The sequence below is a fragment of the Astatotilapia calliptera genome, chromosome 13, assembly GCF_964374335.1.
Source record: "Astatotilapia calliptera chromosome 13, fAstCal68.1, whole genome shotgun sequence".
Classification (NCBI taxonomy): Eukaryota; Metazoa; Chordata; class Actinopteri; order Cichliformes; family Cichlidae; genus Astatotilapia; species Astatotilapia calliptera.
Window position 1 is genome coordinate 21,173,336 of NC_137434.1, and position 116,144 is coordinate 21,289,479.

The following is a 116,144-nucleotide window of genomic DNA, read 5'->3' on the forward strand; positions in this document are numbered from 1 at the left end:
TATGGAGAATGGCCCTTTTCAGAATCATATCCATTTTATTATTGGGCCATAATTGCTAAGTCATTACTGTGTATATCACTTCAGTGTTGTTCAGCTGGAGTTTAATTATATACTTCTGAGTCGCTTTATTCTTTTAATACAGCATACATAATACATAATAGTGGATCTGCATTTCAAAATAGTTAAAGCTTTTTGAATAAAAGCTACAGCAAAGTACAAAGTGTTTGGATGCTTTTATGACCTTCGAAAGTTTAAGGTGGCAGAAGGTGTAAGACAAACCACAAACCTCAAACTGAACCTACTGAACAAGCTGTGCCTCAGCCATAACTAATTTGTTCACGATCAGCAAGTTTACAAAATTTAAGCAAGTATGGAAAAACAAAATGAACAGAAGGAAGCACAGATATATCTGACTTTCCAAAGGCAAAATATAACACGCACAAAAAGTCTGCTAGCTACAACTTTAAAAAGACAATACTTAGACTCCCTAGCTGGCAGCAAAACAGGAGAAATAAACAGGCAGAGAATGCCTGCCAAGCTTCCACTATCTTTTTTTTTTTTTTTTTGCCTGTCCCGTTTGGCTCTTTTGCCATCAGAATTGTTGTCTAAAGGCAAAGAAAGATGCCCAACGGATTTACTTTACCAAATTGACCATCCCAGCCTTGCCGTAATGGTCCATTTTATTCACCTTTTATTGTTTATTTAATTTTCACTTACTGAATACGGGACAGACTTGACTGGGGGAAAGAAGGGGAGAAAGAAAGAGGGAAAGAGAAACAGCTGAGAAGAGGGACGGGGGAGAAGGGCAAAAAACAAAAACCGACAGAATGAGCAGAAGAAAAAAAAAGAAATAAAAAATGCATATATCAATCACCTGGATCACCTGCTGAGAAAGAAAAAAGAAAACAAGCAGAAGAGAACAAGAGTAATAGAATAAACAACATCACAATGATATATGGGAATATGACAGTAAATACTAAATATTAAACATTATTGTGCAGCACATAAGATCAACAGAACAGTGTGCTTTGAGGTAGGAGCCAAAAAGGGTGTAATTTGTGGGTGTGATCACCCGTGTGTACACCTGTGAGCATGGACGCGCTTGTTTTTTTTAAAAGGTTCCTACATGTAATGATCTGCTAGAGGGTGTGGGGGGGCCACACCCCCGTCCTCCACAGCTTCCACTATCTTACATGCAGGTTGGCTCAAACACAGCAGAACAGGACAGGTCCCACAGGTTTGCCACATTTCAGGTTGTGCTGAACAACACTAACCCCTGTAACCACCATCACAAAGCCTAGAGGCCAGACAGCAAGGAGCATTTGGTGCTGGGGCTATACACTTTCACTAATGAGCAGAATGTTGGTCATCTGAACCACTCAGGTGTGGCAGACCTGGAACACAAGGAGAGAGAGAAAGACAGTACTCTTGCACCACAAGGCCAAAGAGTCACTGGAAGTAGAAAGTAGCACAGCATAGAAACACCTAAATAAAGCACCAGCATGTATACATGTTTGCCATCATATTCCATCACAGGTGAAACTCACACTTTCATCTAATGGCAATAAACATTGCAGTATTAGCAGTACTCCAGTCCAGTGGTATTGGAGAAGAATATTGGAGTCGTACTCTTCTACTTATCCAATTCAGGATCGTGAGTGGGCGGCTGGAGGCTAGTCCAGCTACCATAGGGCAAGAGGCAGGGTACACCCTGGACAGGCTGCCTGCCTGTTGCAGGGCTAACATAGAGAAACAGACAACCATTCACAGGTACATTTACTCCTATGGGCAATTTAGAATCACAAGTTAACCTAACCCAAATAACTGCATGTCTTTGGACTGTTGGAGGCCAAATACCTGGAAGGAACCCACTCAGACACGGACAGGAACACATGCAGATCTTATTCCTGTGAAGCAGCAGTGCTAACCACCCTCCACAGTGCTGCCCTATTAATATTACTATTATTATTACATCTTTGGTGGAAACTTTACTGTAAGTATAGTATAGTACAGTGCAAAAGTCTTGATCTCTTCTTATTTTACTACTACTTTGGTCTTGTGTGGTTTTGCTAATAGTCTTCCATGTTTTCTGGAGGGGTTTTTTTTGGAAATTGGGTGCTTTGTCAACACATAATTTATTCTGATTTCTTTCATTGATAAATGCTAAAAAGTAAACACAGTGTATATGGACATAAAATTGTATTTGTGCCCCAATAAGTTGATTGCCAATGACAAGTTTAGGTTTTAAGAATTGCACTAAGGCTTTTTCCTTCTTTCTTTTGATTTTTTGCCTGATGCACAGTGTTTTTGGGCATGTCCTAACTAATATATTATTGCACGTATTTCCCGTTTTCCTATCAAAATATCAATAAATGATGGGTGGCTCTAGACCTGTCCACGGTACTGTATGCAAGTATAAATATTTCTGGATATTTTCAGTAGGGGCACATTTCCTGAGAGGACCCACTAGGTTACATTAAAAAGTCAAAAGTTTTTGTTAAGACTATCATGCACAAACACATTAATTCATCCCAGCTGACCTTTCTTCTATAGCACTTTTGCACCAAAATTCAACTTGCACAGAAGACACTGAATAAAGAATGTAGCAGGTTGGTCACCCTGACATTTGCTGACTATATTCATGCTTGTCAAAGAGAGAAACCTTTTGAATTTTCACATTCACTGCCTAGCTCTGCACTGATATCATGAAATAAAGTCTATATTTTTAGCACTGTGAGGAGGAAGTGCTAAAAAGAATAAGATAAAAACAACAACAACACAAAAACAAAAGACGAGTAACTAATATATTTCTTTCCAGTCAGCAATTTCATTTTACACTTTTGAAGTGATGACATTGCCGAATCACTTTTCTAAAACAATTTTGCTATTATATTTGTTTTGTTATTACTCTCCGGTCTTGCTGAAGTACTTCTCAGCTTGCAAGGCTGTATTTGAAATATCTGCACAGCTAAAACAACCCATTCAACTAAACTCACCAGTATCAATCTCTGTGTTTGCATATAATCAAGCACCATTCTGTAAATATGAACCACTAATATTAGTTGTAATCTCATACAGATATTTACTTTTGGACCTTGCATTAAAAATAACCTTAATCAGTACAGTCTTAATGGTGCAGTGTCAGGGAGTCCTGTGTAAGCTTTCATATATATGTGGATTATGGAATCATGGATCATGAAAGACATTGTTTAAATAACAATTTCTCCACTGGATAATAAATGCTTGACTTAGCCATAAATAGTTTAATGAATCCACCAACTCAAAGAACAAACCGCACCTATTGAATTAATCAACAACAAAGACTGCAAATTTCTTCTATCTACACTGCCTGAAAATTTGTATTTTATCATTTATGTTTTTTAAATGTTTACCAAGTACAAAATGTCAGTACAGTTAGTTTCTGTACATTTTGTCAAATTATTGCTAATACTGTATTTTCGCACACAAGTAGTTATCAATGAACTCATTTACCAAAAGTAAACACATGTAGTAAACAAACAATAGATATGATGTTGATATTTCAAAAGTTTATGTGATATTGTGTAACTTGTCTTCAGGAAAAGTCAACATCATTGTCTCTCTATGTGAATTGCATTTGAAAATCATTATCTTCCATTTTAGTCTTGATTTGATTAGATATCAAATTGGTTTTGAAGTCTGTACACCATATGGAACCACCATATTGGCCTGTATCCAGGGCCCAATCAAATTAACCAGAGCAACATGCTGCCACTCAGTTTTTCATTGACATGCTGCCGTGTCATCGCCTCCTGGAGGGCACCATCTCTAAGGAAACAGCTTTTTCATCTAGAAAACACACACACACACACACACACACACACACACACACTTAGTCATTATTTCTAATGAGATTGTAAAAGTTGAAGGAGAGAAGTTATATTAACTCTTCTGGTAGAGAAAGACCTCTGTAGCTCACGTCATCTCCAGCTAGAAGCCAAGTCATTACCTTCTTCAAATAGAAGCTTCTCTATTAAATTTACTCTGTTGTGCATGCCCTCTGTAAACACATCTGTGGAATAATATTTCACATTTGTCCCCTTTAATGTGGAAGTCTAAATGGACTGACGTAGCTCTAGAGTAGGTTTCAAGTGGCCCTTAGAGGTACTGCAGGTTTTGGTCTTTCTGCTTTGGATTCATATTGAGCCCCAAAGGTTGCCCCTTGGGACACAACTGTAAAATATATGATGGGGTACCGCCTATATGCTTTATAATTAATTATGTAAACTAGAACTTTTATCACCCAGAACATCATTCTTTGGTTCAGAACTGCAGGCCTTAGTTTCACTTAAGGTCAGTGTTCATGATTCGAAAAAAAGAAAGACACTGGGGAGAAATGACATGCATGGGAGAATTACAAGGAGAAAACCACTGCTGACCAATCTGAACACAAAGACATTACTGAAATTTCAACAAACAAACAAACAAAAAAAAAACATGATCCCCCAGACTTGGGAAAAATATTCTGTGGACTGACGAGGCAAAAGTTTAAATTTTTGGAAGGTTTGAATCCTGCTACATCTGGCATAAAACCGACAACATTTTATTAAAAAAAACAATTATAGTTCATGTCCTGAAGGTCAAGCTCACTTAGGTTATTCAAGGTATGAAACACCTCTGAATGAAAAAAAAAAAATCAATAAAAAGATTAAAGTTTTGGAGTGACCTCATCAGAGTTCAGACTTAAATCAGATTGAGATACTTGGCATAACCTTGAAAAAGGCCATTCATGTTCACAAACCTATAATGTGGCTGTCCATCCATTCCATTCTCATCCGCTTATCCTTATTAGGTTCACGGGAGGGTTGGAGCCTATCCCAGCTGTCTTAGGGCAAGAGGCAGCGTACACCCTGGACAGGTCACCGACAACCATTCACACTCACATTTAGGCAATTTAGAGTTACCAATTAACCTATCCCCATTTACTGAATTTCTTTGGAATGTGGAAGGAAACCAGAATACCCGCAGAGAACCCACACAAACACAGGGAGAACATGCAACTACACACAGAACACCAGGAACACTGTACTACACACCAGGCCTGGTAGTGGAACTGAACTCAGGACCTTCTTGCTTCAGGACCTGGCCATTGACCAAAGAAGGTCAATAGCCAGGTAGGTTTAAATAGCTTTCTTTCCACCCATAATAAATGCCTTAGGGTTTAGGAGGTACATACACAAATAAAATTGAATTTTCTCCCTAACTCCAAGTTTGAGTGGGATGTGGTCAGAGGCAGCCTCCTGTCCCTGTCCTTTGGACTTAATCCTTGGCCCTTTTCCCAGGTCCTCTCACATTTGCAGGTCTATAATGGCTAGCTTGGATCAAAGGAACAGACTTTTGGGCTTTGAGCCAGTCCCTTCATGGACAGGACACCTACATTTCTCATTTATCTTGTCCACCCTTCTAGGTGGGGCGTGGATCCAGTTTTTTCTTCTCCTCAGTGAGCCGTTTCACTGATAGATGTTTAATATCACCACACAAACATTTCTCTTTTTTTAAAAATTGCTTTTGGATGCAATTATAATTCTGCAAGGAGCATTATCACCCTCTTGTGGGGATTTAACTTAACCCAGCATAGTCACAGATGTTCTGGCAGCAGCAACACTGAGCTTGTCCAACTGAAAAGGAAAAAAAAGTAATGCACAATTTTTTCAGTTGTGCCAAAGAGCAGTCTCATCGTTTCAGTGCCACTGTCAAAACCTCTTCATATGGCAGAATGGTGGTTAAAAGTATGATTCAAGCATATCCTACAAAGCAGGTTTTAGCAGACTGAGCTGCTTTTATACCCAGTTTCTCTGTTCTTATGCTGATCACGGATCATAAAAGTAGTTGTGATAAAGAGTGTCCTAAACAAATATCTAACCTTAATTTCTAAAATGAGTTCTGAAATTGAAAGCAACTAACCAATAATTTAAGTTACCCCTATTTCTTCAGTGAATTAAACAAGAACCAAACTTCAACTCCAAAAAAGCCATTTTTCAAAACTGAAAAGTGGAGCTACTTTTACTTTTCTGACATTTACTGTAACATAACTATATAAGTTCACCTTGGAAGTAGTTAAAGTCATTCACAATTAACTTGTACCTTTCAAAAACTTTACTCATATCCACCATTATTTTTTTTATGTTTTCAGAGATGTTACTTGAAAGCTGCTTCTGTTAGTATTAAAATATCAGATCAGAAAATGTTTTTTTCAATTAAAAAGGAAAGTTTTGCCTCTTCAGAAAAAGGCTCAAGACAACAGTGGCTACTTATTCTTTTTCAGGCCAATAAAATCTGTCACTTCATACTATCCTCTGAGTCCATGCAGCTAGTTTATCAGCTAGGCTAGTGCTATAGGTAATCTATAAAAGGGCAGCTGAGAGATGAGAACCGTAAGCTGTACTAGTTTCAACAAAGACTGAGACAACGCTTGCCAACTTTCATGTTTCTGGCACGTGACACTACTCTACTCCTCCTGCTACCCAAATCTGTCCAAACAAGGTGAAGCTTTGTGGCCCCCTAAAGGCAATTTATCTGCTCAAGTACTGCAGATACAAGTTAGGCTTCATCGAATAGCCTAATCCTGATCTGATAAATAGAGGAGCTGAAGTTGTGTTGCTTCCAGCTGTTTGAGTTTAATACCTGTAGCTATGTAGATGACATGCACTGAAGAGCATATCTAATAGCTGAGCTAGCTACTTCATTTACTAGGGGAGCTTTCCATCATGAGTTTGTGTATTGACTGGTCAGTGCAAACTAAGATATGCATTTTGGGTTTTATGACTCATTATTCAGAACCTCAAAAATAGCAAGAATCCCAGAAAGGAAAAAAAAAAAAAAAGGTAAGTAATACATATTAGTACATATTCTTAGAAAGACGCATAAATAGTATATCTATACAGTGTTTTGATCTCAAACCGTCACAGTCAAGTGTTCATGCAGTATTTTATTTCTTCTGTTTCATGCCAGGCAAACATGACTATGCCAAAATTTACAGAAACTGGGAATTGAATTACAGAGATCCTAGAACGCTTCAATTATTTGAAGAACCAAAAGTACTTTTACAGTCTTGTGACCACTGGGAACCTGGGTTTGAGCAATGCAGATGTATCTTAGTGGACACCGTACCATAAAGGTGCTAACCAGTCAACAGGTAGTGCAGGTCTGAGGTAGTATTGCGAAACAGTTCCAGGTAAAGCAAAAGGATAGGCATGTAACACTGGTGGAAAATAATCTTCCGTTTCCCTCTCTGAATTTCCATGCTCATAGGTGGCTACATACTTACTCAACGCACCAGACTGGAAGGAAGTTGTAGAGCCCAGCCCATGGGTTCCCCTTTCTGAGTTACTATAATCAAGATTCCCTTCATCATGACCAAGTTGACCCGTTTCAAGCTGAGCTGGAGAAAAGCCAAAATCAGGCCTCAGGTGAGATGTTCCAGACAACAAGGTAGGTGTAGAGTCTTCCACAGGACCAAAACCAGAAGGTTCACCAAGCCCACCTGGAGTTGCCCTGAAGTTGGGTGGCAAGGTTTGAACTCTAGAGGTTCCCAACCTTACTGGGTCATGCATGAATGACACAGCAGGGTCATTTGGATCAGCAGGAACAGGTGGGGCACCTGGGAGGGAATCATAATGGAGGAGAGGCTGTGCCTCTATGTTATAGAACCCACCATCATTGGGATTAGGCAGGCCCCAATCTAGAGAAAAATATCTCCAGTAAGTTTAAACCAAGGAACCATGTGATATATATATATATTTTTTAAAATAAGCATCTATAAGATTTATAATCTCATTAAGGTGTATTCCTACCTTTAGCAGGAAAGCCATGCACGTTCCAGCTCAAGAGTGCAATGAATGGTAACTGACTGTAGGGGGGAAAAGGGTCATAAGCACTAAAACATGAACATTTGTGAATAAGTGCATATAATTATTTACCCACACGCTACCTTACAAGAACCCAAGAACCCATTTTGCTTGTCAGCTGCATAAATGAGCACTCATCTGAGTGCTGGTTAAATATGAAATGGCAAACCCTCCTTGGCCAATTCCAGAATGAGGAGGTAACAACACACAGCTGCCCATCATTGACTGCTGACTGAAAATCATAGCAGGCCAATTAACCATACCATTAACCTTTCAGATGGCATATATACTCGAGTGGTAGGGATGAACTGCTAACCATGTAGCAGAAGAAAAATGGAATTGAGGAGGAAGAGTAAATGTCATGAAAGACCAAGTCCCTCCATTGGATGTATTTGCATATTGACTTCATATTGACTTCAAATTGACGTACTACTTCTTCGCTTGCAGCGCAACCCATACAAATTTAGGAATATCTATATCTAATTAATCCGCATCCACTAAAATTTACAGTTTGAGATTCTTGTGCAGGGACTTGTTTACATGTGGATTATGGTCTTTCCCCCCATCTGGTGACAAACATAAAAAGAAACACATTCACCATTTGAAATAAATGGCTGCATTATAAAGTTTATTTAATGAATCCATTATCTTGGAGCACAAAGTGTAACTTACTGAACAGAGTCATACTGGAGCCAGCTGTTTTCTCTTTAAGGTGTTTTTACTACCTGAAGTTTTAGATCAATACAACAAATCCATGTCTCTGCCAAAAATAAGAACATCACCTATAGAGATCAGAGGTGTCAGAGTCAGAGCTCACAAGTTACACCAGAAATATTTCTCTTTTGAAAGGAAAAGCTTGCACCTGAAATCATATTGACTGGACTGGATGTATGTTCTGGCATGTTTTAGCTCAGTCTGTGTAGAGTATTCAATGATGATGCTTTTTTAATTATTTAGAGCATCAAATAAGGACAACTTTACCAGCCTATTTTTTTATTATATTAGTCTCAAATCACTGTCATCACCATATTTTTAAATACCACTCAATTTTAAAATTTCATGTTCAAACAGTATGGAACATGAGTATAATATTCTTGTCCCACATTTTACAGTAATTTCCTCAAATGCAATTTAAAGATAAATATGACATTGAGATCCTTTGGGGTTTTTTCAGCTTACCATGGAAAACTACTACTAATTGAAATTAATGGGAAGCTTCTGGACAAATAAAGGATTTCGATAAACACCACAGCCACAAAGTCTAGTATTGTTAGGCCATTTTTTCCATGATGGCACCACCTGTTGTATTATAGTTGATATTTATTATATGTGCAGTTCTTGAAATTTACTGTCCATTTTTCCAGACACATGTAAGCATTAGAGTTTGTCACTACCCAACAAATGTTTGATCTTACCATTAGTGAATACTGCACATTTAGTCTACAGTGTTTTCAGCTTTCAAAGCACTGAGCAAACATTTACTTTTGCCTTCGTGTGGTTTTCGATTTGTCTTCTGTTGGTACTGCATATTTTTGGCCTTTTGGGGAACACACTGTTTATTGATGGATGGCAGTAGGTCTGAAATTGCTTTTGCAAACTGTAATTCACTTGAAGCATGTCAAAATGCCTTATCAGAAGATTTTATTCCCAAAACAAGTGTACTGTGGGGAAAAATAAAACAATACACAACATTGCTTGCCAAAAATGACTATTTTCTTTACAGAAAAATTACTGAAACACCACGATCCTTTTGGTGTATGACTAACTAATCTCCTTTATTTCCTGTATCTTCCAGTTTTACCTAAATTCCACGATCCTGAACCAAATCATCATACCACACAAGCAAAAAAAAAATCTAATTGAATTGCTTCTAATTTCAATTTTTTCATCATTATTTCTATGTTTTGGGAAGCATCTTCTGCCAGACAGCACAAGATGAGTACTAAAGAAACAGAACAATGCTCAGCATGAGTAATGTGTCAGAAAACTAATCAATAAAGACTTTCATTCCATTTGGTATATTTGATCCAACTTGCATTATAGATTCCTTAACTTCACCATGAGATGGAGGGGAGGGAGGGAGGGTGGGAAAGCAGAGGAGAGGTTAATGGATGGTGGATGAAAGGTTTTCTGGTCAGGTTAAAGATCGCTCTCTCCATAGAGGGCAGTGGAGAAGGCAGTGTAGTCCAGTGCCCCGGGTGGTGCTCCATGACCAGCGTAGGGTGGCATCCTCATGATGCAATACTCTGCTTGTTCAGGGGGAAGTTCTCTCCTGAGCTCCTCTACAAGTATATAAGGCTGTGGACGTGGAAAGGTAATTGCATTTCAGATTCTTACTCCCATTTTCTGTTTTAATTTGTTTCTCATCTACAAAAAAGTACATCGTAAATCAGTATGACGTGGCAAATCCCTGGAAATAATGACAGGAATAGCTTATGCTAAAAATATCTGCCCATATGCCAGTAAGCCCCATACACACCTTATCAGCAGCGAGGATCCGGAAGGATGCCACAACCTGCTCGGCAGTGTCTGTATCAGCAGTCTCTCTGGTCATAAAGTCGATGAAAGACTGGAAGGAAACGATTCCCGTAGCATTGGAGTCTACCAGCATCATTATGCGAGCAAACTCCACCTCTCCCTGAAATAGGCGTGAATGAAGACCCATAATGACTGCATGTATGTGTGACTGTATGTGTGAAAATCAAACAATTGCAGAATTTACTAATAACACAGCTGCATCCAAATAACAGTGAAGCGCCTTACCAAGTCATATCCCATGGAGATGAGGCAGGCTCTGAAGTCATCTGTTTCCATTGCTCCATTCTTCTTCTACAAACCAGACGCCAAATTTCAGAAAGTGTTGTCAGAGAAATACAGAAAAGATAAAAGTTTTGATAAAAGTTGAAGATTTCATGATAAAAAAGCTTAAAGGCTAATATGGCACATGCACGTGCATTCACACTGAAACTGGGCGCATGGAAGTTGGAAACACAGATCCAAAGCATTCTTATCAATCACAAAAAGCTGCAGCATTGTCAGTTTTGTAATGAGATTGGAATTTGTTGGGTGTATTATCCAAGCTGTTACTCCATCATGGTGAGGGGAACCAGTATGTGGCTGTACAGATGTGACTTGAATACGTTTGAGACATGCTTGAGTAAGTCATCTATCATTGAAGTTTTACTATATAAAAATAATCTTAACCAAATATATATATAGAGAGAAATACTTAGATATTTTAATACTTTCACAGCAAGATACCAGTAAAAATGTTTAATCTTCACCTTTAGTCCTGACCAACCTTCATATTAAATATAGGGGTGAGTGCAGAAGATTGCACTTTGAACTGGATGGGATTTAGCAAGTATCAGAGACAGTATTTAAAACATGGATGTAGCTTCTAGATCTGAAAAGTAAAGCCAATGAAGTTTAAACCTGCTTTCTTTTTCATGCAGGTTTACAGCCAGACTTTATGGGCACAACTGCTAGCTTCAAGTAAATAACTAAAACATAATTTGTAAATTATGGTCCCCATTAGAGTGAGGAAGGAAGATAAAACGGTATGCTCATTGGTTCATCAATCACAAGTCATTAGCTAATGAGCATGCAGTGTTGCTCAGCTTCATAGAGAGATCCAATCCTCGCTCACCACATAACGTTACAAAATACTGAGACGGCAGTGCCAAAAACACCCAGCTTTACAGAGAGACTGCACTGACCAACATGTAAAGCTGCTGTCGCTACATCCGTGTTTTATACAGTTTATGGATGTCACAAATACCACATAAGAGTTAACACCTGGGTTTTGATGCTCATAAGCTCAAGACACATCTCTCAAAACTGGGCTACCCCCTGCTCTTCTTCTGAGCTACTGAGATTGCTTTACATCGGCCACTGGAATAGGCAGAAAATGGCTCTAGTGAAGTGAAATGGCAAAACGCTGTACCCTGTCAAAGTGGTTGAAAGACGATCTGAACTCATTCATCTGCTGCTGACTGATGCCCTTAGCATCCCGGGTCAGGATCTGGGTCTCAATCTCATTGATAGTTCGGGCGATGGTTGTGAGGAGCAGCTCCCACCCAACACGGATGTGCTGTGTTGACAGACCAGAAATGTTAAAAGACTCTGGAAATCCAAGTTTATGTTGACAAACCTACTTTAAGAATCAATGTATTTTTCTATGTATATGTAGCTATAAAACTCAATTTCCAGTACCTCCATGGTGTAGTTGGTGTGTTTGTTATCAAACACAAGTGACTCCTGGATTAGCTGGTGGTCTCCCTCTAACTTGTCAATATTGGGTTTATAAGCAACTATGACATGCTCGATTTGCTTCAGCTGGGTCATCTGGTCCTCCAAGGTGCCTCCTATCTCCAGGGAGCAGCGCCCTATTTCCTGTTAGGACGGTACATGCCACGAGGTTAGCTCGTAAGCTCGTTTGATCATAAGATGGGGCTCTAAGAGCCCCATCTTATGATCAAAACTGGTCATGAAGAGGGTTTGCTTACTGAATCTGCAAAGAGCCAATTACATGTGACTGACAGTAATTTTACTCTGTATAAGAACTATGAGGTGAGTATATACATGTGTGTATAAATATATCCTGAGTAAATTTACTTTGTATTATTCAGATATCATCATCATCAGGAATGAAACTGCTATTCTACTTGTCTAAGTACAATGAATTAGAAAATAATCCTCTTCCATTTCAGACTTTATTTGATTAATGTAGAATTTGCTTATTAAGCCTGTATACTGAACCTCCATCCTGGTCTGTATCCAGGGCCCAATCAAATTAGCCTGGGCAGCAAACTGCCGTCTCAGCCTTTCGTTGGCATGCTGGCGTGCCATCTCCTCCTGGAGGGCACTATCTCTCTGAGGAACCAGCTTTTTCACCTAGAAAACATGCACAGATACACAGAACAGATACATTATTGCTGGTTGTATAAATTACATTTTTATTAAGAGATAGTGATTTGGATTGCAAACTTACTAAGCGATTGCTGACTCCTCTGTCATAAAATATCAGTATTAGTAAACAATGATAGTGTTCTCTTATGTCCACTATCTCTATGACTACCCTTTAATATACTCTCTGAGTCTATAAATCAGTTTGAAAACTGTAGCTACCTTTTCCCACTTGTTGAGAAGCTCTTCAGTTGTGATAGTGCTGTAAGAGTTGATAAAGCTGGCCTTGATCCCATAGCTCTGTGAAATTTTCTGCACCTCATTGTGGATTCCCAAGATGGCCTGTCTCTCTGAATCTGCCTCGGGAAGAGTAGCTTTGAACTGCTCATGAGCTGCGATTAGACTCTGGAAGGGGAAGCAGGAGAGGAAAGTGTTGAAATTTTATGGAAATGTCAATTTTGTCCCAAGAGATAACATTATGTGCTGTTTTTTTTAGGGTGTGACAAATAGAAACATTGCGCACTATATAGCATTTTTGTTTTTTCAACACAACATTATATATTATGAAACCCAATCACGAGGAATCCATTAAATGGGCTTATATGAAAAACTGTAAAATTACACTGTGATCACATTATAAGCACTTAATGCCAAAGGCTGCTCTCCTCAGAATATAGTAAACTTACCTGAACCTCTTCAATAGTATGCACTATAAACATGTCCTGCAGATCCTCCATCGCTCCTTCCATCCAATTGTTGAAAGGAGCAGACCTCTTAGCAAATTCTAGGAACAACTGATCAATGGTTTCCAGCAGTTTCTCTGTGCGCTGAGAGGATTACAAAACATAACAGACATGTTTTATAAATGTTGAAATCCTAAAATTGTCACAATATCTAATCACAGCTCAGCGTTACGCTTTAGCATGACTTAAACACCCTCTCACCTGTTTTGAGAATGATGGCAGTGTGCATAACTTTCTTTGACTTGTTAACCCCAGCTCCCAAGTCTGGCTTGGTTGTTCCTGACAGAGTCCCTCCCCTCAATGGGAGATAGTTGGAAGTAGAAGATGGAGATAAACAGCCCCCTGTTCCTGTCATTCAGACTTAATCCTTGGCCCTTTTCCCAGGCCCTCACACATTTGTGGGTCTGGAATGGCCAGTATGGCTCAGAGGAAGTGGCTAGTGGGCTTTTAGCCAGTTGCTTTCTGGATATGACATCTACATCCATATCTCTTTTATCCCCTCTACCCTTCTATTTTACCTTTCTATGCGGGGCAGGGATTTTAGAGGGGATCCAGTTATCTGTCCCCTTCAATCACTTGTCTCTTCAACACTCACATCAGTGACAGACATCTAAAATGCTTTGACTAAAATTTTAATTGAGCTGGCGTTTGATGGTAGTTCAATGCGTAGAACATTAGCACACTCTTGTGGGGACTTAATATATACAAAGAACTTGAGAACTTTTAAGATCTCTACAGCTATAATGGATTAATACCTAAAGCCTTTGCCATAAATCCCCTTCAGTCATACACTCACAAGTGAAATTTTGTTCTTACCTCCAGTGCCTCTCTCCTCTTCTGAGTCAGCGTTCCCAGCTTGTCCCATAAGTCACAGATGCTTTGGCAGCGCTGGTTAACAGCAGCAACATCATGGTAGTCCAACTCACTAGGAAAAGAAAAATAAACCTGTTGTGCCATTTTTACTTCTGGAAAACAGAGCCCCATCCACCCACCAGCACTGGTTAGAGTTGTGGTATACAGAATATATAGTATGATATAGAGATATGTAAATCCTACTGCATGAGAAAACTGTATTAAGTTGAGGTAAAACAACAAAGAAAAGAAAATTTGAGAGCAAATAGCTATAATAAATAATAATGAGGACTGCAAGATGACTTTAAATTAAAGTTTAACACATGAAAAAACAGAACATATTCAGCTCAGTCTTGGAAGAAAAAAGGGCTCTTGGCTTTGAACTTCAGAGCGTTTAAAACTGCTTGAATTAGTATTCAGGTTTAGGCACTCATTTACAGAAAATGCACCACCAAAATCATCACAGTGTTGAGACTCTGTCACTGCTTTCCCTGGATGAGCATCTGAAGCTGCACTTTTAGGTGAAAGTATAAGTGACCTCAAAGGAAAACAGTGAACAGGGTTCATGTAGCATTTTATTGAGATGTCATTCAATGGAAAAGGTCAAAATACACCATACGGTAAACTACAGGAATAAGAGTTGCCTTAACCCCAGACCGCTTCAAGCTATTTGAAAAAAACAAAAATTAAAAATGCTTTTTGTCTTTGGTAGAGTCTTGTGTGCAGTGGAGGTCCACTGGTAACCTGTGTCCCAGTGGGGGTGGCTGAAGATGGCTGGGAGATGGTATCTCTCACGGCAGACATTATTCTGATGAACTCTGCTAGCCTCGTGTTCAGCATGTAAATGTGGCACTGTGTAATGAAGAAGCTGACGAATCACAAAGAGGTAGTGCGGCTTTGCGCCAAATGGTGTCTCATGGTATTGTGAAGCTTCCCCAGCTGAGGCATAATGGTTGGCATGTGGATATACATATGGAGGCACTGGCAGAAAGCCTTGGTCTTTGTTTCTCTGTCTTCACCTAGATGGTCATAGATAGCTGCATAGCAACTCAACTCACCAGGTTGGTAAAAGGTTCAAAAGAGAGATGTAGTGCAAAATCAAGCTCACAGGTTTCCCACCCTTACTGTGTTCAAAATTTCCTTCATCACCTGCATGAAATAGAGGTGAAGGAAAGCATATAACTGGGCTAGGTTGAGTTGCTCCAGAGACTGAGTAGGTTCCAGTAAATCATTACACAGAATTAGCTTCAGGTATAGAATTTACTTCTGAACTCGCTGGATTATGCAAAAATGAGACAGCCGTATCATTTGTGTCAGTAGGTGGAGGAGAGAGTGAGCCAAAGAGAAGGACAGCATGCACCTCTGTGTTAGAGACCACATCCTTAACAGGATCAGTCTCTTTCCAGCCTAGGAGGAAATAATATTTAAGGTATGTGTTCACATAATAACTTTGAAAATATGACTGCATCCCAGCGCATTATGATCTCAGTGAAGTTTTAGTCTTACTTTTAACAGAAAACCAGCATTTTGGTCAATAATAATAATGTATACTTTATTAATCCCATAGGAAATTGCTTAGTCCTCTGCATTTAACCCATTCACTCAGTGAAGCACCGGGCACCTACCAAAGGGTATCTCAGTGTAGCCGTTCGGTGGATTTGAATCCCTGATTGGGGGGGATCATGGTGCAAACACTCTACCTACTGAGCTATCCCTCAATAACTGATTCCTTCTCTTTTTTCCTCAGTGTTTTCAAATATAAAACAACAAACTCTCTGTATTCACATCTATCATTGTGCACTGATTGAAAAAAATCTCAGAAGTCCCATGAGCCACACCTTTCTCATTTCTGAGTACTTAAAATCTTAACTAAGAATACCTCTAATAGCTACCTAACCTCTGCCTTGGCATCTAGTGGTTCTTAAGTGGTTAACAGTTAATTCACATGCATTTGAGATGCATGAACCATAGCTTATTTTCTGTGTGAGAGGACAGCAGTGACCTCTATTGCTTGTCACCCATAATTTAACCCAGTAATCACCGGTGGGTTGTACTGGGTCTAAAGCCAAAAAACAATGCATGTGCATTTGTGCATGAAGTGTGCATGAAAGAAAAAACAAGATTAATTTCATTGACTTTACTATTATTTCTCCTGTCCTGGATTTCGGTGATACGTGACTGCATACATCTGCTGTTGGGAGTGCATACTTTAGTTCCTGTGCAATGGCAGCAATCTGCTCCACTCTGTCCTGGTGGGCTGCCAAGTCACTCTCAAAGGCCTCGTGTTTTCGAAGCAGTGCTCTGATTTCTGTCAGTGTGGCTGTTTCGTAGTCCTTCTGGGAAAGGAACAGCTCTTTACCTGAATGTCACATATGAAAAAGGAATATTGAGATAATAATAAGGTTCTACTAAAAACAGTCCTTATCTGGTCATTACAGATGCAGAAATTAACCTTCAATAACATTTCATTATGAGGAAATCTAAACAGTAAAATGCACTCTATATAAAGTGCTTGGCCAAGATAAACACGTGGACCTATAGACACATCAACAGCAATCAAAAAGGTAAATACACAAACTACAACTGACCGCTGGCCCAGTTCTCATGATTAGTTGCTTTTTGGCGAAACTTTTCTGCAAGGTGGTCCACCCTCTCAAGCCTACGGATCTCTGTAAGAAGCCATTCCTCGTACCCTTTCTCTGCCTGCTCCAGACCCTGCCATGCACTGGCTATATCCTGTCAACACAATGCAATCTTTAGTGTCTGAACCACAACAGAACTGATCGCAAGACTCAATCATGAATGAATGAATATGAAGTTGTGACTTACAGATACCATCTTCCCCTCAGAGGGCATAAAGGCAGGCCGGTTGCTGATGCGCAACTTGGTCTGAAGGGTGTTGAAGTTAATTTCCAGCTGGCACTTCTCCTGCACTTTCGGGGGCTTGTGCTGGCGTCTGTAGTCCCTGAAGTCCTCCAGCTTCCGTTGCATCTCTGCCATGGTCTTCTCTGGGGTCCGATTCTCCAGCCAGGGAGTGGTGCGGCGGATCCACTCCAGCAGCTGGAAAACACAAGGACAACATGGGAATAAGTGGAGTGGCAAGAGAGTGGTGATAAATAATTGATTTTTCCAGCAGATGGATCTCAGTTTGTAACATCAGTGAGATATTTGAGTAGAGAGAGAAAAATTTTGTTTTTGAACTTTTAATTTGAACAGCCCATAATAAACAGAGGACAAACAAAAATGTACTAATACTGTACCTTAATCACTGTTATCCAAAAAGCACATCACTTTGAAAAATCTTTCATGACACAAAGTGCCATCATTATATTTAAACTTTACCTCACTGGCCAGTCTCTCATATTCTTCCATCAGTTTCTCATTCTCTTGGTTTACTCCAAGCACCTTACAGATCCTGTTGGCAGCAGTCTCCGCCTGAGAGCACGGGGACAATAATAATGTAATTAGATCAGAGAACTAAGATGGCAAGGATTTTTAATCAGTGTGCTGTGTCTAAATCAAACTGAGTATATATATATTTTTTATTTTTTTGATATTCTCAGAATAACATGGTGCTATTGAAAAAAAGACAGACAAAACTACCTGCTCAGCTCCAGCAAAAGCATGGTAAAAGCAGGACACATAGGTCATGATGGCTCTCTCATCGGGCTTGGGGGTGTTGATGATATCTGTGGCATGAAGAGGGATGAAAAGTCAAGGTGGCAGAAAGAATTTAAAGGAAACTACAGCTACATTGGATAATAGAAGGAGATATTTTTTATGGTTTTCACTTCCGTTCAGACATAACAAAAATGCAGTTAGATATGAAGACAATTATATGTGACAGAAATCTATGTGGTTGATATTTGGACCCCTGTGAAGGAGATTCATCCAAAACAATAGATATACATTGTTAGCACCCATTACCATAAACAGGACACAAAAAACTCATATTTTTCCACTACATAAAATATTACCCTCTGCATCCAGCATTTTTGGAATGTCCAGGTGTTTTTCTGCTATGTCAAAAGCCAGGTTCAAGTTCCCCAGAGGATCATCCTAAATAAGAACACAGAACATCACTGTACACCAGTGCCACACTTACAACACCACTGAAATCCATGCAATCAAGGCACAAAACATGTGATGGTCATATAATCTACATGCACATTTACTAGCCCTCAACTAGATCCTTGCAAAACCTTAGAAATTACATCTCTTAGTTTCCAAAGAACTTTAATACCAGTTTAATTCTTTATTTGTTGATTAGATCACATTCACAGGAAAGGTCAGTTATGTCTCAAATAAATACCATTTATTTATCTCCATCTGCCCTTTATTATGAATATGATTGATTTTTTTTCTTTGTTTGATTAAGGAATTGCTGTTTTAGTCTGTTGCATAAGAGATGATGAAAGGGGAAGCATTTAATAATCTATAACCAGCAGATGTTTATTACTCTCTATACCTCTTCTTATTTTTTAATGGAATTGTTTTAAAGAAATGCATTCCTCCTTTTTCATACTAGTTACTGTGACAGGAAAATACAAGTGTTTGACAGGATAGGAGTTGTGCCTTGAGCCAAAAGCTGACAGTGAACCCCTCTGCTGCTGATGGGGCTGTCACTAAGAGTGCAAAGGGGTAAAGGAATCATACTATCATGCTGCTGTCCCTATCACTGTACCGCTGTTCCTCAAAGGTAGAGGGTAGGGGTGGTGCACAACATGACAGGGGCAGCTGCTCACATATCCGGTACAAGAAAGATAGATAGATGGATTGGGTGGTAAACTGATGGCATAGAGGAATGGAAATAAGAATACCTCGAGCCTTCTGTGTGTGTGTCTGTGTATGTGTCCCTGACAAGAGCTGTCTCAACAGGCTTAACAAACTCGCTCACCTGGAGCCAGATTCAAAGGTTGCCTGATGCACAATGCAACTGTCTCCAAGCAGCATGAGCAGAACTGAAGTTCAGGTGTGACTGAGTGTGTGAACATGGATCTCAAAGACACAAAAAGTGTGAATAAAAGGCTGTAGCAAGAAATAGTGTACTGAAGTATATTACTAGCCAGCATGGTTTGTTTACATTGTCCATTTGAATCATTGTATATACTTTCATTATTTTCTAATAAAAGTATCACCGTCCTTGCGGCGATTAATAAGTATCACTGTGATGTTATGAGTGTAATGCGTATAGATGTCTTCCTGACTTTTATGTGCACCGGTGGCCTCTAAATGGGGAATACGACGTGACAGCATGGACAATGGCAGAGGTAAAGCTAAGCCTGCGCTCTGCAGGGACTAAGCTCATGTTTCTGTGACTATTCAGGGTTGACTCCAAGTCAGGCCAGTCAGCTGTGTGTAGAAAAGTGAGTGCCTCTGATCACAAAATGAATGAAAAGTCACTCTTCATATCCTTCCAAGGTGGTTCCCCTGCTATATATTTACAGTAACAGGGAACATATGGCCCGAGCAAACTAAATGTTCTGATGTGAGGTCAGCTATGCTGGCTGTGATTTTTTTAAGGCTTAAAAAGGGAAGAAAAACATCTTTTTATGAACTCACACCTGGCAGTTAAAGCATGACACCTCAAATAGTCCTATAGCAGCCTTGCCCTTTCCATCTGGCTAACACAGCACCTTCTTCCAGGAGAGAAAAGTTTACTTGTGTATTATCGCTACTTGGCGAACAAGGGAGGGCTGTGAGCTGTGCTCTCTAGCCCTCTGCAAACACGCAGCAAATAAGCAGCTCACCGAGGCCCTCACCTGAATCCTGGACATCTGCTAAACCAGAACATTTAACTGAGACATACATTTTTGACCTAAAATGCTTCACACTGATACTCTAGTCATTAAGTAGGTTTCAAATGCAGAGAAAAGTCAAGACTCTTCAGAGTGTAGAGGCCATATATTTCCACCATGTGGTAACCCCTTGTTAACAAGGGAGCCTTTTAAATCTAATCTGGTAATGGGCGCAGCGGGTTGCACAAAAACACAGCAATAAAATTGAAATAAAAGTTGCAGTTTTCATGCTAATTATGATGAAATTGTGTGCTAGGTAAACTGATTTGCTTAAGCATAATGAAGCATGAGGCGATACTAAATGAGTGCACTCACAACAGAGAGAAACACATTCATAAATTAAAGCCGGATTATAACCATTAGCCAAATAACACATTAATAACACAACACAGCGGACTTCCTACAAACACCTTACATCACATTAAATCACTAACATGTAGATCTTGTCCTTTGAAATGCCACATATTTCTAAGAATATCCAAAAGAGACACAACACAACACCCCAGGATCGTTAAAACACAAATTAGTTTGTCAAACAGATGACCACTGCAAGCGAGTTATTAGCAGAGTAAAGAGATCAATTGTGTAATCTTCTAGTAGTAGATAAAGACTTCTTTTCCACAAAGCGGACAAAACTGTGCTTCTTATGTTTGTGGAAATCAAAGTGTTATTGTGCAAGCTTGAAACACAGCAAGCGAAACCACACAACACCTTGTTGAGCTTAGAGTAGTCGAGGAGGTCGGGTCTGTGTCTGTGAATCAGGGCGCAGAAGGCCAGGCCATCCTTCCAGCTTCACCAGTCAATACAGAGAATAAACATGTCAGGTCATAAAGATGAAATTTCTCGAGTCCAGCTCCGATATTCACCATTAAAGCGGTGGTAACATTTCCCTGATGCTACCCTCTATCCTCCTTTTTATATTTTGTATTACTAAAGTCATCTACAGAAGAACTTAGTATTGATATCATGCTATTAGATGAACCTATTGACCTAACAACCACTACATTATGTTATAATAGATTATAGACACCTGGTTTACAAGATCTAAATTCAGTGGTCACAATACAGTGTGTCATACTCACCTGACATGGAAGTTTTGGACATTAACATTCCTGTAGGGGGCAGTCTTTCTTTGACACCACAGTAGAAGCCCTTCCTTGGCAGATGTTTCTGAGGAGAACATGTATTTGCCATTTAAACGTGTGGTCAGCTTTCTCATTTGGCACATACTACACAAGCATTCTGTGCACTGATATATCATACAACTTGTTTTTGTGACAAGTGAACTCCATAACAATGTTTTCATTTCGTTTGCAGGGTTTTTTGTGCAAATATATATATTATTACCCACCAAAGTAAAGTCAACAGAATTATGATGGAATTTTTAGCATTTTTTAAGTGATGTTTAATTTACTCGAACATAAAATGCACTTTTATTTATAAACTGGCCAAAAACAAGCAGGAAGGATGCTGGTTTTTATTTAATAAAGTAATCCAGTCTGTTGTGTCTATCTATATGTGTGGATTAATTGTGCTTATTTGCACAGTCAGATGCGAAAATGCCCATTTTACAGGAAAGGTCTTGGTATGTTGTCACGTAGCTTGAAGCACCTATATGTTCCTGGACTGTGTGTGCTAACCTCACCTTCCACAGATATGTCCTGAATGGCAAAGCGGAGGATTATAGTCCAAATCATTCCAAGAGTCATCTTTACATTCCCATCCACAATCTCTGAAACAAAAAAGTGTTATATTTAGTCTCCAGCAGATTATTTCACAAGGTAAAAATTCCTGGTTCCAACTCTTGCATCCCTAAATGGTTACATTATATTCATACACAGGACGTGCACAGGTACCTTCGGCTCCTATTGAAACCAGTTTGACTCCTTTACTTGTGATGAAGTCCAAAGCTTTGTTAACATTTGCGATCTTATGAAACCGCATCTTCCCTCTATCTGGCTTGGGTAGCCTCTCTCCTGCAAACACAATATGGTGTGCATATAACCTCAGCTAATAAGACACAGAAAGAAAGCTGACTGAAACACTAAAAAAAGGCAAGAAAATGAAAACTCTCTTTAGTGCTCCAACCTGAGATAACTTCCAGCAGCAGCATGAGTTTGAGTCCATTCCTGAAGTCCTCCTCAATGTTTTCAATTTGAACACCAGCTTTCCTCAGGTGGGAGTTACACCAAGCTGTGAAGGTCTAACAGAAAAAGGATTCCCAGCTCAATAAAAATTGGATTTGACTCAAAAACGAAAAGAAATTTACAGCAGTCAGTTAAGTTTTCTTCACTTTTGGGGGCATTTTTGTTTAACTGGCAGTTATACTCACTTCTAAAAATTTATATCACTTTTTTACTGGATTAAACTACAAGCTATTCCTCTTTACAGTAAACCTAAACAAACTGGGATCTTCACTTAGGACTATAACCAAGTCGATTGTCCATTAGTTAAACATTAGTGTTAAGTTTCAACATTTCCTACAATGGTTCCATAGCTAACACCTATCAGAACAAATGTACTCCATGTTTGGTACTCAAATACTGTAAATCAAGTTAAGACAGGCTCATTGTCTTTCGCCTATTTTTATAAAGCCTCTATCAATAGCTAGCAGCAGAGTTCATGGACGCTGAGCACTGTAAGGATGAAAGCTGGGAGCCGACCACAGAGCACATTCCAGCTGATATAAGGTGATAAATTTAGACTGCTCTGCCGTGCCTCATGATAAAAGACGGGGAAGAAGAACGTCAACATGAGTGAAAATGTCACGTGGACGAGGGACAAGTTTTCCCCTCACGTCACTTTCTGTCACTATTTTGCCACTTCGAATATGACACGTTGATATGTTACAGCTGCATGGAGATAGCTCTATCACAGTACACGTGTGCCGTTCTTCCAGAGCACAGGCATTGCCGATGAAGTGTGGAGACAAGCCAGGAGTGAATGAATGATGGGCACATTAAAAATTCTCATTTAGAATAATTTGAAAGATATGCCACAAGGATGAGTAATGGATCTGGATGTTGTAAATATTACCCTCTGCCACACAGAAAATATAAACATTTCAACAGCTCACTATCATTAGATAGAAATCAAGTTTCAATTTGGGCTGCCCAACTATGGCAAAAGAAAAAAAATCATTATTTATGTTGGTCAGTACTGATATCATGATCATTTAAACTCGGTTATTCGTAGACCTTGGAAAATTAAACTTTAAAAAAGTGAAGACAATTGTCTTTTAAGTGACTGAATTTCCTTGAACTTTAATTACAATTCAGCACTCTAAATAAAGAAATAAATGCAAATTGAAATATATCTGCCACAGTCTGGCAGAGAATGAGTTCAGGCTTTTATGGAGGGGCAGAAATGAAGGACAAGCATGTTTTGAAAGGCAATGTGGGAGCAGTATTGCAAAATGATGCACCATAATAAAGTTTCATCTTGTTTTTTCTTCCCCAATAATTATTGGTAGACAAAATTGTACTAAATATTTACACTTTTGCCCATCCCTAGTTTCTATGTTTAGATGTATGAATCATTGAACTAATCAACTACATGATAAAAATTGTACATAAACAACGAGCTGTAGTGTGATATTTGCGTATGCTACACTTCCTGATAACATGTTTCAATTTTACCTTTCATCTCCATTAACAGGAGTAGAGAATGAAAGCATTTACTGATTTTATTAAAAATAAATAGTTTTCAGTGAAAAGATAAACTGGGTTGACTTTTGCACTTTTTCCTTTGAGTTTCATTTCCTTTTAAGAAAAATTGTGATTTTAGCCCATGAGAGGAAAAGATCACAGCTGATGTCTATCTAAAAAGAAGCACAGAAGAACATTTTAAATGAGCTAATTTTACATTTTTGTGACTTTACTTGCATACTTTCTAGATTTATATGTGAATAAATAAATACTCTAGAGTGACATGGGGAAAATATTTTAGGATTTTCCAGCACTGATCCACGGACAACCTTGTACCCAGGAGGACTGCATATGCATGCCCAGCCAGCCACTCAGCTTCTCGCCCCGCAGGTGCCGGAGCAAAATCAGAATATTACAGGCATTAGAGTAAAGGCCATCCCCATTCCACACTGAGTGAGTCCCTCGGGTGTGTGTGTGTGACAATGAGCCGCTGCCTTCCTTGTAAAAAAAAACTTTGTCTGCTGGTCCTCCAAATCTGGCTCTGCCACTAGTCGCAGAACCCTACTTTCCAAGCATCCCCGCCCTCTACTGCCCGGTGACGATTAAAGCTAAAAATATTTATGAATCACATCCAGTGAGGACCGACCCTGTCACTGAAGTGACGGATGCCTTTGGGGGCTCACTAGGTCAGAGGCTGGCAGGCTGAGACCTGGAGGATGGAAAATAAAAGCGAACTGGATGCTTAACATTTTGGAAAGACCTAGCCACATCAGCGGATCATGGATGACTATTTTCACTTGGTTTAACTTAGATGAAGGATATTCACTATGTATCAGTCACATTTCATCACTTTCGCTCAATGAAACCGAGCACCCTGGCTGTGCCTACTCTGCTCTGTCATCAATCTCCTTGATGAACTCATATGAATTAGGCAATAGATTTAAAAAGGGCTCCATATAAGCAATAATATATAGCAACCACAACTAGAATTAAAATAAGCTAATTGCACCATGGTATAGGAGATAATATTTTGGAAAAAATGACAATAGATATCAGTAATAGAGCAATTTTGTTCCATTTTCAACAAATAGAAGCTGCAGCACAGTGTGGGTGCTAATATTGAGCGTCAAACTGGGGCACAAAGGAACAGAAAAAACTCAAACCACCCTCCAATGACCACTTATCAACTCAAAATTAGATAAAGAGTGGAAAAAATAGCTGTGTATATGGACTGTGGTGTTGCTGCCTGGTGTTGCCAAAAATACAGTTTTATCATCCCTGCACAGGCCACAGGAGGTTACGAAGGGCATGGAGGAGCTGATGGACTCCAGTTGTGCAAAGAGCTGCAGTATAAGGTCCCAGCCAATTTTTAAAGCCCTAAAACCAACTGACGGTGTTGGGGGCCGAGGCTATATCGAGTCGAGTTGGTGCTGGTACAATTTTTCTACGTGGTTTCTATAAACAAAAGAATTCCGCACCAAGGACACTGGATTAACCCTACTAATGCCTTTTGGTCCCGAGGTTAAAATTAGATGGAGCGTCCATTCTAATCCCAAGAGCGTCATCATGTGTTAGAAGCATCTGTTGACAGCTCGCATTCCTCGCGTATCAGTGGAGAGGCAGCAGTCTGGAGAGCCGCTGGAAGGTACAGCTATTGTTAGCTGGTACCCACCACCGCATCCGTCCCTCACGCCTCACGCACTGGACCCTATCTGCGTCAGGTCTGCGGCACTTAGCGAGGACCACACCGGAGGTTAACCAATGCCACCTTTAAAAATAAAACTAAACGTTACGTTTACCAGAGGTGGGTGAAGTAACCCCAACGGCCACTGACTTCTTAAGGCAAAATTCAAGCTGTGTAGTTGTGGTTGTATAACTTGTGTACCTCTATAACTTGCTCCCGACCTCACTGAACTATATTTTGGGTAATGTCTATCAGTGATACGAATAACAGCTACCCTATCCCAACATCCAAGAACAAAATGTCCAGTAAAGAGATCAAAATACTTCAGCAGCGTGACTTGTCGCGATGAACCCGCTGAACTGATTTTATTTTGACAAGGTTAACCGGAAGTTTATCTCCCCGACTCGGCGTGCTTAACGTCTCTCAAGACTTTTTTTTTTACTGTTAGCCCAAAGTTATGAACTGTACTACTGTGTACATATGTAAAATATATATTTTTACATAGAAATATTAAAAAATTACCATAACATCTAAAGTTACACAATTCTGAGTAAGAAAAGACCAAGCTGTTTAATTTCTCTCTAAAATAATATTAGCTAACGCTCGATAGTTTTAGACTTTTTTCAGAAACAGACGATTTTTTACGTACTTTCCTCTGTTGTTGTTCCCAGGCAGGGTCTAGTAACATGTCCCTGTCCCACTCTTCCTCCTGGATCATATACTCATCCTCGTAGCCGTTATCATAGTGCACCGTGGTCTCCACCTGGGTCATCATTTTGCCGATATTTTCTTTCTTTTTCTTTACGTCGAAACTCAAATGTTTTCCTTCAGACTGTAGATTTAGGTCTAACTGCCGAGCACAGAAAAAAAAAGTTCCTCTTTTCACAGAGCTGCTCCTTCGTTTGTCTCACTCTCTCACGCTTGCCCTTGTCCTCCCGACCTGACGGACGTCTGGCCCTGGTTGCCACAGATGAACAACAGACGGTATCATTAGATCGGTCACGTGATGCCTTCACCCCCCCCCCCCCCCCCAAAAAAAAAAAAAAAATCCCATCACACACACTGCAGAAGGACAGTTGATCATCTTATTTATTGTAACGTAGTTTATTGTAGAAAAGAAAAATGCATTGTTTTTTTCCATTTAAAGCATAAACAACATAAACTTGTTTTTAGGACATATAAATAAAATGCCTCTTTCTTAAAAAAACCCCAACACATTATATACACTGAAAGTATTGGTCACACTCTTCCAAACCTACTCTAAAGAATCACTATTTGACTCCGTTATGGGAAAATGTAGTGCTTGTTTTCCCCCCTCACATAACACTAACACAATGAGGATTAAATCCAGGAAAAACACATAAATATAAAATTAATGTTATGCAGTATCGGGGTGTATGCACCTCTCTGTAAGTGTACCCATGCATGTGTGCACACTACATTTTGCAACAATGAGTGATAAACAGTGGCATTTAGGCAGATCAGCAACATGTGATAATGTACTGCATAGACTGCAAGAAACTAAAACCACTTCTGGATCTTTACACAGCTTACAGGAAATAAAGTGTTTATTTTTCCACCAAAAAACCCCCCACAATCCTAGATTATGGTCATAATTTTCAATTCTTTGGAGTGTTTCCCAGGGAAAGCTCAGCCTGAACATAAACTGACTTGTCAGAAAAGACAAACATCTCTGATGCAGTTTAGTATTTTCTAAGGTTCATTCAGAGTGCAAACAAAGGGGCTCAAGTGTTTCTCAAAACCATCCAACAAAACCTTATGAACATGTCACCTTGGCACCTTAATGCCAATACAGTCCAGGAGTTTGACATTAACCAAAACAGTCTTTGAAACTGACTAACAAGTGGAGAGCGAGAGGAAAGAAAAAACACAAGTCAGTGTTTATAGAAAGGAGGTGAGCCATTTAGACTCTTTGTATCCATGTGTATCCATCATCACGCTGTGATCTGCAGCACAGTTCTTTAGTCCTGGGTGTTTCACAAGGAGGGGAAGAGAGGGCCACGAAGGTGATGAGGACAATCATTCAGATTCACTTAGGCCACAAGGTCGCCTCCACTCCTGGCCTCTTTCATGAATCCACTTGTTTGATACTGATGAGGGAAAGAAAAATACACAGATAGATTAATCATAAGCCCAGTCTTACACACACACACACTCACACATTTAAATATGTAAAACATCTGTAAAAATCACAATTATTTTGGCCAGTGTAGTAACATTATTAATCAAGCAGTGATTGACACTAAAATGTCTTTTTCAGACATTTTAAATGGCATTGTCTTAATTGTTAAATATAATTTTAATGTTTAAAAGTGTAAATAGAGTTGAGGGAGGTGGAGGACACAGGCTCAACAGAAGTTGGGCCTTGTGTTGGTGTCTCAAAATCATCCAAAATCCCCAAGTCCTCAAATCAAGCACTATTCTTTTATACAATGCTTACTCAGGTAGACGGCTTTATAGCCAACAAGAACAATCAAACTCACCCCACTTGTTGCCCACCAACACTGGACAAGCTGCATGTCGAGTGCTGTAGTCTCCCTCCCCGCTGGCAAACAAATTGTACCAGAACACTGCAGTACCCTGGAAAACAAACAGGCACCAATGGTTAAGTAGTTCTGCACATCATCTCAGAGAGCCAAGACTTGGTTTCCTAAAGTACTTGCAACAGATTTCTCAGAAGTGAAATGATAAATAAAGCAAAATTTAAATACATGTGTTCTCTTGCTATACTGGGATTGTTAAAATGTCAGTTAAAAACATTATAAGAGCATGGGGGCACATGAAAGAATCCTTTTATGAACAAATTGGCAGTTATTTCCGCTAAATGAGCTTATATTGGATGAAAACGCTCCTTTACCATTAATAAAATGTGTTTTGGAGAGAAAAAGTGCTTGAATAAGTATATTTTTCTCTTTTATTATGTACGGTGTGTACTTTATTATGGACATCTGTGACCTTTTTTTACAAAATCCTTCAGTTTGTTACATAATAGGATTAGCTGGAAAACCAATATTAATGGACATTTATAAGAGGAGTAATATCAACATTTACCTTTTGAGGCCAAACTGCTGCACCAACATCTGGGAATACTGTGGCTCCACCTGCTGCTACGTCACTCATCTACAACAGAGACAGAAGAAAAATCCAGCAGTGTAATTTAAACAACTTATATGAGATCCTTAGTTTCATATAAAATGAAGTTGAAGATAGAATAGTTCTTGTGTGTAGTATGCAGATTTAATTAACTTTTGTAAAGTAAACACTGTTAATGTGTTTAATCTTATGTTCAATGTATTATTTATGCTGAAGTAGCTGTTAAATTAGCTGCTACAGTATGTGGTTTCTCTGGATAACAGATCAATAACAGATCATTATTTATTTTGCTTCCCAGTGTGTCTAAGTTGGTGTGATCAGCCAAGACTTAAGTTTCCATTTGTTTCCTGCATGCTGAGTCAATTTCTGCTCAGTTGTGTTTGGTTTTGTTTAAGCAGTTAGTTCATTTTATTAGTCCGTTTTTTAATTTCTGAGTCTGATTTGAGTTCAGATTATTTGACCTCTTTTGCTGAGGTTCCTAGAACTTATTTCAAATATAATTTTTGTTAATAGTTTTGTGCATTTTTTGAGTAAAATAAAATCCTCCTGTTTCCAAATTTACCCGTGTTCCTCATGACTAACAAGCATGGCCCCTCACTCATGTAAATGCTTTGTGACACTGTTTCAAGGTGAGGAGTCACATGACTTTACGATTAAGTAATAATACTGAACGTACTGTATTTGAATTGAGAATTTAGATGCTATTGTTTCTCTTATCACATCAGCAGAGTAAATTTTGTCCTATCACAGCAAAGACACTAAAGCCCATAGTCACAGATGACAGCTAGCCCCCGATACTATGCTAGCCCTTTGCTAGCACTATGTGCAGTGACAGGGTTCATTCTAAATTTGTATACTGAAACTTAATACGATAGTTTTCTCAGTATTATCAAATATGCAGACTTATAAGTCAACAATGTCTACTTTAATTATAACAATGACTGTGTCACTGACTGCTAAATTAATTTCAGTACCAGCATAGGCAATTAGTATAGTAAAAATCAAACTTCAATAAATAAAAGAAGGTTAATGCTGGTCCAAAGGGGTGATCACTCACATAGAAAAGCCACGTTGCAATACGATTCCCAGTTCCCAGCTCTTTAAAGGCATCTGGCTCATCTTTCTGTACGGAGATAATCAATACCATGTTAAACATCCTACCACATTAATGCAGCAGTACATTAACTGTGGCAAACAGAAAAAGAACGTACCCTTCCAAAGTCAAAGTGAGGTTCGTATTGACCTCCAACACCATAATTTGCAATCTGCAGACAAATACATGTAAAAAAAATCAGTTTCTAACAGAGGAAACAGGGAAACTTGTTTGCTTCATTTGGTGGTCATGTACAGTTTTTTGTTGGTTTTGAAATAACTTTTTTACCTGTAACTCTTCTGCAGTGTCCATTTCAAGCCCGGTGACACCTTCAATTCTGTTATTGATCATTTCAATCATTGGATCATCATATTCAGTGAGCCAAGCACTAGAATACAGAAGGGAACACAGAGAAACTGAGAATGAAACAGCATGGGAAACATATTTCAGTAAGGCACACATTTTATCCACTAGATGCTTCTGTAAAAAGTGTCTGAGAGGCATGCTACGCAGGAAACTTGGAATCAAAAGCCAACAAAAACCAACGTGAGTTTGTAAATGGCAATATTAGGATACAGAAGCAAAGTAGAGTTGCAGAGGGAATGGAAAATGGGAACAATATCCAGCTTTACAATATCTAATGAATATCTTTGAAGATATTTCTATAGTGTGGTTTAGGACTAGATAAAATATTTTTTTCTGGCCATAATATCCACTAAAAACAAAATAAAAATGTCCATCCTCTTAACACGAACTTGCAGTTGCCATTATGTGAGAGACAATTCCAACACACTCTAATGTGGGTTGAGGAAAACAAGTTTTTTAAAGACGTTACAAAGGCAGTGAGATGATTCTTCGCCCATATAGCTTCTTCATCATGTTTTTAAGAATGCCTGCAGATCAGCATTAACACGTGTGTCTGTGTGTGTCATCTTTTTTCATTCAGTTTGTACTGATAGGTCATATTTTATAAATGGATATTGAATGAAGCATGAGCCAGTGGATTATTTCCTTAAGTCTCTTGCAGTCGTTTAAATGGAGTTCAAACTGTTCTGATTTCTTCCATCTGTCTGTTACCTCAAGTTCACTCAAGTTAGAAAGACGTGCCGGCTGTCATGCATGCATACAAAACTTTAAAAGAAACACCACACCCTGACACCCACACACATTAATTACCAACTGCAGTAAAACCAAAGAAAGCATGGGGTTTTGGTGGGCTGCTAACGTGCTATTTTTAGGATGGGATTTAAATTTGAATTTAAAACAGTGAGCAAGGCATCTATAAAAATTGAACGGTCATTTATCTGCACTACATAGGCCTTTGATGTTTCACAATGTCTCTTTTTTAAAACAGATCTTGTACAAAATATAGAACTACAGAAAAATGGCCTTGTATTGGAAAGTGATTTCCAAACAATGCTATGGGACATAAAAATCCAGCTCAGGTCCAAAACTCAGGTAGCCTGGTATAGATATGAAGTCAAATGAGCAGGGGAAGGGAGAGAGTCCTTCCAAGTGATCTTTGACCCCTTACCTCACAGGGATTTTCCTTGAATGGGGTTCAGTCACCACAGCTCCCGTTAACTACAGCATTTCCAACAGCAGGACACGTAGAAGCAGGAAGAGCAGTATCAAAGAAGGAAGGAAAATGGACTGCGGAAGCACACATGCACAAGGACGGACAAAACATAATAAGGAGGAAAAGAGGGAAAGAAAAGGCAGCTCACAAAAGAAATAATGTTAGTATCAACTAGTAAAAGAGTAATATCTTTCCCCTCTGCTACCTTCATGTGTTACCTCCGTGGAGCAGACACTTGAGCAGAAACAGACCCATAAAAAGGTCCTCAAAAAAGAGTTGGATAATCCAACTCGTCCACAAATAGCTACATATTCAGTCGCGTTAGTAATTTAGCATTTCCCTTTCATTTAGGATTATTTGGGGGGAAAAGCTACAGATGTTTCTTTATTTTTAGAAAACGTATTTTCAGCAGGAGAGAGTGCTTCAGCTCAAGAGCCTTTAGGATGGCCTTTATGAGGGGCAGAAACATGCAGCTGTGATCAGACGGGAGTACAGAAGAAGACGTGAGCTCAGTTATTAAAGGGGAAAATAAGATTTTCTCCTCCTCATCATCATGCTCTGTCTTACCTTTTACTGATCCTGTAAGAAGCTGTCTCCAGCACTCCTGTGATGGGGTTGGAGATGGTTGCCCTGCGTAGCTGTGAAGCACACACAGATAAACACATAAAGATATTAAAGTATGCGTTGCTAATAACAGCTTTGACCTCCCATCCTTTGCCATCCCAAACCACCTATGAAATCCTAAAATCTGAACTGCTTACTCGTGGTTTTGCCAGCTGCTTGATTCTCTCAATTTCTGCATCAGAGATGATGTCAAGGTAGCGAACAATGTAGGGGCGGTCCCACTCATCCTGCTGTTTGACGGGCGCCAGCAGTAAACTGGGGTTACGATTGTTATCGTAGTAACGACAGAACAACCTGCTCTGCCTACGAGGCGTCTGATTTAGAGAAAAGAAAAGAGCACACAAAAAGTTAAAACTGAGCTGCAGTATGCAAGTTATAAATTGCTTTCAGCTCTTCCTCACCATTTTGATACCCTCTCCACGGCAAAGCATCTCATATTTCTCCCTTTCTGGGATCAGAGAGAAAGCCTTTTTGGACTTCTTCTGCTTCTTCTTCTTTTCAGCTGTTTCTCTTTTCTCGCGCTCCTTCTGTTTTGGAGCTTCTTCCTCTGCAGCCTTTTTTTGCTTCTCCAACTGAAACTCAAAGTACTTCAGGTTGCTCTTGCCACGCGGGTGCTCTGGGTCTATGTGTGAAAAACCAGGAGAAAACATCAGTGGTGATTACAAGCAGCAATGCAAACTAAAACAACATCGCTTCTAACATGACAAATATACGCCATCAGTCAGTAATGATGACTTCAACTCAGATGGAGGACTACTGTCAAAAGCTGCAGTCTGAGACATTGCAATCCATTGGGACAATGTCCTTCGGGTGCTTTGGCACCCTTTTAGCAGGACATGGCCCAGGAAGCAACATAACTTTCAAAATAACAGCAAGGGGACTGTTTACTACTGCTAAACTGATAGCCGACAGTGTCACTTTCTTGGACAGAAGAAAACAGCAGTACAAATGGTTTGTACCTTTGAATTGGTGCACTGATTGGCAAAGAGGTGTGATGGAGACAGCAGCTCGGGTAAGGAAGCTATTTCGCACTCTATTGGTTTTGAGCTTTGATTGTTTTAAATCCTTCTACTAGTTCATAACGTACTCAGTGATTTGCCCCCACCCCACACACACAAGTACATCTCTCACTTGCTGGGTGTCTATAACCCAATAAGACCTCTCAAGTCATCAGGTGCAGATCTTTTAACTGTCCCCAGAATTCGATCTAAGTGTGCTGAGGGTGCTTTCAGTTTCTGTTGCTCTGTTCTTTGGAACAAGCTTCCTATTCATCTGAGGTCAATTACAATCATGTCTACATTCAAAAACAAACTTAACTTAACATAAAACCTTTATTTTTCTCACACACTTACACTTAATAACACTTTTGTGTACGTGCTTGTCTGTGTGTATGTTACCATGCACGTTATTCCTTTGTACAGTTTAGTTTTTTTGTTTTTACAAGCCTTAAGGCATTGCAGACTTACATGGGTTTTTAATGTTTTTATATTTTATGTTAAGCACACTGAGTTTATGTGTAAAATATAATATAAATATATAAATATAATATAATAAAAATATCAATAAAATTGACATTAACACTGCTTTGGAAAGTCTGGCAGTGGTTTAAACTGTACCTGGACACACTGAAATCCTCTCTTATTCCTGGTTAATCCGTAACGTCAATAAATAAAAGGGGACAAGTGACAAAGTCTCTAAAAAAAAGCAATACCCGGTCATTTTTAAAAAATAGATTTCACCGCTCTGTGAATTGTGCTATACAGATAACTGTTTTGCTGGTACAAACAGCAGCGTTTTGAGACAAGACCCCACAGATTTGTTACAGCACAGATGTTATGCCCCAACATAGCAACTGCCTGAACTGTTTATGTCTGTCTGGCTCGGAAATGTTGACCTGTGCCTCACCTCTGTTTAGTCTGTCCTTCAGTCTAAACCTTGCTTAAAATACCCAACAATAATTTATTTTGTTTGGCCAAATTAAAGCAAGTTCCACACTATTACAGTCTTACTTCTTAATTCTTTAGAATATGAAGAGACTCACCCAGTTCAATCAACCTCTTTGTATACTCCATTGCACGCTCCATCTCCCCCTGCTGGTAAATGGCGTAGCTGAGGTAGTCGATCACTGTCACCTTATCTAAAGTGGACTCCTCTCCCTCATCGAGCTGTTTCAGGGCCTGGGCCATCCACAGCTCTGTGTGGTAGTAATCGGCATCGGAGTAGGCAATTTTCCCCAGCTCAAAACAGTCCTCTGCTGTCATGTGGCTCTTGTATTTCACTCCTAGTTAGGAGTACACACAGGAGGGGGGGAAAAGAAATCAGAAAACAATCAAACCCTTCCCCCAAAAAACTCACATAGTCTGACATTTATTGTGACTTTCGTGGCAGTCACTTTGTCTTTATATCTGTACATTGAATCCTTAATGAACAAATAGGCCCATGGGCATGTGAACTCATGCCATTTATGTGTGACATGCAACTGTTCGGAGGATTTTACCAGGTAAGTTTCCCGTAGAGATTGTGTTGGCATCAAGTCTGTAAGTGTCTTGTAACCGGATGAGAGCTTTGGCAGCTCCGGTCTGGTCCTCGTCATTTGGGAAGTGCTGTCTCTGGATGGTCAGGTTGGAAATAAATCCTGAGAAAAATGGCACGATAAAGTATTCTATGTGTGGGCACATTAATCACTCAAAGTGACATTTAACACTTTCTCTTAAAATTTCATGAGGTGAACAGTTAGATGGGAGTTTCATCCATCCACATACACCTAAAACAAACAAGTCAATGTTTTAGTGTACTTCTGTGTTGCACTTTTTCTGCAAGTTTTTACCACTCATTTATAAAACCAAATATTACAGTGTTATTATTTGAACCTGGGCTTTACTGTTCATACCTCCAGTGGTGTCACGGAGCACAAGACTCTCCAGGTCCCCCCACTCTGTGTTCAACCTCTTCACCAGTTTGAAGGCATTCACAGGGTGTCCCAGAAAGCCTTCAGGGTCCTGCGTGGCAGTAACTGTCAAGGAATCCAATTTTTCAGCCCACCTATCACAAAAAAGGTAATATGGATTAAAGTGTGTTGATTACACTTGTAAGCAAGCTACCTATTATTACGGCTGTCATATATAATATTTATGGAGTTTTAGGAAAGCAACTTCAGAAATTAAACATGGAGCTAACCACAATGTTTATAGACACTTGCAAATTATTTTTTTAAATGAAGTTGATAGCTGTATATATTATCAATTATCAAGCTATATTATCAGTCATTATCAATCAATATTATCATCCAAATCCAATAAGCAACAATAAACCCAATAAACAATAAACCTGTCAGAATTAAATCCTCGTTTACTGCTGACTCAGCTCTGTAATGTGTCCTAAAGCATCACGGATCACAGGTCCTAACTTCATCCAGTGAATGAGGGTCAGGTTAGGGTTGATCTTTTCATACAGGAGTGTGGCTTCTCCACACAGCAGCTGTACCAGTTGCAACACCAACTAACTGTGCAGGTAACATTAATTCAGAGACCCACTCCTCCATATCAAAGTTTTCTAACTGTGCGATGTGAGTCAGCTGCCCCGGTACATAACTGTAGTTAAGAAAGTTGAAATAAGAAGCTGCATATCTCATCTTTGTAGGGGATTCTGATGGAAATGATCAGACATGTGGTTAACACAGTTGGAATGTTTCTGCACTCTGTATCCTTTTTATTTCTCTCTATTTTAGCTAGCGATTGCGGTGCTTGGTTGACTCTGGCACTGGGATAAAAATAATTTAGCAGATGCAAGGACATGACGACGAGAAGGGAGAAATGCCCCCAGCAGCAAATCACACCCAGGAGTTGACAAACTCACCGTTTGATCTGCTCTAGTTTGCTCTCCTCTGCTCTGATGTAGTCCTTCAAAGAGGTGACGAGATCTTTTTCTGTGTACAACAGATCTGTCATCTGGCCTGAAAGAAACAAACACATATTAATTGCAAACACTGAAATGATAAACTATACTAATCTTATAAAATTAGTACGAGCTTTAAAATTTCTTGGCCTTGTGTCTGTGTAGTAACATAACACAAGTCTTTTACCTGTAGAAGTGAAGAAGTCAGCGTGGGCTGAGAGCGACTGCAGGCAGCTCAGCAGCAATAAACAACAACACGGCAGCTCCATTCTGATAAAGAGTGAGAGAAGAGCATTAAATTAATAAAACATGCAGATTAAAAGAGTCAGTGAATGACCTACCTATTTTGAAGACATTTTAATTTCTATGATAAGGTATCACCATAATCCAATTTATTCTAGTCATATAATTAAAGAGCTAAACCAGACACACTACTAAAATATGTCTGGTTTACCTTTGAGGCTGGCAGTTAGGCCTGGGACAGGCAGCACTGTGATCTTTTGTTTCTTGCAGCCACAAATTACAGGAGAATGCATGACTCCATTGTGCATTCTTACATGCACTTCTTTATACTTCAAATAGTCTGCGTCCACGCAAATTTTACTGTGGTGCTATTTTTTTTCTTACCCACATAACAGAAATTCAGGGCAAATGTGCAAGAATTTTACTTTTAAATATTCTGGGATGTCCACAACATGCCACATGCCATGATCGACATCAAATTAGATCACTTATTTATCTCAAGAATGTACTAAAAAATTCCAAACTACTAAGACTGTAAATATACCCAAACCGAACCATGTTGGCCAGTGGCACATCACATTTTGGCTTTTTGTTTTTCAAAAGAAAAATAGCAAGAGAGCAGACTTGGACAAAAGTTTTGGAAAGAAATTAAGCCAAAAGAATCAAGACCAAAAATCCCCCACATTATAAAACGCCTGTTGCTTGACCAAGTGAGATGGTTTGTTATAAATATAGTGTAAACACAAATACACACACACACACACCCATAAGCGCACAGGCAAAATGAAGATCATGAAGCGTACATAAACTATTCAGTGTAAGCCAGCAGCAGGCTGAGGCAGGTTCGACTCTGCCACAAGGGCAAGTCTTGAATGAGAATAAAAAATAGAGTGACTTCATATGAGATTTCAATTTAGGTCAGCAGAAGGAAGCAGAGAGGGTGGAAAAAAAACCCTGAAGCAAGACACAACTTACCATTATCCTCTACTGCTACCAAGCTACTTCTGCAACTGCATAATGTGTGCTGCCACTTAAAAGCCATAAACAGCCTCTTACACTTTCTGATTTCCAAGATAAAAGTTTTGAAGAATGCAATTATTGTACCCAGGAAGGGTAATTACTACAATTTTCTTTCACACTCAGTTAAGTGTGATGCAAAAATGATAGCTGTATATTGAACATTTCTAATTTCAAACCAAGTGTTCTGGTCATGCCACACATGGAAGTGAAAGGAGGTGATTGTGTTAATAAGCATGTTGGTACATCCCATATTTAAAAAAAACTAAGAATAAAAACAAAGTCTTACTGACCTAGAAACCAGTTCATGTGTAATCTAAAAGGCAACTCCTTTTGGTTGGACCACAGGGTTCGCGTTTCCTCAAAAGTATCCACCCTTAAAAATTCCTTGGATGGATATAAATCCATAAAGTCATGTGATAAAGCAATTTGCTAGTTTACTTGCCTTTATCCTGTCATGTCACTTGTACCACTTCCTGCTTTCCTAATCAACTTTCAGCTATAGGGCTGTAAACGTTGTACCAGGCAGCAGCAACAGCCACAATGAGAGTGAAATAAGTGTTAAAAAAGTGTTAAAAGAAAGAGCTCGAAATCCTTAGACATCTAGAATTAGATGTTGGTGCATATTTAGTACCTTAAAAACAAAAACAAAAAAACCCAAAAACCTCTAAAACTTATTTACCTGTTATGATGAGAATATAACTAATCCATAGTATACATAAGGAATATTTAAGATAAATACAGGGGGGGACGTAATGAAACGAACAACACCCAGACAAAAAAAGCACAATTTTAATAGCCTAACTGGCTTCGCAATACGTTATACCAAGTTTAAACCTGCTCCTGACAAAAACAATTTTATTTTTGAGAGTCTGCCCTGAGAAACTTCCTTCATCGCACAAAATGTCTCCAAGTTTTCCAGCTATGGAGTCAGATAGCACAGGACGTGCATGGAAGAGGACTGCCACGTCTTCGCCACTCCCTCCTGTGTGAAGACTGCACACTGCCCGATGGAGAGTCTGATATTACCTGCAAAACTCAGTCAATGAAAGCTGCAGACTGAACTGCAGCAGGAAGGCTTTTACTTCTTGGTTGGTGTTTTTTGGGGAGTTACATATAAACAAAGTTTGTAGCTCGATATGACATTTTATCTCCTTGTCACTATGAAATATGACAGACTAAATGTGAAAAATGTTTGCCATTAACAAATAAAATGTATAGAGGCTGTTAAATGAGGCATAAAGCAATATGACGGCAGAAGCATCCCACGCTGCATTGCGCTGGAATGCCGGAAAACTAAAGCTAGCTAAAGTTTCACAGGGAAAAGCCAGGTTACGTTTTCTTTTCTTGCTATTTTCTAGTTTAACTAACTGGTTCAGGTCATCTCATTGCCTCCTGCTTAGTTTAGTAGTATAATCTTTGTTTTGACCCACAACACAGAAACCTAAAACTTGGCTTACTTTTGTTCTACTTTTCATTGCCGCTAGCTCAAAGCTGGCACAGCAAACAACGGTTGCTGTTGGTAACAGCGACAAACACTGTGAAAAGACGTAATCTGTAAACTGGTGACTATCTGAAATGTAAACACATTTTCTAGATAAGCCTACATTTCTTATCTCACTCAAGGGGTCGATAGTCACCTAATCGAGAGCATCCTGTAGCAGAAGCCGTCGGGGTCTCTCCCTGAAGCCCACACCGATTCAGTGAAGTTAACGGTCTGAAGTTGGAGACTCGGTCCGGTGGCTCTTCCTGTCTGTGATGATTCGGTGTACTATTGGCTATCTGGTGGTTCGGGCTGTATTTCTAAAAGGATGGGGCTCGATGCTACGTGCAGACTCACATGCATACACTCTCTGCTTCTGAAAACTTAGGGGGCTGTCGTTTGTAAATTGTTAGGGGAGGTGCCTGTAATAGTGTTGACCCGTACCGACACGACCGAAGATGAGTATTTTGGTGTTTAATGTGGAAATCGTTCCAGTGAGGTCACATGCCACGTGTTAAAAGACTGCCGATAGATATTTTCTTTCTCCTCTTTCTCTAAAACCTATGTGCTCAACTTTGCATGTATGCATCTGCACTCCGGGCCCATCATCTCCATTCAACAGATGTTTTGTGTAGTTTTGTAACGTTTACATTGAACGAACAGACATTTTTCATCATCTTCCTCCCACATTCCAGAAAAATTATTCTTACTAGCTTCACAAAAAGAAAAAAAAAGTGTGGGATGGTAGGGAGTGAATTCCTTCTGCATTCAGCTGAATTCAACAGGGTGGAGCTACGTGTGTGTGTGTGTGTGTGTGTGTGTGTGTGTGTGTGTGTGTGTGTGTGTGTGTGTGTGTGTGTGTGCGCGCAGAGGGGCAAATTGTTAACTGCATTATGTCTCAACTGAAATGCCCAGTGTAAACACTACAGACTGTATATGTCTGTGATAAACACTGGCTATTTGCAAGCCTTTGTCATCTTAGATATCCACATGAGCAACGCTGCAAAACAGGTAGTATCTCAGTATCAGCACATCATTACATCACTGAGTGAAACTGAGGATAATAAACCTTTCTTATGTAAAGTTAAATAAAATTTCCTTATTAATGTACATGTTCTATCAACTGTCACCAAGCAAAATGTCATAAGTGTTATACTGAGGCTTACAGAGGTTACAAATTCAACATCTGTATAATCTGAAATATGACAGCTTAGAGTGAGGACTTGGATAGTGAACCGAGATCGAGTGTTTTCCCTACAGCTTCTCAGTCTCCACTTAAGAAGAAAAAAAAGTATACTGCTTTCCGTTCCCATTTTCCCCGCAGTCATCAACAGATGTCGTCCAAGTCGGTAAGTCTGCGCCCAAACAGCTGCTCCTCATAAGTCAGTATCTGACGCAGGAAGTTCACATTGGGGGCTGTGCATTCCCTTTTTTCTTTGAAACTGCAGTGGACCAGGCTCAGACTTAAGTGCAGTGTTAATGAAGCTGGATGTCAGTGGCAGTGCCTCCACCAGGTTCTAGTAGCATAGTGATTAAAATAGCATTAGGACTGTCGGCAGTGGTGTTGACTACATGTGTGATATCTAGATTCTTGATAATTCGATCCTCCAGGATCGCAGTGGGGGCTTGGCTTTCAGGTTCATGCAGAGGAAAGGGTAACGGGCATGTAAAGCTGAGAATTCTCCCAGCATGATGACAAGGTCCATTTCTAAAGCACTGAGCTGTAAAAAAAATCAGGATTGGAGGTCTGGGGAGTCGGCCCTGACCTTTACACCACCCACTGAAATATGCAGTGAGAAACCTTGAGACAAAAATGAAGATTCAGCTAGATACAGTCAGCATAATTCAAAGAGACAAGCAAGTTTACCTCATCATAAATATATGGCTTTCTTGGTAATTCAATAAGGCTGTAGCTCAAAACAATGGTATCAAAATAAACCTATTCACACTAATTTTACAAACATGCTGATGCCTAGCAAATACAGTCTTGACATTCCCATCTAGAATGCCATACTGCTACAATAAGCAAAAGTATATATGTGCATGTGTGACCTGGGCTACATCATTCTCCGCATACAGTAGTATTGTGGAATATTTCTGCAGCTCTATGCAGCTGATTAAACAGCCCAGCTCAAGGTGTATCACTATCACAGCATCCTCTTCATCACCAAATGGCTCCTTATACCTAATACTCATATTTATTCATAATAAAGACATAATTATTATGTATTACTTTATTCCATGTTAATCTTTAAGATTAGCATGTTTATCTTTAAAATGAAAATTCTCTTAATTAACTGTTGCACTGCATCAGTCAAGGATAAGACTATAGTAGGGGTCATGCAAAGCGGGCTGGTCACCCACTGCATTCAGAAGATTGTAAAGTTGCTCACTCAACACAAACTGTTCCTGGAAGAGCAGGAGCCAGCACGGTCTCTGGCTCACACACTGAAATAGAAAGACTACAGTGTCTACATGCAGAGAGAACTGGCAATAAATATACCTGTTTTACTTTTGTTCCAGATAGGTGTGATGGAGGAATGGTTACTGTCTGTACAGTTACCCTCTCTGTTGGAGATTCAATTCACAGCGCTAATTCACAACAATAATACAAAGAAAACAATCATAAGAAATCCCACAAGAAAGCACTTTGGTGACTATGGAAAGGAGAAAAAAAAATCCTTTTTGGAAGATGGGGTGGCTATCTGCCATGGCCATGACTGGTTAGGGGTGAGGGGAGGAAGACAGGACTAATGACATGCTGTGGAAGAGAGTGTCAGGGATTAGTTATAATTAATAATTAAATGAGGGGAGGTGTATGAACACATATGTGAACAAACCAAAAATGTGACTAAGGAAGAAACACTCAATGCATTATGGGAATCCCCAAGCAGCCTAGTCCAAACGCAGCACGACTAATGGAGGATTCAGGGTCACCTGATCCAACACTGTTTAATGATTTCTTTGAAGTCTTGTTTTTTTTTCAGGGTGGAAAGATTTTACAGCATACATCTTTATTTAAGAATAGAGAGACTTAAAAAAAAATTAAGTCCTCAAATTGAAATTTATTTTTGATTTTCTAATCCAGATGGGCTCAAAAGTATATATACAACCTCAAACATATACATACTCCCCCACTAATATTTGGTTAAAGTACCTTAGGAGGTTACACTTTTTTATAAAGACCTTAAAGATATTATACCCTGGAAAAAGAACAGCTCAAACATAGACACAACAGCATTTACCCGGACGGTCCTACAACTATTTCCTTTAAGTTATTTGGCAAATGCATGAGCTGTTCCCTCTAGCCCTTAACTAGAAGAACATCCTACACACACACGCACGCACGCACGCACGCACGCACGCACGCACGCACGCACGCACGCACGCACACACACACACACACACACACACACAAATAAACATCAGCAAATTTCTCTCAAAAAGCCCAACAAGAGCTGCTACAAATCCTCTCTCAACGCTGCTTCAGGCTTGCCCTTAATTCAGCTGGTTGTCTTGGAAACACAGTAACATAGTAATATATGAATCTCCTCCCTCTTCACTTTCACCTCAGCCACTGCCTCTCCACCTCTCACCCTTTGTCCTGTATTGAAGATACATCAAGCTCTTTTATGTTTATTATTTCATTTAAAGTTTTCCCTGATGGCTTCTTTTTTCCCACATGCAGTGTATTGTACCCGTTTGCAGAGCAATGATTATTATAAGAACTACAGCTAGAACACAAACTTTAACTGAAAGAGACCATTTTCTGTCATGTGTCAATACCACAGTCTGTCAGCTGTGGTACTGCAGCATTTTTGTTTCCATTACTATGTATAAGAGGATTAGTAAGGAGGAAGTGAGGGTTTGCTTTGCGAGTGCTGGTAGAGAAGTACAGACAAAGTCAGACGGAGGTGCACTGTGTCTTTGTGGATCATAATATGGTGATGAGAGAAACTTGGTTGCTGAATGAGGAAGTCAGGAGTGTCAGAGAAATACGTAGTATGCATAAGGACAGAGAGAAAGTGGTGAGGTGTGCAGCAGGAGCGATGGATGGGTTCACGGTGGAGGTGGAATCACACCAGGGATCTGCTCTGAGCCCCCTTGTTTGTGGTGGTGGTGATGGACGGACTGACAGATGAGGTCCTCCACGAGTCTCCGTGGACTCTTCATAGATGTCATTGGGATATGTAGTAAGAGTAGAGAATAGACAGAAGAGAACCAGGACAGTTGGAAGAAAGAAAAGAGGAAATGAAGGAATGTGTATGAATGAGAGAAAACATGTGTGACAGCTGCGAGGAGTAGAGTAGACTTATAGTCAAGACCGCCTAAACCAAGACCGGTCTTGAGACCACTTTTAGGAGACCAGCATGGCGTGGGTGAAGACAAGTATTAGAGACAGAATGATGGCAGCAAGCGTAAAAGAGAAGGTTCAGATGGTAGTGAGGCCTGCTATCATGTATAGTTTGGTGAAGGTGACAATAAGACAGGAGGCTGATCTGGAGGTGACAGAGCTGAAGATGTTTGCATGGTGTGACCAGGACAGATAAGGAAACGAGTACATGAGAGGCACAGCTCACTTTGAGCACTTTAGAGCCAAAGTTAGAGAGGGAAGGTTGGGATGCTGGGCATGTGAAGAGGAGGGATAATGGATATGTTTTATGTAATGTTTTCATTTCAAAAGTAACAAATTACCCAGCTATTATATTACTTTAATGAAAGAAACAGTGGACTGAGAAAAGGTGGTGTGTTTGACTTCCCCCTGGTGTACTCTTGAGTCATTTAGCACCAACAGGATGACTTTGCTGAAAGTCATTGAAGAATATGTGAGCAGTTTTCACACATTTAAACCATAAAACATTTATGGTTTAAGACATATTAGTGTTTATAGCAATACAGTTATAAGAACCCCAGAGCGCACAGTGCAGCAGGTAGACTCTGAGAAGCAGGGTACAGAGCGGCATCCTCCCAGTTTAATGAATCTGTTTATTCAAATTCACCCTTGCACAGGCGGTCATGTGGTCGTTAGCCAACGAAAAGCCGGAGAGGAATGTCACAAACAGTTGCCAAAGCAGGAGGTGCAAAGGGTACTACTTCACCTCAAGCAAACTGCATGAATGAAGTTACAAGTCTATATTTATTTAAATACCAAAATAAAAGGCGGACGGGATACGTGTCCGTTACGAGGATGAATTATTATTATTGATATAATCGCATTATTACTGGCTGTTGTAGGAATGAATGGAAGTGACAGCAACACAGACGGAATGGCTGGTTTGGAGGTTGAAGATGAACTATGACTTTATGACGACAACAAAATGGTGAGTAGATGTCGTTTCTCGCTTTTTTTCCTCCCCCGAAAAGAAAATGAGTTGCGCTCCTTTTAAATTTGTTTTGCTATAGTTTGTCTATACGTCTTTCTTTTCTTTTTAAGTTTTAAAGCAGCACTTTTTATGATCGGGCTTCAGTTCTGCTGATAGGCTGTTAAAGCTAAACGCGCCTACTAGTCCTCTGAGGTCTTATTACATTTAATACATATTTATTCTGCGCTTTATGTTATCATTTATTTGACTTTTACTATTATGCCGTATATTTACAGACTCATAATTGACACGAGTTTTATTGAAAAAGAATATTCTGGTCTAAAAGGGACGCACTGTTAACAAGGAAACTACAATAGCAGACACCGATTTTCGGACATGCCACACGGAACATAAACAACTGAAAAGGAACAACAAAACAATCAGACAGTGTATGTAATTGTGATGTGATTGTCCCGACTACAATACATGTTTAGAACACTGTTTGAGATCATCCGTAAATAGCAAAGTTAGGTTGTTGTGAGAGGAAATAACGTTTGCTCTCACTACATGGACTTCAGGTGGGAAATCCTGCAATAAAATACAAAAATAAATAAATTTAAAAAACACACATCTTTTGGATAAAAGATAATGCTGTTTTTGTTGTTGTTGTTGCTGTTTTTTTTTTTTTAAATTTAATCTAATATATTGGATCTTGGGAACCATATAAAAGAGTCAGGAGTTGCATTTAAAATGCAAACTTGCATTGCAAACGAAAGGTTATATATCCTCCAATGTAAGTTTTTTAAAACATTAAACTCAGAACAAAAAGAAAAAAAAACATTTTATAAGTTCATTGTTATCAGTGTGACTTTATGGTTTATGTCTCTTGTGCACAGTTCAGGGAGATGGAGGACGAGATATGCCTCGGCTGTAAGGTGTCTTTCAGCGCATCATGCGCTGAAGCCCCTGGTTGCCAGTCTGGTCCTGCTGGTTGTGGTGATATATGGTCTGGGCGACAAACTCAGAAACTTTGTGGCTTCCATTTTTATCCCTCAGTATCGCTACCCGTATCCTGTGGCCCTCAGCTTTGCCCAGGTTGGTGTCTGCAACTTTTGGATTTTCTTCTTTTGGACACAACCAAACTCTGATTAGAAAGGATAAGGTCAAAAATACCTTTTTACAAATTAGTATAAATAGTAATTTATATAAGTGAGAAAAAAGGTCATGTGAGGCCACTCAAATGCTTTTTAGTTTACACAAAGCTCTGTTTCTTGACCGCAGGGTATTTGCTTTTGCTTCAATTACAGGTGCATTTATAATAGCTTTGCCAACATCAAGGCAAATAATGAAGTTACATATTGCAAAAGAAAAACGTAGGAAGTTATAACAAACATTCAAATGGTCTTTCAAAATGTAAGCTTAATCATTGGATTGTTGTTAATCATTTGTGCCGGCAGCTGTGGTGGTCAGTGAAATTCTATCAGTAATTGCTGTTTGTGCTAGTTTAAAGGTGAAAGCAGACGTAGAGGGAAGTGACAGAAGGACGTTATTGCTGATAACACGTGTGCAGGATAGATGTTTAACCAAATTATTGCCCAATGAACTCAGATGCAAGTGTGACGCTGTACAAAGGTGGAATTAACTTTTGGGTGTCCAGCTTTGACCTCAACTGCTGATATATAGGAGAGGTGCTATACTGACTAAATGGTCAGTATAGCACAGTATAGTATGGTCCACAAGCTAACATTGCCCGTAACAACTGAAAATGAGTCACAGGACCGGTTGAGTTTAGTCCACGTCTTATCCATATGACCCGCTTTATATGCATTTTGTTTATGAGGTCCTTCAGAAGAATAGTAAATGTGTAGGTATGTTGCAGCATATTTATCATAAATTCAAGAATGCAGAAATCAGGATGTGTTAGTGAAAAGTCAACAGCATATGCTCACACTTCATTAGGTACACCTTGCTAGTACCAGGCTAGACTACCCTTTGCATTCCAGACTTCATTGTTTGTTGGACGGATTCAACAAGGTGCTGGAAACAGTCCTCTGAGATTTTGTTTCATATTGATCACATCGCACATCAATCCTGTTTCACCACATCCTAAAGCTGCTCCGTTGGACTGAGCTCTTATTAACCACCAGCTGAACTAATGAAGTGCCCCCGAGTGTAAAATATTATTGTGCAAAGAATGGCTAATTGTAATGTATTACCCACCCAATAAACTACAGCTGCTTGAGCATGAAATGACATAAGCATTTATTTCACTATTAGTTCATAGTGTAATAGTGTTTAATATCTCTACAGTTTACTCATTTACTTGCTAACATGTTCGATAGAAATCCATCACAATATTTACAGGCTCTAAAGTGGCAACATTGAAATGATTAAGTGTGCTGTCAAAAACAGAAATGATGATGATGTTGTACAATATTAATTAAAATATTGATTTTTTTTATTACTTTTTCATTGTTTGACTTTTGCTTAAAATATTATTATTATTTTTTTAAGTAGATGTGAACTCTGTTCCCTTTTGTCAGGACTAGTTCGAAATTATGACCCAAATTGACCCTGCAGGCAATTGCTGATGAAGAGGCACTCACTCAGTCTCAGCTGTAAACGTTACTACCTTTCACACATTCCGGTTTGTGTTAACATGCCTTAGCCACATGAATTGAAGTAAATGTTCAAGTTCAAGTTCAAAATTTATTCGCCACATGCAGTGGCAGGTTACCCTGCAGTGGAATGAACCCGCCCCCCGACCTTACACATACAACACAGACATCACATGGGGATACAAGTCAGAGTACGGTTGCATTACAGAAAAAACACTGAAATGACTGTCATGATATTGATATGGTAACGGTAAAGAGAGTAATTGATGGTATTGTAAAACCACTACAATATATTTTTAATTTGTCTTTCCAGGAAGGGGTTTTTCCACAAAAAATGAAAGTTGCAAAAGTTATTCCTATTTATAAATCAGGTGAAAAGCATTGTTTTACAAATTATAGACCAGTGTCGGTACTCTCCCAGTTTTCTAAGATACTGGAAAAACTATTTCTAAAAAGATTTGATAGCTTTGTGGATAAACATGATTTGTTGGCAAATTGCCAGTATGGGTTTAGAAATAATAGATCAACAGTTTTGGCATTGATGGATTTAATGGAAGAAATAACAGAATGTATGGATAACAAGAAGTATGCACTTGGAGTCTTTCTAGATCTAAAACAAACCATTTGATACTGTTGACCACGAAATTCTAAAAATCAAACTGGAAAAATATGGGTTCAGGGGTGTGGTACTGGATTGAATAAACAGCTATGTGATGAATCGACAGCAATATGTACAAATAAATGAGTTTAAATCTAAAATGATGGATATTGAATGTGGTGTACCTCAAGGATCGGTATTAGGTTCGAAAATGTTTATTATGTATATAAATGATATTTGTAAAGTATCGAAAATACTAAAGTTTGTAATTTTTGCAGATGATACCAATATACTTTGTTCAGGTGCGGAATTTCAACAGGTTTTGGAGGTGATCACACAGGAGTTAAAGATATTAAAGAAGTGGTTTGATAGAAACAAATTGTCCTTAAATTTAAATAAAACAAAATTTATGTTATTCGGAAACTATAAGAAAAACATTAACATTGAAATTTGTGTCGATAATATATATCTAGAAAAGGTTAATGCCATAAAATTTCTTGGTGTGATCATTGATCAAAAGGCCTGTTGGAAATCACACATCACTTATGTGAGGGGAAAGTTAGCACGGGGCATTGCTGTCTTGGGGAAAGTAAAACAGTTTCTGGATAGGAAAACATTGTATATGTTATATTGTGCTTTGCTATTACCATACATGAGTTATTGTGTAGAGGTTTGGGGAAATACATATAAAAGTAATATTCAGACTATAATCATAATGCAGAAAAGGGCCATTAGACTAATAAATCAGGAGGGGTATAGGGCTCACACAAATGCACTCTTTATTAGGACGCAAGCTATAAAATTCCAGGATCTGGTGAAGTTTAAAACAGTGCAAATAATATATAAGGTAAGGAAAGGGCAACACAGCAGACATCCTGCCACTGCGCCGACTCTCCAGCGCGGGCCCAGACCCGCCTCGTGTTCCCAGGAGGCAACAAGCATTGAAGGCATTGGAAGGGGAAGGGAAATGTGTGAGTGCTTACCAGTGTAAGTGTATGTGTGTGCGTGTCCATAGTTCAGCTGAGACAGTGTCCTTCGCCCTATCAGGCTAAGTAAACAGTCTGCTAGCCAATCCAGGTGGCCTTGCATGGGATGGGAAGAATAGTCATCACACAGTCGTTATCAGGGAGTTTTTGTTCGGTTCCAGCCCCAGCTGGCGCTGTGGTGTCCGCATGTTGATGTTGTCAATTTTCTTTTTATGCGAGCAGCTAAGAAGAGAAGAATTTCAAGCTGTTCTTAACACTCCGACACTGGTCTCTCAATCTCCCGTTGGAGAGCCGCAAGCCTCCCCATGATGGTATCAAACTTCTGTTCCATGGTGTTATCATTCTTTTGATTCTGAGACCCCACAACTGCAGTGAGCCGTTCTGCAATGTGATCCAGCTCAAGGGTCTCATTTTGAGCAGGCCTCTCTTTGATGTATCCCAACATACGCTCAATGGTGTTGTTTTGAGTCTTCACGGCAGCTGTAAGCGTCTCCAAGGTGTTAACCACACTGCGTTCGTTGTGAGAGGTCGCGCCTCGTCCCGTCGCTTCGATTCCAGCGGGCAGCTTTGGGGGGGTTTGAACAGCCGGTTCCGCTCTCTTATTTCTCCGATAAGTCAGGGCCAAGCCAGCTCCAATCAGCAAGAACCCTGTTATCATGGTTCCGAATAGGTAGATATCTTCAGCGTCCTCGATCGACAGTCCCGCCAGGCACATGACCCTCCAGTTCCTATCATTAAAAATGAGTGATTCACATAACCACATGTGGGCTTTTTTAAAGTTAGATAATTGTTTATTTTTTTATATTCTGTCTTTTCAGGTTCTGGTGTCTCTCTTATTCTTAAATCTCCTGCATGCCCTGGATCTGGTGCATCTAAGGAGTTATTCAAGGTCCCTGGGTGAGAGGATGCTGCCGTCTGCTATCTGTAGCAGCATTCAAGCAGTGCTGACCATGTGGGCCAGAGCCAGCAGCTCATCTTCCAACCTCTTCGTCCTCATGGTGCTTCTGCTGCCCCTGGTGACTGTGGCCTTTAGTTTTGCCTTGAAGCTGGCATCCCCACCAGCAAGCCATATCACTGCTCTGACTTTCATCATCAGTGGGACCTCTGTGATCATCACAGGTAAAAGTTTGGATATCAGATGAGGGTTTCACATATTAGAGTAAATGAATCTCTAATTAGTTTTCTCTTTCTGTCTGTCTGCAGCATCTGAGGGTCTCTTAAGTATTGTGCCTCTGGAGTATATATATGGACCTCTGGCTTTAATCCTGCACAGCCTGTCTCTGACTTGGCTTGCTAAAGTGTCTGAGATGGAGCGCAGCCACCCTCCAGATTCCCAAGCCTCTGTTTTTGACATCTACTATACACAGCTGGTGAACCAGAGCTGGGTGTTGGGCCTCCTGTGGTGTCTGCACCCAGAGCGTCCCTGGCATGTGTTGAGTCAGGCCAACTGGCGCAGCCTGCTCTTCCATGGATACCTGCTTGCTATTCTCCTGCTGGGAATGGTGCTGAGCTTCCTGGTCGGTGTAGTGGCTCTTTGTGTCTCACCCCTTGCTGCTGCACTGCTCCACTCAGCGAGGTACATAGTTCAGCCATTTTTTCAGCTTCTGTAAAGGACTAAAAGATTTAGTAGGTCGTCTTGCACTCCACTGACCCTAACCAAAGTGTTATACCTGTAGATACTAGCTTTATTCATCCCTTATCAGTCAATATCCACTCACATTACAAAGTTATAAAAGACAAAATGCAGGCTATGGTGGCACACTAACGATATACGGTTAGTAATTATGTGTCATCACAAGATTTTATCTTATTCTTTTAATATGTTATTAAGACGATACATGCCCTAGCTACTTGTGACTTTCTGCAGCGTGAGCAACATGAGTGCTGTTGCTCGCACTTTCTAAATCAGTGGCACTAATGGAAAATAGTTTACAAGCTAGGTATTTATTAATGAAACAGTTAAGCGTCAGGGGTCAAACATTACAATTTTTCTTTCAGACATGAGCAACTATCAACAAGCTGAATTTCTCTTATGTACAAATAAACAAACAAAATAAATGTGAATCGTTTCCTATTTTATGACAGTAATTTCTGAGAGCTCTTATCAGCGGATGTGCTGAACATCCCTAGAAGTAGTCCTCGTATGACCCTGATAGCTTTCAGAGGAAAAGGGATGACAATGACAGAATGTTGACACAGATAGTTAACATCATAAAACAAGTTAGCAATTTAAATTCGCTTAGTTAACTGAATACTTAACCAGAGACAGACAAAAGTTGCCCTTGAATGAATCTGACTGCAGAGATGCCAGATGAGAAGGGGGTTCACATGTGGAAAGAGCTGAACACTCACTCTAGTGCTGCTGTTCTTTTTGTTGTAATTGAGTATTTCACATTTTTATTAGAAGCCAAATTGCTTCCTAGTCATTCTTGAGCTTTTTGGAAAATGTTTATATGCATCATTTTTTAAAATTACACTTGAATATGCTAAGAAAATGTGAATTATGCTGACAATTTGAATAAAAAATAAGAATGAAAAATGGCTTTATTTAGAAAAATATTTTTTGTAGAACAAAAACCACCATAAGTGCATGCAACAATGACACAAAGCAACAGGTATTAAAAATTTACAGTTAACCTGATAAAAATGCTCATTTGCTGCAAAATCTCACTTTCAGTTAACTGTAATTTCAAACAGATGAATTTAAGTTTTTTTTTTTAAATATTAACTTCATCTGTGTTACAAGTAATTTCAGTGCTTCCCTCAAGCACACTGTGTCTGGTGTTTATTTATTTAGCTGCTGGTCTTTCCTGTGCTGTTAACTTCCCACATCTCATTAGGTCAAATGACACATATAAATTATTTGATTCTACTTCCTGCCCTTTATGCGGGATCAGAGTTGGGTGGTAGATGTATGCCCAAGCTCTGCAGCAGATTGGAAGCTGGTCCTGCCAGCCCAGCCTGGGAGCTGAGGGACTCCAGCAAGTTTGTGACCAAATTGACATCCACATCTAAGGGCTCGATCTCCTCCTCTTTCTCCTCCAGTTTGTTATCCCTTGGGAGATCATCTCTGGCAGAAGGGTGAGAGGAGTCGCCGCTTGCTCCTGCCTTGTTGTAATTCTGCAGATACGATAAAGATAGGTTTAGGGTGACACCTGTGTCCTGCGCATATCTTTTGAATAGTTTTTATCTTAGCAAAGGAAGGCGTGTTACGAGAGTTTACCGTTCGCTTGAAGCTTTGTCCTACATTAGTCTTCATCAATTCCTCATCCATTTGGTCCATATATCTTTTGAGACTGTCCAGAGTTTCTGTTCCTTTCATCTCTGCTTGACCACAGAAGCCATCTTCTTTCTCTTCTACCTCCTCCTCATCATCATCATTATCAGAATCATCAAGATCATCTGAATCGAGCTCTTCGTCTTTGCCTCCTAGAAAGAAAGAAAAAAAAAGACAAATTCATTAATGATTTTAAAAACAAAATTGTATCAAGTTCATACCACATATTTCACTGTTGGCAAATTACATACCAAGTAGTCTTCCCAGTGCATTGGCCATTGAGTCTGGATCAATATTAAAAGGCTGGGTTGCACTGCTCCTGGAATAGAAATGGAAAAAGACTGTCAGTATGACAATGTAGGCCTAAATAAATTAGGCTTGCAAGAATATACACATACCAATTTACAGCTCAGGGAGACCATTAAGGGAAAACTATGCTCATACTACATCCATATGGATATTAAAATCTGATATATTTTTGGCTAAATATGAACAAAAACCAACAAGATTACAAAGTCACTTAGTCTCACCAGGGCAGTTCTGCACCTTCATGCGAAGACATGGCCTTGAGAAAGTTCTTCATCCCTTGACTGATAGCTACCAGGCTGTAACCAGCTTCCTCTTCCTCTAAGTTGTCCTCCTTCTCCTTTCCCCTCTCCTCTGCATCCCCGGCATGCTGTTTCTGTTTGGTGGAACTCAAGTTTTGGCTGCCAACATCAGCTCTACCCCCACTTCTCTCCTGCAACAGCTGCTCCAAATCCTGAGCTGTGATATCCAGCCAGCTATCACCTGGAGGTTGACAAAGAGAAAAACTAATTATGGGAAATGTCCGTAAGAAAAAAATGGAGAAAATGAGGGAAGCATAACAAAAGGACAGACACTGAAAGAAACTGGCACAAGGCAAAGAATCTTAGGTGGCTGAGATAGACAAAGGCAATGCTCACTTTCTAGCAAGGTCATATAAAAGTTACAATGCTTAACAACTAACATACAAATCTTCCAGAGACAGACAGGTGTTCTTACCCTAGCTAGGAAAATTACACTTAACTGAGGTCTAAATTAAGTATCCCCACATTGTGCCTTCATGGATCACTTGGCAAATGTGACTAATGTCTTTCAGTATTAAGAAAGACAATTATTTACACTCACACATTATTTAAATAAGATTTTGCCAGTTTCTAGACATGATTTTCACTCACTGTCCTCTTGGGGGAGCTGTGACTCATTTTTCTTCATCTCCTCCAAGTTGAATGGTTCGCAGCTGTGCAGCAGCTGGAGAACCTCCTCACCTGGGGACAAAGCACTGAGGCAACACACACACACAAAAGGTTCATTCAAATAGATATCTTAGATTACATTGGCATACATATTCACACTGTGAACAGCTTAAGTCTTTACCTTGATTTTGAGGCAACCGACTGTTTGAAGAAGTTTTCTGCTGATCTTGTAAGTTCTCTGTAACGTGCTGAACCTTCCAGTTCTCCCTGCATTTGACAACAGTGCAAACACATTTTTTAAAAATGCGCTCCAAAGATAAATGCATGAAAGTGCATGCATGAAAAAAAGTGACATACATGGAAGTAGCCATTCCTACTCAAACTCTCCATAAAGCCTTTCCACTGTGGGTTACAACTGACTGGGGCATTAGGCTCTGATGAAGGCAGTCTGCACCTAGAGCACAGGATCTCAAAGCCGTGGGCCTGGGAGTACAGCATGAGCACAAGATTATGACTTTTACATAATAAAACAACCCTGTTATCTGCAGTACAAAGTACGAAGTACAAAGATAGATAATGAATCACCAGCTTCAAGCCAAGCTCATGAGCCTTGTATTGGGAATGAGAACGAGGAGGTAAGGTGAAACCACTCCTCCGGTCTGGGGTGAACTGTTGCTGCTGGAGCTGGGCATACAGGCACCGGGTGAACGTCACCTGAAAATATTTATTCAAGGTTAGGGGAAACAGACGCCCTCCCAAAAAATAAATAAATACAAATCACTAATTACAGTCCTGTACATAAAATAAGCATTTATAAAACAACACAGAACAGTTCTGAACAAAGATATTACCTTTTAAAAAGTACAGATATACATGGATGTATTTACCAAAGTGAGGACTCGTGTATCAGGAGGAAACGTCTTGAAGGTTCGACACGCCTGCAAATCTACTGGATCCCGCAGGTAGAATGCTGAAACTGCAGGTGCAATGAGGTCTGGTCGCTGTGCCAACACAGTGGCAATACCTGCAGGTATGAAGCAGTGGGCACGGTGGAGGCCAGATTTAATCTTCCCTGGATACCTGAGGGGAAAGAAAAAGAATATGTTACAAAACTGTATTCCTCTAGTACACAACAGTGATTCAGCACCCTGTATTCTGATGTTTTAAATAGCCAATATCATGTAGCCAGTGCTCTCCCTGTCTATGCAGCTGGAAACCACAGAATCAGAATGCTCTATTTATCCCTAAGGAAACTATGTAACTGAAATAGGCTGAGTGCCAGTTGACGCATGCAGAGTTACTTTGTCAGTAGTATTTATCATGATGTTGCTTTTGAATACTGAATATTGATTATATGTGGAATCCCTCTTACCCCTCTAGTCTCTTCTTCAGTGCTAAAGAAATCTTGGAGCTTGCCCGACAGACTTCTGGGTGGGTGTAAAGTAGCTCCAGAGCTTGTGCCACACTGGGTACCACATCTTTTGAAAAGCCCACTGAAGTGGATTTAGATGGGCAGGGAAGGATATGCAACTCTCCCTTGTATAGGAAGACCTGAGAAAGAAAAGGAGTGGTTCAAAAAAGCCTACACTTAGCAAAAGATTGGCAGTGTCAAGTAAACAAAATTTAAAAGGGCTGTGCATGTAAGTCTTTACATGTTTTCTTTCAAGCTTGTTCATTCCAGGCTTGGTTTATTCCACTTAAGCATTAACTTTAATCAGGAAAAGTCAAATTGAAAACAAACAAAAATGAGCATGATGATAAGTAATTCTATCCAATTGGGTGCATTGTAAGTCGAGCTTAACACGGAGTCAACATTACAATGAAATGTGCTTAACAAGATGAGGGAAAAAAGTCACCAAGCATCTAAAAATTTAACAAGATTTAAAAAAAAAAAAATAAACAACACTAAATCAATTTAAATTTAAAATTCAAATACTATTAGAGTCAGAAATAGAATTTTTAAAAGTCATAAATGGATACACATTCTTAAAATTATAGGCGTGCAGTATGCAGCGTTACTACACATGAGAAATTGCGCAGTGACAAGTGTACGCAGTAGTGCCAGTGGGATTATTTAACCTGGCATGCACATTGCATTGCAGTAAAGTGTCAGATCATTTCTGTCCAAACTTGAAGATGACAATGAGATTAACACTTGACCAAACACTTGGTTGATAAGAAAGACTGTTCTTTAATGGGAAACAAGCAGATTAGTTGGTGTGCCAGATGGCTGTGATTCTCGATGATGTCGTGGGCCGTATGCAGGTACAGTTGGAGGTAGATGCCCTTAATAGCTGGAGGGCTCTTGCCAGTCATTCATTACGGAATAAGCCTTTTTCTTTAAGCTCTGAGAGTTGACCGATGAGAAAGTCTTTACAGACAACCATTTTAAGCACTAATTAAAGTTAACATTCCTGTTTTTTTATTTAAAATGAAAATTATTTTGACATACAACCCTTGTGTTGTGAATTGCATTTCAACGTATCAGTAGGGAGGTCTAAAATGAAACTAAAGCTTGCCTGGGGATCAGTTTATAACTGTGTAGTATCCTGTGGGAGGCAGTGAATTATTTGGGCTTAAACATACAGTGCTTCCAGTACTGTCAACTCTGCCATGTCATGTGGAAAACTCACCCTGTTTTCACTTGTGTCTGGATTCAGCCACTTAGGAAGGTAATCTGCTGCTTCAATCAGAAGAAACTCCCCATCATTATCCTCAACTCTGCACATATAAACAATTATTTTGGAAACAAAGACATAAATGACTGGTGAGAATTTTAATAGGGTGTGTTTATTTATTTATTGATACTTTTGTTTTATTATTTTGTGCAAACTCTGCTCTGAGTTTATAAATATTTAGAAACTATGATCAGGATCACCCTTACCTTGCTGCAAGCTCAGGGAAAGCCTCCGTGATTTGCAGCAGGAGATAAACGATAAACCACTCGTCCTCAACATTGTCTCCAAACTGAGTGCTTCCACCAATGTGAGCAGGAATGCCTCCTGTGAATGAGATCCATACACGCCAGCCGTTAGTGTGTGTACCGAGTGTTAACCACGTAAAGACATACAGCATGCTGCTTCCTTTCTGGGGTGCTGAAAAAGCTCTACCTTTCTCAGGGTGATACTTGAGGTTGATTGGCTGATGCTGCCAGATGTACTGTATCAGAAGAGGGGCAACCTTTGCCAAAATCTCCTCTACTAGATGTGTCAGACGTTCCTCAGTCTGCTGTGAAGAAGAGCTGCCTGGCTGGATCAAAAAGAGCTTGTACTGGACCATGTCCTCCTCAATCATTCTCCTCTGCAGAGCTTCCATAGTAGCAGTTTTAAAAGACCTAATGAAAAGATACGACGCTAAAGCGATGTGGAAAGACATATGAAAGGTCGGAAATGTCTGCTTTTATATTATGACTTTAAATTTAGATGGAAATAAAGAGAGGAAATCGTAGGCTTCTAGATAAACTCAACGTTTTACTAGTGATTGTCACGACAACCTCTTGAAAGCTTCATTCGGCCTTACCTTGTCTTGTCTTCCTTTTAAATTGGTTATGTTGTGTTAGTATATTCTGGAGCGGCTCTTATTACGGTTATTCCTAAATACGTTTCTTTCACGCCATCTGTAACTGTTTAGGTCCTACGACGAATTCCAGTCGTCCTCGCCAAACAGATAATAAACAGAGTTCCTACCTTCTGTTTCTGTAGCGGTTTTACCGATTCAAAAAATACTTTACATTACTTTACATAAATGCAAATTACATAATAAGTCTAATTTTCCACTAAATGTGATGAATACACATCTTGCGTTTAGTTAAAATTACAGGACCGGCGAATACATTTTATAAACGCAACTTGCTATTGCAATGAATGCTGGGAATTGAAGTATGCAGCCTTTGGCTTTCTAGAAACATTTAGTTGGCCTGAAATACATTTCCCGCGATCCCTCGGGGCAACAAAGCTGCGTATCCATGACACCCGCGTTATTTTTGTTGTTGGTGGTGATGCTAGCTTTAGCAAAGAATATCCTATGAGCTGGCGATAGCTTGCTCCAATAACGTTAAACACTCATTAAAAAAAAATGTATGTATATATATACATATATATATAGCAAGAGAAACGTAATTAATAGTGAACTTCTGGGCTACCTAATATGCTCATTTAGTAAACCAAGTATTATTTTATGAGGGAATGTGGAAATTGTATGATGCTATTTGTGCCTTTTTTAATAATCTGGCCACCCTCGTACCAGTAGCTAGCTTAGTTTTTTTGGACGTAGCTTAGCTGCAGCCGTTAAGAAACAGCGTCTCTATCCAGAGTATCTGCGGGCTAATATTAGAGGAAATGTCAGAGCTCCATCTGAACCGTTCCCTGAGCGTCCTGGAAGTGGAGGCGAGGAGGAGAGGAGAGGGTTTGAGCATATAAAACGGAGGCAAAGGAGAATGATTTCACGATACAACCGGAGACCTGTATCGCACAAACTCGAGATGTGAGTAGCTGACATAATTTCTTTATTTTTTTCCTTCCCTAACGGTTATTGAATGCTGCTATTATTCAGTGGAGGGGGGTTTGATGATTGACTGCTACACTAGTGACAGAAAGAGTAAAAATGATTATTTGTGTTGATCGATGTGGCGATATTCAAGCTTGCCCGTGGTCTATTTTAGACAGATGCAATGTGAACATGGCAATCAGCTCAGTTGATTGTCACATTTTTATTTCATACCACCCACTCTATTTATTTTCTCTCCAGAGAAAGCTGTCAAGCCATAAGAATGAAATGTAGACATTTATTTAATGAGATTGAGTCAATAAGAGATACAAAACCAACACTATGGGCAGATACAATGGAATCAAGTGTAATCACAGTGTAATGTTTAAAAAACACATAATCTTCAGCTGTTTTCACTGGTGTCTGTTTTCTTCATGTCATCTTGTCATATTACAGTGCAGCAAAAAAATAGACAAATATGAGTAAATATTAAACAAAGATTTAGATTTCAACTAAACGTGAAATACAGTTTTTAAATGATTTCATTTATTTGGGGGGGGAAAGCTATCCAAACCTACCTGCCCCTGTGTGAAAAAGTCTTTGCCCTCCTTTGTTATGCCATAAATTAACCACATTGTTTGGAAAGCTGTGTTCAATTTCACTAGCCACACCCAGGCTTGATTACTGCCAGACCTATTGAATTAAGAAATAATTTAAGTAAGTGGGTGAAAAGATCTCAAAAGATCTCAAAAAATCTCAAAAAGCAACACACTGAGCCACAATCTACATAAACTCAAAAACAGCTGAGAAACAAATTCACTGGATTTTTTTTTATTCTGGAAATGGTGACAAAGCCATTTCTAAGGCTTTTGGAAAACTGCAGGCCTCGTATGTCTCAATTAAGATCAGTGATCATCATTCAGCAACAACAACAAAAAAAGAAAATGGGCAAAAATGGCATGCAGGGGAGAGTTCAATGGCAAAACCCACTGCTGACCAGAAAGAAACAAAGCCTCATCTCGTTTGCCAGAAAACATCTTGGTGATCCCTTCATGAAGACTTTTGAGAAAAGAATCTTTGGACTGATGAGACAAAAGTTGAATGTTGTACAAGGTTTATGTCCTGTTTTATCTGGTGTAAAACTAACTCAGCATTTCATAAAAAGAACTGCCAGCAACATTCAAACATGGTGGTGGTAGTATGATGGTCCGGGGCTGCTTTACTGCCCCAGGACCTAGATGAAGCATAATTGATGGAAATATGAATTCTGCAGCAGAACAATAATTCGAAACACACCAGCAAATGCATTCTGAATGGAGGTGACAAATTAAGGTTTTACAGTGCCCTAGTCAAAGTCTGAACTTAAATCTGATTGAGATGCTTTGGCATGACCTTTCATGCTCAAAAAACCACCAGTGTGGCTGAGTTATGACAATTCTACACAGATGAGTGGGCCAAAATTCTTCCCTAGTGAATTTTAAGCATTGCCTGTTATCGCAAACACAAACTCTAAATTGCAGTTCTTGCTGCCAAGGGTGGCAAAGCCAGTTATTAGGTTTAGGAGCAATTATTTTTTTTACCCATACATCCATTTAAAAACTCAATGTTGTATTTACCAGAGTTATTTTTGTCGAATCTTAACATTTGACTGATGATCTGAATCAGCCATTAGGAAGGATGGCAAATAGTTTTCACAGCACTGTATATGTGCCATAAGTTCATCAGTGACTATAATAGGGACTCTACATCTGATTCCTTTAGATCCATCGTAATCTGCTTTGACCTTATCATTCCCTTTTATAAAGGCCGTGTTTCTCATTGCAAAAATAATTTTAATAAGACTCATGGTAATGGAGCTTTTGCACACCTTAGTTGCATGCATGCTTTTTTCTATTGTATTTCAACACAGTGTTCAGATTCAGACTTGGTAGTTGGAGCTGACATATTAATATCCTTCCCTAGCATCCCAAAATGCAATTGCACACTCTTTTGTTGATTGCTTTTTCACTGAATGCTCTAAATCTGTCTTTATTGCAGTCGTGGGTTGTCTCGAAGCAGCCTTGACCACCATCCTCTTCCAGAAGAAGCAGACGACAACCAAACCCCTCCGTGCTACCTCCATGACCTGCAGGAAGCTGCTTCTGCGCACAACAGGTAACTGAGTCCTGGTCATTCTGCAGAAGGACTCACACGCCAGGCTTGTTACAGTATTGTATTGAAATCTGTGTGAGAACAAAGACAGTGGTACTTAAGAAACTCTGTGCTCAAATAAGTGCCTAGAGTATGTTACAAAATGACTGCAGAGTAGTCAAGCCTTGCTTCTTGGCTGTTATGTAAGCAGACAAACCTAAGCAACACCAGAATAAGGCTGAAATAAAACAGCCTGCAACCAGTCACACATACACACATTCTCATGCTTGTGTATTTTGTAATGTTACACCATCTTGAGCAGACAACTGATTCTCAGGGCTCTTGCTATGTGACACCCAGAAGCAGTGGATTAATTCATATCACATTGCCTCCTTCAGATGCGCAGTTAAAAGAATAAAATATGAGGCAGCCTGTTAGAATATTCAATTGCCTTGACATTTGGCCTACACTTTCCACCTTGATAATATCAGCAGCTGACACCAGTTCGATTCCCTCAGCGGAGTAACAGAGGCTTATTTTTCAGATTATACAAGTTGTTGGTTTCTTCCGTTTCTTCTGGTACAAGAAAAACTGATGAAAAGAGAAATCGCGTGTTGAAAAGGAAGAACGAGTGCTAGAAACACAGGACACTTCATATAGGGCATTTGGTTCTTCACATTGATTTTACAGCCAGGCTACATAACGGTTTTGTCTTTGTGCTTAGCTCAGAGACATCTGCTGCTTCAGGCCACTCTCAGTGCCCCACTGTCATCTCAGTAGACTCCAGCCAGTCCTGGTTAGGTATTCACAGCTCCACGGGTACTGGCATCTCAACCGAGAGGAGCTCTGTTTTCTCCTGGGGCTACGATGTAAGTCTGCTCACGAGAAAACTGTTGATGCCAGCCTGACTCTGTCTGTAAAACAAAGGATGTACACACTGTGCACACTAAAACACTCGATATGTTGATTTTCTTCTTTTTTTTCTGTTGTCTTATTATAGACACAAACACATTGCTGCAGTCCTGTGTTAGATTTTCATTTAATCACTAACATTTGCCTCTTTTTCACAAATTTGTGGAAACATTTAGAAGAAGACAGATGAACACAGTATTTATATAGTATAGTGGATGTTTGTTTGTACACACAAAGTCTGATTCTGCTTGACCAAGCTGTTTCTACAAAACTTTTTTAGGACTCAATGATTTATTTAGTTTCTTTGTCCTCAAATTGCTTCTGAGAAGCAAAAACTCTCAGTTAAGAGACATCTTTTAAATATACATCGTTCTCCGCCCTGACCTTTTTTTATGACATGAACAACTTGACACTTGAATGCACCTCAAGAGAGTAGGAGCTAATTATCATGCACGTTGTTGCTTGCATTGAATAGCGATATGTTGCCAGTAAGTAAAATGTGGGGAGTTTTAGTCGTGAAGAATAACTCTCTTTCCTGTGTTCCTGTTTCCATCCCATAGGAGTTTGACAAGGCGGCATCACGGCAGGTGCAGCAAATGTTTGAGGAGATCGACAAAGATCTTTATGAGGGAAGAGGCAGTGGGGGAGGGATACTCCAGGGGCTCCAGGATGAATGTCAGCAGTGGGCCACACGTTTCCCTCATCTTCGGTATTTAATCCGCCGTCTCCTATCATCTGCCAGCCCTTTTTTTAAATTCCCAATGAAATGGGGCAGCAGTGGGATCAAAGACTAATTCTGATTGTGGAGAAAAACCTGTGAAGGTGTTCCATTCTTCTACAGAATCACACTTGTTTTACATATTCATTGTGTGTGTGTGTCACTCAGTATCCTGGGGACTCAGCTGCTGTGTCCCAGTGATGAAGGCTTCCAGTGGTATACTACCTCAGGGAAAGGCAGCGCTTCCAGCAGGCTGTCAGCGGGCAAAGAAAGCAGCGTTAAACCCCAGGAGAAAGACAGGGAAGGAACAGAGTAAGTCTCAAAGTCTCAACTCTGCACTGAGTCGATACATAAGGTTAGAGATCACCTGTTGCATCTCTCTCAGATATACGAAGATATCTCTGCGTGTGTGAGTGGTATCTCACTATCTGATCTAGCGTTATCTTGGAGGGTGGAGTTTAGATAGTATCTTAGGCTGTTATGTTTGATTTGTGTCCACATAATTATGGCTGATATGTTATCGCTTTTATCATTCTTGGCTGAAGGAATGTCAGACGTTACTCAGAACAGCCTGTCACTGCCGCTTAAAATGGACATTATACTTTGTTTTATCAGTCAGTCTTCAGCTTATACTCTGAAACAGCAGAGACAAGAATTATCAGCCATTACTGTCAATAAACTCTGTTAACACTAACTAACTATGGAACAGTTTACAGCAGTTATGTATGTTCAAAGCCCAAAAGAGCCATATCTTGCTTTATTATTTAAAGAAAAACTGCAATGCCTCTGTCTGTCTGTCTTGAGTGGATGTTGGCTGTCCAGATTACTCCTGTTTTTGCATCAATTATAGAGGAGTCCTGGCTGACTCTGGTTTTGTGACCTAGATCCTCTGGCTTTTTAATTAATAATCTGAGCCAAAGTCATGGTGGGTATCATGGTTCTGAGAAAATGATGCTTTGACTCACACTTTTAACTGATAGACTAGTAGGAATTAGGCTGCTCTGCTATCTAACTAGTTTTTCCGTAAATCGAGTTGATATAAAAGAGATTAGATTAAGCCTGTTTGTACATATTAAAATTATGTTAATTCTACTTTTCAAGATGTGGTTGTCTGCTGAATTTGAGGGATTTAGTTTTTATGGAAATGACCTTGTTTAACTAAGTCTCGTCTTCTCTTGGTGGGGGTAAGGTTGAATGTGCAGGGCCGGAGAGCACATCTGATCAGATCCAATTCACCAGACTTGGACGCTCAGCCTGGTACCTCCAGCGGCATTGGCAGCCATAACAAGAATAGAGTGACTGAACTAGAGGGTCAGATGGAGGAATATCTTGCTTTTGATAGCACAGACTTGTAAGTTACTCTGTTTTCAGAATTGCTGTTTATGTGTTGTTCATTTTCTTATAAGATCCTATTTCTGCAGGGAGGATGACCAGTGGGAACAGGATTGCTCCGAGTCGAGTCGGAGGCATAAATGTCTGCCCCCAGTCTCACCATACCGGTGTCGCCGCCACGCTGTTCTCGATCTGCTGTTTGATGATGTGTGGCGGCAGCTCATTGGCTGCATGAAAGAGCTGGTTCAACGCCACTGGGAATGCTGCACTTCACGTAGGCTGAATTTGACTGGTTTGCATGCGTTAGGCTGAACTCTAATTAACAAATCGACATTCTTATGCACAACAGTTTTAAATTTGTCATTGGCAGATGATGAAAATATTTCTGGGAACTTGAGCCCCGTGCAGCAAGATTTCCAGAATCCCTTTATGCTGCTCTCCACGCTGCCCACGATGCTGCCCAAACTTGGCCAGAGCCGGGTGCCCCCACTCACAGCTGGCATGCAGTTCCAGGTCAGTGGTCTGAGGAGTAATGGGAGGAACCGGGGTGCGTCTAAGGGAGTTCAGACTGTGGGCCTCGTTTCACTTTCATGACTATCAGGAGGGTCAAAATTTAATTTTTTTTTCCTTTTAGTAGATGCCATCAAACTAAGTGACTATGTTATAATAGAAGAACATAAATAGTTATAGATTTCCTTTGTATATTTAAAAAAGTGTCGCTATTATGTGGCGCCTTTTTCACTTTAATAATGACAATGTAGTAATTGAAAAGAAGTCATTTGAATTGGCAAGTTTAGTCTTATAGAGTTAATGAATACATTTTTTGTATGGATTGAGGTAAGACTCATTTTACCTAGAGTCATATGTGTCTCCTCCAGAGTTCACACTTAATTATTACCTCTGCCTGTTGCTCTTCACTCTTTCAGCGCTTCCAGTTCATTAACTGTTTTCTTTTCTTCCCTCTTCACTTTCCACTCTTCACCATGCCAATGTATTTTGTCTTATTTCATCTCTTTTGGTCATTCTTTTTTATTTTTTTATCCATTTTTCTTCTGTTCTTATTACCCTCTTTCTCACTTACACTTCTTCCTTCCTTTCCTTTCTATCCACTGTCTCTTTCTTTGGACATGTCCTCTTCTACTCTCACTTAAAGAACACAAAGTCAAGGGGCTCAAAGCACAAGTCCAGGCGGAAATCCAAAAAGCAGAAAAGGCCTTCCAGTGTATGTAACTCCCTCACTTAGAGCCAAAATGGTGGCGTGCTGTGTGCATGCCGTCCACAGCGGCTCATTATCTTTACCTCTAGATTAAACGTGTTTGTGACTGTTGATTAACACTGAAGCGTCGCCATCTGTTTATCTTTTTCATTACCTGCAACTTACTTTAAACGTGTACAAGTTTAACTGTAGTTAGAGCCTTCCTTTTTTAGGAGAGTGCTGGAATGTATTATTTTGCTACTTATTGTTTTTGTTGCATTTTTAGTGTTATGACTGTTGTCTTTTTGGTGCCATAGCAAATATGGGGCCCTCCTTACATCACTGCATGACGAATAACCATTTCTTGGCAATTTTTCTGCACTATACATATGGAAATAACTAGCCCTATTAGCCTCTTCTTATATTATGTGTTTTGTCCCCTCCTATCTCCCTCCCCTCCTTGACCCCTTAATCATTTCCATCTTTTACTTTTCATCCCATCTGTCTCATTACTATCTGTCACTCATCTCACACCAAACCCCAGGCTGGAAGAGTCCCTGTAGGAGCAGCCGCGACTCAGCACAACCTGAACGACCTCATCGTGATCCACAGCATCCCCCTTCAGCAGAGGAACCTGGGTGTGCCGGATAGAAGCCAGTATGATCACATATTACTGTCTTAACCTGTGAGCAGTGGCTTTAAAAAAAACTAAAAAACTAAAAACAAACAGGGAAATTAATTTTAGCACAATTCTGAATTCTAATATGTGATTTAAATCTTTAACTCAGAGAAAAGAGACAAAGATATCTTGCAGTTTTCCATTTACTGAAAAACACATTTTGCAGAACAAGAGGTACAGAGCATCATTCATGCAGTGTTTTTGTCCCTGGTCCTAACACCTTGTTTGGCAGAGTCCTCAGCCAGTTGGCTGGTTGCAAACAGACTATTCATCGAACGTGTTTTGCTCTCTTTCCTTCCCACTCAGGGAGCCAGAAGAGCGTGCGTCTCACAGACCGGGATCTAGCGCGGTCCCCTCCAACAAACCTCGCCCTCGCCGACCCCTGGAGCAGAGCTCTTCCTCGCTGTCCCGCCCAGCACAATCGGCCCGACGCAGGAACCCTCCTCCCCGAACCCTCCTGCCTCTTGTTCCCAATCCGAGTCAGTCGAGCGCAGTGGGATCCATGGATGAGTTCATCCGCGGGACACGTCTGTGAGTTTTAACATCACGAGAACCCACCCCAGTTCCTACATTGCTCCCTTTTTCTCTCCTCATTCCCTCCTACACCCTGTGAAGTTTTGCAGATGTAGAGAGAACTTGCCTTTAGAACAGACTCCATTTCAGCTTATGGCTGTGGCAGTGCCACATGCAGGACTCAGCCTGTTGTCAGATGTTGTCGGGTAGTGAGCTTCCACACTGATTGACTAGTGCTTGATTGTTCATGTATAACTATTGTGCAGCATATGAAGAAGCACCCAGTATGTTGGAAAATCAGAGTGTAAACTGCTCTCTGGGATGTCAGACTGATTTCAGTTTAGTTCTGTCTGACACATATTTGTGGCTGCTTTCAACAAACTTGATTTTAGAATAGAATAGAATAGAATTCAACTTTATTGTGATTGCACATGTCACAAGTCCAAGGCAACGAAATGCAGTCTATGTGCATCTAGACAATAAATAGCCGTGCACATAGGGCCCAGAAAAGGTAAATTAAACTTTAGGCCTTTATCCTCTCTTCTATTATGGGTTTAACAGTAACCCCTCTGAAATCTCTTTAAAAAAAGGGGAGCTATTAATGAAGCATGGATAAAATGACAAAACTGTCTTCATCCACACATCCACAGACCCACAGCCAGTGACCAACTGAACTCTCCACCATTGCCTCTAAGCAGAAACACACTCCTTCCGCCCATTAGCACCGGAGACCCAGACTCATCTTACTCAGGGCAGCCATCTAAAACTGCACAGGTACAGGCACTCTCACCAAGTAGATAATTAAGTAATGTGCCAGTAAACCTAGAGAGAGTGTTTTATGAATGTAGATAAAGCCAGACAGTCAACTTTGTGCCCTTTTCTCTTTTTCTTTTTTAAAATATCCCTCCAGCGCCAGAAGGGCCCATCTAGCCGTGCCCACAGTGCTATAAATGACAAAGCTGGCAGCTCAGTTCCGAGGGATCGCCACCACCTACTGGACGTTTTCTCTCGCCCCAACACAACCCACACTTACAGGGTGAGATGCTGGTTAATCATCAGAGAAAATACAGTCATTTCATTTCTGACTCCATAGAGAAGCTGTCCTGTAATGTTTTTTTATTTTCCAGTAATTAGATTGTAGATCGGGTCACAATGGCATCAGTAACTCTATATTATTCGCTGGTATGGTTAACATTCTGAATTGTAAGCATGCTTGACGCCTCACTTTGCTTTCAGTCAGATACTCCATACCGTCGATCCTTCACAGTATTGGACAACATTGGGCAGGGGCGGCCAGGCAGAGCCTCTGTGGGCACAGGTCAGAAATTCAGCCTGAATATTTGAAAAGAAACCATTAAAAATTTTGATGTGATGCACTGCCCTGGTTACCGAACGCCACTCTGTAGGACTATATCTGCCTCTTCGACTACTCATGTTCAAAATATGTTCATTTAAAGTTAAATAAAAGTTGATTTTATTGTTTAAAAAAGGCTAATACACTTCTGTATGTATGCAATCCCATTCATTTCACTGCTACTTTTAGCTCTGTTCTATTCATTCGTCCTTTACTGTTCTTCTAGTTAAGTTTTAGCTAAGCAGTATTGTTATCATACTGCTTGTTATAGCGGACTCAGTGTGTGGATATACTTCAATAAAACAATCATTTTTATTTGCTCTCATAGTTCATAACCTTCAACAGTTCATCCTGGGGTAAAGTGAATCACTGATACTGTGAGCTAACACTCCTGCTTTTCTCGGCCCGTTTCCTGTTTTGAACATGCACTTTAAGGCGCGTTTCGTAGCACATCGCCTAATAACTTATGCATTCATTTATTCCTTCATTGCACCAGACTCCCTTGGAATCGGTGTGACGGGCATCAGTCTTGGCATCAGCAGCTCGTCTTTTTTGGACTCATTTTCCCACCACCCCTTGGGGCACTCGCCCATCAAAGACGAAGAGGAGCCAGACCCGCAAGCCCCTGTCCCAGGTCAGTAGATTAAAGTGGCTGATGAAACTCTTTCATACTCGGGCCTCAGAACTGAACTATAAATGCAGGAGATTGAAGCAGCAAGTACGGTTTTAAGGTTGTTTATTAACTTAAAATTATTATAATTTTTTTTTAAATTCTTCCTCTCAGCTCCACTGGTGCCTGCGTCAGTCCCGTCTCGGTCTCACACCCGAGGAGGCATCTCATCCAGAGCCAGCAGACCTGGCTTGTAGTTTGCCTCTAAACTCCAGACTTTTGAGCCACTCATCTTTATTAAAGTGCAACAAAGTGCAATGCTCTGCAGCATCCGTGCCCACTGAACTGTTTTGTTTTACAGAAGTAGCAGGTTCTTTTTTTCATATTATGCTGCTTTTGTAATATTTTTGTTAAAACCCTATTTTTGTACTTCAAAAATCAGCTTATGAGGCTGCCAAACAGAAATAATTATTAACAATAACTCCATCTTCATGTACAGTATGAGCTGCATATTTAGACCTTAGTTCATGTATGATGTAACTATGTATATATCTATTTATATGTGAACGTACTGTATATTATCCTCTGTGCTGCGTTGTTGTACCAGGAACCCACTATGCAGGGAATAACACATTCATCCCGACAGGATTACAGAGGATAAAAAGCACTTTTTTTTTCCTCTCTGAAGCTAAATCAGAGAGTTTGGTACTGTATCTTTTATAGGGACACGACAAGCATTTATCCATAGCCTCTTTGCATATCATCGTACACAGGAAGGAAAACAAAAAGACGAGCTTATTTTAAATCACGAGAGGGGCTGTGGGTTTTAAACTGCATGACACGACAGCAAAAGGAACATAAGAGGCAGTGATATAAAACTTTATTTGTAAATAGCTTGTCACGTATGTACAAAACATTTTACGGGATGTAACGTTTTTAAATCTAAGCTAAGCCAAGCGGGGGTGCTTTGACAGGTAACATCAGGGTTACTGCAAAAAGGTAAATTTATATGTATTCAGGATCATTTATCAGACAGCCATGCCACAAAGCTTGAAAAAAAGTCAACAATTTTCTGCAATGCATTTTCTTTTAACCTGTTTTGTAAAAAGAAATAAATAAACAACGCTGTGAAGCAATGATGTGTTACATAACTGGATTTATTTGGTTTTTTTGGGTCTTTTTTTTTATTTTTTAAGATTAACAGAAAAAACAAATGAGACAAAATACAGCGTCACATAAAAGCTACTGAGGGTGATCATTTCAATGATTACAGAATGCAGCTGTACAACTGTGTATATGAATGTTCTTCCAAAGTTGTTTGTTTTGTGAATGTGGTTATCTTCCAGAACTTACATACATTGTATCTACTAATATTAGAACATTTTACTTTTTTGCTTTTTTTCCTTTTTGGGGTTTTGGGGCACTTTTCTTGGAGTATTTTGCTTCCAGGTCAGACAGGAAACTGTTAAAATTTTGCTCTCTGGACTGCTGTCGTTGCTGCAGAGAAGGAAACAAGAAGAAAGCAAAGTTAGTCAGAGGATAAACAAGCTATACCCCTGAAACTTTCTAACATCTGCACATGCATTTGTCACCTTAAGCATCATCACAAGACTGTCATCCTGGTCGTCCAGCCCCATCTTTTTCTGCATTTCCTCTGCTTCTTGGCGCTCTCTATCAGCCTGCAAGGTTAGGTGCAATCATTAAGCTCAAAGACGCTGGAGCCTTATCTTTTGTACTCATTTCTTACAAATTATTAGCAATGATTAAAGTTTTACAAGTACTTTTGGCCATCTAACAATCATGGCAAAAAAACAAAACAAAACCCTGCACATAAGTTGTGATTCAACACCAACACATCTCTCACCCTCTTCCTCCGGGCCCTTTTCTTCTTCTTGGTCTCATGAGTAAAAGCTGGGAAGGCTGTTACTTCGCCACTATCGATGGCATCTTGGATCATGCTGCACAGCCTGGGCTCATCTTCTTGGGAGCAGCACAGAGCTGAGGCGGTGATGGCGTCCATATCTCCCTCGTGCTGTAAGTAAAGCTTGATCACATCCTGTCGCTCCTCGTCAGAGCCCTTGTACGTCTTCTCAAACTCAAGTATGTCCTGGACTGTGATCTATGAGGTGGGTGGAAAGACAGCATGTTGTGAAGACTAATATGAACATTAATGAATTAATAATAAAACAAACAAATTGAAATATATTATGCTTGCATCAATTTACTATTATGCATAGGTGTAGTCTGACCATATATTTGCTGTAACCTCCTCCTCTAAGTGACTCGCTTCAGGTGTCACATCATCCCAGGACACAGACAGACAAACAACATTCACTGTGACTCATTAGTGAGTCATGTTAGTGAAAAAACAAAAATCACTCTGTGCTCTGGTACCTTTGGGAAAAGCAGTCTCCAATAGTCTTCCCAACAGCGGTCTTGCTTCAGGACGTCAGACTCTTCATCCACCACTCCCTGCTCATCGTAAATAGCCTTCTGCTCCTTATCGCTCAGCACCGCGTACAGCTTTCCCAACACCTGTAGGGACATTTCACACCAAAATACAACTCTTACTGAAAACTATGGTATTACACACTGATTTAGAGGTGCATTGAAACACTGATGAACTGAGGCCATTACTTGATATTAGTCTGTAAAATGCCGCACCTATATATACATATACGAACTAGACAAGAGACATTTGTGAGATGCTGCCACAGCCTTTATATTATAGGCATTTTCATATACCAAAATAAATCAGAGCTTCTTTTGGCAGGCTCTAAATCATAGGTGTCAAACTCTGGCCCGCGGGCCAAATTTAGCCCGCAGCCTAATTACATGTGGCCTGCGAAGCCATACCAAATTACTATTAGAGCTGGCCTACTGGTATTATACAGCTAATATATACATTGTTTAGTATTAAGCTTTGCTTGTTCCACATTCAGTTTTTCAGCAAAACTTGTTTGAGTCCATAAGAAGAGATTAATTCTTAAATCTGGAGGAAGATATTTTTCAATAAATATTAATGTTAGCCCGCGACCTTGTTCTAGTTTTGAATTTTGGCTCACTGTGTATTTGAGTTTGACACCCCTGCTCTAAATCAACATTATCCAGAACTAATAACTTCTCTGTTACTATCAATAACTCACCGGTCTCTGTTTCTCCATATGTGAAAAGTTTGGGTGTCATCCTCGACAGGACTTTATCTTTTAATTCACACATCAATAATGTTATTCGGTCTGCATATTTCCAATTGCGCAACATTAATCTTGTCCATCCTTTTCTCACTCCACATGCCACTGCTATTCTTGTTCATAGCTTTGTTACTTCTCGGATTGATTACTGCAATTCACTTCTTTTTGGTCTCACCCAAAAGTCCATACATAAGCTTCAACGTGTCCAGAACTCTGCTATTATCACAAGGACCCCATCTATTTACCACATCACCCCTGTCCTGCAACAGCTTAATTGGCTGCCGGTCAAATATCGCATCAATTTTAAAATACTTTTGTATACATGTAAGGCTATTCATCTTCTCTTCCCTCCATATCTCGCTGATTTGGTTCAGATCACCATTCCAGCTTGGCGTCTTAAATCATCTTCTTCTCTTTCTCTCTCTGCCCCCTCCCCCCGCCTCGCCACTATGGGGAGCAGGGCTTTCAGCTGCTCTGCTCCTCGACTTTGGAATTGCCTACCTCCTGATATAAGAAATATTACTTCCTTTTCTCTTTTTAAGTCTAGATTCAAAACTCACCTGTTCAAAATAGCTTATCCCACATAACCTTTTCCATTCTGCTATTTTAAATCTGTTTTATGTTTTGCATTATATGATTTTGTAAATTGTCTGCTTTTATGCTTGTTTTTATTATTCTGCTGTGTGCAGTGTCCTTGAGTGTTCTGAAAGGTGCTTTAAAATAAAATTTATTATTATTATTTAAAGTCATTCATTAATTCATTATGGTCAATAACTTCCAATACCTTAGCAAGTGCCTTTACCTGACAACACTAGATTAACAGTTTTGTTGCAAGAAGTATTTGCCTCCCCTGTTTTCTGTCCCCCCCCCCCCCCCCTTTTTTTTCCCCCCCCCATATCACTGACATTTTTTAGATCACTAAACACATTTTGATATTAGACAAAACCCAGATAAATACAAAGTGCTATTTTAAATACTTTTATTTTTGGAATTCAAGCCGATCCAAACCTATATGGCCCTATGTGAAAAGGTAATTACCCCTAAACCTAATAACTGGTTTAACCACCACTGGCAGCAAGAATGGCAATCAAGTGTTTGTGATAACTGGCAATGAGGCTTTCACATCACTGTGGAGGCAATCTGGCCCGCTCTTCTTTACAACAGAAGTGTTTTAATTCAGCCACATTGGAAGGTTTTTGACCATGATCGGCCTTTTTAATGTCATGCCAAAACATCTGGATCTGATTTAAGTTTGGACTTAAACTAGGCCACTGCATAATCTTTGTTTGTTTTTTTCTTTTTTTTTCTTTTTGTCTCTGCTTGACACATTCCCCTTCAGGACTTTCTGCATTTTCAGAATTCATGGTTCCATCCAGAGGCGGAGCCAGATATTTGAAACACCCGGGGCTTAGCCCAAAGAGTAGTATGCATGTGGGATTTTTTTTTTTTTTTTTTTTTTTTGGGGGGGGTGTAGAAATGACTGAAAGATTAATAGGCTCTGTTCAAAAAAGAATGACTTCATATAGGGAAAAATATATATCACATGTGCAGGACACCTTAAACTAGTTTTTTAATTAAGCAGCAAGGCAGAACAAGGTCAGGGCTGCATCAAGACACGAGGACTAAACCCCAATTCAACCAGACCAAGAACTGATCCAGAATTAAAACAGGACTACAACAGTTCAAAATCAGGACTACTGAGGACTTAACCAAGACAGAACCAGAATCAGAACTAGATGATAGCAGCACTAAAAATCATCATAGACCTGCACTACACTTGTTTTTTAATTCTACCAAAGTCCACTATTTAGATTGAGAAAAGTTTATATAATTATTTAGCCTTGTTGTGCAAACAAGCTGCAGAACTTAATAAATACAGAATTTGAAAAATAACAAACCTAAAAAGAAACACTAGGTACGAGATACATGAGGACCTATGATACGGTGATACTTTTGGCAAACAACCATTTGACTAACATGTGTGTCTCACCTGCTCTTGTTCATCTGTTCTGTCCTCGTTCTCCTCTCTCTCCCTCTTTGTGCTGACAATCATCAAATATACAGTTGAAACCAGATATTTACTCTTCAGATAAAAACACTTTTTTAATTGTAACATCAAATCAGACTAAATGTTTATTTTTTTAGATAAATATAAAAACATATTTGTTAACTTTAAGAGTAAAGAGAGAAACTGTCTGTATTTCTTAATTGTAAATGGCACCAAATTGTATTCAAACTGAGCCACACTTATGGAGCTCCACAGTTCTTTTCCTGGTGTTTTGGTTGATATCTCTTGATTTTCCCATGTCAAAGAAACAGGCTCTGTGTTTTGCCTTATATGCATCCACAGGTGTGCCACCAATTTACTCACATGGACTCTACTAACCAATCAGAAGCTTCTTCAGCTCAGAATGGAATCGTCTGCAGTTTTCTTATTAATTAACAATAAATTTAGTGTACATGTACTCCTACATTTGATGAAAGTGATAAAAATAGCTCTGTCTCTCTTTATTCTGAAATTTAACTAATTCAAAATATATTTCAATATTTATCTAAAACAAAAATTTACTGTAAATTGATGTTGTACAGTAAAAATGTTTTATGTTTTCTCCCTAAAGTGTATGTAAATATCTGGTTACAAATGTGAATATCCTGCTGTGTACTGAAATCCCTCTTGTTTTGCATAGAAATATACTGAACAACATACAAAGCATAATATATAAAATAACATTTACCTGAGTTTTTTCTTTGAAAGAAGCCTCTAATGTCCATTCTTATATTTCAGTACATAACTGAAACCGATTTAGTCGGGGAGGGTAAGAACTGAAAATATGAAATAAACACACGTAAGCTAAGACTCTCTAAAAAAAATAGCATTTGTTCGGCTTTTCATTTCGCCATTTGTTGATTCACTTGAAGAGTGAGTAACGTAATATTGGTCAAGTGATCAGTTTGATATCTTTCGTGATGCACCGTCATATTTACATTATTTGTACGGTACGAATGATTTGCTTTGGTACCTGGTCAAACTTAAGCTCTCCTTAGTATGGCTGGCTCTGTTTCTCCAACAGCGCACTCACAGGCAGCAGCTGCCCCGCCCCCTCGCTCAGTCGCTTAGTGCCTGAGCTCGGATCATACCAATATCAGGGGGGATTCACGCACAGTCGTAAATTCCCACAGTGTGCACTATGTGCTTCGAATATTGTGTGTACTTTTTGTTTTATACAGTTGTCAGCCAGGCATCTAACTATGAAAAAATTACACTCCAAAATACCCCGGGCTTCTGACAAAACAACCCGGGCTTAAGCCCCGTAAGCCACCCCCACGCTCCGCCCCTGGTTCCATCCATAACAGCAAGTCATTCAGGTCCTAAACCAGCAGCGGCCATCACAATAACGTCATATCATACTTATGAAATTATGTCTTCGTTTTACACCCTGATGTAACTCAAACCAAAAGTTCAACTTTGCCTAGCGAGTCCACAGAATATTTTCCCAAAAGGCATGGGGATCATTACAATGTTTTTTGTTTGTTTTTTTTGCAAATGTGACATGAGCCTTTGTGGTCTTTTTAATCAGTAGTGGTTTTCGCCTTTGAACTCTCCAGTGGATGTCATTTTTGCCCAGTCTCTTTCTTATCATTGAATCATGAACACTTACTTTAACAGAGACAAGTGAGGTTCGTTAGATGTTGTTTGGGGTTATTTTTTACCTCCTGGATGAGTCTTTGATGGGAAGGTTCTGTTCCACGTTTTTTCCATTTGTGGATAATGGCTCTCACCATAGATGTGAGACTTAGTTTCTCAACTGTTTCGTTTAGCCTGCTTGACTTTCTAATACAGGTTCTATTTGAGGTAGTAAGCAAAGTGTTGAATTCAGTTTACAGGGTAACTTATATGTGGGGATATAAATTACCTAACGAGTCTGCTTTGCACCTGAATTACTGTGAAAATTCAGTATCACTGGGGGATGCTCAAAACATCTCTGTAATCATGTAGATACCACAAACGCATGTCCAAATCCCGCGACTGGATGCTACTGGGGTGAAGTCTGTGATGGCACAGTGCGAGATTATTCACGGCAACTACAGTTAGCTGCGTTAGCTAGCTCGCAAGCCTAGCTTAATCTCTGCGTGTATGTGTGTTGTCACAACAACAACGAGCGTTCACCTGAAATTTCTCTGTGGCCAGCGGGTCGTCAGGAGCCCGGTCTGGATGGACTTTCAGCGACACTTTGTAGTAGCTCCTCCGGATCTCAGCCTCTGTCGCCTCTTTGTTGATTCCCAGAACCTCATACAAGTTTGAGGTCTTAAAAAGCTCCTGGCAACGCTCGAGCAGACCCATCCTGACAGCGGACCAGGTGCCTCAGTCTGAGCTTTGACAGGAAAACAATTTCGTCCTAAGACTCTCCGCGACGTGTACTGGGTAGTTTTGTGGCTAGCTAAGCATTAATTTGTTTTCTGTTGTCGGTAACATCAATTTGGCGCGCTAGCCTGTCACAGAGACCACTGCGTGCATCGACGCGCTTGCGTAACGTACAGAAACGTCTTCTGATTGGATCTCGTGACCGACATTATCAGAATGTGTAATGAGGCCTTTCATGACTTCTTTTTCACACAAAACTTGCGCACTTTTACACAAGAGATAACACAAGATTTATCCTTTGGGGAAAGATAGTTTTGAACAACTTTTTAAAACTTTTTTTCTTTACTTATTTCCCAAACGTCTTTCAGATAGTATTTATAGTGTGTATACATGTACTTAACATCTTCAATGTGTTGCCAGTATGTTATAAACTATAAATGTTAATACATTTTTACACGATACATGTTTGGTGTTAAAACAGTACAACTAAAGTACCCATAATCTTGCAGTCCCCAACTCAGTTAAATGAATACATAGATAGGACCAGTTGGAATGTAACTCAAATCAAATCAAATCACTTTTATTGTCACATCACATGTGCAGGTACATTGGTACAGCACATGCGAGTGAAATTCTTGTGTGCGAGCCCCACAAGCAACAGAGATGTGCAAACACAACAACACAAACGAGCAAAATACAAGAATGGCCAACCTGAAACTAATAAATATATGTACAATATATAATAGTGTATGCATTTCTGGATGTGTATACTAAATATTTTCCTACGTGTGTGTGTGTGTGTGTGTGTGTGTGTGTATACACATTTTTACAAATTAAATAGTAAAAAAAAAAATTAAAAAAAATAAATAAATAATAATAATAATAATAATAAAATATATAAAATATACAGAGTTGAATATGTGCAAAACAAGTGGCATTTATATACAGTGTGGAGTGCATAATGTTGAAGTTCCAGTAGTGAAGCTGAGGTGTCTATGACGTGTTCAGCAGTCTGATGGCCTGATGGAAAAAGCTGTCTCTCAGTCTGCTGGTACGGGACCGGATGCTGCAGAACCTCCTTCCTGATGGAAGCAGTCTGAACAGTTTATGGCTGGGGTGACTGGAGTCCTTGATGATCCTCCCCGCTTTCCTCAGGCAGCGCTTCCTGTAGATGTCTTGGAGGGAGGGAAGCTCACCTCCAATTATCCGTTCAGAGCACCGCACTACTCGCTGGAGAGCTTTGCAGTTGTAGGCGGTGCTGTTGCCATACCAGGTGGTGATGCATCCAGTGAGGATGCTCTCAATGGCACAGTGATAGAAGGTCCTGAGGATGCGGGGGCTCATGCCGAATCTTTTCAGTCTCCTGAGAAAGAAGAGGCGCTGCTGCGCCTTCTTCACTGTTTTGTTTGTGTGTACTGACCACGTAAGATCCTCAGCCAGATGTACTCCAAGGAACCGGAAGCTGCTCACTCTCTCCACAGCAGCGCCGTTGATGGTGATGGGGGTGTGTACTTCTCTGCACCTCCGGAAGTCCACTATCAACTCCTTTGTCTTTGCGACGTTGAGGGTGAGATGGTTGTCTTGACACCAGTGGGTCAGGGCGCTGACCTCCTCCCTGTAAGCCGTCTCATCACCGTTGGTGATAAGACCCACCACTGTAGTGTCGTCCGCAAACTTCACAATGATGTTGGAGTTGTTAGTGGCTGTGCAGTCGTAGGTGTAGAGTGAGTACAGGAGAGGGCTCAGTACACACCCCTGTGGAGCACCAGTGTTCAGTGTGATGGGGGATGAGGTGATGCTGCCCAGTCTGACCACCTGGCGTCTGTCAGACAGGAAGCTAAGGATCCAGCTGCAGAGGGAGCTGCTCAGTCCTAGATCCTGCAGTTTCCTGTCCAGCTTCGAGGGAACGATGGTATTGAATGCTGAGCTGTAATCTACAAACAGCATCCTCACATACGTGTCTCTCTTCTCCAGGTGTGACAGGGCAATATGTAGTGTCAGGGCTATGGCATCATCAGTGGACCTGTTGTGGCGGTATGCAAACTGTAGAGGGTCCAGTGAGTCGGGTAGTGCAGAGCAGATGAAGTCCCTGACCAGCTTCTCGAAGCATTTGCTTACGATGGGGGTCAGGGCTACAGGTCGCCAGTCGTTCAATGAGGAGATGGTGGAGGATTTGGGTACAGGGACGATGGTGGCCATTTTGAAGCAGGCTGGGACTACAGACAGAGAGAGGGAAAGGTTGAAGATGTGCGGTTGAAGAAGGTTGAAGAATACTTTACTCAAGTTTAATGTATTTTATCTGTTACTTTTAACTATTATTGCACTCTGTACTCCACACATTAAAGCTTTCATTATTTATTATTTTTTAGATTAAATGCATATAAGGCTTCTTCTTCCTTCAGCTGTGGTGACCCTCATTTCCTAGCACCAACCCTTTCCATGTTCTCCTTCACTACATCCATAAATCTCTGCTGTCTTCTTCTTTTCTTTTTGCATGGCAGATGCATATTCAAGATCCTTTACTTAATAATATAATAATATAAGTGATTAAAATCATTAACAATACAATGTTTAAGAGATATACACATCAATAAATCACTAATTATGATTCAGTAATATCATGTTTATGATTATGCAAAGTGTTAAATACTTTAAACTTTAAAGTAAGTATTTTTTAGTTTATTTATTAGATAGAAAGCAATGCTGTTCTCATAGTTACTATGTAACTACGTCTTTCATCAAACTGATTCTGTAAACATGCTCAGTGTATTTATGTGTGCATTTCACTGGTACTACCACAAACCAGCAAGGCTTTGTGTTTTCTCTTGAATAAACCCTTATTGTCTTACCACAGCTGCTTAGCATTTCTCCATTTCCCACCAATCAAAGCTAAATCAGCATCAGTCTCTTGTATTCCTTTGCAAGTGCTGCATCTGTTGTAAAAACTTGAAATGCCATTTGTGTTTTATGTGGAGACCACCCTACATGCAGGACGCCTTATAAGTTACTTTTGATTTAAAGATCACAAATAGCTCTTTCCTAGCTATAGATGAATATTTAATAAATGAAACTTTTATATTGTCATCATCTCTTCCTCACTATGTCTTTCTCCTTCTCCAACTCATCTTTCATTTTTCTCTCTTCTTTCTCATTTCCACACTCTTCCTCCCCACCTTAAGCCTCATCTCCTAAATGAAGTCAGGGCTCCGACACATGCAAATGTGCATAAACATGCTTATTTATTCCCCCAAATTGTCACAATTACTTATTTTTAGTGGATTAGACATGCAACCCATCTGGTCAACTGAAAATGCCAGCTATGCAACAACAGCTGGTTATAAGCTAACGCTATGTCAGCTAATGTTAGGTTTGAGTGTCCTAAAAGTCACGCTTTTCCTCTTATTAAAGGTTTGATTTTACTCTCACATTGTGTTTGATCTGTTTCAAAGAAATTTTCACTAACACCGGCTAATAGCAGCTAACAAGAGCCAACAGCAGCTAACAGCAGCTCAGTGGCAAAAATGCAACAGTGTTTACCTACAGAAAAGTTGATATTCTCAACAACTCACCTCAGTATCGCTGTCATCTTTATTTAGCAGGTGTTGAACCTGTACAGCTTATGGGTGGAGCTTGATTACCAAGCTTGCTAGCCTTATTGCTAGCTAATAATTTAAATCCATCCTCTCATTCAAATATGATCACAGCATGATCAAATGCTAAGATTGAGGTTAACGGGTGATGCTGCAGACAAATTATTGTGTAATGATGTTAAAGCTGCTGTGTCTGAAGTGATAATGCCATATATAAATGACCCCTTTTAACATTGTTTTTTTATATTATTTTCTCCTGAAAAAAATCTATCAGCAGATTAATGTCTATGTAAAGTAAATTTTTTTATATTTCAACCTTACTTTGAATCTATTAACCAAAATAAATCATAAATCTCCCCTTAATTAAATGCCACAGATTAGTGTGGCCTTGAGCAACCCAACAGACTTAATTTCTCATGATAAAAGCTGAAGCGTTAAATTTAGAATTTCACAAAATAGTGCAAATACATGCATCAGTCAGGCAGAACCATATGGATACCCAAGTATTTATTAATGAGTTTGAAGCAGCACAAGAATACATCAAAGACAATGAGGCAAGTCACTAAGTATTTTCACTGCTTCATGCGAAAGCAGAACACAAAGATACACACTGACTTTGAACTTAGCATCTGTAGATTGCACCCATCTGTGTTTATAAGCCTGTACAATATGCAGCACTGGAGATATATACTACAACCCCCGCGTCTCAGATGTGATCTAATTATTGCCCCATCTGCTTCTGTTGCATATTTGGCACAGTCTCTGTTGTTGTTTTTGTCTTGACTTTTGTCATCACAAACCTCATCCGTTCTTTGTATTCTGACACAAAATAAGCACTTGGACAACTGACACATTATTATTATGATCAACAATGGAAAAAATGACAAAAGCACAGGAACTGTATTGTAAATGTTATGAACTTTTGCTGGTGTGCAGATCCTTCTCATATGCTTTCTATCCACTTGCACAGATCTTGTAAGTGGAGATCTTGAATGTAACCATTGCTCCTCCAGAGGGAATATTTCCTTGTTATGGTAACAGTCTCTCTACAACAGTCAAATGGCTTCGTTCTCTTGGACAGTCTTTATAGCATGCCCATGGCTGATGCATTTGTCCCTTAACTGGGACAGTTTAAAAACCTCCTGTAGGGGGCAGCAGCTCAGCATTCCTTTCTAGTCTTCACAATCTTGCTGGTGTACTTGATAGGGATCCCCCAGCGTCTCATTAGATAGACATCAAACACATAGGCCATTCCTGGCTCCAGGCCCCCAATCACAGCTGTAGTGACGGCCCGCCGAGGATTCAGCTCTTGGAAATACTTGCAGAGAACTCTCTCGGTGTCAGAGCGGGACTCTGGCCCCAGACAGGGTGCAGTTAGAGCTGATGCTCCGCCAGCTTCTGCTTCATGGCTTCCAAGCTTTCTGCGGTACACACAGTAAAGGCTTCTTTCTTCTGTTCCCATCCATGCTAGGGTGACACTACTGCAACCACGCAATCGGTTGAAGGATTTTATCTGTAAGGTGGAGGGCAGAGATGGGACTCCTCTGCGGTGGTAAGCTGATGAGGTCTGCATTTTGACTGAAGCTGTCAGACCTTCTGGTAGCGATGGGTCTGTAACAGCAGAGGTGTGGTCCATGGCGGTTCCTTCTCTCTCCAGGTGGATGAGATAGGAAGTACTTCCCTGGAGCCATATGTGCGCTAATTCTCGCCCAGCAGCCTGAGAGGTCAAGACCTGACCTTTACTAGATACAGTCACCTTGACCTTTTCACCTTCCCCACAGCTCTGCAAGGTGAGGAGGCCACTCTGTTGCCAACCCCGAGGACGGAAACTGAAGAACTGCTCCGAGCTGAAGCCTCTGTCTTGGAAAGTCACCCACCTCAGCTCTCCTTCTCTAAGGGCGGTAATAGCAGGTCGAGCCTCCTCATGTGTCCGAGCAAGTGTCCCCTTGTATGCCATGCTGGTCCCATTCAGCCTGTCGACCACAAAGACATCAAAGTAATACTGGGTCTCAGGCAGGAGCTCTGAGACAGTGCAAACACTTTCTGTCCCCTGACACACACATTGGAGGTCTTCATACTCATCAGTGAGGGAAGCTGGTGGACTTTGAGGACTTTCAGGATAAGTGTCCCACTGCTGCCACCACCACTCTTTCAAAATGGGCCAGACCGTCACCCTGCTCCGTCTGTCCTTCTTTTCTTGTTTTTGGTCTTTCTCTTTCCTCATACTCTTCTGTGCAGCACAAAGGCTGGGGTAGTTTTCCTGTGAGTTGACAAGGACACAGTATTCATAACTGGTCTGTGTATGTGGGAGGCTCGTTATGGAGGCACTGGGTACCCAGCTGAGGGTGACGCTGGTCATGCCTACACCTAATGTGTGAACTTGCGGGTCAGCTGGGAGCAGAGGGAAGATGCCTGAAGGCCCCAGGCCTTCATGAAGATACACTGTTGCTCTGGTGTTCTGCTGTTTGGAGCGTAGCCTTAGGATGTAGATGGAAGCGCTTGGATAGGTTGGACCACTGTAGCTTTCCACTGTATTGCCAGTATTGCTGTGTATTTTCTCCTCCGTCCCAGGACCTCGCCACCACACCTCAGGCATGCTTTTTTTAGTACTCCCTGTGAGCAAAGAAGAAAAAAGAAAGCTAGCCACAATAGATCACAATGACACACTTGAATATGTTTTGCTTATTCTTACTTCACTTGTGCATTTGACCATCACTTTGGACAATGACAAAGTTTGATACTAGAAGATTGTTTTCACATTCATTCAGTGAAGGATAAATGTTTTGCTGCACACAGTTGGAGTTAGTTAGAGTGAAGCAGGACTTGAATTGCATCTGGTAGTTTTTGCACATCTGGTAGTATTTGTACATTCTCAGATTTGGGATTTTTAAATCAGGAAGAATAATTAGACATGATTTTCAGACAAACATTATTATCTAAAGTAGCATAATTCTTATATGCGTAACCCTGGTGTCTTGTTTCAGTACTGTTCTCCAGTTTCCCTGAGCTATAGATGAATGGTGGGTTATAGGTTTTCTTAAAAGTATTCTCCATAATAAACAGTGTGAACTTTATATCCTGACATACACACCAGCAGATAGGAGCTAACGTTTTTTCAAGGGGTGATAATAAATAACTTAAATGTTACACATAAAATTATAAAGTGCCCTAAATGAAGCAATTAATGTTATAATAAACTTTATCCTGCAAAGTCATAAAATAATATTGCACAACTTAATATGCAATATAAATCAATGTTAGAATCTGCACAAATTAAATGTGGCCAACAATAAATACAAGTGCAATAACTCAGATTATATATCAAAACATGCCTGAAGGAGACCTTATAAAGTTTGGATTATCTCATATTAGGTTCTTTACAGTGTTAAAGAAATAAAGCTGTCATTGCGTAAGAAATGCTTATTACTTTCATGCTCTGAATTGGATAAGATGCATGCCACACTCTGTATGGAGTTTGCTTAATGTAGCCTCCTTGAAGTCAGTGCACTCATACAATTAGTGCAATTACATAATTAATTACACAAAAACACCACGTTATTAGAAGTCTGTTTTTGTACAGATTAGATAAACAGCATATAATATGGGGGGCAGCTGTGGCTCAGGAGATAGAACCGGTTGTCTACCAACTGGACGGTCAGTGGTTTGTTTTCAGCTCCACCAGTCTGTGTGCCTGACTTTGGGCCCTCAAAAAGGCACCCTAATGATCCCAGTGCATTCATTAGAGTGTGAGTGTGAGACATGTTGCTTAGGTATAGATTAATGTCTATGTAAATGGATAAATGAGGACTGGACTAAAAAGCCCTTTGAGTGCTCAGTTAGAGTAGAAAAGAACTATATAAGTCCATTTACCATTTACCACATGGTCATAGGGGTAGATTCTTACTACAAATGAATGAAACACATGCAGGCTTTCTTTGTGTTAGCCAACTTGATAAAACATAACACAACAGCGCTTTTCACCTTTCTTCTTGCAAATAAGACAAGAGATTAATACTGCAGAAAATTAATTACTCTTAGATTTAATGCACAGAGCACTAAAAATAAACATTTTAAGTCAATTTAATTATTTTAATATTGCTGTTTACAACGTCACAGCTGCACATTAGATATCTGAAACTTTAAATGTGATACATTAGAGGTTACTGTCCCGTAACGGAAAAAAAAGAGGCATGGAAATCGCTTTAATCTGTTGCCAAATCAAATTGAATCCGTTTTATTAATTGTGTGGGTATTCTGGGTAATACACATGTTAATTAATTTTCTAATCTATCCTGTAGTAATTGCAATTCCAGCAGTGTAAAACAGAAATAGTAGCATATTAAGAGAAAGTTGGCAATAAAAAAAAGAACAACAACATTCTGTATCACCACCTAATGACTTGGTTTTTAGTAAGGTATCCGGTTGTTCAGTCTGACGTCACTAGCCGTGTCTGGGTCTAAACTCCACTGCAGGTCCACATATCAAACGATCACTATGGCATTACTGAGAGTTGAAAAACTGTCTAAAGTCTTTCATCTTTAATAAAATGATCAGCGTTCTGCTCTACCAGGTGTAACAATTGAGTTTAACATCCAGGCATCCATGAAAACGGAATTTATGACATTTAACGGAGTTAGAAGTTAGCAGGGAGTTAGCTCGCTAGCTTCTATCTAAATACAATATAGCATGTCCTGACTGCGGGGTTTTGGAAACAAATTAAAACGTACAGCTCTGCTATCACTTCCAGCATAAATGAAGACAGAAAACTAAACAGCAGTGACGTTTGTAGGGTTACTGAAGTTTGGCTAGCTGGTATATAATGATGTGCTAGGTGACCGCTAGCGACACAGCTATGTTAGCATAATATAAACAAGCTAACTTTTTTTCCACTCGATAAAAGTTACCGTGAGTGTTCTCGGTGGTCAGAAACAAATGTAATCGCATGGCAGGATGCTGTAAAAGGACCAAACTTCAGCCAGGAGAACAACTGAGATAATCCATCCACAATACGAGGTTAGTCATTCATATACTGCTGCATAGGCTGGGCTGTAGTTACATCCTAAGGTTTTAAAGACTGAGCTTAAATAAATGATTAGTGGTAATAAAAGCCGAGGAAGGTCAACAGGGATCACTGACTGTTTTAGGAGCTTTTTGAGATCAAATAGAAGAAAATACATAACATTAAACATGTTAACAACACAAAAGCCATATTAAACGCAGACTACTTTAGACCCGGAAGTAGGATTCGTCGCGTCATCACTGAACAACCGGATAGCTTAACAAAATGCATACATAAAATGTATTCCTGCTGCAGATAATCTATATTGCACTTAAAAATATGCTTTGAATAAAAGAATCAATGAAAACATGGCGCTTCCAGCTGACTTCAAACAGAAAATCTGAACATAACCTGCTCAAAACCAAAGGTATTCAGCTTAAGTTACCATGGTGATTTGGTAAGTTACCATAGTGACACAGAAAGCTTTGACTTTTAGCTCAACGTAGCTTGCTAACCCAATGACTGTAGAAAACAGTCATTGCGCTAACCCGTTAATTTCAATTCATAGCAGATCCCCCTGGCTAGCTCCTATGCTAAGCTAATCACCACTGGTTTCATATTATCTTCCTCTTTTACTGCTGGCAGTATGTAAATAAGTATGTTTACCAAAATTAAATTCTTTATTTGGTGTTTTTGAGTTGCTTTCCCATAAAGTAGTAATGTAATGTGTTTTTAGCAATGCCACAAGAGTTGAAATTTAAGAAATTAGCTATAGCGATTTACTGAGAAGTAGGCTAATGCTAAATTAGAACTTTAATTTACTGGTTAATAAATCATGTTATGTTTCACCAAAGTGTAAGCAGTGGACACAATTTTTATACTATTTAGGTGTCGCTGTTTTAAAAAAAATATAGTACATGTTATTAAACCAAAAGCGTTATGTTTGTACATTATAACAATTGATCACACTGAACCTCGCTGACAGAGAAAATCCTAAGCCCCTTGTAAATGAACAAACAAATATATATCTAAAATGTCAATTGCCACTTCAAAAATGGTTGGCAGTATTTTCATTCAGCACCTAAAGTGTTTTCATTCTGAAGTACAGACTCTTCACTTAAATGACACTACTGCCAGATAAACACAGACAAAAAATAAATAAATCACCAATTGTTTTCACTGTTCATGTCTCCTAGAGATGAAAAATGAGACCAAATGTTACCGAATCAAAGTGAATTATTCAGGCTGGCAATGGGGACCCATGAGCTCAGGGTCTGAATGATTCATGTGTCATTTTATAACATAATGTTATTTTAGCATGTGGAGAAGCTTGTTTAAGTAACCTGGAAAAATACTCTTGGAAAACACTGAGGCCTGTTTCCTTTCCCAGAAATCTCTGCCTTTTTAGGACTGAAATGCGATTACTTCTGTTTCCTCTGAGCACTGATTGCCTGTCTTTAATTCTAAGCCTTTGTGCCAGAATATATTTAATCCTTTGAGTTTATTTAATTGCTTTGGTTTGCAAGAAACAGATTGTTACAGAGTGCAGTTTTAGTTTGTTGTTTTATTCAATATTTGAACAGGGAGTTGGCAGAGCTTTTTGGTGTGTGTGTTTTATGAAATGAAAAGCCTCAGATAAAATTTATCACCAGGTGACACACAGATATGATCACACTCGCTGTCTCTGTCCTTGTCAAAGACATTGGGTGGCATTTAGAAAAAAATATATGCGTTTTACAGTGCTTTGAACTTCAACAAATGGGTACAATGTGCTGATAAGATGTAGGACTGTTAAATTTGTGGACTTTTCATAACACGGAAACACACTCAAGCTTCAACAGTGAAATTATTGTTTGACAGAAATCAGTTTGTTGGCCTATAAATTTGTGTAACAGTTGCAGTAAAAGCATGACCTTGAAGTTACAAATAATGAAAACACAAAGCAAGAATGTACCTTTTTACCTTATGCTACTAATTCTGGTCACATATCTGGTTTAAAAGTCTCATCTACACATTGAAGCTTAAGTAAGATTAGACTGTTTGCCCTTCACTAAATCCCTACATATTATATGGCAATGATAATCTCTAATCAATGTCCTTGGCTAAGCCAGATGTAGTGAGGTCTTCAGGTTAAGTGGGTATCAAAAGGTGCAGCTTGTGGTCTTACTGTCCACTCACATTGCAGGTTTTTGAGGGGTTTGTCCTTCAGGGTGCGAGCAGCCAAGGTCCATTCAATGGGAAGGTCACAAGGGCTGACTGTCACCGACATCCCCGGAGCTTTCTTTTTCAGCGTGAAGTATAACCTGTGGAGAAACACCAAAGAGAACCAACTTGCTTTTTCACCGGGGATGACAGAAAGATAGCATCCTGCTTCTGTTCAGCTGCAAGGTGATGGACGAGAAGACAAGATATTGTTCGGTGCCCATTCTTTCATTTTGTTGGATGATTTTTAGATAAGGTGGGGCGGTTATAATTTCATTTACTAAAGTTTGACGAGTTACAGCCGTTTCAGACATTTGCCAGTTGCTGTGTTTCCATTTGCCTACACGCTGATCAGTCATTTGATAGCAGATCAGGAGAGGTGACCTCAGAATCAGATGATAAGGCTGCACTGACGGCTTCAGATGGATATCTGTCTGCTTGATGTAACCATTTCAGCTCGTGCTTAGCATAGAAACTATAAGGACATGGTTGTGCTGTTGCATGTTGGATGTTAGATTTGCATATTATATGGCAGTTGAATTGCTGTTGAAGGGCATTTTAACGCTTATTCTGTGGTGGCCTATTAAAATTCAATTCAACTCTTTATTGCTTAGCAAAGACGACTGAATAGAAGAAGTCTTTAACATTTCTTTACATTTAGTCGTGCTATGTGAAAATGTATTAACAGCATAATTATTTCCTGCCACACAAACACGTTTATTCATTATTCTGCACAGATGGTGATTGTTTCCAAACAGATGTGCAGCACTCTTTCTCAAGGGCACTTTGTGGATTATTTAATAGAGTGATTAATTTCTGAATCAGTGTTTTCTCTCCATTATTTGCCGTGTGGTCCTGCTTGACTGCACTGGTGGACAGACTGCAGCTCACGGGGAGATGCATGTCGCAATTTTCTGCTCCCGCTTTCAGAAAGCAACTGGCACTGTTGTGTAGGGTTCAAGCCAAATGGGCTCCACTTCCTCTTGCTCTCTCTACAGCGCTGCTGGAATCAGCCTCTGTCTTTACGAAAGGTGGATAGGGAATGGGTGGTGATATGTTACTGTTTCCGACCTCACTGAGCAGACCTCCATTTTTAATCGTGGGTCTTAAATGAAATGCAAATGAGGAAAAACGTCAAGCAGGGACAGCATCTAGTTTCACGTGAATTCAGCTGTTACACAAGTGCTGAGATTATCATGGACTTGTTTGGATTAGAAACACATGAATTACCTGACTGTTTAAAATGGTACTTTAAGTTCATTTCAAGTCTAATCATTAGACAAAAATATTAAGTGTATGCATTAAGGAAATGATATAGTTTGACAAGGAATTCATTATGTGGCGCTTGCTGATTTATTTCAGCTTCATGTCATCATGGGGTGAATATATTTTTAATCTTTTGAATAGATTTTAATTTTAATCCTAATCTCAATTTATCTTAATCGTGATTGGTGCCTTTTTTTTTGTTTGGTGATTCACTCACCTGTCACTTCTTAGCAATTACCTAGTCTGCTCTGCTTAGTTCGAAACTGCTTTCAACCCACTTCATTCATTAGGCACAGTTTATTTGGTACACATATTAATGTACTGATAATTCAGAATAAAGTATGCTGAAAAATGGATATTTTTTTTAAAGATAGGAGCACCTTTTTCACCTCTTATGACACCACATCATTAAATATAATGAAAACAATCTTGCTATGCTCTCAGTGGAAACAAGCTATCAACCACATGGATGCTTTCCATCTGTTACCTGCGAGTTCGTCCTTTAGGTAGGGTTACAGAGGTGATCTTTCCTTCTGGTAACCACGTAGTTGGGCGAAGTGGCACCTCATTCTCAGGTGCCACACCTGAGTGCACCTGGGGCCACAAAGATCCACATACCAGTGCCAAAGCTGCACCAAGACACCAAGACAGCGCCATAGTGGATTCACACTCTCTTATGCCTTTTAGTCTTCGTCCCTACGTCCTGGATGGCTCCTGGGCTCTGAAAATGCACAGTGGAAAGGTCAAGACCATCAATCAGAGCCCATCAGCAACGCACACACAAACACACACACGCAGACTTAGTTAAATTTCTACTGTACCATTCAGGCAGACACTAAAGAGCTGTAGCGGCTGATGATTCATTGATATGAAGAAACATCCTATCCTATTCAGACAGAATTATTCATACCAGGGAAAAGAAATTGCCATGCTATATTACTCTGGGATGTGTGTGTAGCACAGCTTGACACTCACTGTAAAAAATCACCCATCGCACCACTTTTCAAAGTGTGAAGTGGGTTGCTAATATCACTCTGAAGTCGCTGCCTTTATATCTACATTTCTATTTTTAGTTTGAGGGTTTGAATGGGTCTGTTCTCGAAATATCTTTGATTATGATTATTAGGGGACTTATCTTGAGAAAACGATGCCGTGCTGATGCAGAGACGAGTGTGCAAACAACACCTGGAGGTGCTCTGATGCAGTCAAATCCATTCAGCATAGATTAATGCAATGCCTAAACCAGAAGAACTGGTATCAGATTTTTCAGGCTTTCTTTCTGTCTTTCCCCCGTTTTTTTTTTTTTTTATTTCTCTCGCACTCTGTTAGTGTTTCACAGTCCTTTTATCTGTACATTTATATGTGGGCGTGCTCCTGTGTGCATGCGGTTGTGATTTAGTGATAGTAGATGATTACAGGTCTCACTGTTTTCTTTCTCTCCTGAGAAAACACATTTGTTCAAAGTCACACAGCCTTCGCCAACACACTCCCCGCCTTCCCCTAACAAGGTGTATTATGTCAGTGCTGTGCCCCATAGATCAGATGACAGCAGCAGTGGAACCACGGAGGCAGCTACAGAAGGTACATCTGAGTCTTTTGGGCCCCGGGACGCTCCGAGATTCAAACTCACAGATCGTCGCGCAGCTACAAAGTCACACAGAGGCGCCTGCTCATTATCCTTGCAAAGAAAGAGGGGAGTGAACAACCCATAAAGCTTTAACTGAGAGACATGCAGAGGGAGAAAAACTGATTGAAATGAGAGGGAAGAGAGGAAGGGAGGGCTGTGGAAATGGAGAGCGAGAAGAGGAGGATGTTGGATCCTAGAGTAATTAGAGGGAAGAAGATGGAGAGAGGAGAAAGTGAAACTAGAAAAAAGATGGTTAGAATCAAAAGAGAAAAACATTCTAGTCAGGCAACAAGGTCGCAATGGATTTCTCTCTGTGCTTTAGTCAGACATATGAAGCTGATTGATGTTTACTTTAGCTCCCATGTCAAATGCCCAGTGTGGCACATATTAGCAGATGGCTGCACAACCTCACAGCCCCTCTCACACGTCCCCTCATTCAATCTTGATAAAGATGAAGACACAAAAAAGCTTGGCGGGCTTGTTTCTTCAAAACGCACCCGCTGATAAAATATGCATACGGCTCCTCAGCAAATTATGGCCAATTGAATTTTCATAAGGCGAAAAGGCTGGGTCTTAGAGCGAGAGGGAGCTTAGTGAACTTAACTACCACCCTCAATAAATAAATACACAGGAGCTCATGACTTTGATGGTCCTGCTCACTCTCTGCTCTTTTTTTGTGGTTATTTTTGTTTAAACGAGTTTCCTCTTTCCATTATGTTTATCCCAAACTGTCAACTGACTGCATTTATTCTGGATACTGCTTGAGTTTTAATTAAAGATACTTGAGCTCGGCTCTGTTTATCTTTTTCTTCCTCTTTATGCTTTTCTTTTTCTGTCTGTTTTTCCACTTCATTTGTTCCCCTTATTTAGAAGTTGATGCAGGCTCAGTTTCAGGGGGACAGGTTGAGTTTTGTGTGCTATCTGTCTGCACATTGTATTAGCTATCTTCTGTCTCCCTGGGCTCTGGCAGGACCATCTGCCTTCTGTTATCTGTGGGCAGGGACAGATTAAATGGCATGGGGTGGTCCCTGCAGGATCCGTTGTCCCCCCCAAACTACTACGAGCAAAGAACTGGCCTGTGATTCATGGTGGGGGTTGATGAAATGATGGAAGGGTAACATGCAATTACCATGCAACTTGATAGGATTTTACGGTTCACTTTCTAACTCGATGCACGTACTTTTAGAATATATAAACCTTCCCTCGTTTTCCTCACTTTCACTCTCCTTTTGCGCCTGCACCTCTCACGCCGCTTGTCGTTCACACACTTTTATATAGTATCACACTCTTTCTTTAGTTTATGGCTCTTCATTCGCTGTGTTCACTGCCCCACTTCATAGTCACACTAGTGTATTTGTAAATAATTTAAAAAACTACTAGTTGTCAAAAAGAAAAGAGAGATGACCCCAACCTTCAAACGTGCAAAAGCAGTCATAAGACGTACTAAAAGTGCTTTACATCTGTCTCAGCTTTATTAACAACCCTCCAGAGACCACACACACACACACACACACACACACACACACACACACACACACACACACACACACACACACACACACACACACACACACACACAAACAACAACTGATTCAAAGAAGCAAGTTGCTGACTTACACAACCAGTTGAAATCTGAAACGCTGACGCACTCACACACACTCACACACACACACACATGCTCTGCAAGGACAACATGCATGCATGCATCCCCTTACCTTCTCTCTGTGCACGCTCTCCCTCTCTGGTGCAGGGAGTGAGGGATGGGATCAAATGAGAGAGGGAGAGAGGATGGAGGAGGAGGAGGAGGAAGGGGGGTGAGAGTCGGTTGCGAGGAGAGGAGGAGCGACAGCAGGTTGTTGTTGGGTGTTCCACTGATTCCGTCTCCCATGAGGTGCTGCTCACCCCTTACTTCAAGAGATGTCTCTTCAGAGCTCAGGTGTTCCTTCAGGGCTGTCCCACCTCCAGTGTGCCTTGGTGTGGTGCAAGGCTCCCAAGGCACTCTCCACACTCTTTTCCTCCGTCTCTCTGAGACCTTCACACATGGAGGCTTGTCCTGCTAAATACTCTGTGAATGTCATCTGGTCAGTGAAGCCTGTATGCTTTCTTCGCTTCTTGTTTACCCACTGTCACTCTTTTTTCTCCCCCTTCCTCCCGTTCTTTTCACTTCTTCCTTCTGTTTACCTGCTCCTGGTAGTGAACAGAGCTCACTTCTTGCAATTCAAATAGGCTCATGTGTGACTGAGTGTGTTTGTATATCTGTATGTGCAATCTGAGAGTGAGGGAGCGAGTGGGTGAGTGTGAGGGGGATGACGGTGAGGTCGCTGAATGGGGGTGGTGATGAGAAGAGAGAGAGAGTGAGAGAGAGAGAGAGAATGTGTTGTCAAGAGCAGCGTCAGGGAATAGGGAGGTGATGTAAAAGTTAAGTGCATTCACAATACATGCCAGTCTCTGGCTGGTCTGATAACATCTGCATTAGGAGATGATTTCAGACAGCATGTTAGAGGTTACACTGTCTTTGTGCCCTTATCGCTTGTTCAGTCAGGTGGTTAGTCTGCCTCTAAATGAACATATTTAAACAGGAGAGCAGCTTATCAGTCCCTTAATAGATTTATGCAAATATTTAGTGTGCATGTTTATATCAAATGTTAAATAAAAAAGTGAAAAGGGACTTTGGATTGCAAATAAAATCATTTCAGCACTTTCTGCCATATTTTCATTATTTAAAGAGCTGCAGTAGCTCTTGGTTCATTGGTTGAATTACTTTACGATATCCTTTGTTATGCTGTACTACTCAGAGATAAGGTTTTAAACTTTATTTTCATATTTATTTTGTGGAGTTTCATTAAATTTTAGAATTCTAATAGGCTTCAGATTCCAAAAACTGATTTTAATGTGACATTTTCTTATAATTAAAGGAAATGATCAGATTAAAGGACACATCAAACCACAGAATATATACCAAAAAATGCCTAATTTGGTTGCTAATTGTTATTATATACCTATCAGAAACGATTCAACCTCCAAGTTTGAAAAATGAAGGTGAGGCTGGCTCCAGCAGTTAGCAAATCGCAGTGAAATTTCATGTTAAAATGGTCAATTTTATCGATATTTCTCTCTGTAGCTATTTTTTCCCTAACAAGCAACTACACTGTCAGCGATTTGTTTTTAACCTGGCCGGTTTAAACTTTATGGAACTTAAGATTGTTATTGCTATTATTCTTGTTGCTAGTTTAAATGGCAGGTAGCTGCAGCCAGTTTCTGTCTGCTGGTAACTTAAATGGACGTCTAAATCAAGCTTGTGTTTTTAGTGCCTTGCAAAACTATTAATGTAATTATCTGATGCTATTGCATGTCTGCATGAACATGAAAATGGGAAGCAGGCAAACTGCTGGCCTGATTCTCCTTGAAAAATTGCTCACCGGCACACAAATGAACAAATAAACACACCCTTTCTTGTTTTCTTTTCTTTTAAACTGCAAATTGATGCATTACTAATGAAGAAATATTTTATAGGCAGTAACTTGTCCATCCTTTTGCCCCATTTGGTACTCTTCCTGCTTAGCTTCTGGCATCATATTTTCCCAGAAAAAAGAGGTGGATTGATACCAACTGAAACATTAATCAGTAAAAAGAAAGAAAGAAAAACGTTCCCATCAGTTCCCAGCTTTAAATAGCTGACATCAGTCATCTATTTGTACTTGTATTTTGACTGTTGGTCTCAGCACTTTCTTAGTTTGTTAGTTTCACAGTTGGTTTAACAGGTTCATCACTTCGCAATGGGTACATGCAGTAAACTCAAAGCCCAGACAGAGACATATTTATTCTGTAGGCTGTACGAGACAACCATATTGGAGGCTTCTTGTCCTCCACCCACAGGTCAAGTGCAGGTCTCAGTAGACTCAGTGGCTCTCCAACCCCACCCAGATTTCTTATCTCCACACAATGGCACCCTGGTCTCTCTGAGCTCTTTAATCAATATCATCAGAAAATAGAGAGAGCTGTGTGTTAACTCCCCTTTTTCCATTTTCTGATGGGGCCTTTTCTCACTCACTCACTATAGGTACTTCAGTGTAGGGCTATTGAGGTCGCTCTGAATGGGACCCACTCCACCCAGAGGGAATATTGTGTGACCACAGGCTAGAATCCGAGAGACCCGCTCTCTCCCTTCCTCCCTGTCTCCTTCTGCCTCTTTTTGCCTCCAACATCACTTCAAAGTGGAATAAAAAATGTGGCACATGAACACTATTAATAAATGTATCACTTCAGTGCCCGCAACTGGTCTTCCTTTTTTTTTTTTTTTTAAGTAAGGACCCTTTGAGTGACTGGACTCTCTTTCAAAGGCACCAGTCTTTCTCTCTGTATCGTTCTCTATAAGCTGGCCCACTTTGCAGTTTTGAAAGTCGGCAATCTGGCAGAGCACGATATGGCGGCTTCTTTTGAAGGTTGGATGGTGATTAACCTTAGAGAGATTAATGAATGCATACCCTCCAACATTGTGTATGAGCTGTGTTCTAACAACTTTTATGCTGTTTTGGTGAAGAATTTGATTTGAGAATCATGCTGTAGTCTGTTTTCCTCAGACTATGGACATCTGTAGGACATCTGTCAGACCTGGAATGGATGAACAGGCTTGGGTGACACAAGCTCTCCCACACACACACACACACACACACACACACACACACACACACACACACACACACACACACACACACACACACACACACACACACACACACACACACACACATCCTCTCTCTGTTTCACTGCCATCATGACCGGCCTGAATTTTTCTTTTGATCCCTCCCACCCCCTTGTGTTGCCTTTTAATAATTTATCATGAAATCGTCACAGGACAAACTCCACTCGCAGAAAAAGAAACAGAAAGTGAGAATAAAAATTTCATTTGGCATAATTGCATGAAAAGAAACTGCAAAACTGGCCTTTTCATCTATTATTGATGTGTGCTTACAAGTCATGCATAATGCAGGGGGGACGTCTTTATGGCAGCCATGTATTAAATATCATGTTCTGGGGGTCGGGGGGTCTTGAGCTGCATGCTTTCAGTGCCAAAGTTAGTTGGTTTTGTAGCATTTGAATCCCATCCTGTTTGTTACAAGCTAAACTAAAAGGAAGAATTAGGGATTCAGAGTGTGAAAAGCGATAGAGAGAGATTGACAGGAGAGATGAGATGAAATGGGGGGACATGAGGGAGGGACAGAGGGTGTGCAAGCCGACAACGGGTTAACAGGAATCTTTATTTTTAACAACATGTCATCACCAGCCGCCCATCTGCTCCTATGCTGTCAGAGTCCCATGGGAGTGTGTGTAAATGTGTGTGCGAAAGACAAAAGCAAAAGAGATGCAAGCAAGCCATCACAGATCAAATCACTGATCAGCATCCAAAGGAGGAGGAGGAGGAGAAGGATGAGGGTGAGAGGACATGGTTAGAGAGGTGGGTGGCTCACGGATATCTCTAATATCCAAATGAAGTGAGACAGGAGGGGCAAGGACAGTAGGAGTGGAGGTGGATGGTGTGTGTGTACCGCTGCGGTGGCTGGTGTGAGAAGAAGGTAAAGTAGGATTATGTGGGTCAATCTGCAACTGCCCTTTCTGTGTTTGGATGGGGGATGGAGGTGGAGATGGTGGTCCAGAGGTAATGAGAGGGAATCTATTAGCAGAGGAGGGGGTATGAAGACAAAGAAAGAACATTGGCGAGGAGGTGGAGGAGGTGTGCAGGCTATGCTGGACCTTCAGGGGTGGCCCCAGCAGCTCATATTATGTGTTTCGTTTGGATAAAGAGACTCGTCCCTGGGGAAGAAGGGCGAGAATGAAGAGATGTTTACTGGTGGAAGCTGGGAACTATACTCATTTTTTTTGTTTCCACAAAGTGAACAGCCTGGACCAACAACTCACCGTTCCGCAGGTCACTCACAATTAGCAGATAGTTTCTCTTCTATTCAGCGCAGTTAATCTCTTTGCTTTTGTTCTTTCTTCATGCTTCTTCTCCTCCCAGTTCAGACTTGTTTTTCCGTCTATATGCCAAGGAAAACTGCATCCCTCCAGTGGTCCACTTCATTTAATCAAAAGTTTTGAGTGAAAAATCAGATGGAATGAAAACATCTTGTTTTGATATTTATGATGATACACTTTTACTTTTTGGAAAACATCTACTGCAAGCAGTCTTTAGTCCTCGTTTGCCCCATGTCTGCACTGAATCTGCATCTCATATTGGGTAGCGAAATCTCTCCGCCTTTCTTCATCTCCTTTTCAGTGTCTGTCTTTCTCCTCTTCATCCTTCAGGCATGGTAAATTTAAAGGCTAATTAGTCTAGAGAATCCAGTCATGTCAAAGAGCCCACCCTAGGCCACACATACACACGCACGCACGCACACACGCCCTCCTATTGATCTAGAAGCACCAACACATACATGTGCAACTTCTCACAGATTTGCACATAAAATAGTGACAAACAAACAAGATGCAACAAGAGTTTTAGAAGCAGCATGTATTATAAATGGTACACAGGCACAAAAAGTAAGCAAGCTTGCATTATGCAAGTTTTTTTGACCTTAGCAGAGGTCAAGTATTTCAAACATTCCGCATCATGCTCCAAGATGCTATTTACAGGGCTGGCTCCAAAGAAAATGTTTTGCATTTCCCCGTCTCCTCAGTTCCTCCTGCCTTCTCAGCCATCCCTCCCCCTCCCCTCACTCCCCGTTCTCAGTCTTTCCCTCATTTCTGATCCATTTTTTATGCATTACTCCATTACTCTCAACTCCCATTTACAGTGCATTACCTCCTCCCGTCTTTCGCAAACACACTTTGCGCTGCTCTCTCCTTTCTTCAGTCACTTTGCCTTCGCTCTCCTCCATTGAATTATGACACTTTTCGCTACTTCTACCTTTCACTCTTTTATTAACTCTTTGTCTCTTTTCTGGTCACGTCTTCCCCCACTAAGTGTTTCTTCTCCCCATGTTTTTTTCGCCATCTACTTTGACATTCTCTGCATATCACACTGTCTGTCTGTGACATCTTCCTTTTAATTGGTTATCCAAAGCATCCTGTGTAATTTGTCTCCGATACGTGTGTGTGTTTTTTAACAGTTTTACAGATGTCAGCAAATGTAATTAACAACAATATGATTAGCATTCAGCCTGTCTAGACCTTTAATTGTCCCCTTTGAGCACACATAAAAACCCACGGGCACCCAGCAGACCATCAGATTTCACGACACCATAAATCACATGTCAGAAGAGGTAAAATCAATGACTAAGTCAGCGTGTGTAGCGATGTCATCCTTTAATATCAGCTTTAAAATCAAGTAACTGTCATGATATGACCTGCAAGTTCCTAACAGCACAAAGAATTAGACGTGTCAGAGGTAGTTCCTTTTGATTGTAGGACACAACTTCAGAGAACCCATTCTCATTGCTGTGGGTAAAACAAAAATTAAGAATTTAGGTTTTGAAATAGCAGTGATGCAGACAAATAAACCCCCTGCAGACAACTGGCTGTTTTGACAGGAAAAAAGGATAAAATATTTAAAAGAAAATAGCTCTGAAATAATCTGTGGTTTATAGAAAATGTGAGAACTGCAGCTGGTAAAGAATGAACCTAAAACTGCCATGCTAGCATTTAAATGCTTTAAACTATATCCACAGATTTATTGTGATCTGACTCTTCTAAAAAAATCTGCACACTGTATACTATTTTTCCTAATCAAAATTCTTCAAATTCAGACATTTAAATTCAAGAAAAAAAGTCTCATCTTAACATTTCAGATACAAAGAAGACACAATTAAACCTCAATCATTTAATCTGTCTTATTACTACTCTTGTCCCTCCTCCAGCTGTGGTGGGAGTGATATTTCTCTCCTGTGCATGTATTTTGACCATGTTTCAGGCAGTCCACCAGCTTTATGGAAAGGCTTCATGAAAAGCACAATAGTCATAATTTAGATGTAATTTTAGATAAAAACTGGAAGCAGGCTGTCTAGAATAATTATGGAGCATCTTTGCTCTTCATCAACAGCATAAAATAGAGTTTGCAGATTTTAACTTGGACTTTTGATTACAGATATAGAAATTTAATCTGTAGTCTAATTAAACCGCTGTGTGTGACTATGAAGAATTACAGCAAAATGTAGGTAAGAACTTGTTACTGACACATTAATTGATAGAACCAGGCCTCAGAACGATCCACCAAACATGCTGTCCACTCATTGAGGGTCACCTTCCTGTTCCTGTTACGATCACATGACCTGCAAACATAGCACAGAAGAAAACAGATGATTTACAGAAACACATCCTATATTCAGTCACATCCACAAGGATACAGAGATGTAGTTTATAGTTTAAATATCTATAGGTGTACAAAGGAACTGCACTGGGGCTCTTCAGCAGCCATTGTCTTTCAGTTCACAGTGCAGCGTTATCTCTGAAGGGTACTCCTTCAATTTGTGTTAATCCATGGGCAGCGGGAGGCACAGTTGGTAATAAACATTATCATTGCTGGGAATGGCTTGACATTGACACAGCCAGCCCTGCTCCCACAAAACTTGTCATTGCAGACTGGCAGAGAAAAGGGGGGTTGGGTGGGAGTACGGATGGGAGAAGAAAAAGGAGATGGAAGGAAGTAAGAATGAGGGAAGAGTGAAAATGAATAACTGGCTGACAGAAAGGGAGGCTGAGGATAAACGCATTTGTATCAGAGATGAGAGAAAAACAGGAAGCACAGATAAGAAGAGGAAATACTTCGGCATGGAGGAGGAGTATGATAATGGAGAGATGGTGTGGTCATGAGATCGAAAGGGAGGAGGATACAGGATTGGCATGGAAATGAATGGATAGATGGCACGCAGAGAGAACAGCATGGTGGGAGGTGCAGCTTGGTCAGAGCGGGGGCGAATTGCATCTCGGTGTCACATTTTTAACCCTCTGTATTTCTGTAATTAGCCAAACAATAGCATATTGCAAAAGACAGAAGATTTCAATTAGGCCAACAAACCTCTTGTGTCACATGAGGTGATGAAATATGGACATAGGAAATAGCAATGGTCTTGAGTAAGATTTCATCAACTCATTAAAATGGCCATATTTAAAATTGTGATACTTATCAAATTGGCCAGATGTTTCACTATCATCTGCTCGCTTCTAGTACATGCATGTAACACACAACTTGTGAGATTGCTATAGTGGGATGTTAACCCCCCCCCCCCCCAAATAAACTGCCCAATATTTAATTTATTTAAATATCAGACAAGAAAGTTAATCATTATGTGATGCAGCAAGGCCGTTGAAGGCAGGACTGACTGAAAAAATGGTGTAGCACAGTGCTCCAAAGGCATCCTCTTATAATGCAGCTTCTTCAGGTCCCTGCGGCTCAACTTGCCATCTTTATTCCTGTCCAACAGGGTAAATCTTTTCTAAAGAGGGAGAGAGAGAAAGCACACTACTCAACTCAATACTTGTGTTTTCTGTTTCTTTATGTCATATCACATAAATACAATAAATGTGTGATGTTAACTAGGAGATTCAGCCGACCACAATGGTGGTTTTGGTCAAGGACTGTATAAAAAGATGGACAGAGTCATTGTGACATCACACACTAGTTAGTGAAGGTAGTTCGAAAGTTAGAAAGAAGGTACTTTTACATTGCCTTTTACTTTTCAAACCCTAACGTCCCACGCATCTATGATTCATGCTCCGAAAACATAAAAGAAACAAAAAGAAACAAATTAATCAATCAATAAACCCATGAAACTCTGTAATTTAACAGAATTTTCCTGTTATTTTAAATACATGAAATGACATGAAAATTCTAGTGAAATAAAATAAAATAAAATGAAAGGTGATTTAACATGCTGAACAAAAATAACATGAAAAATGTGTAAAAATCGTAAAAATTTTAATTAAAAAAAAATGTGTAAGGGCATAAAAAGACTGCAAAAATACAGCCCAAAATTTAAAATAATTTCACAGTGTTTATTTAATAGATTAAACTTTTAAACTTTTAAAACCTAGTTTAATAGTGTAACATATCTAAATATGAGATAACAGAAGTGATACTAAATGGCAGTAACAAAACTATAGTTTCTTTAATTTTACATAGATTTGTTTATTAAATAACATGTTTGTTGTGGATTTACTGCAGTTTTCACCACAGAAATTCTCATTAAAGTCTCATAAAAATACGGAAATTTTTCTAATTTTAATTACAGAAATTATATATATATATATATATATATATATATATATACACATATATACAATATAAAAGGAATTGGCAAGAATACCAGAGGCGCAAAACACCAGCTACTGGTAGACAGAACAATCAGCCGAGACTGCAAGACCAGACTGACCAACCTGTGCACTGCCTGGATTGATTACAAGAAGGCCTATGACTCAATGCCCCACAGCTGGATACTGGAATGCCTAGAATTGTACAAGATCAATGGGACCCTAAGAGCCTTCATCAGGAACTCAATGGGGATGTGGCGTACAACACTAGAGGCCAACTCCAAGCCCATAGCACAAGTTACCATCAAGTGCGGGATCTACCAAGGAGATGCTCTGTCCCCACTGCTGTTCTGCATAGGCCTGAACCCCCTCAGTGAGATCATTAACAAGACTGGCTACGGATACCGACTACAGAACGGAGCAGTTGTCAGCCACCTCCTGTACATGGATGACATCAAGCTGTATGCCAAGAGTGAACGAGACATCGATTCACTGATCCACACTACCAGGCTATACAGCAATGACATTGGAATGTCGTTCGGACTGGAGAAGTGTAGCCGGATGGTATCAAAGAGAGGGAAGGTAGTCAGAACTGAGGGAATTGAACTACCAGAAGGCAACATTGCAGACATAGAGGACAGTTACAAGTACCTGGGGATCCCGCAGGCAAATGGGAACCATGAAGAGGCCGCTAGAAAGGCTGCAACCACCAAGTACCTGCAGAGGGTCAGGCAAGTCCTGAGGAGTCAGCTGAATGGTAAGAACAAGATCCGGGCCATCAACACGTACGCCCTGCCCGTGATCAGGTACCCTGCTGGGGTAATAGGCTGGCCAAAGGAGGAGATAGAAGCCACTGACATAAAGACAAGAAAGCTCCTTACCATGCATGGAGGGTTTCACCCCAAATCCAGCACCCTGAGGCTGTACGCTAAGCGGAAGGAAGGGGGCCGGGGACTGGTGAGTGTCAGCACCACAGTCCAGGATGAGACAAGGAACATCCAAGAATACATTGGGAAGATGGCCCCAACTGACCGAGTGCTCAGTGAATACCTCAGGCAGCAGAAACCCAAGAAAGAGGAGGGAGACGAGGAACCATCATGGAAGGACAGGCCCCTGCACGGTATGTACCACCGGCAGATAGAGGAGGTGGCTGATATCCAGAAATCCTACCAGTGGCTGGACAAAGCTGGACTGAAAGACAGCACAGAGGCACTAATCATGGCAGCACAAGAACAAGCTCTGAGTACAAGATCCATAGAGGCTGGGGTCTATCACACCAGGCAAGACCCCAGGTGCAGGCTGTGTAAAGATGCCCCAGAAACAATCCAGCACATAACAGCAGGGTGCAAGATGCTAGCAGGCAAGGCATACATGGAACGCCATAACCAAGTGGCCGGCATAGTGTACAGGAACATCTGTGCCGAGTATAACCTGGAAGTCCCGAGGTCAAAATGGGAGATGCCCCCAAGGGTGGTGGAGAATGACCGAGCTAAGATCCTGTGGGACTTCCAGATACAGACGGACAAAATGGTGGTGGCTAACCAACCGGACATAGTGGTGGTAGACAAACAGAAGAAGACGGCCATAGTGATCGATGTAGCGGTTCCGAATGACAGCAATATCAGGAAGAAGGAACACGAGAAGCTGGAGAAATACCAAGGGCTCAGAGAAGAGCTCGAGAGGATGTGGAGGGTGAAGGTAACGGTGGTCCCCGTGGTAATCGGAGCACTAGGTGCGGTGACTCCCAAGCTAGGCGAGTGGCTCCAGCAGATCCCGGGAATAACATTGGAGATCTCTGTCCAGAAGAGCGCAGTCCTGGGAACAGCTAAGATACTGCGCAGGACCCTCAAGCTCCCAGGCCTCTGGTAGAGGACCCGAGCTTGAAGGATAAACCGCCCGCAGGGGCGTGCTGGGTGTTTTTATATATATATATATATATATATATATATATATATATATATATATGGTGGTGAATTTCTGCATTTTATCGTATTTTTCTGGTGCCCCAGCTACCGGAATATTAACTTTTACAAAAACACATTATTTTATTTTTTAACATTTCATAGTGCCCACTGAAATACCTCAGCATCTATGAAATGGATTGTCATTCAAGATGATTCAAATGATTCCTCAACTTTTCATCTATTGCTTTTGTTTATATAAAAGACCTGTTGTCTTTCTCCCATCAGACTGTTAGCATGCTACCAAGCTAAACAGGAAATGGAAACACGGTAAATGCTTCACCTGTTCACTCGCACTGTTGCTATTACAGTATTACAGTAGGCTGCAGTTCTATTTCTCTCATGCTAGAATCAGCATCCATAATGCTGGAATTTTATGATGTAACACTATCCCAAAACACTCTACATCTGTTTTTGTATCATAGAAATAATGCAGTGAGCTTTCACTTAATTCATTTGAGGCCAGGAGGTCAAGAGAATGCACAGAGGATATTAAGTTATCCCCCTATTCACCATGTTATTGAATAATTTAGTGAATATTGACCAAATACTGTTTATACGTGGTGTCTTAAGAGCCCCTGTCCCAGTCTGTGGACAACCACACCACAAGCAACATAAGAACTTACCACTTACGGTAGGTTGTTAACATCGATCAGTCACTAGACCCATGGAGGGCAGTTTGTATCTAGCACAAAGATGGTGTCTATCATGAAAAACAGCTTTATGTTCAGTGTTTGGTTACAGTGAAAGGGAAAATGATGCCTTTGAGTATTTGCCTTCTGGCTATAGTTTCTTTTCACTTTATGGAAATGATTTTATTTCCATCATCACTGGCTGAGGTCATCATAGATCATGAATTACGTTTACTACTTCACAGTTATCTTCTTATCCCTGTTAACCTGCTGAACAGGCTCACTTTAAGTGCGAAGTATGAGTTACTTGTGCCAGCTGTGTCCTCTGGGTGTGGCTCAGGCAGCTCTGGGGCGGGGCAGCAGGTGCGTAGGATTCCCCCATACGACTCAAGAGCAGAAACCAGTCCAGGAGACGATATGGAAACTGGCCTAACTCCTCCTCGGTGCATTTACCCTTGGGGACTGATCATAAGGCACATCAGAGCCAATTTGGAAGACTGTGATACACAGTGGAAACAGTCTGTAATGTCTAATGCTATTTACCCAGACAGGGTCCTGTGTGCGCGAGTCCGGTGCGGCGCCTCTTTCTGCAGGCATCTTTATGAAGCCAACACTCATTCTCATAGGTCTTTCCCACAACACTGCACACTGGTGCCCTCTGCCTGATTCCATGAGCGAGTGCCCACAGACAAAATTCACATGTGAGAATGTAGTGTACAATGTGCCAGATTACTGCTTTACCTTAACATGTCTTTCCAAAAGTTACATATATGTGTGAATCCCATATAAGTATAAACTTCCTGTAAGGACAAAATATTTTAAAGCCTGAAAATGATTAAAGAACCAAATGTTGTTTACCGAGGACAGGACTGAGGACAAACACACTTGGGGATGAGAATTCCGTTTTCTTGAACTACCTGGCACCAAGACCCCACTGGAGTACGGCATTTCAGCAGCTCACAAAGCTTTTCTGAAGCAGAAATAGAAAAACAACCTTGTGTCAGCTTAGTTTTTACTTTTACATCGACACTCACCAGCCATTTTATTAGTTTCAACTTGATATTACTAGGTTAGGACCCTATTTTGTCATCAGAATTTCTGGCTATAGTTTCTTTATGTTAATATATGCTTAAGAGCGTTCATCGTGTTTATGTGTATCATGCATCCATGACAGTTCCTGCCAGTTCTGGATGGTGACTCGAATACTGACCAGGTATGTGAAAATTTTAGTGTATTTTGATCACTTTCTAGTTCTGCACATTTAGAAAAAGAGGAATGTGCATGGGACTTGCATGCAGTCATGTGGCATTCCTCTTACCTGGTTTAACTCTGCCAATGTATGGTCTCAGGCTCTCTTCAGCTTGTCTCTGTTTGCGCTGGGCTCTGCCTCCCTGAAACACACACACAGTTTTCTAATAGACAAAAAAAAAGCGGGCATTTATGTTTTATCTGCGGCCAAAATCATTAGTGGCAGCACCGAACTCTGGCATAAATTTCCCTTTCATTAAAACCCCCGGGCTCATTTTACACTAATATTCTGTACCATTAGAAAAGTCAGCTTCTTGGCATCATTGTACTGTAAAGAGCACACATCATAAACCCAAAATAAAAATGGGCATCCGTTCAACATCAATCTGCTCTCACAGTGCACCTCAATTCCATACTGATATTTCCAAACTTTGTAGTCTCAGCCAGGTCCACATCTGCCCCTAAATTCTTCCCAGATCAAATGTGAAACAGGTGACCAAAATACTGGAGCCACATTCCATAACTCGGAAATTTTCTTTTTAACACCTGTGACAAAACAGACTTGATGAGTGGAACAGAAAAAAAAAGTCAGGAGAACATAATTTCAAATATTTTTACTTTTCACTCATTAGTAATATTTACATTGACCCTTGACCCTTTTTTACGATTTTTTTTTGTGGAAAGCCAAAATTAGGCAGATTAAGTTAAACATACCTTTACTGTTTGAACACCCAGGAGCAGAAACAAGCTACAAATGATGTTCAACTTCATGGTTGAGCCACCCAGTGGGGCTGTAAGAGGAAAATGACGAATCGACATATTTTATGTTTCCAGTATCTTCCTTTACATTTCCTCATATTGAGTTAAAATCGAATAAAGATAAATGTTGCAGAAAATGATCAGTTTACCCAGAACCCAGAACAGCTAATCAGTGCATTTGAATCTAATTGTTCTTTCTGCTGTGCTGTAATTTACTGCCTTTTACCCTGTTTCCAGTCATTCTCATAATGTAGCGGGAAACAATGCAGCTCATTGAGTTTTAAGCACCAAAGAAAATGATTTTCCATCAGAGAGGAAGCAGAGGGTTGAATTACACTGAGAGAACATTCAGCTTTCAGTTGAGGAAGTTATTGCAGAATAGCAAGTCATTTTCTATCCCCTGACTGCTTGAGGAAAAACATCTTACCAGGGCCTCTGTCACTCCTTCCTTCTGTTGTTATTCCCTTGTTAGCGTTCTCCTTCGTTTCCTTGTTCTGTCTCCTCCGCTGAGGGTGAATATTTTTGCAGCTGGCTTTAACAGACTTTATGTTTTCTTTTATTTGATTGAATATCTTTTCTTTGCATTCGCCCCTTTTTCAGCTCCCCTTCTCCTTACCTCTCTGAGTCTCTTTCGCATCAGCCCGCTTTTGATTGCAGTGAAGTGAACAGGTATCTGAAGTCAGTATTAGTTTAAGACCATGTGCACTTGAATGTTTTCGTAAAGAAGATCTGAGAGAGAGAGAATTTAGGAAGGTGGAGTAGTTTTCATGGAAGCTGGCACTGGACCACATGATGATTTACAAGCCAGGGAGACCATATGGTCACACTATTGTCTCAAGCTGAAATTTCCCTTTGTGTTTCAGACACACACGCTCACACACACCCAAAGAGAAAAGAGAGAGAGAGTATATGCAGAAGAAGAATACCTTTAAAAATATGACTGGTCAAACGCAATAACATAGCAAAGGCTGCTCTCTAGTGGTTAGAAAGGAAAACAACAATTTCATTATGTGACTACCACTAAAAATATACAAGGCTAATGTATGATGATTTATAAGCATTTTTGACACAAGTGTCCATAGTCTGGTAAATTTGACGAGGGCACAGGGGTTTATTCCTTTCTGCAGCCACCTTTCTTGGAAAGCCACTCCTTACCAATACTTCACCAAAATGATTTTAAACAGGTTGTTCATTCGGGTTGAGAGCTAACTGTTGCAGTCCAACAAAATATATATGCCGCGACTTCTGCTTTTACTAAGCTTGTAAACTAGCCGCTTTGTCGACAATGTCAGAAACTTTACTTACTGTTTACTGTTGAGCTGTCAGTGAGTGCTGGTTGTTTACTGGACTGCCTTTTATTTAAAAAAGGTATGCAGATGACAGCATTATCTGCTGGATAATAAACAGTGAGTTAGTTCATAGAGGGAGGAACTCAACAATCGGCAGTATGGTGCACAGAGAAGAACTGAGTGGTCAAGATCAAGAGAACTAGGTGCTGATATCTGGTTTAAGAAAAGCTGATAGAAGACACACAGGTCTGTTTACACCAGTAAAGAAAAAGCTTGAAGTCAATGACTGGAAAGCGAATTAAACCCACCCAGCAGACAACTGGCACCAATTACCAAGCCTGAAGTTAAGTCTCTGTTCACAGCCCATAAAATGTAAGTTAAGTTAATGAGATTTTTTTTTTTGTTCTTGTTTTTTAAATTAACTGGCCACTTTAGCAGGTTAACTGCTTGTTAACAAAATATCTTATAACCCAATCATATGACATCCTGTTGAAATTCAAAATGAGCATCAGAATGAGGAGGCAAGTTAATTTAAGTGACTTTGAATGTGAAACTGCTGATCTGGTCGGGCCACTCTGAAGGGTCTCAATTTCTGCTGCAACATTTTGATAGTAGTGTCTAGAGATGGCACGATACCACTTTTTTATGTCCGATACCGATACCGATATCATAAATTTGGATATCTGCCGATACCGATATGAATCCGATATAGTGTTTTTTAATCAACAAAACTGTTTTTTAAATATCTTGCTGCATTTTGTATAAGTTCATACTCAAGTTTAAAACAACAACTACACTAAAGCTATTCTGTTATACCTGTATGCAAAAAAAAATATTTCATAGTTCAGCAATACTGATCAATCTAATAAACTTAAACCTACACCATCCTCCCTATTCTGGTATTTTAAAGAGTACTTAGCATAAATATTAAGCAACCTAACTAATAGGGTTCCAACTCCCAGCAACAACAAAAATAAAAAAATAAAAAATAGGGAACCACCCCTCATGCTCCACCTCATGATGCTTAATCGACGTAATCAACCTTAATTTGATGCAGTGTGAAAAAAAATGCACAGAAATCAATTATTTTTCAAGAAATATTAAATAGATTCAACATCTTTCTTCAACAAAATTGCAGACTGCACAGATGGTACCTTCCCAAAGGAAAAAGTACTATAGCTTACTAGGGTATATATATTAGACTTAATAGTCACTATATATAGTAATTGACTTCTATTCCTTTTACATCAAATTAAAACTTTGGGTGTCAGATAATTATTTATTAAAAGCTCGACATTTTAAATGAGAATAAGAAAGAAAAGTATGTCTTTGTGCCCCCTTTTCCCTGTTCATGCCCTATCGGCCCCCCTGGCTAAACTTTGCTAGATCCGCCCCTGCACAGTTACCAGCGTCAGCTACGTAGAAAAAGATCCTGGTGTAGAAAGTAATATTAAATACATTCTAACAATAGCTGATCAAGCTTAAACGTGCTGCTGTTGTTCAGCCGCTGGTTTCCTCTTTCTGGTGCAAAGTGGGCCAAAAACAAACTAGAGAGACGGACTCGCGACAGAAAAGCCGATCAGCTGATCGTTAAGCAGTTTCATGATTGAAGTAGCAGCAGGAGAGGCAGTCGCTCCATATATCGCTTGTTAAGCTTAACGCAGGAATGCTTTACATTCAGAGATGGACTTACACACTTGCTTTACTTCTCTCGGGATAACTTTGTCGGAGATGAAATGCTGGGTTGCTAGCGAAGCTCCAAATGCTATCCAGACCACCGACAGGTCCCGCATGCCACAGCCGCTCTATCACGTGATGCATACTGCTCTGATGTGCTAACGTTCTGAGGTGAGTTACGGCGTGTTGCAAGTTTTGTGAGGTGCTTTCGTGATATTTAATGGATCGGATTACATTTTTTATTTTTCTCCGATATCCGATCCAGTAATTTAGGTCAGTATCGGACCGATACCGATACGTAATATCGGATCTCTAGTAGTGTCCAGGATGTTGTTCAGGCTGCTGTTGGTGGTGTAATGATGTATGGCATTTTTTTCTTGGCACGCTTTAAGCCCCTTAAACACCACCACTACCTCAGTATTGTTGCTGACCACAGCACTGTGTTATGACCACAGTGCACTCATCTTTTGATGGCTGCTTCCAGCAGCTTACTGCGCCATGTCACAGAGCTCAAATCATCTCAAAGTGATTTCTTGAACACGAACATGTATTCACTGCACTCAAACGGCCTCCACAGTCTCCAGATCTCAATCCAAAAGAGCACATTTGAGATGCGATGAAACAGCAGATTCAGTTCATGTGCAGCCGACAAATCTGCAGGAAGTTTGTGATGCCGTCAGTACTAGCAAGGTAGACAAAGAGAGCCATTTTAACTTGCAGCAGCATTTTTTATTCAGATGAGGCTCTTTACATAAGTAAGACAGTGTTTTAATTGAACCAATAATTAATAAAGGTGTACACTGTTCTACTCTTGCACCCCAGAAAGATAGAACAAGTTAAAGATTTAAAACATATATCTGATGACTGATGTGTATATTATTATTGTGTTATTGCTGTTATTGTGTATATATTTATTTATATTTCTTCATACATTCTTATATAGTTCTATATTGTGTATTTTGTTGTACAGTTATTTTATTTTCAACTTTAATTTATATATTTTATCTTATTCTCCCAGTTAAATTTACCCTTCATTCTAATTTGTGTTGTACAGTTATTTCATTTTTAACCTTAATTTATATTTTATTCCTTCCTAGTTAAATTTACCCTTTTTAATTTTTCATATTTATTTCCTATCTTATTCATAGCCTTTTCCTTTTTTGTTTTCTTTAGGTCACGAGCAGTTGTCCAAGCATTTCACTACATATCGTACTGTGTATGACTGTGTACGTGACAAATAAAATTTGAATTTGAATTTGAATTTTATATCTACTTTTTAAAATAATCTTTGTAAATATCTCCAAAAATCACAGATCTTTTTTTTTTTTTTAAGCAAACAAATAAAACAACTACAAGCCATCTTTGCTAGTTGCTGTGCAACCGTTGATTTAAGGAGCAGATTCTTGAAATCTTTTAACATTCTTTTTTTTTTAAACTTCCCTTATCTTTGGGGTTGGAATGAAAAAGAGGCATAACTCATAAGATGTAAAACAAGCAATTCAATAACACATACTTTATTGTTCCTTGTGGGGAAATTACTCTTTGCATTTAACCCATTCACTCAGTGAAGCAGTGGGCAGCCACCAATCCAGCGCCTGGGGAGCAGGGACTGTAGGGACTGTACCTTGCTCAGGGGTACCTTAGAGTAGTCAGTGGATTCAAACCCCCAACCTTCCAATCATGGGGTGACCACTCTACCTACTGAGCTATCGCTGCCTACTAATGCTGGATTTCATTCACTTTCATGCTCATGTTACATAAAATCCTTCCTTTGTTTCTATTCACTTCATCTGGATTTGTAAACCTGATGTATCCTTTAATCTGTTTTAGAGCCATTGTTTTTCATTGTTTTTGCCACTTGACAGAATATTACTTTAAGAATTATTCATATACATATTTTTAATGGCTGACATGAATAACGCAAAAACTATAAAACAAAATAATAATCTTTTTGTTTTGAATGCTTTTAATGGATAAGTGATATGAAAAATACAGAACTGCGGTGAAATGGGGGTGTTTCAATTCAATTCAATTCAGTTTTGTTTATACAGGGCCAAATCACAACATCAGTTGCCTCAAGGTGCTTTATATTGTAAGGTAGACCCTACGATAATACATACAGAGAAAAACCCAACGATCATATGGCCTCCTATGAGCAAGCACTTTGGCGACAGTGGGAAGGAAAAAATCCCTCTTAACAGGAAGAAATCTCTGGCAGAACCAGGCTCAGGGAGGGAGACAGAAAGACAGAATAAAAGACATGCGGTGGAAAATAGCCAGAGATGAATAACAAGTATGATTTTTCTGCCTTTGATGTCTGACGTATTAATGCAAACTGTATCTTGGTGCTTATTATGCTATTTTTCTTCACACAGTTTGTGAATTTTAGATCGCCAGCAGCTAAACTTTTCCAAGTAGAATTACTGGTCAGCTGAAATGACAATGGGACATACAGACAGTTGCTTGGAAAAATCAGGAAATGCCATGTTCTTAAAGAAAAAAATCTGGCCCTGTTTTATCTGACATTGCAGGGAAATTGTTGTTCCTGTTATTCAAAGGAGTTTAAGAAAAATACATGACTTTCGCCACGCTGGCTTGCTGTGTCGAAACTTTCAGCTACAGTTTCTTCTTTTGCAGGTTTTATGAAATTGATCCACCCACATTTGTGTCCAGGTCAATAATTTAGAACAGCGAAAAGGGGGTAAAGTTTGATTAACTGCTAAATCATACTACTATACTACATATTATGTGAGATCTGGTTAAAGTTAAGAAGCACTTCACAGTGAATCTGAACAGAAGGCTATTTTAGCTCAGGTACCAAGGCAATGATGCGCAAAACAACCCATAACAGACAAATAGTAGAAGTGATAAGCTATTAAGAAATGGTGCTTTCTGTGATTGCTGCCAGTGTTAAACTGCCAGTTGTTCAAGAAAATAGCACGACTATAAAAACTCGTGTTCTACTCTTGCTGAAAACATCAGCTACTTCTAGCCTGCTTGAATGCTGGCAGTCTGTTTCCTTCCCTTGTTGCTGATAAGGGAACCGATTATTTCACATTACAGTGAGGATATGGGAGAAGCTGTTGCCCAGTTGAACAGTAAGCTAGACATGAGGCAGAATTGAAAGGGACTGCATATAACAAAACATGTTTCTTATGCTTTATAAATGTGACGAGGGAACTGTATTTGGAGAAATCCAAGCGATGGACTTATCATCAGAGAGATGCTGTACAAGTTATCTTAGAGAGCTTTATTTTTTAATGCTGGCTGATCAGGGCCTTCGTTTCCTTTCTGAGGCACATGCAAAAAGGTACAAGCTGTGTGGCTTGTCAGTACTTGGTCTTCATCCCTTTTTTCTTACCTAAAAGGATGTCCTAAACTTTGGAGGAGGAGGTACAGATGGCTATTTCCAGAGTGCTGCCTGGTATTCTTTCTATCTTGGGTTGTGGAATGCACAGACGATCTTAAGTATGTGGAAGAAGCTCCTGGTGTGGACCCTTCAGATATACTCCTGTCCAATCAGATTTGTTAGCTCCTAGGCTGCTTTAAGACAGCTTACTGTGGTATTCTGTGGATTTTATGAAGGTAGAAATGTCCTAAAATATTACATTTTTATTACTGTAATGTCTGTAGTATCTTTGTTGGTGCGTTTTATTTCGGGTTTTTTTTTTATTAATTACAGAACAAATGCATCTGGTGATGTTCGTGCAAAATTGCCATCTTCCTCCTCCTCCACTGTCACCTCGGACAACATGAGCTCACCAACCTTTTGTTCAGCCACTGCCATTATGTGGGCTGACTCATTTCGGGTTCCCTGGGGCCAAATACCAAGTGAATTATGCCGTGCAGTAGCAAATGGGAGTAGACTTCTCAACCCCGATCACTGCAAAATGATTTGCGTCCTTGTCGATGAAATGAGGTAGCAAAGCAAAGCACAGTGTTGTGCTGTTGCTCACAAAATAGGACAATTCTACCATCCATTTTTATGAAAAGGAAACTGAGTCTTCTGCCATTTTAATATAATAATAAAATAATATTAGTAGATAAGAATACAAATGTCATCCAAATCTAATTTCTAATTCTAATGAATGTGCTCTGCTTGAATCTGTTACACAAGCAGTGAAAGAGAATTTTAAATAATTAAATAAATATATAAATGTTTTCAATTTTATCTGATCTTTGGTTGATTTCATAACAAAGGATTCAAATTAAGTTCTTCTGGATTTTGGCCAGCATAGGTTCAACTGAGGGGTACTTGGTGGAATTAGAATGGATGTATTTTATTCGGGCCGTCCTATCTGTGGTGTTTTATGTCTCGGTACACACTCACATATTAGATTTGCAGGGACAAGGATGGATCACGCCCAGGTCTCTTGTCTTTCCTTGATTTCTATATTTATTTCATTGACTTCATCTGTGACTAGCATGTATCCACTCTGTGTGGCATTTCTAGCTATTTAATAGGTGTTAGCTCACTAGACTGAGACCAAGCTAGAAGTTTCCTTAGCAGTTAAACTAATGAAAAACCTAAATTAATTTAACAATAAAGAGTTAAAGTCCACTGAGTGCAACAGTTCATGTTTAGCTTAGAGTTTTATGAGGAAAAACCTCAAAGTGATTCCCAGCCAAAACAAGTCCAGCCACTGATATCTCCGTCTTGGCTTGCAGCTCCTGTAAGCGGGAAACCTTGCCTTCATTTTTGTGAGAAGGTGGAGCCAGATCATCCATCTCTTCGACAGTCATTGGTTTAAGACTGTCTTGCTGTCAGTCTGAGTAAGTGCAGTTGACAGCATAAGGCAGAGGCAGTACACCTAAAGTTATTGCTTATATTTGAATTGGTGCTTGTATTTATTGCTTGTAAAGCAGCAACTTGTTATTAAGTTAGATTTCAGCTGCCAGGCGGAAAAAGATGTACTTCACTGTCAGTGCCACGCCAGACTCCAAACAACACTGGTATTTTGTTTAAAAGACAAGTTATATACCTGTATAAATTATCTGTTTATTTTGTTTTTGACTGTGTAACGTACATTTTTAAGAGCAATGCCCTTTTTCTTTATTTTTGCACCATTATTGAATTCCCTATTTCTTATCTGATGGTTGTCTTGTGTGATGTTCCGGTCATGTGCAGCTAAATAGTTTTAATTAGATTTACTGGAATTTTTTATACAGTATTAGTCATTGTTGCATATAATGGGTTCTTTGAAGTGAATGACAACATTCACTTCACATTTATCAAGATATCATACAGGAAAGACATAGCACAGTCTGATAGGAGCTAGCATTCGAGGAGCTAGGCACAAGTCAAGGGGGCACTGAGGAGGCTATTATTCTGAGTCTCGGTGTGAAGTTCCCTCAGCTGTAATGGCAAAGGAAGATACTGATAATTGGCCTGAAAATCCAGATGATGTCATGTTCTTTAAAAGATCTAACCCTCTTTTGTCTGAAGCTGCAGGAAAAATGACTGCTTCTGTCATTCAAACTGAAGAATGTCAGGAAATGTGGAGCCAGGTCGTCTACTTTTATACAGTGATTAGTTTAAAACTCTCCAGCTGTCAGCTGGAGTTAGTGTAGTTGACAGCATAAGGCAGAGGCAGTACACCTAAAGATATTTTGTATTTGTATTTCTTGTTTCTAGCAGTGACTGGTTCTAGCTGATTTTAGCTAGTAGGTTGTGTTAGGAGGTTTTTGCATTTTCTTGTTGATTCGATCAAAGGCCAGTTAGAATTTAAAAAAATATGTTGGTGTTTTATTGAAAAGATAAGCCATATATAGAGAGAACTGACTTGATTTGTTTTACCTGTTTAACTTCCACTTTTTAAGAATAATACCCTTTGTTCTTTTTTTTGTATCTTTATTGTGCCCTCTGTTCCTTCTCAGGTCATTTTGTGTGAATTTCAGATCCTCAGCAACTTTAAATAGATAGACACAAAAGCCATAATCTTGAAGAGAGCAACAAGAATGTGATGTTTGTTTGTTTTTTTTTGGGGGGGGGGGGGGGGGGGGTGTCCTTGACATAGGTGTGTCACAGCAGCATGTTGTACTGATGCACACAACTGGGAGCCCCTAACTCATTACACTTGGGAAGTATAAACCAAGACAGTGTACGCACTCATGAGTTAACAGGACCAAAACCTTTGTATAGAATATTTACCTATTTTTCAGTCTGTCTGTTTATCATGTTTGTACATTTTCCTGATACATAAAATCAAAAATCATTAAGGAACATATGTTTGACATATACTGAAGGGATGCCAGTGAAGTAAACTTAATTAGACCAAATTCTATTAAATTTAACATTTTAATATTTTATATTATCCTTATATAATAAAGTTATATACAATTATAACTTGTACAGGAGCACCTTTGCACTTTATTAATAACACTTTAACTAACACTTTATTTAGCATCAAGAAGTGTGGTGGTTTTCTGTGAGGAGGAAAGAATTATTACTGGGAGCAAATAAGGTCTAGTATTAAGGAAAAGTTAGGCAAATGTGTGTGCAAAGTCTAGAGGTAAAGGTTGGTGCAAAAAGTTGCTGTCAACATGTGATTACTCACCTGTTTTTTCTGTGTCCTCTCCAGGGTGCTTGGGAAAATGTTTCTCTGGGGGTCCAGACAACATTTAAAGGTTCTGGGAGAGGCCATGGGTTAAGGGAGTGTGGGGAATCTCTGTGCACTAGGTTTTTGGTGTTTTTGGCAAAGTGTAAAATATTTAATCATATGAAAATGGTACAATGTATGTATATATTTATTTATTAGAATTGTGTATTGTAGAATGTTTGTGGAAGGTTGGAATTTGGAAAAACTCACCTGACAGTAAAATAATGGTTTAGTCCTTAACAGCGGAGAAGGCTGATAATTGTCGTTAAATATGAGAGTGAATGTTTGTGCTGTGAGAAGGCTTGACATGCCTGTGACTGTCATGGCCTTAGAGCTATATGTGGGCAAATAAATGCCTCTTGCTTCTGCCATACTGTGTCTTGGTCTTCCTCACTGTAAATCCAGCTGCAAACAGCTGCCCTATTACATTACCTAATGCCAGCATTTTGAGCCTGCATATTTTGAGTGTAGCCTAATTTTAAAAGAATCAGTTCAGTTCAGAATTCTACAATATATAGTTTTAATTTCAAAAAACATGTTTAAAAGGTATTGGCATTGTGTAAACTAATGGATAAACAAATTTTTTGAAAAGAAAAAGCAGTCATGTACTTTAGTTTCATTTTCCTTTGAAGATATTTAACAGTGAACGCTTACTGTGTCACGAAACAACATTAAAAGCAAAACCTAAAAACACCAAATGCATTTACCAGCTCATTATCAAGTTAGTAGGAAGTAATTATTTAATTGTATCCATAGGCCTTTAAATGTACGTAGCATCCTTATATCTAACGTCCAGCTTCTTTCTCTAAATTCATTTTCACAGTCTAGAACATTTGTTCACCCAACAGACAGATATGTACACTTGCAAATGTCTGACAAAAAATCAAATATAAAATGGATTCTGCTTCAGCTTCTGAGTGCAAAGATTGCAAAAAGTGCGAATGGTGCAGCTGGAGCTAAAGTTGGTTGGTGTCATGTGTTCTGCCTCATGCATTCTTGAAGCTCCCTTAACTAAACCAGACAGCATTTCCAGTAGTGGGAGAATGTCTGAAGCAGACACACGTTGTGCTACACGTGACAAAAGAAAACTTCAGACAAATCCTGAACTGACTCTCCTGACAGTGGCCAAAATTCTTGTGTGAAAATGGTTTAACTCTGTAATCTGTCTGTCTGTCATGCTTCTATCTCTCAATCATCCCTTTGTCTGTCTGTCATAGAAATAGTGAGACAGGGTTGATTGAGAGACAGAATAAAAAGGTAGAGAGACATGACAGAGAGGCAGAATGGAAAGTAAGCAAAAAGTTTAATGATAAAGTGCTGTTCACAGACGAATAGCAATGAAGTGCTATACAACAAAATAGACTAAAATAATTTTTAAAAAATAGCATGAATCACAAGAAAAATACAAGAAAGTACAGTTAATAGCAGTATAAAAATATTAAAAGCAATTTAAGGCACAGAATAGATGAATTCAAGCAAATACCAATAAGACTCAATAGAAGACCTGTCTTTTTTAAGATTTCAGAGTGAGAAAGCAATATAGTATAAGGTAGGCTTAGTACTCTACAGTATGTCTATTTAGGGCTCAACAATTTCTAATTTTGGGAACCATTGTAAAGAATGTAAAATAGAAGTAATTTGAGATTGCTTACTAGAATATGTCAGTAGTCAGAAGCCATCAGCAAAATAAAAAAAGCAATTTAAATGAAAGAAACAAGAATGGGAAATACATTTTACATCTGAGTTAAAGCTCAGAGAGGAATCAAATATTCCCCTCTGGGCTAAGTTCAACATTCAAGATTTCAAATGCTGAACTTATTAGATGGACAAAAGAACACTTGGAACCAAAATAAGAGTTTATAATGCTGAAGGACTCTTTAGTAGTAGTAGTGTTTGATATATGTTCAGCAGGAATGTTGATATGTCTGATTATCATAATTCTGCCTACTTTCAACGGTAGAAAATTAAAGTCTTAAAGTCCAAGGGAAAATATGCAGCAGAACCAGGTTGCTTATATATTATAATACCATACAATGGGTGAATTTCTAGAATTATAATTATAATCAACTTGATGGAGTAACTAGAGACTGAAAAAGTCAACTGACACAAAAATGTCTATTTTTAAAGTTCTTTGGCAGTTCAACCTCCTCAACTAGAAATCTGTGGTGCAGAGAAAAATGAACACTGTGTTGAATGTAGTTTTAAGAAATCTGAGACGTTCTCATGCTTCTCAGAGAGAAGCATAAAATCTAGTTCCTCTTGACAGAATAAGTCATTCAAAATTAAGAACTTCTTAGCAGCAAAGTAGGCATTAATCACCATCAAATCACTGTTATTTTACCAGAGAGCCACTGGGGTGGTTATAGAAGGAAGGTCTCAGACAGAATCCAGATGGAGAAGTGAGCTGTGCAGAAAATCGGGGTTCCTGCCATGATGAGCAGAAGCTTTCTACACTTTGAGATGTCAGCCTGGAGAGAAAATAGAAGCACAGGCACTAGTTATAGACTAAAAAAATTCAGGGAACAATACCTGTTATTAGAACAGCAGCGAAGCCCAAAAGTCTCTAAAGTCTCTCTGAAGGCAATGAAATGGTTTGAGGAAAATGGCCCTCATCCCCCAGTTCCTCCAGTGGGCTCTCCATAGTGAAGGTGTTATTCTAAAATTATGGTGTCATAGCTATTACAGAGACCTGAATTCCAGCATTGTACTCCTTCTGCCAGCTGCTTAGTTTTCTAAAGAGACACTGTCTCAGCCTGCATGAGCAGCAATTTAATTGCAAACTTTTTTTTTTTTTTTAGCCCTGATTAGTGCTGTTGATTCTGCATTGCAGCAGTGTTCACAGTGGGTGATTTACGTTGCTTAAGCAGTTTATTTAGTTTTTCCGGTACAGATCTGCTGAGCTTTAGTAAGCCTCTTTGATTGCTGAGATCAATAAGCCCTGCGCACTTTTCAGAGTCCAAGAAATAGTTAATTAAATTGTTTAATCTCCATGTCTTTTGAAAGATTTTATCACTATGTGTCGAAAAAGAGCAAAACACCATCTGTTTTTTTAAAATTCTCAATTAGAAGAACACATTTATGTGACGAAAAAAGAAATGAAATAAACCCTTCAAATAGCTTTTATTGTTTTGCATTACCTTCATTTGTATTCATTTAAATACAAGCAGAAACGTAAGATAATAATTAATATTTCATTTTAGATGAAAGTTTGGAGATATGCATAATTTTACAGTCATACTGCTTCCTCTAAAACTGCATCCATGATTTATTTTCTTAGGGCGTCAAGGTCTAACAAGCTGAGGAAGGCTTTCATTCCTGACATGTAACTTATTTATGAAGTTATTTATGGTTGTCTATCATTTATTACAGTGAAAAAGAACAATAGAATTATTTTTCTTGGAATTTGATGAACAGTTGTCTTTAATGTGCATGGATTTTGACTAACAAGCTATTGGTATTTTGTAAATTTTAACCGCACAGCTGTTGGAAAGAACTGAGTTGTATTCTGGATAAATAAGGACTGGTGGATGACAAATGTGATGAAGCCCACTCATAATGCTGCATTTGATCATCTCCAAGATTCTAAATGTATCTAAAATGAAGGCTGATGATGCTCATTCTGATCATCTTTGTGTTTTCTTTCAGATGATTATCTCCAAGCACACAGATGCTCAAACAATTAAAATGTGTACCACTATAAACACCCACTATGTTCTTTATCTTAACTTTCATTTTCAGATCCACACTCCCTTGGGTTTCAGTTAATGACCTTTAACCTTTTCGTTTATTTGAGTTCACATCATACAAATGTGGATGTAGTCTCATGTAAGAAAAACTATTTCACTTTCTGGCTTGCATTCTGATTTTTCGGTTTCCACTACTTAACTGTGATAATGGAAAAAGTTGACATGGTAAATAGCAAATGGACTGGTTCTTAAATAGTGTTTTGCTACTCCACCTGAGCCCTCAAAGCACAGTGACACTTGAGTGTGCTGAATTGTGTTGCA

General features: G+C 39.8%; 8 protein-coding genes and 1 long non-coding RNA gene across 12 annotated transcripts; 2 read left to right on the plus strand and 7 right to left on the minus strand.

Moving 5' to 3' along the window:
* Positions 1-6,949: 6,949 nt before the first annotated feature.
* LOC145419714 (uncharacterized) lies at positions 6,950-8,070 on the minus strand. Its single transcript, XR_013901045.1, has 3 exons — positions 7,970-8,070; positions 7,833-7,888; positions 6,950-7,720 (listed from the first exon to the last, which is right to left on the minus strand). It is a non-coding gene; the product is annotated as an uncharacterized LOC145419714 (long non-coding RNA).
* Positions 8,071-8,493: 423 nt separating this feature from the next.
* Positions 8,494-26,497, minus strand: actn2b (actinin, alpha 2b). Its single transcript, XM_026190111.2, has 21 exons — positions 26,168-26,497; positions 22,276-22,390; positions 22,044-22,163; positions 21,833-21,919; positions 21,270-21,357; positions 20,899-20,977; positions 18,367-18,448; positions 17,993-18,078; positions 17,732-17,824; positions 17,219-17,449; positions 16,978-17,125; positions 16,598-16,748; positions 14,354-14,462; positions 13,481-13,621; positions 13,017-13,199; positions 12,648-12,782; positions 12,102-12,281; positions 11,833-11,979; positions 10,650-10,715; positions 10,366-10,524; positions 8,494-10,184 (listed from the first exon to the last, which is right to left on the minus strand). Exons 1-21 carry the CDS (start codon positions 26,291-26,293, stop codon positions 10,026-10,028), a joined length of 2,685 nt encoding a protein of 894 aa, XP_026045896.1. The 5' UTR covers positions 26,294-26,497; the 3' UTR covers positions 8,494-10,025.
* Positions 26,498-26,589: 92 nt separating this feature from the next.
* On the minus strand, positions 26,590-38,973 carry p4ha1b (prolyl 4-hydroxylase, alpha polypeptide I b). The gene is made up of 15 exons (XM_026190385.2): positions 38,723-38,973; positions 36,010-36,092; positions 35,784-35,880; positions 34,819-34,970; positions 34,426-34,563; positions 33,970-34,209; positions 32,330-32,550; positions 32,066-32,242; positions 31,872-31,942; positions 30,014-30,113; positions 29,844-29,897; positions 29,690-29,755; positions 28,591-28,659; positions 28,023-28,119; positions 26,590-27,629 (listed from the first exon to the last, which is right to left on the minus strand). The coding sequence occupies exons 1-15, from the start codon at positions 38,734-38,736 to the stop codon at positions 27,559-27,561; spliced, it is 1,650 nt and encodes a 549-aa protein (XP_026046170.2). The 5' UTR covers positions 38,737-38,973; the 3' UTR covers positions 26,590-27,558.
* A 4,645-nt stretch (positions 38,974-43,618) lies between these two features.
* Positions 43,619-50,611, plus strand: LOC113034772 (uncharacterized). Its single transcript, XM_026189776.2, has 4 exons — positions 43,619-43,886; positions 44,765-44,963; positions 48,889-49,189; positions 49,274-50,611. The coding sequence occupies exons 1-4, from the start codon at positions 43,807-43,809 to the stop codon at positions 49,678-49,680; spliced, it is 987 nt and encodes a 328-aa protein (XP_026045561.2). The 5' UTR covers positions 43,619-43,806; the 3' UTR covers positions 49,681-50,611.
* On the minus strand, positions 50,597-56,276 carry ecd (ecdysoneless homolog (Drosophila)). 2 transcript variants are annotated; one of them, XM_026189773.2, is made up of 14 exons: positions 56,084-56,276; positions 55,675-55,898; positions 55,449-55,566; positions 55,198-55,285; positions 53,937-54,115; positions 53,452-53,644; positions 53,150-53,278; positions 52,922-53,047; positions 52,746-52,831; positions 52,547-52,650; positions 51,878-52,136; positions 51,599-51,666; positions 51,294-51,499; positions 50,597-51,190 (listed from the first exon to the last, which is right to left on the minus strand). In XM_026189773.2, exons 2-14 carry the CDS (start codon positions 55,877-55,879, stop codon positions 50,954-50,956), a joined length of 1,998 nt encoding a protein of 665 aa, XP_026045558.2. In that variant the 5' UTR covers positions 55,880-55,898; positions 56,084-56,276; the 3' UTR covers positions 50,597-50,953. The 2 variants fall into 2 exon arrangements, with proteins under 2 accessions (XP_026045558.2, XP_026045559.2); XM_026189774.2 differs by having other exon boundaries at positions 55,675-55,917.
* Positions 56,277-56,549: 273 nt separating this feature from the next.
* fam149b1 (family with sequence similarity 149 member B1) lies at positions 56,550-67,991 on the plus strand. Of its 3 annotated transcripts, none has more exons than XM_026189769.2 (16): positions 56,550-57,046; positions 59,087-59,203; positions 59,904-60,048; positions 60,652-60,800; positions 60,978-61,121; positions 61,999-62,160; positions 62,231-62,415; positions 62,512-62,654; positions 63,295-63,363; positions 63,881-63,993; positions 64,322-64,546; positions 65,179-65,302; positions 65,439-65,564; positions 65,765-65,846; positions 66,379-66,516; positions 66,667-67,991. In XM_026189769.2, exons 1-16 carry the CDS (start codon positions 57,000-57,002, stop codon positions 66,747-66,749), a joined length of 2,052 nt encoding a protein of 683 aa, XP_026045554.2. In that variant the 5' UTR covers positions 56,550-56,999; the 3' UTR covers positions 66,750-67,991. The 3 variants fall into 3 exon arrangements, with proteins under 3 accessions (XP_026045554.2, XP_026045555.2, XP_026045556.2); XM_026189770.2 differs by having other exon boundaries at positions 65,227-65,302; XM_026189771.2 differs by lacking the exon at positions 63,295-63,363.
* dnajc9 (DnaJ (Hsp40) homolog, subfamily C, member 9) lies at positions 67,632-74,225 on the minus strand. The gene is made up of 5 exons (XM_026189777.2): positions 73,852-74,225; positions 68,887-69,027; positions 68,357-68,611; positions 68,085-68,171; positions 67,632-67,989 (listed from the first exon to the last, which is right to left on the minus strand). Exons 1-5 carry the CDS (start codon positions 74,023-74,025, stop codon positions 67,876-67,878), a joined length of 771 nt encoding a protein of 256 aa, XP_026045562.2. The 5' UTR covers positions 74,026-74,225; the 3' UTR covers positions 67,632-67,875.
* A 3,903-nt stretch (positions 74,226-78,128) lies between these two features.
* On the minus strand, positions 78,129-89,575 carry ndnfl (neuron-derived neurotrophic factor, like). Its single transcript, XM_026191062.2, has 4 exons — positions 89,446-89,575; positions 86,591-86,824; positions 84,814-84,938; positions 78,129-80,249 (listed from the first exon to the last, which is right to left on the minus strand). The coding sequence occupies exons 2-4, from the start codon at positions 86,758-86,760 to the stop codon at positions 78,796-78,798; spliced, it is 1,749 nt and encodes a 582-aa protein (XP_026046847.1). The 5' UTR covers positions 86,761-86,824; positions 89,446-89,575; the 3' UTR covers positions 78,129-78,795.
* A 5,440-nt stretch (positions 89,576-95,015) lies between these two features.
* On the minus strand, positions 95,016-103,483 carry sparcl2 (SPARC-like 2). The gene is made up of 10 exons (XM_026189309.2): positions 103,189-103,483; positions 103,000-103,078; positions 102,528-102,604; positions 101,884-101,956; positions 101,424-101,535; positions 101,109-101,227; positions 100,873-101,027; positions 97,046-97,158; positions 95,900-95,994; positions 95,016-95,164 (listed from the first exon to the last, which is right to left on the minus strand). Exons 1-10 carry the CDS (start codon positions 103,207-103,209, stop codon positions 95,109-95,111), a joined length of 900 nt encoding a protein of 299 aa, XP_026045094.1. The 5' UTR covers positions 103,210-103,483; the 3' UTR covers positions 95,016-95,108.
* Between the last annotated feature and the right edge of the window lie 12,661 nt (positions 103,484-116,144).

Coding starts and splice junctions, on each gene's coding strand:
- ecd (XM_026189773.2), bottom strand. CDS start 55,879: ATGGAAGCTCTGCAGAGGAGAATGATTGAGGAGGACATGGTCCAGTAC. Junction 54,116..55,197: donor CAGACACAAGTGAAAACAGG/GTGAGTTTTCCA, acceptor TTTCTTTCTCAG/GTCTTCCTATACAAGGGAGA. Junction 51,500..51,598: donor TGCACTGGGAAGACTACTTG/GTATGTAATTTG, acceptor CTTTCTTTCTAG/GAGGCAAAGACGAAGAGCTC.
- fam149b1 (XM_026189769.2), top strand. CDS start 57,000: ATGATTTCACGATACAACCGGAGACCTGTATCGCACAAACTCGAGAT. Junction 61,122..61,998: donor AAAGACAGGGAAGGAACAGA/GTAAGTCTCAAA, acceptor GGTGGGGGTAAG/GTTGAATGTGCAGGGCCGGA. Junction 63,364..63,880: donor AGCAGAAAAGGCCTTCCAGT/GTATGTAACTCC, acceptor ACCAAACCCCAG/GCTGGAAGAGTCCCTGTAGG.
- actn2b (XM_026190111.2), bottom strand. CDS start 26,293: ATGATGACCCAGGTGGAGACCACGGTGCACTATGATAACGGCTACGAG. Junction 18,079..18,366: donor AAAAATGCTGGATGCAGAGG/GTAATATTTTAT, acceptor TTCATGCCACAG/ATATCATCAACACCCCCAAG. Junction 17,450..17,731: donor ATGAGAGACTGGCCAGTGAG/GTAAAGTTTAAA, acceptor TGTGTTTTCCAG/CTGCTGGAGTGGATCCGCCG.
- LOC113034772 (XM_026189776.2), top strand. CDS start 43,807: ATGGAAGTGACAGCAACACAGACGGAATGGCTGGTTTGGAGGTTGAAG. Junction 44,964..48,888: donor TGGCCCTCAGCTTTGCCCAG/GTTGGTGTCTGC, acceptor CTGTCTTTTCAG/GTTCTGGTGTCTCTCTTATT. Junction 49,190..49,273: donor GACCTCTGTGATCATCACAG/GTAAAAGTTTGG, acceptor GTCTGTCTGCAG/CATCTGAGGGTCTCTTAAGT.
- sparcl2 (XM_026189309.2), bottom strand. CDS start 103,209: ATGCGAAAGAGACTCAGAGAG. Junction 102,605..102,999: donor AAGGAGTGACAGAGGCCCTG/GTAAGATGTTTT, acceptor TTCCTCTTACAG/CCCCACTGGGTGGCTCAACC. Junction 101,228..101,423: donor TGTCCTCAGTCCTGTCCTCG/GTAAACAACATT, acceptor TCATGGAATCAG/GCAGAGGGCACCAGTGTGCA.
- ndnfl (XM_026191062.2), bottom strand. CDS start 86,760: ATGGCGCTGTCTTGGTGTCTTGGTGCAGCTTTGGCACTGGTATGTGGA. Junction 84,939..86,590: donor CCTAAAGGACGAACTCGCAG/GTAACAGATGGA, acceptor GTTTCTCCACAG/GTTATACTTCACGCTGAAAA. Junction 80,250..84,813: donor ACCCCTCAAAAACCTGCAAT/GTGAGTGGACAG, acceptor CTTTGCTCACAG/GGAGTACTAAAAAAAGCATG.
- p4ha1b (XM_026190385.2), bottom strand. Junction 34,971..35,783: donor AAACTAGAGCAGATCAAACG/GTGAGTTTGTCA, acceptor TTTTTGTGATAG/GTGGGCTGAAAAATTGGATT. Junction 32,551..33,969: donor AAAGAGGTTGATTGAACTGG/GTGAGTCTCTTC, acceptor TTTCACACATAG/ACCCAGAGCACCCGCGTGGC.
- dnajc9 (XM_026189777.2), bottom strand. CDS start 74,025: ATGGGTCTGCTCGAGCGTTGCCAGGAGCTTTTTAAGACCTCAAACTTG. Junction 69,028..73,851: donor TGGCCACAGAGAAATTTCAG/GTGAACGCTCGT, acceptor ATGTCCCTACAG/GTGTTGGGAAAGCTGTACGC. Junction 68,612..68,886: donor GGAGACTGCTTTTCCCAAAG/GTACCAGAGCAC, acceptor CCCACCTCATAG/ATCACAGTCCAGGACATACT.